The sequence below is a fragment of the Megascapheus bottae genome, chromosome 1 (assembly GCF_031878675.1).
Source record: "Megascapheus bottae isolate mThoBot1 chromosome 1, mThoBot2.hap1, whole genome shotgun sequence".
NCBI classification, from domain to species: Eukaryota; Metazoa; Chordata; class Mammalia; order Rodentia; family Geomyidae; genus Megascapheus; species Megascapheus bottae.
Window position 1 is genome coordinate 87,956,938 of NC_143509.1, and position 144,179 is coordinate 88,101,116.

Consider the following 144,179-nt stretch of genomic DNA (forward strand, 5'->3'; position numbering starts at 1 on the left):
GATAACATCCAGAAGTGCTTTTATTGAACTATGTTTGTTAACTTGTTTCTCTTACAGAGAATACTTGAAGCATGCTTTCACCTTTCAAATATTTTGGCTATCATCAATCTAATGATTTCATTCTTTTTGTTTCCTTAGACAGAAAAATTTCATCAAACTTTTTGCCACGTGGCCAAAATCTGCTATTTAGTGTGCTGTAATTGAAAAGTCAGTACTCCTCCTCCCTCTCCTTAGATATACAAAAACAAAAACAAAACAAAACAAAACAACAACAACAAAACCAGATGCAGATGCAGTGATTAGAGTGTACTGTACCTGGCTAAGGTAAATTTAGATGTATAAACATTGTTTTATATGTGTTAGAACAAAGCATGTTCTTTCTCATTGCTCTTAAATGAATGTTTAATAAATTTGCTGCATATCAAGAGAAAGAATCCAGACAAAGACTAAATAAATGAGGTGATATTTTAAAAGTTAATGAGTGAGGTGCTTTGATCTATGGCTTCATTATTGTGTTTTCATTGCTTTACAGAGCTCTTAAAACATGAGCTGAGATGGAAAGGGTAGGTAAGGTCCTTTCAATTTAACCTTTGAGAGTAAGCAATAAAACATTCCAGTGTTTACCAAAGGGCTGTATAAACTCTTTGGTATGGTAGAAAGAAAGGAAATATAATATTTCAATTAATATTTTTTCAATTAATCTTTTTAACATAATAAAATGAACAGTAAATTGTATTTAAAGTGATTAAGGATATATATATATATATAGTGGGTGGGAGCAAAATACAATAAACTATGTTTTTAAAAAATTTACTCCCTTGTCAAAGATTAGGTAGCCATAGGTCTGTGGTTTAATATCTGGGTCCTCATAGCAAAGATATGGAACCAACCCAGATGTCCCTCAGTTGATGAGTGGATCAACAAGATGTAGTATTTACACACAATGGAATTCTATGCTGCTGTCAGAAAGAATGACATCTCCCCATTTGTAAGGAAATGGAAAGACTTAGAAAAAAATCATATTAAGTGAAGTAAGCCAGACTCAAAGGAACATAGGCTCAATGGTTTCCCTCATTTACCATAATCAGTAGAAACCTTGGGCAGAGATATGCAATAGAGCAAAACCTAGATACATAAGGCCATACAGTATGACGCTAAATGAAAGGACCTCTAGGATATAGAAACAAAAGCCATATAATGAATGATTGTTGTCCTTAATGTACTATGTTATCTCTCATCTCTTTTGCTGTCCCTTGGTTATGTCATATTGTTACAATATTTCACTTTGTTATCTGATATATTGGATATATTTGTATTTGGTTATTTGAAATTGGATAGGAAAGGGGGGGAAAACAAGATGAGGGTGGGGGTAGGGGAAGGGAAATGGGGACCAAGACATGAGAAAGGGTATCAATGTATGTGAAGTAATGCACCTTCCATCTGGCAAATGTAATGTAACCCTTCTATTAATTACAATAAAATTATATGGAAAAAATTTACTCAATATTTCCATTTCAAAAAGAAGTTCTATATATGATATTTTACAGAAACAATATTTTGATGTTTATTTTATTTTATGTAGATTTCAGCATTTATTGGTTTCATGACCTGTACTTGGTCACAGTTTTAAAGCATTAAAAGTCAGACTTTTGCCCCTTTTGCTCCATCCATCAGATAATGCATAAGCATAGTTCTATAATCACACTTTTCATGTCAACTTATTTTTTAAACCTATAGATTATTTTATCAAAAATTCCACAATACTCTGGACTTATTTTTACAAATATACAGAAAAGGCCAATTTGAACTAGCATAAACCAAAAATGACATATTTCATAGCTTCTGAGTTGCCTCATGCAAACTCATACCAACAAAGCAGCTTTCTCCATGGAAAAGACTGGAACTAGATTCTTAAAGAAGACATTCCACCTTCACTTTTCTCTGCTCCTGTCTTGTTTTTGTTCCATTGACAGACTCTTGGATTCCAATTCTTCTAGAAGCTGGACCAAGTTTGAAGTCCTCCTCCATTGAGGAGGAATTCTAAATTCTCTTGAGAAAGAGTTTTGAATGGTCCAGCATAGGCTAAATGTCCAGCCAAGCATGTTTATTTTGTGTCATGTAGCACAATATCATGGAGACAGCTCTGTGGAAGATAGGGTCTTGTGGCAACAAGGTAGCTATCCTGTGCAAAAAGTTTGTTTATTGATTTATTGGTTGCTTGATTGTTGGTTGTGGGGCTTGAACTCTGGGCCTGGGCATTGTCCCTGAGTTCTTCAGCTCAAAGCAACTGTCCTACCCCTTGAGCCACGGTGGCACTTTTGGTTTTCTAGTGGTTAATTAGAGATGAGTCTCACAGCCTTTAGTGCCCTTGTTGGCTTTGAACTGTGATCCTCAGATCTCAGCCTTCTGAATAGCTAGGATTACAGGCGTGAGCCACCATGCCCAGCTCTATGCAGAAAGTTTGAAGGGCCAGAAGACTGACAATATTCCATCAATGGAATATTAATATGTAACTAGCAAAGTAGAGTAAATTATAATATGTAATATCTGAATATGTAACTAGGATCATATCCGTAAATTACATGACTAGTATGGATAATTCATATCAAATGGATTCAAGCAGCTCTCTGCTTCCTGACTCAATTACTAAGATTGAGAAAACTATGAGACTGAAAAAACTCATAGGCAGGCCTCATAGTGAGCCTTATAAATAAAAGTACATCAAATGGCTATTGCTGTGGACAATTAGCATAACTCAGGTAATTATTATAGTAAAAAATACATTTAAAACTTTATTTTTCATTAGGATGGTAGTAAAAGTCTATTACTTTTCATAAATAATGGTGCTTTTAGTATGATTTATTACTGTATAATTTCCTTTAACTTGGATTTTATCTCTGTCACTGCAGTAAGTTAATAAAAGGAATAAAAGAAGCAATATCTATGCTTATTTAATAAAAGGTATCTTCCCACAGTGTTCTTCATTAAGCACTACTTTTATTAATATTATTTTTTGCTTTTTGTTCATTTTTGGTGGTGGTCCTAGGGTTTGAACTCAGGGCCTGGGTCCATCCCTGAGCTTCTTTTTCTTAAAGCTGCAGCTCTGCCACTTGAGCCACAGCTCCCTTTCTAGCTTTTTTGATAGTTTAGTGGAGATAAGATATTACAGACTTTCCAATCTGGGCTGGCTTCAAACTATAACTACAGTATTCAGATCTCAGCCTCCTGAGCAGCTCGGATTACAAGTGAGCCACTAGTGCCTTGGTAAGCACTAATCTTAGGTTTTGTTTATGGTTATGGTTCTTGAATTTGAATTTGGAGCTTGGGTACTGTCTCTGAGCTTTTTTTTTTTTTTTGCTCAAGGCAAGTGCTCTACCACTTTGAGCCACAGTGCCACTTTCAATCCTTTTTAACAGTGGTAATAATTTCATTAACCATTGGCATGATATTTGTGTGGGGTAATTGTACTTTTTTCTGTAACTTTTGTACTATGTAAAAAAGATTTTGTTGTTTTATTTAACAAAAATCTTTTTGAGAATTGGCTCACCTATACATTTATTCTTATTCTTATTATTTGCTTTTTATTTTTGTTGACACATTTTCACTGTGTACCCCAGAATGTTCTAAAATTGCTCTGGAATACAGTCTGGCCTTCAAATTATGACCTCCAAATTGATGAGATTACAGGTATGCACTACTCCAAGTTTTTTGCATTGATTCTTAGCACATCATATGATCTATATTAAGTGTCCATATATATATATATATAGGAATATATATATACTGATTTTTCTTACCTATGATTTTGATATTGCCATACGCTATTTCATTTTCCTAGGCAATATTAATAAAATGCAGAACTTAAAGTCTGATCATGGCTAAGATTTCTTCTAGCTCTCATTAGTTTTAACAAATGCTAATTATTTAACACATGAACATGAATCCCAATTTACAAGACAAAGAGAAAAGTTCGTATCTCATTCTTTTGAAATTATAAAACAATATTTTATGCTCTTCTATTGTCAACTATCATAAGAATCATTTTTTTGTCATACATCTCTGTGGACTTCCAAGAACCCAAAATAAGATTTTAAAAAGCCAAAATAAGTTCATATTTCTAGCACCATAAAGGTTAAAATGCAGTAGCTGCCTCGTATTGCTTTTATTTCTGTACATATCAAGCAGGCAGTTTCTAAGAGTCAAAACTTAGAAGAAGAGAAAAGAGGAAGATAAAGCACTATTTTTAACCGGGGGGAAGGCCAGTGATTTCAAGGAGCACATAAAAAGCTGACTTCTAACATTTCAGGACACAGATGATCCATTCCCCTCTCCTGCTGCCCTTAAGATTTGTTATTTGAATGAACACATAAAAAGGAAACAATAAATGTATTATTTTCAGCCCCAGCAATGCAAAGTAAGACAAAAAGGTTCTATGAGGGCCAACACTTGGGGACTTGAGATGGGAGTTACAGATTTGGTGCCATGTACCAATTTTCCAAGGAAGTTCACTAAATCCTTTCATTTCCCTAAGCTTCCTTTGCAAAGTCTATTGAAATAAGAAGTATGAGCTCACTTTTATTCTACTTTTAGCTGTAAACATATTCTTCTTGGGATGTCTATGTGTTATATCCATTTTAAACCAATTTCTTCTTTCTGTACATAGTTATTTTTTTCCTCCTTGTAGTGGTTTGACACTTTAACCTCTTTCCTTGGAATCTGTTCAATGGATGCAAATAATTTGATATTTTCAAAGCAAACTATAAAGAGACTGACAGACATTCCATTGCATTTACTCCTTTTTTTCACTACAAAGCAAATATATTTTTATTTCCAAAAAGTTTGTTTTTTGTGTGTTTTTTAAGCTCACTGATTTATTATTCTTTGCAGAGTTGTGTTTCACCCCAAATTCATGTAGTTTGAACCTCCAATCAATTAGATCCTGGCTATATATGGAGATAGGAAACAAACTAAAAATGAGGTCATTATGTGGGCTGTTTTCCAATATGACTGTGTCCCTATCAAAAGAAGTAACTAGGGCACGCATGAAGATGAAAGACCTCATGAAAGCACAGTGTAGGCTGCCTTCCAGGTTCCAAGATAAGGGAGGTAGAAGAAATCAACTCTGTGGTATAGAGATCTTGATGTCAAATGTTTAGCCTCCAGAAGCTTCTTTTAAGTCATCCAGTGTTTTTACTATGGCAGGCCTAGAAAATGAATGTGAGTCCTGAAGGTCTATAACTTCATGTCAAGAAGTTAATCTGTAGAAAATAACTAATATGATGTGGAAAACAAATTAGAAATTATATGAAGAAGAAGAAGAAGAAGAAGAAGAAGAAGAAGAAGAAGAAGAAGAAGAAGAAGAAGAAGAAGAGGAAGAGGAAGGAGGAGGAAGAGGAAGGAGGAGGAAGAGGAAGAGGAAAGGGGGAGAAGAAAGGGAGGAGGGGAGGGAAGGGGAGGGGAGAGAGTTGTCATTAAAATAAACTAGTAATAAATCATAGTAAGTGAAAAGACAAACAGGCTTTATTTTCACTAGGATGATGAATATACTTAAGATTTTACTCTTTTACAATTCCAATTAATCTGTAACATACACTCTTGTGAAAAGATCTCTTGAATGTCCTGGAGGCATAAAAGAGGGAGGGCCTATTTAGTTAATTTTAAATTGTCAGCTCTTTTCCCCACCATTCTTTCAGTAAAGTAAACTGTTCTGCTGAATAAGAGTGTTAAGGAAAAGCCCGAGTGAGTCACTCCAATTTGTTTCCACATTCTGAACAGTCAATAAAGGAATTTATTGCCTCATTAGGCATTTTGAGTAGTTTTTTGGAAACCTGGGTGACGTAAGACAGAAAAGTAACCTAGTAAGATGTTTTGAAAGAGGTTGCAGCTGAATTTGTTGCCTATTAGACTGGAATGACATGGTGATTTGTTTCAAGAAATAGTGCCAGGCTACAAGCCCGTTTCAACAACAGGACAAGGAAATTGTCTATTTTTAAGAGGACTAAAAAAAAATAAGGTAAACGCTGCTTTTAGAAATGTACGGTGAAGTGAGAGATACCAGAGGCTTGGAAGAGGGTTGGAGTCTTAAAAGTCCTAACTTAGAAAGAGTCAACCACTTGTAAGTAAAAACAATGAAAATCTGATCAGTGAACTGCTTAGCAGGCAAAGCACAAGATTGCATTCTGACTGGGTCTGGGATCACCCTTCTACTCTGCTTAGTTAGGTGTAGGTTCGAATACAGAGATTTGAAATCAAACTTCTTCCAACCAAAGCACCTATATTCTTTTGAGTTTGGCTGTGGGATACAAAGTCACTTTAGAAATCAAATGAGGGTAGGATTAATTTTCCCCCTCATTATTCACATTTGTACTACATTCAGAAATATGTCTTAACTTCTTTTAAAACTATTGAAAGTTAAATTGGTAGTTAGTAAAGTGGTATTGTTTCTGAATAAAAGAAGATTTTTGCCGCAGACATGATAAACAAACCCAGAAAGGAAAATAAGTGAAGAACAAATGATTTATGAATATATAGAGCACAGTGACTTGCTTTGTTAAAGGAATGCTTTTTGGCAGATAAACACATTAATCATATCAGTCTGTACTGCATCAAGAAAAAATAAGCACTTGACAGATTAATCATAATCAGCCATGAAACAAGTTCCAGAGAATTCTGTAATAAAAGGCATAGGAACATTTGTTTCTCATAATGAATATATATATATAAAACATATATGGCTGTGAATATGTATATATGGTAGATATACATATATGTGCCATTGAACAGATTTAAGTATCCATGAAGCTGGAGAGGAGAAATAAAAGGAGACATAATGGCTTAATCTGAATTCTCGCCTTGTTATAAAACAGATTCTCCCAAATAGTCTCATGTTCTTGTCAAAGAAGAGTCCAACTCTAGGAGAGCTTATAGGAAAGCATCATCCTTCACTCTTTTATGTCTTCTTGTTACCATTATTCCACTGGGCATCTAGAGAACAAAAACTGGAAGAGAAGTCTCTGGTACAAGGCACTGAGAAGGGGCCATTGAGAAGATATGTACGTGCAATCTCATTTTCCTGTTGAGCATCTCTCAGCACAGTTTTGTCATCTGCGAAATGATGAGACTTGAGATGCACGACTTCAAATTTCCCTTGATGACTATAAGGCAATTAACACATCAAACTTGGGGGTATGGAGATTAAAATCCAATTAAATCACAAAGAAAGGAGACTGAAAGAACCAAGAAGATGCAGTCCATCTCTTTCTAATTATGATTACAAAAGATAGAGTTCTGAGATGCAACTAGATGAAAATGTCTTCCACTTTACATAGCATTTCTTTTAAAGATGTGTGGGATATTGTGTGTTAATGATTGTCTATTGACTATGATGTTCATTGAGGCTCTCCTCAATGAAAAAGCGGCTCAAACAATAAATCTTTAATTGGTAAGAATCTAATAGGCATTTAGGGTGGTGTCCTTGAGCTCTACAACCCAAGGCTAGGGCTCTGGCATTTTGAGCCACAGTGCCACTTACAGTTTTCTGTTGGTTAATTGGAGATGAGTCTCACAGACTTTTGTGCCAGGGCTGACTTTGAACCACAATCCTCAGATCTCGGCCTCCTTTTTTTGCCAGTCCTGGGCTTGAGCTTAGGGCCTGAGCATTGTCCTTGGGCTTTCCTCAAGGCTAGTGTTCTACCCTGAGCCACCGCACCATTTCTGGCTTTTTTTTTTCTTCTATGTATGTGGTACTGAGGAATCGAACCTGGGTCTTCGTGCATGCTAGGCAGGCACTCTACCACTAGGTCAAACTCCCAGCCCCTTTTCTACAATTCTTTTTTTTTTAATATTTTTATTGTAATTAATAAAAGGGTTACATGATATTTGTCAGATAGAAGGTGCATTAATTCACATACATTGATACCCTTTCACATGTCTTGGTCCCCATTACCCTCCCCCTCTCCCCCACCCCTCATCTTGTTTTCCCCCCTTCCCTATCAAATTTCAAATAACCAAATACAAATATATCCAATATTTCAGATAACAAAGTGAGATACTGAAACAATATGAGATAACCAAGGGACAGCAAAAGAGATGAGAGATAACACAGTACATTAAGGACAACAATCATTCATTATATGGCTTTTGTTTCAATATCCTGGAGGTCCTTTCAATTAGCTTCATACTATATGGCCTTATGTATCAAGGTTTTGCTCTATTACAAATCTCTGCTAGTAGAACCCAAGGTTTCTACTGATTATGACAAATGAGAGAAACCATTGAGCCTAAGTTCCTTTGAGTCTGGCTTAACTCACTTAATATGATTTTTTCTAAGACTTTCCATTTCCTAACAAATGGGGCGATGTCGTTTTTTCTTTACTTGCCTTTGTATTTAGATATATCCGCTAGTGATTCATCTATGTTAGTCCATTTGGAGAACGGCTTAAACATCAAGATCTAGATTGAACCAAAAGTCCAGAACATTAAATTGGCTTTCTGCTCAAGCAGAGGGACTATCTGAGCACCCGTAATCTCCTGTACTAAAATACCCTTTCTCCTTGATTGTTGCTTCTTTTCAGATCTATTTTGGGTATCTCTAAAAGTGATTGTGAAAGTGCTTTCGAAGGGACTTTATCATAAACATGTAAGGTGTTCTGGATCTTATGTTCAATTTAATATTGATACTAGATTTAACGTTCTGAAAGGGGGACTGGAGATGTAGTGTTCACTGTTAGGATACTTGGTAGCAGGTAAGGCAAAACAGGAATGATTTCTAGCCACAGTGACTTAAATTAACTAACTGAACATAACAACAAGAAAATAAAGCAAAAATAAATCATTATATCATCGATTTCATGTAATTCTAGAGTTGTTTTGAATTGAAGAAATTTTAATGAGTAACATACATCTTATGTTATTTAAGATAATATGATATGAAGAAACTTCTTTTTACCCATTTATATTTCTTCCTTAAGTAAGATGAAGGAGTTCAGGGAATCTTGCATTAATGGATAAAAGTTGGGTTAATGAAGATTATCATTATTATCTGTATATTGTAGCTATTCAGAAGAGTTGAGCATTTAATATGATTTTAATAAAAGTAAGTTTCCTTTATCTGAGCTCTACAAAGATCAGTGACATTCCAAAATTGGATAGAACCCGAAGCATGTCTGCTTTAAAAAAAATTATTTCATTGTCAGGGTTATATAAAGAGGAGTTACAGTTACATTCACCAGGTAGAGGGTATATTACTTCTTGAAAATTAATACCCCTTCTTATGCTTTTGTCTCCCTTTCCCTCCCTCCAACTCCTCCCAGTCATCTTGTTTCCCCCTTCCCTTCCATATTTCAAATAAGCAAATAAATGTATATATAATATGCCAGTAACAAAGTCAGATATACTAACAATGTGAGATAAATCATAAGGGGGAACAGAAAAAGAAAAGAAATGACTTTACATAGTATATTAAGAACAACAATCACAAAGATAAACCTCTTGTTTCCATATCCTACAGTTCATTTTGCTTAGCCTCATCCTATATGGCAATATGTACATAGATATTTTGAACTATTGTGATCCTTTGCTAGGAGAATCCTAGATGTGTATTAATTATTACTAATGAGGGAAATATTTTAGCTTTATATCAACACCTCAATAGCATTTTCCCCTCCAAGTTCCTTAAAACACCATTTAAAGCACAGTTGTAATACTAACAAATGGGCAATGGCAAAATAATGTGGGTATCATATACCAAAAACCCAATAAACTCTTTATTTCCTTTTTTTTGGGTCAGTCACTTATTCTTATCTCCACCTCTCAGTTTCTTTTCACAATTATTTTTCTCAATCTTTTTCTAAATTTTCAAGCACAGTATCTTCATTTCTGCAGACTACCATGTTACATGCTCCTCTAATATATTTCATTAACATTTTCATCTTCATAAAGTCTCAGCTTTTAATATGATCATTAGAGATTTTTAAAATATATTTTATATATGTATATATATTTCTCCTCACATGTTTGCCTATTGCAATAATCCTGAATCTCTTTTGTGGAACCTCCCTTTATGTCTCTATTTTTCTCTTTCCCCTTCTCATTCTCCATCGCATTTTCTTTTCCTTTTTCCTTTTTCCTGTCTCTCTGTTCTCCTCACATGGCTTTAGGAGTGACTTCTAGAGCCTACAAAACTACTCTTCAATTTCAAATTACAATGTAGAAGACTTTGTGATGATTTTCTTATAAGATTAATGTCTGTAATACTTCATAATTTGATCCACCATATCTGCATATAATTTTCCACTTATTGTTGTTAAATCACTATTATTTTTGGACATAAAACTTTCTGCGTTAAATATACATAAGATTATTTCTTGTAATGGTATCACTTCCTATAATCTGTGGACACTTAGATATTTTTATCTTTCAAAACTCAAAACTTTCAAAATATGGAGCTGGGAGCTTGGCCTTGTGGTAGAGTACTTGCCTAGCATGCATGAAGATTCAGGTTCAATTCCTTGGTACCACATATGCAGAAAAAAACAGAGGTGATGCTGTGGCTCAAATGGTAGAGCTCTAGTCTTGAGAAAGCCCATGGACAGGGCTCAGGCCCTGAGTTCAAGTCCCAGGACTTGAACAAAAACAAAATCAGAACACTTAATTTGATAAGAAAAACATTACTTATTGTTTCAAATAGGTTCCCTTATTGATATTATTTCTACAGATTCACATATTTAAAGACACAATTACACTTGTTTCTTCTCTGTTTCAGTGATCATTACATGTTTCGTCTGAAATTAAATCAATTTATACAAGCCTAGACCTTGAGTTCTCAAGACCCAGGAGAGGCAAAAAAGCAAACAAAAAAGTTACCCTTCAAAAATATGCATAGAATTTAACCTAAATTTAAATATGCTTAAGAATATGAACATTTGATAAATGATGCTAAATTTGTTCTTATTTCAAAAAACAGTCCAGTTTTTTAGGAATTAGAATGAAATAACATGTATAAACATAATTTCTCACCTGACCTTGCTCTTGCATATAAGGAATGAATTACTAAGTTAAGCCTTACTGGGCATATAAATATTGAGGTAACTTGTGGAAGTACTAACAAGAAGCTTAGACACTGCTTCATAAATAATATTCATTTATTGTTTATGTTTTATTATATGCTAGAAAATGCTTCTAGTGATTGGATAATATTTCTTCATAAAGTCTGCTTAATTCTCTGTCCAAAAGGCATCATAACACAAGCCTTCTACTATTGCTTATGCCAATGGAAAAGATGCTGTATTGGTTCTCATTCCAGCCTTTAGGTATTCATTGTGGAAAACCAAGGTAAGAGCCACAGGAAATTAAAGCAGAAGTGAGAGATCTGGTTCTTGGGCTTGTAGGATTTGTATTATAATGGAGATGTGAAATCAATTAAACAAATCCAGATACACACGTGCTATCCATCTCACCCGGGTATAAAGCAGCTTCCGGGATTTGATCAGCTTGCTGCTGTGCATTTACACATATTTGCCCTCTTCCTGAGAAACTTGATTTCTTATGGATTTCATGATAAATAGAAATATTCTCAAAGGCTCTTCTTTTCCTTTCAACAACTTAGATTGGAGCCTGTCTCTTTTACTTGGCCTTCTCTGGGCGGTACAAATAAATCATTTGACCATTATTACCTACTTTTCTGAGAGTGTTTTTCTGAGCAGATTTACATTCTAAAAATCTTCTGAGTACTTTCTTTGTTAGTTATCAAAGATCACCCATAGGTCAATGGAAGTGGCTGGATGGAAATGGCAACCTGTGTGGCCCTCTGTTGCATGGTGCGAATTCACAGGCCCTTGTGGCTGCATTCAACACAGGTGAAATGAATGTATGCCTTTGATGATGTGTACCATGAATTTCAACAGTGGTCTGAAACTGAGAAGTTTGTTTTAATTTTTAATGAGAATGTCTTAGCCTATGCTGACCAATCTTGTCCCAGGAACTGAAATTGTCCTATCCATGATCCTGATTTTAAGATCCTAACCTCCATTAGGAATAATTCTCCTATGAAGATGTAGTAACTTATTTTTCTTGGGTGGTCAAAACAAAGATTGTGTGGTATTTTTACAAACTATGATCCAGACAGCAAATGTTTCTAGAGCACTTTGTTTTCATTATGTTGGTGTCAATGAAAACTATTGGGTTTCCTGATGTTGTACCGAGATATCCTCTTTGGCATGTTGGGCCACTTTCCCAAGGATACTGCATGGTGTCTGACCATTATTCCAGAGGAAATAAATAATACTTTGATTGGTTTGTTGTGGATATAGTGCTTTCTCTGAGAACTACAGAAGGAAAAACATTGGACTAGGATGCTTTCCAGAAATAATAACAGCTAACCTCATCCTGTTGTGTAAAACCCCTTTGTACTTTGTTTTCTGTGTGTTCTATGGAAGTTTTGTTTTTCAAGGGCTGATCAGCTCAGTAAAACATTACTTTGCATTTGAATTTTATTTAAAGTTACAGGAGAAAAATGAAATCTTAGTGTAAGTTGATAAAAGTCACAATTAATGTTTTTGACTAAGTGGTTAAGTTACAAATCAATGTTTCTTTTACTTAGATTGTTCATGGTGATGTGAAGATAAGAATAAATAATGCAGTGTTTCACCTGACCCCAAGACAGTTCCCTGAAAACCAGGTAAATATTACAAAGATGATTTTTAGCATTATATATATATTCCCTTTATAGAAGAAACATTTCTCCATCAAGCGTGATCTACAGATTCCTTTAAGAATCTGTATTTGCTATCAAATTTAATGTGTATCATATGTCAATTCTCTCTGAAATACACAATGTTTCAGTAAAGCACATCCTTATGCATTAATACATTAATTCAATAAACATATATTAGTAGCATAATCAACCTTTTTGTAAACATACTAAGAAAAAAACAGACCCAAGACAATCTGCTTCACTTGTCTTTCTAGAGGAACAGGTTAAATAAGTGTAATGCTTCTTTACAAATAATTTCCCTTCACTAGAGAAATACATGCATATATATAATTTATCTAAAATTAAATTTTATTGGCAAATAATTTTAGAAATAAGTGCTTTGATACAACCTCAGGAAGATAATTTCAGTTCCTTCAATTATCATTTTTCTTCATGACCTTGAATAATACACACAGATATCTCATGATGGGTTTGCTTTTCTTTATTTCTCCTCCTTCCCTTTCCGTTCTTCCTTGTGCTCTATTTCCCTCTCCCTCTCCCCTTTCCTCCCCTCCTTTTCTGTCTCTCTGATAAGTGTTCCCAAATCTCTAATGTCTTTAGAAAATGCTTCTGTTCCCTATCCGACTTCAAATAACCAAATATGCATATATGCACTATATCAGGGAAGGGAAGAAAACAAGATGAGGGCGCGGGGTAGGGGGAGTGAAATGGGGACCAAGACATGAGAAAGGGTATCAATATATGTGAAGTAATGCACCTTCTATCTGATAAATATAATGTAACCCTTCTATTAATTACAATAAAATATATTCTAAAAACCACTTAGTTAAGAGAAATTGTGAGATTGTATGAAGAGATTCCCTTCTTGAATACTTGTTTGTTAAACCCATTATTTGAAATATAATGTAAAAATCCATGTTAATAAATTCTTTAATAAAAAAGGAATTATGAAACATAAAAAAAGAAAATGCTTCTGTATTGAATTTGAGACACAGACAATCTGCTCAGAGAACTTAGCACTCAAAGTCAGATTAGATATATTTATTTTATCAAGCAATTGTGATTGCTATGGTAAAAATTATTTTCACTTTTGTAATCATTGAAGTATGTTGTTAATTGGTTATGTATCTTCTCACATTATTAGAAAAGACTAATGCCATTTTGAGCCTAATTTTCTGTTTCTCACAGACTTTTTTTCATAGTTCTGTTTTTATTCTCTATACTAGATTTTACCAGAATCTTTCCTATTGTGAGACTCCAACCCTGTGACAAGGCACTTGATTTCTGGAGATTCATGCTTTTAATTATGAGAAAATTTCTTATATTATTTCCTTAATAATTTCTTCACTAGCATTTCTTCTAAACTCCGTGTACTACTCAATGTACTACTCACTGAACATTGAATTATCTGCATGGGCAATTTTAAGATAAACACATGCGTAAAATAGTTGCTTTCTCTCCTGTTTTCATTGTTTGATCTTTTCAACATACATTGACACATTTTTTTCAGACATTTGCTTAAGTTTCATATATACTAAATTTATTATTATCGCCTTTAATCTTTTCTGGAATTCTCTTTTTTTGGTGTCATTTTGTCTTGTTTTACTAAGGTAAAATGTCTTCTCTTTTCTTTCTTTTTTGTTTGTCTGTGGGCTTGAACTCAGGGCCTCCTGGGTGCTGTCTCTGAGCCACTTTGAGCCATAGCACCACTTCCAGTTTGTTGTTGTTATTGTTCTTTGTTTGTTTCTGTCTGTTTTGAGTAGTTAATTGGAGATGAGCCTCAAGAGGACTTTTCTGCCTGGGGTTGGCCTCAAAGGGATGATCCTTAGATCTTAGCCTCCTGCGTAGCCAGAATTATAGACATGAGCCACCCCTGCCCAGCTAAGGTAACATTTTTCTAATGTTAGAAGAGGATATGATAAAATGTTATCCTATTTGAAATTTTCCCTCAATGAATGTTTTGTTTTTCTAATCTACTTGATTACTTTTGTTTCTTTGTTTCACATATTGTCCTGCATGGATTCACAGTAATAATTCTTGACTATCAGTCACTTTCTTGAGATACTAAACATCTGATTAGAATCTGTATAGAAAATAGGCTTTCCTTTGAACTCATGGGTAGCACTTAGCATATTTCATGAGCAACAAACATGAAATTCTGTATCTCATGTTATTTCTTTTTATGTGAGAGTTACTTGCTATAAAGAACTTTTAATCTTCTATTTGTTGTATAAGCACTAGGGTTTCTTTTTACTTTTTGGTATAATACCTGTTATAGCTTTCCTTTAGGGAAAAGGAGCTCAGTGGGTGCTTTATATTGGAGAGATGATTATAATAGATATCTTTCACACCTGTATGAGAGATTCAAATAATCTTTCTATTTCTAGGCTTTAACTCAGTCATTATTACACTGGGAATGGAATAGTAGAGAATTCACACAAATAGCATGACTCTACTTGTCTTTTGGGAAGGAAATTGGTGACTATTTTTTCTTTCAAGTTTCATTGCTGAAGAGAAGCTTGGAAGGTGGTATGGGGTGGAGACTTGTAAGAGGCCAGATGAGCATCAATCCACAATGAGCCAACCAAAGTATTACTGCTAGAACAGAAGAGAATGGATTCAGATGTAATTCTGAAGCAAAACTGCAGAGCACGAGGATTTCTACCTTTAACTGGAAATGGTAGCAAGATGCTAGCAGTAAGAGACCAAAGAAGTCTGGAAAGGACAGAAGAGATGATATCTGCATCTTAAAAGTATAAAAGGGAGAAGGTGTTTGAAAAAGGTGCAAAGGAGAACAGCATGTGCAATCTACTTTCTTCAACACTACAAACTGAGAAAAGGCATGGCTAGGAAAAGCTGTATAGCCACTCAATAGTTTTAGTGGTGGACCAGCACTAAGGAATATGTAATGATAGATATAGAATGTCTACACTGCATGGGAAGTGAGGTGTGATAGAACATGCAAAAGGAAATCTCTAACTTCCCTACCCTTTCTAGATCATTATTATATTTATACAGGTCATTGTTTCTGAAGCAATCTGTCATCTGCAGGAAGCATCTCCCTTCACTTGTTTATTTCTTCTCTCCTCTCCCTTTTCTCTGTTTCTGTTTCTCATTCTTTTCTTTCTCTCCCTCCCTCCCTTCCTCCTTTCCTCCCTCTATCCATCCCTCCCTCCATTTCTCTTTGTTTCTGTCTCTCCCTTCCTCCCTCCCTTCCCCCTCTCTGTCTCTACCTCCTGCCTTCCCTCCCCCACTCCCCCTCATTCTCTTGCAACAAGCTGTTTCGTATATAGGTCAGGCTAACCTTGAACTTGCTATATAGCATTGTGTGGCCTTTGACTGCCCATTTCCTGCTTTAGCAGATGACAGGTCTGTAATACCACAACGCACCACTTTCTTCCTTTTAAAATGTGTCCAAAGGTTCCACCTTTCAGAACAACTATCTCAGTTCCAGATTTGGGGAGAGATTTTTATACTTTTAGCTGCTTAATAAATTTCTAATACAGCATCTGTTCAGTCAATACATATTTATGAAGTAAAGGAGAAGAGCAAATACTCATTTGGGAGGCAACTTCTTCACAGTGAGTCCTCATAGCTCTGTGTTTACATGTATCTTCTAACATTCAATTATTTCTTTCTGACCATTTTTTTCTGAAATAAAAGAGTAGGAAAATAATAAAGTTTTTAAATATAAATTGATATAGGTCCAAAAATACGTCTGCATTTTTCATTGTGTTTTGATCCCATACAATAGTCAGTGTAAATCTTGTTTCCTTAAAAGCTTCAAAGTTTATTAATTTAGCTACAAATTGGGGACAATTCACAAACACAAAATCAAATCCCCACTCTAATTTCATAGCAAGGAGGATTTGAAAGCAAGCTCTTCATTGAAGATTTCAGAATGGGAATCTGAACTTTATTTGCTCTGCTTATCAGAGTGTTAGGTCTAAACCTTTGTAATGGAATCAAAGAGTTCAGGAATGCAGTCTGTGGCCTAGAATTAACCCCTTAGGATTCTCTACCCTGTAGGTTAAATTTCATTAACAATTTAAGTCCCACAGTTTCACAAGGACTTTAGACCTAGTAACGTAAGTGCCTTAACTCAAATTGCAGTTCTGATTTCATCTAGTTTGCCTTTCATGGTTGTACTTTTAATCCAGCGTGTTCTTCCCTAATCTAAAACCTGATACTTATGAGATAAATATAATCTTCTCTCTACTAAGAGGCAGTACTAGCAATTGCATTGAACGTGTTGCTCTTTCTAGGCAGACAATCCACTACTTGAGCTAAGTCCTATTGCTGTGGTATTTTTGAGGTAGCATCTAGCTTTTTTCTCAGAGCTGACCTGAATCTCAGTCCTCCTATTTATGTGATCAAGTGTTGTTCCACCACAACTAACTCTTTTGCAAAAAAAAGTATCTTTAAATTATGTGCAAAAGGGTTTCCATTTAACAAACCAGTTTATGAATACAATTCTTCTTGATTAATGTCTCCCCTTTCAGTATTCCCACCTATGGCTCTCAACCCACCCCTTCCCTCATTTTTCTTACTTTGTAGGATTGATATTGAATTATTGATTATTTTCTGTCCGTCTCCTCTTTATTCATCTATACCTCTCCCCTTGACCTCACTCTACCCCTTTCAATTACTTGTTTCCTGATATTTATTTGGTTGAGCATTGACTTCACGTTTCTAAGGAATTACACTATTTGAGTTCTCCCTTGAAATTATTGTAGTTCAGTTAATACACTTGTATGTGCTTGCATACTGCCCAGTGTACTTATGTGTATATTTATAAATTAATTCTACCTTCTACATATGAGGGAAAACTTGCAAACTTTATCTCCTGCAACTTCATTTACTTCACTTAACATCATTTTCTCAGGTCCTTATACTTCTTTGCTAAAGCTGCAATATCATCCTTTCTAACCTCAACCAGCTTTTCTATTGGTTTAGCAGGTCTGTCTGCAACACCTAGAGCAAAGACGAGAATGAATGGAGTTTACTGACAAAGAAAGAGGCATATGGGGAAATTTTAGAAACATACATTTTCCAGAGTTTGAAATTTCTACCACAGATTAAAAATCAACTGGAGATCACAACTCCAGGTTAGCATTGAATTCATAGAAGGTCATCACTTAACAACAGCTTCACATAGAGTCAGACTCCAGCTTTTGACTATCCCTAAACAAACCATACAACTTGTGTGCGACTTTATTTTCTTCCCGAGGTGTCACTTCTCCATATTCTCCTGTATTTGGTTTTAGTTTCTTCTGTCTGAATCAGACTCATATTTCCCAGCCACTGTTGCTGTGGCTTCCTTAGTGAGCCATGACCTCCAGCTTAGCTGGATCATTTTGTACGGAGCACTCTGAAGCATCCATGTGTTTGGATCTGACAATATGTCAGAACAACTCACACCACACATTTCCCATCAGCTCCTCTGGAGCTATATTTCCTTTCCTTTCCAGATTTTATGCTAATCTGATTATCTCTCTATTATCTAGTATCTATCTATCTATCATCCATCTATCTTCTATCATCTGCAAATTTTTTGTTATTTTCTCTTAAGTAATAGCAAAGATTTTACAATTTTCAAAATTACAGAAGTTGAACTGTTTGTTATAATCAATCTGTTCTCTACTTCTTCAGTACACTGTTTTGATTTGATGCTCTGATCCCTCATTTGAAGTTCCCCTCTTTCCTTAGTAATCTAATCATAGTTTTCGCTGCTTTTTGTCGTTTATTTTGTAAAGCAACTCCGTTTAGTTCACTTTCAGCTCACCCACTTGACCACCCACACTGTGAACTTGAGGAAGATACTTTTTGCTACCCTGCTGAAGCTCCAAACCCTTGGGAGCCATACAGACTGCGAGGGCTTCAGACAAGAGTTATTTTAGATGGCCTGGGAAAATCTAATTAAGGGTCAAAGTGGTAGATGCTGTGGGAGGGCATTTGTCACTGACTAAAACAGATGACTCTTGACATATGCTCTCAGTGGAAAAACAGAAGCTACATGAATTTACTAGCATGATTTTCTATGTGTACGTATAGCTTTAAGTAAATGAGCTAGAAAAACGGAGTATTTTTTTAAATGATTTTACAAGTAATCTAGACTTGGGAGAAAATATAACCCACAATAAGCTAGTGATAATGAGATTTGTGATAAAAACCCAGTACTGGAATTGTTAGTACTCTTAAATGGTTCATAACTCTTGTCTTCTTTTGTTTAATGCCTTTCATTAATTATAAATGTATTGAAATCATTGTTTTAATTTGATAAATGAAATCTCGATGTATAATTCTGTAATTCTGATATTGTTATTAATAGCTTGGGTTTCCTTTTTAACTATCAAAGACACAAATTTTATTAAAAAATTGATCATAGGTTACAGAGTTTGACATGTTTCTGCTTTTATTTACCTAGTTTCTATCATAACTTTCATAATAATTTTAAATGACTATATAATATAAGAACTGGCCTCTTCTGCTTCTAGTTTATAGGCATTAGCAAATGAACAACTTTGGAAAATAATGTTTGTCCATCTCAATGGTGAGTTTCTCTTAAGAGAATCTTTTAGTATAAAATATGAGGAGTCATATTCCTATCTCCTGGCTATTTCACTGGTCAGTGGCTCTCTAACAGTGCTTCTCTCCCACACATGATCATCTGGATTCTTATGGAACCTTCAGATTAATGTTCAACTATTACAAGAGCAGAGATAAGTTCCCTGAGAACTTATCAAAAATACCATCTCTTTTATACCTAAAGACATCTATTGTCTCCTTATTCTGCACAGTTTTTCATCATAATGTCCAAGAGTAATTCATGTTATGATTGTTTCCAGCCATTGAATCTAAGATGTGTAAGAACTTATGTTGTTAGTTTATACCTAGAATTTTCAAAAGTGCTGAATACATGTTTATTCGACACAAGATAAAAAGAAAATTCAAAAAGTTTCAAGTTTTCTGGAAAGCAAATTTGTATATAAATTTATGTAAAATATATTGTATCCTACGTATATTATACATAGTATAGATAATAATATATATATGAAGACTATATAAAAAGTTGCTTTCCAGAAAAATTTTTAGTTTCATAGTAGTAAAATAAGAGGCAAATGTATACCATATGTCATTATTGCTTTAGTTTTTAACTATGTCTTCTTAGTATTATCTGTCCCTTTCCTTTATCCATATTTTATCAACAATTTTATCTGCTAAAATACTGTACAAAAGATTGTATGCCTTAACTGTTTTGAATTTTTTTTAGATGTTAGTCATTTTCCACCTGTGATAATAGGCCTTTATGATTTCTTTGTGTTTTGACATATCTTGGAGTTAAATATGCATGAAATCAAATATTTTAATGTTTCTTAAAATGAGGTCATAAACATTATGTTATAGATTTCAAGTTGTTTAATTTTGCTTGTCATTCACTACACTATTGGGACTTTTCACAGTACTATTTCCTACACTAATTTTCCTCCTTTTAAATATGTTACTCCATTTTATATTATTGTTTTTATGTCATTATTTTTACTATATAAAATTCAAGTATTCATCAATTGCATTCAAAGTGCTTGTTTTTATGGTTTTTTTTGTTTGGTTGGTTTTTTTTGGTGGGTCATGGGGCTTGAACTCTGGGGCCTGGCCACTGTCTCTGAGCTCTTCAGCTCAAGGCTACAACCCTATTCCTTGAGCCTCAGCCCCACTTCCCATTTTCTAGAGATTAATTGGAAATGAGAGTCTCAGGTCCTTTTGTGCCTGGGCTGCCTTTGGACCTTGATGATACTCAGCTCTCAGCCTCCTGAGTAGCTAGGATTATAGGCATAAGCCAACATGCCCAGCTATTTTCTTAATGCGTTTTTAAAAGATGATGATGATGGATCCTCTCATCGTTCCCTTTTTGATTATTTACTAAATCAATTTTTCAAGTTTTCTTCCTTCCTTCCTTCCTTCCTTCCTTCCTTCCTTCCTTCCTTCCTTCCTTCCTTCCTTCCTTCCCTCCTTCCTTCCTTCCCCCCTCCCTCCCTTCCTCCCTCCCTGCCTTCCTTGTTAGGTATCTCGGACTCATCACAAATTCTCAATCCTCCTATCTCAGCTTCCTCAGTGTGAGATTAATTACAGGCATATATCATCACTCTTGGCGCTAAGCATGATTTTTTCTTCTTCAGTACTAGATATGGAATTCAGGGCCTGTGCTTGCTAAGGGAGGGCTCTAGCATTATATTTGCAGAGTAGCCTATATGTTTCCAGTGTTTTATTTACAACCTGATAGGACTTTCTTTACCGTACTATTCATTCCTATGTGTAAGTCCCATTCATGCAGTTAAGCCATCTCATGTCGCTACTGTTTGGTCAAACATTGATCCACAGACCTTCTGGCTAAGACAAAGAAACAAATACACAGTCTAACATTGTGTCCCTAATTGTGTCCCTAACTGTTTTCACAAGCATGAAAAACTAAAGTTCCTAATTTATGCCTTTCTTTATAATCTTCCCGCTTCTGCTACATTGCTTTACAAATTTTGTGGAAGAACATAAGACAAACTACATACCAGTAGCATATAAACAGGAATCCCTTCCAGTTTTCAAGTAATAATATCAAATAGGAAGTTATAATGAGATGAGGGTACTACTCTATGTATCCCCAAAACCAGCCTTTCTAGTGACATTCCTTATAATTATGACAATCCAGGGACTGGGAGTTTGGCCTACTGGTAGAGTGCTTGCACAAAGACCCAGGTTCAATTCTTCAGTACCACATACATAGAAAAGCCAGAATGGTGCTGTTGCTCAAGTAGTAGAGTACTAGCCTTGAGGAAAGCCCAAAGAACAGTGCTCAGGTCCTGAGTTCACTCCCCAGGACTGGCAAAAAATAATTATGACAATCCAAAAGTTGTAACAGGTTAGAATCTGTTAGCACAGTTAGAATCAGAATATAATTCCAAGGACTGCTATAATACTTTCTTAATGTTCAGATGGTTAGGATTATTTCATATACAGTCTAGACTGCTTTTTTCACTTTTCTTAATCAACTATTAGTATATTCTAAACTGTACAGAGGTTTCAGAGATGAGGTATAGCTCACTAAAGAAGCATTTTCCTAACATATTCAAGATCTTGTATTTGATCACCAGCCCATAAAACATAGGTAAAGACAAATAAATGTAAGAAGTAAATGCATGTCAAAAATGCTTTTGCTTAGCAAAATGTAAAATCTTAATTTTTAAGATGTTTAGTAGGTATAATTTAATAAGCAAGTATTAAAGAATTTGGCTGAGACAAGGAAGGGTTGTGGACTGTTACCATGTGTTACTGAATTCAAATAGTGTTTGTTTTGTAGTTCTAAGGATTGGCTCAATAGCTTTCTACCATTGAGCTACACATTCAGATTCTAGTCATTTTTTGTTTTTTGTTCTTGTTTTTGCCAGTCCTGGGGCTTGAACTCAGGGTGTGGGCACTGTCCTTGGGCTTTCCTCAAGGCTAGAGCTCTACTACTGGAGCCACAGCACCACTCTGGCTTTTCTATATATGTGGTACCGAGGAATCGGACTCTGGTCTTAGTGCACACTAGGCAAGAACTACCACTTGGCAAAATTCCCAGCCCCTAGTAGTTTTATAATAGTTTTTCAAACTTTTGATTTAGTACATTTCTTCCTTTGCCCAAAAGTGGCTATCTTTCAAAACATTGTAGATAAATAGGGACAAATGTATAGATGCATAATATAAAAAGTATTAAAAACATTAACATGACATGAGTGTTTAATGTTTTCTCTTGTTACATAATGCTTATAAGTTATGACTTTATAACTGCATATAAACATAGTAGAGCCTTTTATCTTAAATTACTTTTTGATTGTTTCCATATTTATTCTAACTCAACATTTCTATGTATACATGATAGGGATTTGGTGACAAAATTATCTTAGCTATTGAGGTATTTTTCAAATTAGAAGAGTTTAGCAAAGTTTGTTTAAAGTCATAACAACATTTAGAATAGCAAATATGTTTCCCCATAAAATGGAATTGGAAACTGAGGTAAGTCAAGTCTGCAAATTGTTTACAATAGTATCCTGGCAAGGGTTGCTTTTAATGTAAGACACCAGATTTTATTAAAGGGGATTATTTTCATAACCAGTGTGTAATTCAGAAATGTCTGTGGTCATAAAAGATGGTAACTGGCTGTAAAAAGTACATTATAGATTGGGAAATCACCATGGCATTTTCAAATGCATGCTTTTTGTTCTATGTAAGTTGTTAGTGACACTTACACACTTACCAGAAAGTTCTTTGTTTCCTTGCATGAAGAAGCTCTGTTACCCTGGAGGCCAGATCTTTCAGGTCTATGTAGACTTCTAAAGTAGAAAGCCCAGCGGCCTGGTTTTAACTTAGTGGTTGGTTATTCTCCACTGAAGGAAGCCAAAAACGTAAGCATTATTTTCAAAACACAAAAATGCACATGAAATTACAAGAATTGTAGGAATTTCTGAAAACTTCATTTTTCTATATACTTAATAGCTAAAAGCCCAACCTATTTTTCAATATCTGGTTTCAATGTATAAGGTAGCCATAAATAAAGGATTAAGCAATACCATATAATTATAATTCTTTATTTTGAAAAAAAAATTGTAGAGACATCAAGCTGTTTTTTTTCCCCTGAAATCCACCAATGGCACCCTGTTTCATGTTGGAGAATATGGAAATCACTAATACCTGCCCTAACGCCTACCGATAAGTTATTTAATATATAACCTACAACTTTATGTTAACACCTATTAAACTCATTCTCTGTTACTCTAGTTTCAAATTTGATTTTACTCACCCCAAAACATTATTTAGTCCATATCTTTGATCACTTGCCCAGTCGAGAGTATTTTTTAATTTTTTTTATTTTTTATTGTAATTAATAAAAGGGTTTCATGATATTTGCCAGATAGAAGGTGCATTAATTCACATATATTGATACCCTTTCACATGTCTTGGTCCCCATTACCCACCCCTCCACTCCCCCCCCATCTTGGTTTTCGCCCCTTTCCTATCCAATTTCAAATAACCAAATACAAATAAATCCAATATATCAGATAACAAAGTGAGATACTGTAACAATATGAGATAACCAAGGGACAGCAAAAGAGATGAGAGATAACATAGTACATTAAGGACAACAATCATTCATTATATGGCTTTTGTTTCAATATCCCGGAGGTCTTTTCAATTAGCTTCATACTATGTATCAAAGTTTTGCTCTATTGCAGATCTCTGCTAGTAGAGCCCAAGGTTTCTACTGATTATGACAAATGAGGGAAACCATTGAGCCTAAGTTCCTTTGAGTCTGGCTTACTTCACTTAATATGATTTTTTCTAAGTCTTTCCATTTCCTGACAAATGGGGCGATGTTGTTTTTTCTTACAGCAGCATAGAATTCCATTGTGTACAAATACCACAACTTGTTGATCCACTCATCAACTTAGGGACATCTAGGTTGGTTCCATATCTTTGCTATGGTGAATAGTGCTGCAATGAACAATGTTGTGCTAGTGGATTTAGTATGCCCTAGTTTCTGGATGGTTGGGTAAATGCCAAGTAGTGGAATTGCTGGGTCATAGGGGAGCTTTGATCACTTGTCCAGTCAAGGGATTTTTTTTTTTTTAAAACAACTGTTTTACTTTTATCATACAATACTTGAGTTCAACTCAATTGGCCCAGAAAAGATGAGATGAGAACATGAAACTCATTATCCATATGGAATTCTGAATTCCTGTGTAATGATGAATCTAATGCTGCTTTAAATTCCTTGTGGTCTCACCTATGGGCTCAGATGGGGAAGTGATGGGGCTGTGGCCAGTATAGCTCTAAGTGATGTCCACTTGGCAGTAGAGAGAGAATCTGATGGAATGCAGATGATCCTGGGTTAGGTTGTGTTGCTCAAAATCATGACTTGAAAAAAAAAATACCCGATTTCTTTTCTTTTTGAAATTTAATTTTATTGTAAAGGTGATATACAGAGGAGTTAACATTACAGAAGTAAGGAAAAGAGTGCATTGAAATGATAATGGCTTATTTTTTTAGTATGCAAACAAATTCAATTTATTTTTTTTTCTTTTCTTAATTTTTTATTGTAATTAATGGAAGGGTTACATTATATTCACCAGATAGAAGGTGCATTCCTTAACAATCATTGCTACCCCTTCTCAGGTTTTGTCCCATTTCCCTCCCCTACGCTTTCCTCTCATCTTATTTTCCCCCTTCCCTATCCTATTTCAAATAAACAAATAAACATATATACAATATATCAGATAACAAGGTAAGATACTGTAACAATATGAGATAACCAAGGGACAACAAAAGAGATGAGAAATAACATAGTACATTAAGAACAACAGTCACACCTTATATGGCTCTTATTTCTATATCTTGGAGGTCCTTTTATTTAGCTTCATCCTATAGGGCCTAATACTTTGAAGAATATGCAAAGAAATTAAATAAACTTGTAGTTTTAAGCTTTATTATTATTTAATCTAACCAATTCTTTTTTAGAATATATTAAAAGGAGATGCTCTTTTCTGAACTAAACACAAAAAGAAATTCTAGTTAATGTAGCTGTTGAAGTAAGAGAACTGTTAATAATATGGAATCTTCAAAAAGATTAAAATGAACCATGCCCAGGTCTGAAAGTGAAGTCATTTTGACTTCCTTGGCATAAAGAACTCTGTTTGCTGTGAGTTCACCTTTGCACTAAATGTAATAAATCAACATTTCTTACAAATCTCAAACAGAATGTCTAGAAGCTAAGTGATAGAAGATATATACATGTATTATTTAAATGTATATGCTAATGTGACATTATATGGTTATTTTATTTCTGTATTTACAAGTTATTTAAAGCAAAACACATGTTCACTGGTTTGTTTTAAATTCTATTTAATTCAGCATGAAAAAATATTGCTTTAGATTTCTTAATAAAAAAAGTCATTGAATTAAATAGTAACTAGTGAAAAATCAACTGTTTTTTAATCTTTGCTGTTTCAGACTTTCATTTTGTTTCCTATTAAAAACATTTCTACAGTTTAGTGTCTCCTGGGTTTTGGTTATCCAAGCTGTAATAAGTAGCCTTGGGATCCCTGAAGGCACACCCCATACCCTTATGCTGCCTGACCTAAGGTCACAAGTAATGGCTGCAAGCTAATTGATTGAGAAAGGCTTGTCTGGCTGGGCCTCCTTGTCTTCCCTGGACATTCTTAAGTTCTGCAAAGAAGCTCTAGCAGCTCTCAGCTAGCAAGGAAGGAAAAAAGGGAGGAAGTTTCTGCCTTCTGATTACACCCTGAATTCCCTTGTAGTGAGCTTGCTTCTCTCCACCCACTGCTCACAGAGAACACTCTTTTTTAAACTCCAGGGTGAACCAGCTTAAAGCTCGAGCCCACAGGGTTACCTGAAAAATGATCTGAGTATTCATTGAACGGAAAGGACAAATCATCTACGTCGGTCGGTGGGAAGCAGATGGAAATTATATTAAGATCTTCAGCAGAGTGCATAGCTGCTGTGGAACACAGAAAACGGCCTTCAGAGTGACAGGCAAAGCAGCCTGTTTGTGGAACGGGCCTCGGGGTGGCAGCTCTGGGCTTTGGGGTGTTGGTCAACTCTAGGCAAATCTGAAATGGACCAGGGGCAGAAAATACACTTTCACCCTTCGCAACTGTTGCTTTCGCCTGGTGAGTGCAAGCTTTCAGATCGTACTGAAAAATAACTTTCTGTGTTGTGAATGCAAGTTGGGAAATCTATTGTGTTCTGATGGCAATTACAGAAAAGAGCCCTCCTTAGAAGTTCTTAGGTAATTCCGCTCTCTTTGTTTCTGCTTGATTTCACATCCATCCTGGGGATCCAAAGAGAGAGATACAGTGTTTGCCTTGTCCTGTGAGTGCTTTCTCTTGAAATGGTCTTTTTGTTTGAATCTTGCATCTCTTGAAAAGCCGAATCAATATTGTTTTAGGCAAATCAGGTGTGGGCTAGAGGAAGGAGGAATACCGGGTGTGACAGAATATATGTAAACATTTCATTTAGTCTGACTTTGTGTCACTTGTCCTGGGGTTCACGGTTTTTTTTTATAGCCTTATCTCAAGACTATACAGCACAGAGGTATGAAAAGCGCTTTGTGTGAGCATTCCTGGCGGCTGGAAGGGTCAGGGCCTGTGTGTTATCTGACTGCCAGCAAGACTCACTGCTGTGTCCTTCTTATTTTTAACTTAAAATAGGAAAGGAAAAAAAGCGCATCGATGCTTATTAAAAAATAGCGTGTTTTGATTCTGACACTGCCCTGCTATAGTTCTTGTGTGTTATTCCTAGCAAAGGGTTGTGTTAAAAGTTTCGTTTCCTTTTCTCCTGTTTGTTCACATTTCATTGCACAAATTTTTTAAAGAAATATGTGGTTAGGAATTTCTGAATAGTTACTTCAGTGGAAGCTAGTAGTCCTATATTTTCTGGAGGGACAAAAACTCTTAGTGAGTGTTCAATTGTTCTAACTTAGTTCCTAGCTTAATCACACTTATAATAGTATTTTCAATGTGCTGCTTTTTCTGAGAAAAAAAATCAAAATCTCTAAGTGTTTAAAAAACTATTAATATCAGAGAAAGGTTTTTCTCATGGTAAAACAAAAATTCATACTGTAGTGTCCAAAGATTATTACTCTTGTTGACTTTGTTAGTTAGTAAAAGCAGTTTTATTAACAAGGTGATTGCTTTAGGTGTTACCAAAGGACATGAAGTGGAAAATGTGACTTCCACACTGCTGATTTGATAAAAATAAAGAAATAGGCTACTACTCTGTGCTTCAGTTTTATTTAGACATGTTAAAGAACCGATGCGTAACTGCAAGTTTTGTGTGCAAGTTTACAAAAAGTAAAATTTACTGGAGCAAGCTCCTTATACATTTGGAAGTTTATATCTTCTACTTTGTGTAGTAAATTAATAGGCTGTGAAAATGTATTGAGATGATTATGAAGCTATAAAACTACAATAAAGGGGAGAAAATGTTTTGGAAACTACCAGTTTGATTTCAATTATAAGGAAATTTTGAAGTAATACCTCCTTGGGCCTTCCTTTGGAAAGATTTATAAAGAATTATCAACTATTGGCAGAACTAAGTCATGTTTTTTAATTTTCTCATAAAAATTATGTACAAGAGTTACTTGCTACTTCAGCAGTTGCTAATGTGACATTGCTAAGAAAATAAGTTTATTATGTTCCTATCACCTGTTACATTCCTCTCTCCCTCTCTCTCTCTCCCTCTCTCTCTCTCTCCCCCTCCACAGTTCCTAACTGTTTATTAATTAGTGCGAAGTAATTTCTTTAAAGAAAGTTCATGTTACCTGAAAAAAAAACCTTTTAATCACCAAAAGTATTTTATGAGTTCTTTTGTTATGTCAATGTGAATTGCTAAGATATATAAGTTCTTTGGTTTTACACAACCAACATATGTACGTGTGTGTGTGTGTGTGTGTGTGTGTGTGTGTGTGTGTGTGTGTATCAAAGTTAAGATATAACTTTGTCAGGACTTCGGCCCCTTTGGAAATTTGAGATGGTAAAATATATAAAAAAAAGTTTACTATTACCTATTCCCTCCAAAACAATTTAGAGACCCGAATTTAAAGGGACTTACATTGTTTTACTTATTGTACAAGTCTCACCTTAATTCAGGAAGTTATAACGCTACAGAGAGGGGTGAGGTTGGAATGGGATCTTCTTTAAAAGAGGACTATAAATCATGACAAAGATAGCATGACCAACTGCTTAGTTTTTCTAATGTTTAATCAACTGCTATCTTGTTTTTGCTATTTGCATGTTCTTATCGAGATGAATACTTTCCCGTTTCTACCTAGCTTCTTATACATTCACCAAAGCTATTATTTTTTTTTATTTCTTTGAAGATCCTACCATGGTTACTTGGAAGTGATTCAGAAATTGCTCTGTTCTTTTCATGATATTTGGAGTGACTTCTTTGAGTGTTTTATTATTTTTTTTTGTTAGTACTCTTTATTACATTGTTTTGTGATTGGAAGTTTCTGATTCAGCTTTAATGAGAGGGATTTTTCAATGAGAGGGATTTATTCTCGTTTTTTTTTTTCCTTTACTGCTAGCCCCTGTATCCAGCCCAATGAACATAGAGTTGGTCCTTCATGCCCTCTGTACAGCCCAGTATCTTTGGTAATGAGAATAGGTTAGCTATAGCATATAATTCAAAAATCATTATGACTCAAGTTCTAAGTACAAGATCTTTTAGATCTGTCTTGGTTAAGAAGGTAGCTCTACATAAGTCATGGCATCAGAGGGGAAAGACATGATAGTAACTCATTCACGGTCTGCTTGTTTTACCCTTAGTTTTCAATCAGTAAACTGTAACAACTGATTGTTACTCCCTCTAGGGTACATGGGGCACCAATTCCCTTGCATTCTCTTGCTTCCCTCTGCATTCTATCTCTGTCTTGAGTTTGAAAATCACTTTTGTTTCATACTACCTTGCTGAAAATGTATTTGTGATTGTGATACGTTGAAAACAAAGACTGGGACAAAAGTTTTCTCAGAACCATCCTGATAGGATGGAGTTGGAATCTAAACCTTGGCTTTGGAATGTGACCCTGTGATTCAAGTCACTCGTTCATGAATTATGTCACCGTAGGCCAAGCCTTTAGTCTCTTAAAAGCTTTCATCTCTTCTCATGAAAAATGTTGATGAGTAAGTCAGATTTACAGGGTTGCTGTAGACAACCAAACCTACAGCAAAACTAGATGCTACCTAATTTGAAATGAAAATGGAAGTGTCTTCATTTCCATTGTCATCAGTATTCTACAAGGACTCATGCAATATTATAATTTCTTATAATATCTAAAACAAATTTGTAAAAATGAATGTCAAGTGATTTAGTTTCCTTGTCTAATGTATGGGTAGTTATACCTTATGTACCTTGGTAAATATAAGTGAATAAAATTCAGAAAATCATAGTAAAGTAGAGCTCTTCCAAATGATTCTAGGCATAGTTATTTTAAATCCTAGTAGCTTAATGTAAATGGAAAAATAGAAGTATAAAGAAAACCATGCCTGTTTTTTTTATTACCAATAGAGTATTATCCAAGAGTGAGTTTCTGTAGTTAGCAATAACAAATTATCCAAGAATGGGTTTCTGTAGTAGTTTACAAAGGAGACAAGTGCTATTCAGTCCTGTTTTGTCTTTGTAGATACTTTTTTTTTAATACTACTATCTTTTAAAAATGTGTTTTGAAGGTCTCAAGTTAAGACTTAGAATATCATCAGAAAGTAGGATTGATGATATGAGACATGATATACTGAAAATAAAAATATTTTACAAGAAGAAAGATGAAAAGGAAGATAAAGAAGCAGCTATATAAATTGGAAATGGTCTTAGAATTTGAAAATAGACACAGATTTCTAAGAAACTACTGTCAGTGTCTCTGAGTAGAATATTTATGAAATAACCATTTTAGTTTCCTTTTTCACAGCTTGGCTCCCGCCCCCTCCCAATATTAGTCTCTTTCTTTCATCTCTTTTCAAAGGAACATCTTCCACTTACCTTTAAAAATTCCTTAAATGTTTAATGTTGCTTTCTTGGATGCTTTTTTCTTTTGTTACTATTGTCTACCATGTTTATCTCATCCATCAACAAGACTTAAGACACTATCAGATAGCAAATCTCTAGACTGTTATTAATACCCTCAAATTAAACCAGTGTATGTCCAAAAAGCCACAGGAACTTTGTACCCATTGTTTCCAGTCTAAGCCATGACTTCCTTTCGAGAAACCTTTCCACCACTAACCTACCTGTGATCCAAAAATAGAAATAGGACTTGAACTTTGTCTTCTAACTCTCAATCAACTTTAGCTCAACTCTCCCCACAACATTTCAAACCATTTTTACTTATTTTCGGATAGAATCCACATATCTTCCCTATTTGTCTGACATTGTGGTGAACCATATCAGTGTTTTATCTCTTGAGGACAAGAAAGCTGACATTGTATGTCTCAAACTTCTGTTTGTCTTTGACTATTCTGTGAACATTCATTTGTGAGTCCTAGCCCATGTCAAGAGAGCCCTATCTAGCTTGTTCTTAGCTAAGAGAGATCGTGAGCAAAGAATGCCAAGTGCATGCAGTAAAACACTCCAAATGAACAAGGAAAATGTAAATGGTAAGAGTATAAGAAAACACCAAGATCACCTAAGCTTGTTGCCAAGAGGCATATACATTTTTTCCCGGTGTTTGTTATTCCATGCATGTTGTAAAGAACAAAGTGGTACGTGTCTCCTCATGGGCATATACTGAATTTTTTTAGGGTAGAATTCTAGAGTGGAATTTCTATACAATGGGATTTTACTATGCTCAAAATGATTTCCCCAAATGGTACTATTACATGTTCTAGTTTCATAGCAATACTAGTACCCATTTGCCTCTCAACACTTATTGCCCAATATTTTAGTTCTTATCTATTTAAAAAAAACACAATTTAAGTTTTCATAAATTCAATTCATTTAAAATGAGGATCCAAAAAGATGTCCAATAAATCACTAAAACTATGTGAACAGAGGAGAGGGTACCTTTTGAATCATAGTACCCTATTTCATGTTAAATGATAATACCTTTATGTATTAAATATTCAAGTGTCTCCTTTAGTTAATGGTATAACACATTGCTTGGATGTTTGAACTTCAGGCAGACAAATGTTCTAGTAGTTGAGAGACATCCAGGTAAATTTGGGGGTGTTCATGGACAAAGATACGATCTGTAAAATATTGTAAAATTAGCCAGGTACAGTGGCTCATGACTCTAATCCTAGCTACTCAGGAGGCTGAAATCTGAGGATTTCAGTTCAAAGGCAGCCCAAACACTAAAGACTTTGAAACTTTTATCTCCAATTAACCACAAGAAAATGGGACGTGGGTCTGAGGCTTAAGGGGTAGGGCAGTAGCTTTGAGCTGAAGCACTCAGGGACATTGCCCAGGCCCAGATTTCAAGTCCCATGACCCACAAAAAAAAAAAAAATTGAGAGTATGGTAAATGGGAAAAACCACAAGAAGTTGGATAAGGCACATTCTATGGGTGACAGACGTTAAAAAGATCGTATGCAGCCACATAACAGCACACTCCTGAATGGTACACTGGGGCCTCCTTCAAATGGTTAAATCAGACTTCATATGTTCAGATATTACTTTATCTAGAGAGAAAAATATCCTGGGCCTGAATGGTAACTACTAGGTGCCTTTTCACAAGAAATGTCATCATCTGTTCACTGTAGTTACTGAATGAAGTTTCAAAAACTGATTTCAAGGTCATCTGTAAACTACTGATGACATTTCTAAGTAATATTTTTGAGGAGAGATAGATTGTTTTTAAATAACTAGCTGATTAAAAATGTCAAGTAAGTGGTTTAGATTAGGACTGGCCAGTGACTGGCCAGTAAAGAGCCTCTTGAGAAAACCCATATTTAAGGAGGAAGTGAATAAAGAAAAGCAATTCAAGGAGAGATGAAGAGGTGATTATGGAATATCAGAGGCAAATAGTATTCTATAGCAAAAGTAGTCTTGGAAGTGAGGCTATGGCTCAAGAGGTATCCTAGGGAGCTCAGGGACAACACCTAGGCCCAGAGTTCAAGACCCATGACTGACCAAAAAAAAAATCCCAGCAGTAACCTTTTAGAAGGTAATTGATGAAGGAATTTTACGTTTTTTTCATTAAGTTTGCACATTTTATTCAATAATTGAAATTCTATTTTCCCTTCTGTGGTGAAAACACACATTAGGCAACAAGTTTGCTATGAAGCAACATCCCAGGCCTCTAAATTTTAATTTAGTTAACTTTCTCATTTGTACTCTGTACGGTTGGTCTGCAGACTCATCTACAATAGTTGTGAGGTTAGGAAGACAAGTCATAAAAAGATTAAAAACTCAAAATCTTTTATGAATCCCTGTTGAACTCTGCTATTTGATTTTTCTTGATTATCTGTCGGTCGTTTGTTTTGAGCTGACTATATTCCATCTAGAGAGAAGTAATTCTCAAAGAATGAACCTAAAATGTATAAACTATTAATAAAGTTCAGCTCACACCAAGTGCATCCACCTGTAGATATTACATCTTCTGGCAATTTGTCTTTCATGACATAATATATTTTTCTAGAAAACTTCATTACATTTTCAGAACTGGGGATTAAACTTAGGGTCCCTTTCTTATTAGGTAAGTCTTCTACCAATTGAATTATTAGCCTAATATATGTTTTCTGGGGGAGGAATTGTGTTTTTTAATTTTTGTTGTTGTTGTTTTTACTCTTTTTCATATATTTTTATTGTAATTAATAGAAGGGTTACATTATATTCACCAGATAGAAGGTGCATTACTTCACATATATTGATACCCTTTCTCATGTCTTTGGTCCCCATTTCCCTCCCCCCACCCCTGCCCCTCAGCTTGTTTCCCTCCCCCTTCCTATCCTATTTCAAATAACCAAATAAGCATATGTACAATATATTAGATAATAAAGTGAAATACTGTAACAATATGAGATAACCAAGGGTTTTTTTATTTTTTTTAATTATCTTTAAGTAGTTTTACAAAGGAGTTGTCATTCACCAAAGCAGTTTATGAATTCAGTGCAGCTTCATCTATTTCAACATCCCCGCCCAATACTTGCAAACCACCTCTTCCCCCACTTTTCTTAATTTTAGCTTATCTATTAAATTTTTTGCCATTTAACAAAGCAGTTTATGCTTTGTGTTTCCATTTCAGCATCCCCAACCCCCTCCCCAACTCCACCTACTACTTTCCTTATATTTCTCAATTCTGTGGTATACCACAATTAATCATTGCCTCCATTCATTCCCACTCCCTCCTTCATTCTTCTACCCCTGTCCTTTTGGTCCCACTCTCCCCTCTTATCTGTACCTATTTCCTGGTATTTGTTTTGCTGGAATTGACTTAATCCTTTTAAAGAATTAAACTATTTGTGCTCTCCATACATCTATTGCACTTCAGTTAATTCATTAGTAACCCCCTTGCTTACCACCTAGAGTGTTTACTTATAGATTTACAGGCACATTCTAGCTGCCACAAACAAGGGAAAATATGCCGCCTATGGTTTCCTGAGTCTGGCTTCCTCCTCCTTCCTCCTCCTCCTCCTCCTCCTCCTCCTCCTTCTCCTCCTCCTCCTCCTCCTCCTCCTCCTCCTCTTCCTCTTCCTTTTCTGGTGTGGATTTGACCAACAGGAAACTTTGTTACACTACTGATAAAAATATAATCTTGTTCAACCACTCTGGAAATCAGTCTGGAGGTTCCTCAAAAACTAAACATAGCGCTTCCTTATACAATTCTATTCCTAGGCATTTATCTAATAGAGCACCAACAATGACACACTAAAGCTACCAGTACAACCATATTCATTGCAGTATTGCTTACATTTGTTTTTAGTTTGATTTTAAGGTCTTTCTAATTTTGCCAAGACAGGCTTCAAACTCAAGATCTTCCTGCTTCACCACAAGAGTAGATTGGATTACAGGCACATACCAACATATCTGGCTTGATTTGATAGTTTTCATTACTTTTAGAAAAATCACTTCTATCTTCATACTTTTACCCTATTTTTTTACCCAAATTTTACCCTATTCTCATGGTTTTTAAAGTAGAAGTAACAGCAGATATGTAGAAACTATGACCAGAACTGTTATATATTTTTGCCCTTTGAGGAATACAATTTTACATCATGACATTTCTTATTCTTTCAAGAACTTTTTGCCTTTTTATATGCAAAATATTTATAATTTTTATAATTTGATGGTTATGGTATTTCAAGAAATAAGTAATTTTGACATTTACAATTATTGCTGTGGTTTACTTGCTTTCAAAGTAAACCTGTTTTCTCTATTATTTGTTTGTAACATTGTTATTAGGTTGAATTTTCTGTCTTTAATATGTTCTACAGGCTTTTCCATTGTATGATTTTGTTATGGTTGGCTTTATTTGTCTTGCTTGCTGGAGGCTATAGCTGATTTTTGCATTTATATCTTATAATCTGTTTCTTTGCAGTGAAAAAAATCTTGTGTTACTTCAGTTGTCTGCAAAATCTTCATAAGCTACCTCCTCTTCTCTCTGTTAAATTTCACTCACAAACTCACCCGTGTACACATGGTCCCCCTTTCTCAGAAATCTCATTTCATTTTCTATAAAGCATCTCTCTCTACCAAGAAGAGATAAACATTTGAAATCTTGGAAGTGAACATGGTAATGTTTGGCATCAGGCTTTCAAATATTAAACTGTATTATCTTGTAGCCATGATAATTCATTTTCTTATTGGTCTTATCTTCTCAATCAGTATTTTCTTGTCAGTCAGATACATATTAGCAAGTCTACATTTCATATGTTCTTGAAGGCAAAATATCACAACACAATTTAGCAAGAATTTTACAATTAATGTTCATTTGTACTATTTACTCAGTAGAAATTACATAGGAAAAAATGTCACAGGAATATGGCCCAAATCATCAAGCTAAGGAGCACTTAAATCAACATTTAGAATTCTATTATTCTAACATAGTTTCAAGTGAGTATCACTGCTGAAATGAACTATATGATTTGGTGGGGCTTTGGAGGGGGGAACTGAAAGAAAATTAGGTGACACTTTAAAAAGAATGCACTCGTTACCTGACTTAGGTAACTGTAACACTTCTGTAAGTCAGCTTTACAATCAAAAATTTAAAATAGTGCCAGGCGCTGGTGGCTCACGCCTGTAATCCTTGCTACTTAGGAGGCTGAGAACTGAGGATTGTGATTCAAAGCCAGCCCAGACATGAAAATCCCTGAGACTCTTATCTCCAATAAACTACCAGAAACTGGAAGTGGCGCTGTGGCTCAAGTGGTAGAGTGCTAGCCTTGGGTTGAAATGCTTAGGGACACAAGGCCTAGAGTTCAAGCCCATGACCAACCAAAATAAATAAATAAATAAATAAATAAATAAATACATACATGTTAACACAACTGTATATTATCAAGATAAAAGAACATGTTTGGATTAGTGAAACACGTTTAATCATGATTCATAGTCTTCAATAGTCCCATGACAAAATATAAATCTAGAATAGATCAATTTATTTCTCCTATATAGAATATATAGAAATGCAAAAGAATATGACAGGTTAGAAATATTGAGAGGTAGTGTGGGTATGATTACAAAGATTTGCTCACAACAGTTGAGATTGTATGATGATATGTGTGTTTCTCATCCCCTTGTAGCAGATATACATTAAGAATATTTGGGTGAGATAATTTTCTCTGTTTTAACCAGTGAAAAGGATTCTATTAAAATAAATTTTCAAAGTTATAAGAATGATTTTTTAAGTTATAGAATAGTTACAAGGACAAATTAGCTAAGAAAAGGAAAGTGGACATTCACAGTAGTAATGCAAACTATGTATGTATATATATATATATATATATGAATATGTGCATGGGCATATATATAGTCCTTTTTGTTATATTGTTTACAAAATTTGAAATCTTGTTTCTACAACAGACTCAGGAAAGATGGTTTCATTTGTATAGAATCTTTTCCTGGAGTTTATGTACCAGGTGTACAGACTACAAAATGAAAAACGAATTTTTGCCTTTGATAAACACAGTGCTAAAATCAGCACTGAGTCAGCTTGTCTTTTAAGTGTGTGATTGCTATTTAATTAGATACCTTTACTCTTGAAACCAGAGCAATTCAACAAAAACAAAACTCTCATCCTGCTTGTTCCTTCTGCCACATGGGAAATATGTAACCTAATCTGATGGTTTTATGTGACCAGTTTTATTATATATTTTATAGATAAGACCTTAAATATCTAATAAGAATGTTTCTGTTGACCAATGAAAACAATGAATGTAGCTATCTATTTCCTTTCTTGTAGTACCATCATAAAGATTTTAGGGTAACTGTGTGATAATGGAACAAGCAAATAGGAAATCAAATTCTGTGCTTGTTTCTCACCCTCCAATTCCTCTTTTATCCAACCATAAAATGCTGGTAATGATTCCTTTCCAGGTGTGTTTTGTTGAGAGAAAGAGATGAGGTAATTTACATGATTAGTCATCTTAGAATGTATTTATTGACACTGATGTTGAAAAAAATAAGTCAGAAGAAATGTACCAGATAAATTTTCTCTCGTTCATTTCAGAAGAGAATATAGAGTAGATTAAATCACATTCTGAGGCAAGTATCAATTTAATACTATCTTTAATGGCTAAAGTTATAAATCGATCCTTAGTTACAGAATCCGTGTTTCCTTCTTCCTTTACGAGAGTGATTTTTAAGTCTTCCATTCTTGATTACTGTAACAAGGATTTTTCAATATTTATATTTGATATCCTATTCCTCATGTATTTACCAATTATTTTACCCTTCTCAGCTCTTTGTGTGAATAATTAGACATTATTTTTTCATTCTTATTGTTAATACCTAGTCATTTTTGCCTTCATTTACTTGATCCTATTTTATTCACTTAGCACCAAGATGGGAACTTACAAATAGGTGCAGTAGTTCCAGGCCTTGCATACTTCAGTCAGTTACTTGTTCTTACCTTCTCTCAATAAGGACTGGCTTAAATAGTTAAGTGGTTACAGAGCTTGGATTTTCAATTGCTAAGTATTTGTTTTCCTCCCTGTCATTCAATATAAAGTAGACTATGACCTTGCTGATCTGTACAGTCTTGCTCCTCTGTCTTTGCCCTTGGGTCCATCATCTACTCTTACCCTGTACTACTGAAAAAAAAAATATACCCATTAAATGGTGGTAAGACACCATCTGAGAGCCAGATGGACCCAAAGGTTTTAGCATTGAATTTTTCTACCATTTAACATTCCATGTAATTTCTGGCTGGTGGAGAACTGATGTTTTTCATCACTTCTAACTTAGCTGGCCAACACTATGATAAAAATGCAAAATAACATATAGATACACAAATTTGCTATATTCAGATCTGTTTTCTTCTAGATTGCAGTCTTATAATTTATATTACAGATAATATTATAATATGGATATAACATGTATTTTATGTTATTACCTCTGCTTTATAGTATCTAACAATGTCATCAGAAACCACTGGCCATGACTTATTGCTAAACTGATGCTATTTATTAAAATTTATTTCACAGCTTAACATGTATTTATTAAAAATTTGTACAGTTTCTACTTTTTTCTTATTCCTTGGCCTTTTTTCTATATTGTTTTATTTTATTTTATTATTAGAATGATGTATAGAGGAGTTACAGTTACATTTGCAAGGTAATGAGTACATTACTTCTTGAACATTGTTACCCCTTCCCATGTTTTTCTTCAAATTTCCCTCCCTCCACATCGTCCCTAGTTGTAGAGTACATTTCCAATATATTGTCTTGTGAATATTGCTGCTACACTGATTCATCCTTTGTCCTTTGTCTCATCATCTTGTTTTTGTTCCCTATCCTGATTCAAATAAACAAATAAATGTATATACAATACGCTAGGTACTAAAGTCAAATACATATGGCTTCTACTTCTTTTAAAATGCCTCTAAGTCCTGCTCATTCTTTTTTTTTTTTTTTTTTGCCAGTCATGGGGCTTGAACTCAGGGCCTGAGCACTGACCTTGGACTTTTCTCGTCTAGTGCTCTACCACTTGAGCCTCAGCACCACTTCCAGCCTTTTTCTTTGTATGTGGTACCGAGGAATTGAACCCGGGTCTTCATGTATGCTAGGCAAGCACTCTACCACTAGGCCAAACTCCCGGCCCCATCCTGCTCGTTCTTTACATTCTTTATGACAATCAATAATGGGGCTTCAATTCAGAATTTGTGCTCCTTATAAGTTTTACCCAAGGCCAGGGTGCTATCAATTGAGACATGCTACCAGTTCTGACTTTTTACTGGCTAATTGGAGATGAAGTTTAATAGGTGTATCCGCCTGAGCTATCTTCTAGGTACCTTCTAGCTACAAGCCTCAGCTCTCAACCGTCTGAGTAGACAGGATTATAGGTGTACACTACTGGTGCCAAACTGAGGCCTACTCTTAAGAGAGTATTCAGGATTTAGAGCAATAACTTTTATAAATCATATGTATATATATTAATTTTTATCATTATAAAGGTAATGTATCTGTAAGCCTCATGTGTAAATATGTCCTCTACCTAGATAGGTGGTATATATTTAAGCATTTACTTCTGGGAGAAGAAATAAAGTGGGGAGGAGTAGAAAGGGAATCATTTTAATTCAACTGTATGTGTTCGCCTTGTCTTACAGTGAATGCATATGAGTTTATAGAGTGCTATGTATTTTTAAATTTAAAAAGTGAAATTAAGACTTTGGTAATTATTACTCCAATATGAGAACAAATGGTGTAAAATCTTCAATCTAAATTTCACAGCTGGAGTTTGTTGGCTTCCTGACTTAAATATGTCTGGACATATTCTATACACTATATGAAAAAATTATTTCTATCGGCAAAAATGGTAAAATAAAATAGTCTAGGTTTTTAGAGCAAATCATTTCCGTCTGCTACTGCATAAGTAATTCTCACTCTACCACATAAGTAACAGTACATATGTTTTTAAAAATCACTATTTGCTGTAGACTTAAGCAATTTGCATGCTTTGCTTATGGTTACTTATGGTAATGAGAAAGAAGACAGCTAACAGATTTTTAAAACTGTATCCAGAAACAGTGCCAGTTGAGTTTAAGCCAAATGCTTAATTTATGTTGGTTGCTTTCTTTCTTCCTAAATTCCGAAGTTCAGAGTTTAACTTGGAATTGTTTTCTCAAGTTTAGCTCAAGTCAAAGTCCATGAAATGGCTTGGGTCTGTCAATAGTTGACCTAATAGAGTTTGTTCTATGCTGACACTTTGTTCTTTTCATACTAGACAAGTGCAGATAATATAAATAATTTGCATCGGCTTTGTTTTAAATTAGAATCAGAAAAGTCATAGAGAATTGTAGTGATTATTTAGAAATGTTCATTCCTTAGTAAGGCTTAGCAATAAATGAATTATTTTCATTCATTTTAGAATATTATCAGCAGTATTGAACTCCAAATATGTTAGGACCAGCAGAGTGAAATTAATTGTAAAAAATTAAACAAATGAATGGATGAGTTATCTATAATGTTACATTTTCCCCCTGAGAGCTTTGTACAACAGTAGTTAGACAATCAAAAATAAGCTATTTGTCAGGTGTCATCAAGTAAAAAGTTACTTTTTTTTAACCTGGAGAAACTTCTGATAAAGAAACTGGTTGTTTGGAGTGGGGGTTTTATTAGCAGTGATAGACACATTTGTAACAAGGATCAACTGAGAGTAGGAGCAAAAAAACACATTTGATACGGTTTGGTGCATGAGGTGGTTTCTGCATGTAAATAAGTTATGATGACAGAGCAGTGAAGTTAAGGCAGCTAAGCAAATTTTAGAGGCCATTGGACTCCATGCTCAAGACCACAGATCTTTTCCTCTAAATATTAATGATCTCTTCTAGTGATTTTGTAGGAAAACAATAGAATTGCACCCTTATGAAAAGGATGATTAGCAGAAATGTCTGGGATGGATGGAGAACGCACACTAAGGTATTAAACCATTTCTGCAGGTCATACAAGCACAGGCAATATGAACAGAATGACCATGATGTTGTGAAGGGAGGAGTTGATACAAGTGATGAAAAAAGTAGCAAGACTGAGTCACATACACCATCTGGATAATGCTGTAGTGTGGGTTAATTCCCAGGTGTCAATCTTAAACTAATAGGTAGATGGAAGAGGAAAGGAAAGGGTTAGGGGAAGGGAAGCAGGGGTTCAGACTTTGCCATCTTTCCACAGTTTATTCTAAAGACATCTGGTTTGCCTATACTTTTGTCTACTTCTACTTCATTTAAATTGGAGATGCTAGTGTTTTGTGACAGGATCACTAACAGTAGCCTTCCAGCTTTGCCCTTTTCTCCTCTAGAGATAGCTCACCCCTCCCCTTCATCTCTTTCCTTTTTAGCAATCAGAATGATGTCAGAAATAGGTAAATCAAATCATGTTCTTTCCAGGGTCAAACTCATCAATGATGTATAGTCGGCTGGGGCAAATGATGACTCTTGTAACCATTAGAAAATTCCTACTCAAATACTTTCTTTTCTTCTTAAAACCCTTTAATATCAAAAACATTTTTTTAAAAAAGTGGACCAATCTATTTTAAATTTCCAGCATTCAAAGAGGTATGTAAAATATATTTGGCATCCGTGTGGATTATTTATGCTGTATGCATGGTATTATTTCTTTTTATATTGTAATGTATAGAGGGGCTACAGTTATATTCTCCAGATAGTAGGTATATTACTTCTCACATACATTGATACCCCTTCTCATGATTTTTGTCCCCATTTCCCTTCCCCCACCCCTCCCAATCTTCTCGTTTTCCCCCTTCCCTTTCCTATTTCTAATAAACAAATAAATGCATATGCAATATGCCAGGTAACAAAGTCAAATAGTATAACAATAAGTTGAAACAAATGAGGGCTGAAGATATTTTTTATCATTAATGGTTTATTCAATCCCTGAATTGCCAGCAACAAGCAAAATTGTACTTAGTATATTCCTTGACTTTTTTTCTAGCCAGGTAACAGCTGATATCAGTGAATGTACACATTTCACAGATTGAGATCTGAAAGAAACTTTTAAATTTAAAAGGATAAAAGAAGAATAAACTGATATTTGGTCATTTTTTAATTCAAATTTTATTACCAAGACTTAGTTATGATAATTAAAAATAAGAGCACTCCATTAGATGATAAGCAATACAATTTTTCATAGGCATGGATTAAATATGATTCTGAAAGTGGAAGGTCCTTAAGAAAAATGTGTATGGATCTTATCTTTGGAGGAACTTTCCTTAAGAAAGTGTCATGAAAGTGGCTAACAATAATGGTTATAAACCTTGACAATATAACTGTTATTTTCAGTGTCATAATTCTATAAAGACGACAGAGATAGTAACTTTATCTGACAGAACTGGCTACTAAAGACTGAGATTTTGACATTTTTAAAGAATATCACATATGCTAATTATAGACAGATAGTGATAAAATTTTTACCATGTATGTTTTCTTTGTTGAAATACCTTTCATAAAATGTTCTTTATGTCATATGAGTCACAGAGGTATGCTAAGTGAATCTAGTTTGTTGCTATGTTTGCAAAACTACAATTTCTCTCACAAAGAAAACCTAGCCAAGAATGATATTAAACTTTGTAAATATTCTATGTAATCTCTTCTTGCTATAATTTGAGACAGAACTTCTGATTGGAGGCAAACATTAGCAATTTACTTTGAATTCTTAGTTTTCCAGATTTCAACAAATGTTTTCATAGTGCAGAACATCTCCTGTCCAATTAATGTTAAAGTAATTTTTTGTTTGTTTTGTTTTTGCCGGTCCTGGGCTTGAGCTCAGGGTCTAAGCACTGTCCTTGGGTTTTCTCAAGGGTAGAGCTCTACCACTTGAGCCTCAGCACCACTTCCGGCTTTTTCTATGTATATGGTACCAAGGAATTGAACCTAGGTCTTTGTGCATGCTAGGCAAGCACTCTACTACTAAGCCAAACTCTCAGGCCCATTTTTTTTTTCCCCAGCCCTGGGCCTTTAACTCAGGGCCAAGCACTATCCTTGTGCTTTCTCAAGGCTAGAGCTCTACCACTTGAGCCACAGCACCATTTCTGGCTTTTTTTTTCCCCCCTATGTATGTGTTACCGAGGAATTGAAACTGGGTCATCGTGCATGCTAGGCAAGCACTCTACCACTAGGCCAAACTCCCATCCCTGTTAATATTAATGTAGTTAGTATTTCCAAATTCATTAAGATAATGTAGCTCATAAAGTAGTTATATTTTATTGGTAGAAAGTATCAAAATTTTGTGAGAATAGCTTTTTGGAGATCTAGAAATTTGAACTTCTTTTTAAGCTATGGCATTCTATTTTTTTACAAATGTCTGCAAAACTCAACTCAGTGTTCAGAAATACAAAATAGTAGTTAAGATATCATGTGCAGAATGAATTGCAAGGTATTTATTTTGTTTTTACATGTGGAATGTATTTACTCATTTGCACATGGTGAATTTTTAGTCACTGCAGTAGGTTTTTTAACTTCACAATAAGCCTGGTAGTTGACATATTCAGATCAGTAAGGGGGAATAAAAAGCCTTTAATGAATTCAATGGGAGAAAAATATTTGTTTCTTCAAATTTTGTTAAGCCTTATCTTTGAACAAAAATGTACATCTACAGGTCAAAGATATTCAGGTATTTAGCTAAGCTGGGTGCAGTGACTCTTGTCTATAATTCTAGCTACTCAGGAGGCTGAAATCTGAGGATTGTGGTTCAAAGCCAGCTTGGGAATTAAAGATACTAAAGAACTTGAGACACTTATCTCCAGTTATACACTAGAAAGCCAGATGTGGTACTGTGGCTCAAGGGCTAGGGCTGTAGCCTTGGGCTAAAGAACTCAAGGACAGAGTCCAAGCTGAGTTCCACCCCCACTACTGACCAAAAAAAAAAAATGTTTAGGAAAGAATTATCATAGGTAACTAGATTTGGATTAGACTATAATTGTATTGTGAAATTTTGGCAACTTGTAAAAATTTTAATTCGCTATTCATTATATAGATGGAAAGTATATTTGATATTTTTATAAACATTGTAATTATATGGAAAAATTATATTTGGTATTTTAAGTAACAAACATCATTAGAATTAAACTTCATGAAGTCAGATTCTTTATCTCTGTTGCTCAATATTGAATTCCCAGTTCATAATTTAATGCTTCACATCTATAAAAAACATATTAAAAAATTAAAGGAGCACCAGCTAAAGTTTTGAGATTTACCATCTAGCCAGAACACTACTTGTAAACAAAATGTTATCAAAGCTATTTCTGCCTTAAATTTCATTATCCTCATCTTATAAAATGGGTTTTTTAATTGGTGAGAATGCTTCTGGTTTTATTAAAACTATTTAAAATTATGCTGCTTTATTTGGGAACATTATTGCAACTTCTAAGGAAATGGAAGACTTAGAAAAAAATCATATTAAGTGAAGTAAGCCAGACTCAAAGGAACATAGGCTCAATGGTTTCTCTCATTTGTCATAATCATTAGAAACCTTGGGCAGAGATTTACAATGGAACAAAACCTAGATACATAAGGCCATATAGAATGACGCTAAATGAAAGGACCTCTAGGATATAGAAACTAAAGCCATATAATGAGTGATTGTTGTCCTTTATGTATCTCTCATCTCTTTTGCTGTCCCTTGTTTATCTCATATTGTTACAGTATTTCACTTTGGTATCTGTTATACTGTATATATGTGTATTTGGTTATTTGAAGTCGGATAGGGAAGGGAGGAAAACAAGATGAGGGGTGGGGGTGGAGGGAGGGAATGGGGACCAAGACATGAGAAAGGGTATCAATGTATCTGAAGTAATGCACCTTCTATCTGGTGAATATAACCCTTTTTATTAAAGAATTTATTAACATTGCTTTTTACATCATATTTCAAATGACATGTTTAACAAACAAGTGTTCAAGAAGTGAGTCTCTATATACAATCACTGGCACTTAGTTTTTAGAATATAATCAAAATTAGGCTAAGGGTTTGTATATCATAGATACATATTAATTTATGAAGTAACCCTTTTATTAATTACAATAAAAATATATGAAAGAAAAAGAGTATATTTTCACTGATGATACAGTTGCTAATCTTATGTATTACAAAAGCCTAGTACTGAGACTAAAACCTTTCCAGGATAGATTTCTCTTATGAACATTATTGTATAATTCTTTCCACACAGAGAGTTTTCAATAATCTCATTAAAAATGGGGCAGTTGATTTTCTTGAGGGGAAGTTTCTTGTCAGAGTTGAGAGTGAATTATTTCTTGTAACTGCACAGGGGGGTTCCTGCAGGTCAGGGTTGAGGTTGAGGGCAAGCTGGCTACAGGAGCTCCTAACACTAAAGGCAGTGTGTGAATGAACGAGGCATGTTCCTTACTGAGTTTAGGCAATATTCATACTAAGTTTAAATCCTCAGTGTCAATGTAGCTTCATGAAAATCTGGAAAAGTCAAAGGCAAGGAATATATGGAAATAATGTTTTATAAAATGGTATATAAGTTGTTTCATTGATCTTCCTTCATCAATTACTTTCATCTTTCAGATCATCAAGAAGTGTACTAGAATAGTTATCCAGATGAACCGTCAAGGCTTCTATCTAAATGGTGAGTCGAGCTACTTGTAATATCTCCATATTTTTTAATCACGAACACAACTTTCTGAAATATTGAAACCAGAAGCCATTTTCATGTTTTGCTTCTTTTTATAAGATTTACTATTCCTTTTTATTTCATTTTAAAAGTGTTACTGTGAAATGCAAATATATGACATACCCATTTATCACTTTCCTCTAAAAGCAGGTAGAATATAACATGTTGGAGAATTAATTCATTTACCAACAAACATTTTGCAAATAACCTACAGGAAATATATCATATAGAAATATAAAGCTTCACTTCCAGAAAACTATTCAGCGTTAATTTTCTTAGCATGAAATTATATAAACATGACCATGGTTTCCATGGATTCATCATTATGTTCTGGTTAGGTTACAAACAAACAAACTTTCACTTGTTCATATTTGGGGAAAATGTCCTAACTGTACTGTGAGGATTATCTCCATTAACAGTTTATTTCCTTAAGTTTTGAGGTAGAAGAAATGAAATCATCATTATTCTTATATAGAACAATTTGAAAGGATCCTTTCGGTTGAATCTTGATGGCAAATTTTGTTAGTCCTGGTGTCAACTGAGTTGCTGTAAAGCAATGTTTTGTACTGTTGGATACAACAATAATGTCTAAGATATGGATAGTTATATATCTGAACTCATTAGCCAAAGAAAGAGCTGCAAATTTGGCATTTGTTACATCTTTCTTAGTATACATGACATTAGGTTCACAAGAGATAAGTCTGTCAAATGTACATCAGAACAAATAAAACGTTCACATACTCAGCATCTAATATAACCTGTAACGCTTTGTATGAATGGGAGTTTTAAATGGAGAAACAGGAGTTACCTTCTCTGCCTCCTATGGACTCTGTTACCAGAATGTAAATTTCTTCTCCTCAGTTTGTTTTCTGCATGATCCTTTCTCATCTGCAGCCATTGAATGGATTCAGTGCTTAGTTTACTGATGTAAGATATTAAAGTATTACTATATTTGGTTGCCTGTAAAGTTAGAAAATAATAATTTGTTTTTTGTATCCTGATTCCTCATTTAGCATCTGACTTACTGTGGTCCTTTTTCTCTTGGTTCTTGTGATTTCAGGTAGAAAGTCATATCGTTTTACTTTGTTGGCATTCTGCACATTTCACCTTTGATTTCACTACTTCTTGCTATAGTGTTAGCTTTCAGTTCTGCATTAAGTGACTGATAATTCATTTTATCTTCTTGATTGTTTTTTTGTAGGTCATGGGGCTTGAACTTGGCATGGGCACTGTCCCTGAGCTTTTCAGATCAAGGATACCACCCTACCCCTGGGCCTGGGCACTGTCCCTGAGCTCTTCAGCCCAAGGCTATAGCCCTGACTTTGAGCCAAGCCCCACTTCCCATTTTCTAGAGTCTCAGGCCCTTTTGTGCCTGGGCTGATGTTGAATTTTGATCCTCAGATCTTAGCCTCCTGAGCAGCCAGGAGTACAGGCTTATCTTGATTTATTGGTAGTATTTCCCATGATTCTCATTTAAATATCACAGTGAACATGTATCTCTTTTCTGATTAATTTAGATTAAAAGAAATGCTTGTTGATTCCCTATAACATTTGAGGTACATAAATATATAAAAATAATATTCTGTTTCAAAGCTTGGTCTTTTATCAAATTATACTTAATTATGGCTAACTCTAAAGTGAAGGTTTTTTTAATCCTACTATTTCTTACTTTAGTTTTTTGATTCATTTTCCCCAGTATTTTGCTAGGTTCCTGGCAATTACGTAAAGCTACTAGAAACAGAGATTCTACATCTCTTTAGCTTTGTATAGTTCTATGTTTTCTTGGCTTTGTCTGCATATCAGAAACACTTGGAAAGATTAGCAAAAAGCTCAGAAGTAGATGATAAACCTTGATTGTGATGACTGTTTTACATGCCAGCCCATGTCAAAATTTATCCAATTGTGTGATTTAGATATGTGTAGTCCTTACCAAAAGTAAAACATGTTCACCTTTTAACTCCCCGATCTCCCTACTATGTGTAAGACATGGAGATGTGTGGCTTCAGATAATCAGTCCTCACTTTGGGAGGCTTTGGTTTGACTGGGTTTTTATTCGGTTCTAATTCTTATAGTTGCTTAACATTTTCCTGATGGTTCTCAGGCACAGTCAACATTGAGAAGTTCTGCTGGAGTTCTCCTACCATATGCTTTCTATATGAGAAAGACTAAAAAAAACCATGTTCTCATTGCATCTTACGTACATTTTTCTTCCATTATGAATAAGGAAATGGGAATAAATTGAAAGTGTAGTGTAAATTTTTGTCAAAAGTCAAATAAATATTATGCTTCCCAAATAGCTTTGTAAAAGTACAGACAAGGCCATGAGTTTGGCCTAGTGGTAGAGTGCTTTGCCTAGCATGCATGAAGACCCGGGTTCGAGTCCTCAGTACCACATATATAGAAAAAAGCTGGAAGTGGTGCTGTGGCTCAAGTGGCTGAGCTCTGTCCTTAAGAATGCACAAGGACAGTGCTCAGGCCCTGAGTTCAGTCCCCCGGACTGGCAAAAAATAAAAATAAAAGTAAAAATGTACAGACAAATGTAGCCTTGATATAGTTCTTTAAGCATGCACTAAGACACATCATTACCACACAACTACATACATTGGGATTTAACCCAAGCAGGCTCTGTGTTGGTCATGGGGGGTTGGGGAAGGGATGTGAGACAGACTGTAAACTTAAAGGAAGATTGTAAATCATCATTCTCTTGTTTTTTTCTATTTGTCTTGTTAGTACCAAGAACAGGATATAAATTTCCACGGTAATAAGAGTATAAACTAGAAAATAAATGATGTCAACTTCAATCAAAGATAAATGGATTGTATTTACATCATTTAACTCATAGTAGATTTGAACATTGTCTCTAAGTCATGTACACGGGAACCATTCTGATAAAAAAAGATAGCATCGGCCATCTGGAAAGCCCACAATTAATAAGGTGTATCACCCACAGAAAGACAGCACCATTTTGATGTCCCATGTGAGAACTAACATGTAAAAACTGAAAAGCCAAATATTTTCCTTGCTGCTGTCCTTTTTATTCATGGAAAAGTCCATTGATTCCCACTCATGGTAAGGCACATGGACTATATATTATAAATTCACCTCAGAAACTGTAGGTAGCCTGGTGAAGGTGGAAAAATGCCTGTGCAAGGCAAGTGAGGATTCATCCTGTGCAAACTCTGACAAAGATTGGCCAACCTAATCAAAAGTAGGGAATGTAAACTGGTTATCTTCTTACTAATGGTTAAGAAATGGACTTACCTGCTACAAGTATTGACATTATATGATAGATCATTTTTCAGAACATATATGATGGCATATGGTCATTTACCCATATATTGAACATGGGCCAATGTTGCTATCTTCCAGTTTCATATGTATAATATATATTATCATGTAATATGTCTAATATATCATATAATGATATATTAGACACACATATTTTATACATAAGCATATATATTATATATACATATACACACATGCATATATGTATCTATCCCAGATATTTTGTTCACAGAAATCTGTTTGCATTATGACAGCATAGTGGAACTAAGCCATGATGAATGGCTTAGTTGTTTCCTCTTCCTTCTTGGTGTGCCTAGATTCTGGTACCTACCTGACTTTCTGAGGCTTATCTCTGAAGTCTGTGGGAGGTTACTTCCTCCCTATTAGTAGCCAGCAGGGAGGCGTGTGTTTCCTTCCACAGAGCTACAGGCTGTTTTGTTCTATCCTGTTTACAGCTGGTGGGGGGCCCTTTTTCTTCCTGAAGCTAGCCTTTTCATCAGCACAGAGGGAGATGCAAAATTGGAAAACATCTTAATTAAATGTTTTCCTACAGAAACATCCATTCCACAACCTTGATCTATTGAACCCCCTTAGAGGTGTCTCTCCCGACCTAGCTCCAGGAGATTGAAGGCAATAGAGTTTATCACAAAAGATATTGGAGGATCTAATTTACATTCAGTCTTGAGAACTTGCTTAACTAATGGAGTAATTATTAGTGCTTCTGGCTGAAATATTTTCTCTATTTTATTTTCGAATAAAATTGTATTTCCTAAATAAATTATATAGGTGTGTCCTAAGCAAATCATAAAAATAATGTTAAGTATCCAGGTTAAACATTTACAAACTATTTTCAAGGTTTGGGTTTCTAAAAATACCTTATGCTGATGCCTTAAAGTATCTGCCTTTTTGAAGAATGTGTAGGTCTATTAGCTTTGTCATTTCAGCATTTGAAAAGAAAAGTAGATTTTAGTTGGATTGAATCAATTTTCTTAGCGGATTAAGACAAAAACTCTAAATCTCTACTATTCTCTTCTGGAATTTACACAACTAAATATATTCAGTTCAAATATAATGTTTGCTTTCATCAGAAAGTTATAGTCTTTTATATAAATGATTATCTTTTTAACTTCTATATTTTTATTTTAAAGTAGTTTTATGAAAGAACTACCATTCCACAAAGTAGCTTAGAATACAATGCACCAACATTAATGTCACCTCACTCATCATTCTCTTCCATCCCTCCCAATCCAATCTTTCCCCTCACTTTTCCTTGTTTTATAGGATATTATGACTGGCATCTTACATTTTCCTCTCACCATTCTACTGCCTCCTCTCCTTCACCTCCTCATAGAACTTCAACTGATAGTTTCATTTTTAAAATACAGTGAAAGTTTATATGATTGTTATAAACATTTTTGTTCTAGGTCCAAGATATGAAGAGTGCAATTCAAAACCAAGCCAGGCAGAAAAGTCTATGAGAATGTTATCTCCAAAGATCCAAAAATGATGCTATGGCTCAGGTGGTAGAACATACATCTTGAGCAAAAAGCTCAGGGCCAGTACCCCGGCTGATTTCCTGAATTCCAGCCCTTAAAAAGGCACATGTATATGTATGTGCATGCGTGTGCACGTGCACACACACACACACACACACACACACACACACCATTTGTTCCTCCATATTAAGAGAAGGCTGTGTTTAATTACTACATTAGTCACTATTTTAAACAGATTGTTCTAGAACAATTGTGACTAGCCTTATTCTTCAAAAATGTATTTTAAAGAAATAAGAAAAATTAAACCTTAACATCAGAAATTTTACCATTACATATTACTATCATTTTATAGCATAATAAAATGAAAATATATAGCACAATAGAAGATATGCTTTATAGAGATGAATACTTTAAAATATAAATTACAACTGTGATTATAAATTTTATACTCAACATATTGAATCAGCATTGCTTATTGATTAAATAATTATACTTAAGATGAAACTCTAATTATAAGTGGGATTTTATAATAAATACATTCTATTTTCTTTATCTAGTCACATAATGCAGAATCATGAATATAACATATTCATGAAGTTTTTTGAAAATTTTGAACTTTTGAAAAGTTAACTACTTGCTTCTTTTTGTGAAATACAAATATAAACTACTATTTTTAGATCTTATTTATTAAGTAATGAGTGAAAAATTTTAGTCAAATGGTCCTATAGTTTGGGCTTTGTTGTTGTTCTAAGGCATTTCTCTATGCTATGTGAAGGAGACATGCTGCTTTTATTTTAATAAAAGGTACACAGAATCCGTCTTTATTTCTCTACTCTAGCATTGCTAATGGATGAATAAACAGTCACAACTTTTAAAATCAATATTTTTTAACAAACACATCCTTTGAAATATTAATAAGATATTGATATTTTAATGTCTTTATGGTTTTGTAAATTAAAATAATATTTAATCAAAGGATATTATGGAATATCTTGTCTACCTATAAAGCAATCCAAATTGGAACTTTACACTATTAAAGTAAAAGGACATAACATTATCTCTGCTATGTTTAGAATCATTTAAACTTTTGTTTTTTTCCTTAATAGAATTTGTTAATTCTATGTGTTTTCCTATCACATAAGGAAGTTCAACATATCCAAGAACACAAAGCTAACGAAAAGTTTCTGTTGAAATGGTTTCACTCCAATAACCTTGGATGTGTTGTCAAGGAACTTCAGTTTCAGTGATAAGATTCTGCTGCTGCCAGAGATGGTTTGGGCCATTTGATAGGCAGAGATTTTCCAAGAATAACTTTCTGTGTTTATTAACAGCTTGAGTTTTGGTGGAGAATTAGTCTTCCCCCTTCCCAGGTTTAGATTCTGTTTGCTCATAATAGTATTAGTTCTGCTATAGATGACAGGAAATACATTTTAAATATAGTTTCTAAATTTGTTTTTTAAAATAAAATTAAAAACCTACTGTGCCTTCCTAAACTGTGACTTCTGCATCCACTTTGTATTGCCAATGCCCAAAATTCACTTAATTTAGTTCCTACTGAAAATTTGCAACTTTTATGATAGATCTTTTCTGTTTTGAGTAAAAGCAATAAAAGTCATTAATATACAGGGCTTCAAAATTAACACCTACGGAAAGATTCAGCTGTGAAGTTACATTGATACTTGCAAAACTTTCTGCATAGGAACATATTTCTTTAACTGAAAATTTTGTGGGAAATAGTTGAGAGTCAAATTTAAATTTTAGTCCAATAAAATATGAAGTACAAAACAAAGTTCCTTTGAATTTTAAGTCAAATTAAAGATTTGTTTGGCTGAGTTTTATTGCCTAAGAATGTGAATTCTCACTGTGTAGATACACTCTTCCTTATATTGCATTCCTTTCCTAAAGTTGTATCATTTTGTCCCACTCTTAAGATGAATGAAATGATTAATGCAGGAGGCAATATTATAAGTTGTCATTTCAAGGCATATTCATACAGAAATTAGGAAATTTCTCATTTTATTCTTATTGATTCTCAGATTGATGATGACTCCTGGTTTAATTTGATTAAGTATAATATTACTTAGGTATTTTGCCAAATTCAGGAATATATCTAAGGTATTAAAAGTAAATACTGATTTTTCCAAAATGTAAAGTTTTATATCTATTTTATGAAGATGGTGATGTGAGCACTTTAAAAACTTCTGGTAATATTCTTCATATTACCTTCTTATTGCCTTTCATCACTTATGAAAATCTATAGATGTTCACTAATTGGTGAAACTTTAAATATAATGTATTACCAATTTCTCAATGAAATTTAATGTTTAATTTCCCCTTATATTCCCATTTTATGATGATTTTCCAAGAAAAAGTTTTTCCAACACATTTGAGCTTTCTCCCTCAGTTTTCTTTCATACTATTTTTAGTCAAAAATGGAAATATGAATATTAATATTTTCACGTTAACTCAGATAGTGGCTATTCATCTTTGTTCTGTCACTTGCTGTGTTTACATGAAAATCATAGAGCAAAATGGACAATATAATGTCAATGTAACAATAAATTTTCAGTAAAACATCTAGTGTAAGAGCCAACTTATACTAATCTAGGAGAAGAATAAATCGATATCTGATCTTATTAATAATTTCCAGTATATGACATGAAGCTATTCCAGCTGATGCAATGAATAGACAAAGAGGTTGTCTGGATAATTCAGTCTCTTGACTTTGCTGCAATTTATGACAGAAATCAGTTTGGATGCCATGAATTCATTGAAACAAGAAAAGTATTGTCCTAGCACATTAAAAAAATTACTTTGGAGATGGCTAAAATGGAACATTTTTCTCCATGATTTCAATTTGCTGCTTCCTTGTGTTTGACAATATTTATTTCTATTTTCTCAAACAAAGTTGTCACAAACTTTATTTTCATAGGCTTTGTTGGTCTCTGCCAAATTTTTAATTTTGCTGCAAAACAAAGGATGGTAGCTTTGATATAAGACATACTGGTTTCTCATGGTTCTGGAATATCCGAAGTTCAAGAACAGGGAAGTAGCACAGCTGGCCGTTGGTGAGGAACCAGGATGAAAACTGTTGTCTTTTAATTGTTTTTCTCACATGGTAGACAGAAAAGTAGAAAATGCTAGGAAGTCTCTTTTTAAAAATAGCACAAATTAACTGTATATTTATATACATAATATACTTTGACCAGGTTCACCTTTCTATATTGCTCTTTCTTAGCCCTTCTGCTCCTCCTGTCTCCCTTCACAGCTTTTACTAGATTTCAGTATATTATATTCATTTATTTATAGTGTAATATTTATCATATTCACCTCTGCCATAAGAGGTATTTTATTAAAAGCTCCAACTGGTCACTCAAACCTGTAATCTCTACTACTCAGAAGGCTGAAATCTAAGAATCGTGGCTTCAAACCAGCCCAAACAGGAAAGTCCATAAGACACATCTCTAATAAGCCACCAGAGAGCCACAAGTAGAGTGGTGGCTCATGTGGTAGAATGCTGCCCTTGAGCATAAAAACTCAAGGACAAACTCTGGACCCTAGTTAAAGCCTCAGCCTAGTTCGACACACACACACACACACACACACTCACAACATGATGCATCAAATCCATCCATATGGACTTCATCCTAATTATTTCCCAAGAATCTTACCTTCTAATATTATCTCACTAATGGATAGGATTTCAACATATGATTCTGTTAGAGGACATCAAGAATCAATCAATAAGAAAATCTGATGTTTGGGGCCAATAGCATGGACTAGTGGTAGAGTGTCTTGCCTAGTATACAGGAAGCTCCAGGGGTTTGAATCCTCAGTTCCACCTAAATAGAAAAAGTGGTGCTGTGGCTCAAGTAGTGGAACACTTTTCATGAGAAAAACCTGAGGACAGTGCCCAGGCCCTGAGTTCAAGCACCAGGACTGCCCCCCCACACCAAAAAAAAAAGAAGAAAGGAAGAAAGAAACAGAAAGAAAGAAAGAAAGAAAGAAAGAAAGAAAGAAAGAAAGAAAGAAAGAAAGAAAGAAAGAAAGATCATATGGTCTTGCTAGATTTACAAATCTACTGACAATTGCAGTAACAGTTTCTCAAATCAGAGTGGGTACAGTGTATTTAGAGAAAATTATCTTAAAACAAAATCATCAGTCCTATACGTAAAATTTCAGAATGCTGAATATACCTTGAAGGTGGGTTTTGCAGTTATATTTCTTATAACAACCCCACTGGATTCTAAGATGTTTAATTTTAGACTGCAGATTTTAATTTCTAGAGTAAATTTGGAACATATAATTCAAGAAAGCATAAATTAATGTTTTAGCTAAATGAACATATTTAAAGGAATTATAGGATCTCTCAAAATTAAAGAATCTTTCTTAAGGAATGTCATCTTCATAAACAAGGTGATTCTGGCCTAGTGGTATATCTATAATTCCAATACATAGAGGGAGAAGCAAGAGATCTTGAGTTTGAGGCCAGCCTATGCTCCAATGGAGAGATGGTGCCTTACTGAAACAAACAAAATTTAAGAACAATGAAAAAAGCAGACATTGAATCTATTTTGAATTTGTATAATTGTGTATTTACTGAACTAATTCAGAATTTGAACATACTTTCTTGTTTAAATCTTAATTTGAATGTCCCTAAAATTTTAGATACTTACAGTGCCTACATTTCCATTTATAAAAGAGAAGTCAAACAAGTTTGATATTGTGTCAGCAAGAGAATTGTTTGTCTAGATGATATATGTGCAAATAAAACTGCATAAGAAGACTTAAAGCAATGGTATAACCACTATCCATTGCTCTGTTTCCATTAAGTATTGGTAGACTTCATTGTTTAGGATAGTCGTGAACTTTTCATGAGATACCTCCTATAACAAGAAAATAAGACTGCTCATTAATTGTGAAGTAAGAATCTAAACTAATGGGAAAAGAGAAAACTTAGAGTTAATCTTTGGAGTATACTGGTTGTTGAAAGGTGATGATAATCCCATACAACTATTCAAGATTCGAGGACTGGAATTTACAAATTGATTGTGACCATAAGAGAACACCATTGACTAACTAATGACTGACTGAAGAAATCTTAAAGGTATGACTGGTCCACTTCTGAATCTTAGTAGTCTATCCCTTGCAGTAAACAAGCTTAAAAAAAAAAAGATCTGAAGGAATGTTTGCTAGATAGCACAGATAGCACATAGTTTATTACTTTTACAAGAGTTCCTTCTCATAATTTTATATAATCATATTTCAGAGCTATATGTATAAATACAGAACTTTATGTCTGTATTCATATGATGCATTTCCTTCACAATATGGTATTTTGCGTAACACCGTTAGATCACAATTATCTTTTATATAGTAATCATTAGAACATGTTTGAAAAAATTATTTTAATATATGTTTGTACTAAACCAAGATTTTTCAGATGATTTTTCATATGCAGCTCATGTGGATTGCACACAAAACCGTACAGATTTATTTATTTTTTTTATTTTTTGTGAGTCATGGGGCTTGCCCTCTTAGGCCTGGGCTTTATCTCTGAGCTCTTCAGCGCAAGGTTATTACCCTACCACTGGAGCTGTTGCCCCATTTTTCATTTTCTAGTGGTTAATTGGAGATAAGAGTTTCACAATCTTTAGTGCCTGGGCTGGCTTTGAACCGCAGTCCTCAGATCTCAGCCTCCTGAGTTGCTAGGATTACAGGCGTGAGCCACAACACCCAGCTTCTAAATAGCTTTTATATGTTTTGATCTACAGTTCTACAGACTTTCTGGTTTTAATGAGAGAATAACCATATATGGATATCTAATTTGATACCATACTTATAGAAATCTGCTGAAATCTAGTTTTAGAAACAATAACATCAAGAAAAATCTAATGTATGTTATCTAAATTTTTGAGTGCCATTAAAAAAAAGCCCTTTATCTTGAAGAGATTCTCATTCTACAATACATATCCTTTAATTGTATGATATCATTCAGTGTCACCATTTTTATTTTGATGTTTACCATTATTTCCTTATGTATTGATGTTAAGTACTGTGAAATATTAACTTTTATGAAATGTGTATGAATTATTGCATTGGATTTTACCCTCTTGCTTCTGAGTAGTATTTAAGATTCTGAAAATTACAAGGTAGAGAAAAACAATAAGAATTTCTTTTTTCTTTCTTTTTTTTTGGGGGGGAGGAGATTATGGGGCTTGAACTTGGCCTGGGTGCTGTTCCTAAGCTTGCAGCTCAAGGCTACTACCCTACCCTTTAGCCAATTCCCACTTTACATTTTCTAGAGGTTAATTGGAGATAAGAGTCTCAGGTCCTTTTGTGCCCTGGCTGGCTTTGAACCTTGATCCTCAGATCTCAGCCTTTTGGGTAACTAGGATAATGGGCATGAGCCACTGTGCCTGGCAACCATAAGCATTTCTGTAAGCTTGTATTAGTCACTGAGGTTTTTTATGAAAAGTTAATTATTTAAAGTGTCCAAAATATTCTATCTGGTTCTATGCAGCTCAAAAAAATCAAATATGTCTTAAGGCAATAGAATTTTAATAAAAAAGATATGCTATCTCTTATGATTCTAATAGTAGCCTTATATTTGCATTGTGCATGTATATCAATATATCTATAAATGGAATGAATAAATATTTATGCATATGAGAAAAAGGAAAAATCATTCAAACTAGATTTCTCATTAGTCTTCTAAGCAAAATAACAAGAAAACACATGCCAAGGCGACCTAGTGTATCTCCTATTCTTTCTTGCAAAGTTTTCTGTGTATTTGCTTTTACCTTGAGGTCTTTGATCCATTTGGAGTTAATCCTGGTACAGGGTAACAAAGAAGGATCCAACTTTAGTTTTCTGCAGGTGTTAACCAACTCTAAGATTTCACCTCACTCTAGTTAGAATGGCCATGATCAAGAAATCTACTAACAACAGATGCTAGAGGGGATGCAGCCAGGAGGGATCACTACTACACTGTTGGTGGGAGTGCAAACTCGTTCAACCACTATGGAAAGAAGTATGGCAGTGCCTCAAAAGACTAAACATAGAGAGCCCAGCAATACCACTATTTGGCATTTACCCAATCATCCAGAAACAAGGACATACTAAAGCCTCTAGCACAATGATGTTCATTGCAACACTATTTACCATAGGAAATATATGGAACCAATTCAGATACCCCTCAGTTGATGAATGGATCAACAAGATGTGGTATTTATACACAATGGAATTTTATGCTGCTGTCAGAAAGAATGACATCACCCCATTAGTAAGGAAATGGAAAAACTTAGAAAAAATCATATTAAGTGAAGTAAGCCAGACTCAAAGGAACATAGGCTCAATGGTTTCCCTCATTTGTCATAATCAGTTGAAACGTTGCGCTCTCCTAGCAGAGATTTACAATAGAACAAAACCTAGATAAATAAGGCCGTATAGAATGACGCTAAATGAAAGGACCTCCAGGATATAGAAACAAAAGCCATATAACGAGTGATTGTCATCTCTTTTGCTGTCCCTTGTTTATCTCATATTGTTATAGTACTTCATCTTGTTATCTGATATATTGGACATATGTGTATTTGGTTATTTAAAATCAGATAGGGAAGGGAGAAAAACAAGATTAGGTGTGAGGGTTGGGGGGGAGAAATGGGGAACAAGACATATGAAAGGATATCAATGTATGTGAAGTAATGCACCCTCTATCTGGTGAATATAATTTAACCCTTCTATTAATTACAATAAAATATATGGAAAAAATAAATAAAAACTCAAAACATAAAAAAGATACAAAACAAGAAGAGCATGTGCAAATCAGAAAGAGAGCCCCTTTTTGTTTTTGTGTATTGGTAAATAACTCATAGTACTATTACATACTAACTAAAAATGATGAGATATTTTATGATATTGTGCTAGTTTTAACATTATACTTAAAGTTTCTGCAGGCAAGAGACTACGTAAGTTATCATTTTCATAAATTACCTTTTATAAAAGGTTATTAATGATCATTTTAACATATCAGAGTCAATACTTTGCTTAAATTGCCTTATAATATGATTAAATATATGAACTATTATCTCTGTGCAGATTTAAAGACCTGTACACACTAGGGTCATCACTGAAGACCATTAGAGACTCTAGTGCATGTGTAGATGTGATGTGAATTGGTATACTTATGGATTCAATTTTAAAGCATATTGATTTAAATGTTAATAGGATTCCTACAATTATTTGTCATAATCTTCAGAATTAAATTAGAGAATATTCTTCAGAATGAAAGTTGACTGATGTACCTAAAATGATCTCTGAATCTCCAAGAAATTTATACATTCTGACAATTTACATCACTCTTTAAAGCATTGCAAAGATTATCATCTAGAGCTAAATTCATGCATGCAAATTACTTTTCAAAACAGAGTTGCTATGTTACTTCTTGGTTTAAAATACTTTTCATTAGTGTGACATTGCTATTGAAATTAAGTCCAGACAATGCCTTTTGGATTGCTGCTTAGTAAGTTTTCTCCCCTCTCAATAGGTCATTTGAAATAGATGACTTTCATTTTCATTGAGACAAAAGAAACAATCCTAAACTTTGTACAAGCAAGATGATCCCTAAAGAAAGAGGAAAAATAATTTAAACTGCAAGTTTGTTGTTTGAAATACCCACAGACACACCATTTTGGCCCTTGCTAACAAGGAGTTCCTATAGCACATACATGTCTATTTGATTTGTAGCCCTGGGGCTCATGGGCCAGCCTCTCCTCTGACATGTACTATTGAGCATGCGTAAACAACAGGCTTAAGAGAAATGCCTTACCTTTGCCTCTTTATATTTTCAAATCAGAATATTAGCTCCCAGTAAGCAAATAACCCTTAATTATCTTATGAGTTATCATTAGGGACCAAAAGTGCTTCTTTGAATATAACCTCAAGTGATGCAATGCTTAGAATACTTGTAGATCTACAATGATTTTAGATCTAATACTCTAACATCTTCAAATGCTATAGAGCTTGTGATAAATCTGCTGCATTATTGCTTATTTCTGCTTCATTCCTTCAAGATCATATATATTGACATTCGCTTCTAATTATATATATTTTAAACTTTTTAGCTAATATGTTTAGTAAAAAGACATGTTTCAATACATCAGTTTCAAGAGCCTGAATGATAGTATAATTTGTAATAGCATTTGTATCTCAGTTGATATTGATTTTTTCCAAGGCGCACTTACCACAAAAAACATTGCTTTTAGGTCATCTGGCATTTTCTTTACATTGAAAATTGAAGAAATTCAAAATCATTAGAAAAATCACTCTTTTTTCTTTTTTTTAAAAATTTTTTATTGTAATTAGTAAAAGGGTTACATGATATTTGCCAGATAGAAGGTGCATTAATTCACATACATTGATACCCTTTCACATGTCTTGGTACCACTTTTATTTAACTGGGTTTTCTTCAAATTGTATGACTATAAGCTAGACATACTGAATAGTTTACCCAATATTTTCACACTCCTAGTTTATGCACAGATTCAATTTTATAAAAAAGAGAATTCTTGAACATTTTCCCATCTATTATTTGGCTCCATTTATTGCAAAAGATTGAAAAGTAATTGAAGGAAAATGAAAACTAAATGAAATAATTAAATAAGCAATCTAATTTCTAGGTGTTAATTCAATTCTATTTCTAATCAATTTTCTGTATCTTAAACTTCATTTGCTTTCTATCTACTTCTTGCCTAAAGGCTTAGATGTCTCAAATTATGGGATGGATACATCCCTGAGTGCTTAACACAATGACACAAGGGAAATGCTACTCTGAGGCTTGACTAACACATTTAACATTTATTCCATTATTTGGTGGTTTCAAACTCCATATGGCCTTGTCTGGTTGATTTGATTGTCTTTATATATTAGAAATCTGTACTGTGAATGCGCATTACCAGAAATAGTTAAATATTTAGTAAAGGTGACTGTATTGCTTCAATGATATTTTAAGGGAAACAAAAACATTAAATAAGGTAAGTGGAACCTTTTTAAAAATATATCTTAGTTAAGTAAACGAATATTTAAAATATATATAGAGATAGATAATCATTATTATGGCAGTTTCCAAATCTCCTAGCATTTAAAATGATTTTAAAAATTAAAAAAACCTAATGATACTGAATTGACATGTAAGTCTTTTCTATAAGTCATGGGATCAACTGCCACTCTTTCCTTGGGTAAATACTCATCTCTAAATCTAAAACAGTGGTTTTGGAAATAAGGTGTGTTCTTTAAAAGAAAGAAAGATAAGTAGAAATCATAGGAGACTGACTATTGGTGTTTTGACAAATATCTACTTTTGTGCGTGACCAGGATGAGAAATTTATGGTAATATCTAAGAGATTGTATGAGGAAAGTATTTTCAAATATGAATTAGAATCCTCCCAACCAACTAGTCATTCTTGGAATTATTTGGAAGAAAATCAAAGTTGTTTTTTTTATTTTTTAATTGCTTTTTGGATGTAATTTAAAAGTAATAGACAAACATTGTAAGCCTTAATGGATTTCTTACTAGGAAACAAACCCCACATTAACATTCTACCAGGGATTTTTGTAGCATTTGCATTCATGTGACATTGACTATTAAATTTTATTGTTTCTATTTTAAAAATTGTATATTTAGAAATAATTGCAATTCAATTGCTCAGTTATGAATATTTTTGTTGGCCCTATCTGTGGGACCTGGGGGAATATTTTAGAAGATAATTATTAACAGATTTCCCAGCTTCTTCCTTACAACAGATTGCTTTGTAATAAAGTTAACATTCATAGCTTAATAATATTAATATGTTCAGGATTTTCTCTTAACTCAGCTTCATGAAACCATGTGGAATGACATGGAAGTTTTACCTAAATGATAGGTTTATCTAGCTAATAAAGGTTTATCTAATAAAGGTTTATCTAATAAACATGATTGGACATTAAATTTACATGTATGTATATGTTTTTGAGAGAAAAATAGGGAGGCGAGAGAGAAAGAAAGGAATTGTCATTGTACCAAATTTCATGTATGTTGCACAGCAAACATCCCTAAATTACTTAAAAGCACATAGCACCAATCTCTCTTATCAGCATTTGGAAGATAGATGAAGTGAGGTTGGATTTGTGGATTTTGCTTCCACTCTTGTCAGAGATCATCGCCCTCTTTCCTTTGGGATCCAGCATCACTCCTGGAAGAAAAATCATAAACATATGCCCACCACCCACATAGCCTCAGCAATCAGAATATGGGGTGCCAATTATTTATTGCTCTGGTATTTCTCTATTAACACAAAAAACCCAAGCTGATTATTTCCTTTTCCATGATCATTTGTTTCAAAAAGGCCTATTTTGTAATGCTCCCATACCTTAATAGGAAGCTTTTGCTTTTAATTGTGACAGACTGAAAGCTTACTCTGAAAGCGGTTTCTGGAGAAATCTAATTATTCTTGGTCGGGAATGTTCCTCTAGTGATATCGCTAGCCTCCTGGGTACTAAGCATGTCTGATGGTAGGTGATTCATAAGTGCAAAGTGACATTTCCCAATGAGTTGTTTTGTCACAGGTTATCCATTTTGTCAAACATGTTATTTCATCCTGAGCTTTAATGTGACTGTGATGTTGCCGGGCAAGTCACTGAGTGTGTCATTTAACTTGTCAAAACCATAACAACATTTGAACCAGAATGAGTAATTTTTAAGTCAGAACTGTGAAGGTGAACTCAGTACCCTGCTAAGTCACAGCCAATTTCATTCCTACTTAGTACCTGAGATTTGATGTATTAGTGTGAGTCTGCCATCATCAGCTCTTATTTTACAAATGTAATCATTTGAAGGATAGGACTCATATCTAGATCATGCTATGCCACCTGTTTTTTTAATGTTATTGTGTGTTTCCTTTGAAGGAGGCAAATTAGATGATCAAATTCTTAAATCAACTCTGACAAACACGGGAGTTAATACTTTTTTTTGATATAATTCTAGTGTGGATGCTTTTAGTCTTAAATTTTCTCACTCTGCTAGTCAGCTTATCCACTGGAAAATAAATCTATAATTTAAGTCTAACCCATTTTGATGCAGTATCTTTGTTACAAGTGTTTTACAAATTCTACAAATCCAGCATCAATATGTGTCAAAACAATTTTAATAGCTTTTTAGATAGCTATTTTTAATCACTTATTTATTAACTTATTATAAACCAAAGACAACTAGAAGTATCTTATCAACACAGCATTCCCTTTAAGATATTTATAGAACATGATCAGCTGAAACTTATTTTCACGTATTTCTCCGTGTTAGAATTTGTAGTCTATTTTCTTTACCAGAGAATTATTTTTACTTTATTTATTTTAAAATGATTATTTTCATTCTGTATCACCTATTTACAAAAGTCCATCTACAATCACTTTGATTAATCTATGATTAGTAGTTTAATTCATATTAGGAGTAAAGGACAAGAAGGTCACATAGAAAAAAATGTAATTATTTAAGAATAAAGTCACATTTATCATTCAAGTTTTTAATATACTCAGAGTGATTATATTAGAAAGAGACTATTCACATTTAAAAATTAGGAACTAACACATTTCATGGTTTAAAAAAGTACACTGGGGGCTCATGCCTGTAATCCTAGCTACTCAGGAAGCTGAGATCTGAGGATCACAGTTCAAAGCCAGCCCGGGCCCTCAAAGCCAGCCCAGGCACTGAAGTCCTGAGACTCTTATCTCCAATTAACCATCAGAAAACTAGAAGAGGCACTGTGGTTCAAAGGTAGGCAGTAGCCGGTAGCCTTGAGCTAAAGAGCTCAGGGACAATTCCCAGGCCAGAGTTCAAGTACCACAACCAACAACAACAACAACAAAAATACACTGGGACATGATAAATTATGCAGGTCTCTAGAAATTCAAATAACGAGACCAAAGGAACATATTCATAGGTCTGGATGACTAAGTTTCAATAGCTATGTGCATATAATTATATAAAGTAATCTTTTATGAAATAAACTCAAAGAAATGGGAATGGGTTTTGTTGTTGTTGTTGCTGTTATTGTAGTTTTGCTGTCTTGTCCATTTTTCTTGTTTGTTAGTTTATTTGTATTTTGGAGGGAGAGGGGGAGCGCAGAAAAGTTGGGACAAAGGACGAACAAATATAACAAGGGTTCTCACTAGACACCATGTAAAAAATGAACTGTGTAACTTGTTGGTATGGATAGTGACAAAAACTATGAGAGAATGAGGGAAGGAATGACATGTTTCAAGAAGAATTGTATTCATTACCTGGGTCATAATTGTAATCTCTCTGTATATCACCTTTACACAATAAAATATGTTACAAATAAATGGATAGATAAATAAATGAATAAAATGAAGTAGAAAACAGTAAGACAGGGGTACTGGTATTTCATAGAATTTTACAAAATCATTTTGTTTAATAGATTGTTTTAGAAATACATGGCTCCACTTTTTAATGTTTTCCCCATTTCTTAGTCAAAGGGCAATTTGAAAAATCTTGCAGTCTTTGGTAAAGCATGGGAAACTTGCCACCACATTTAGTTTGTGTCTTGGGTCACATTCTATTAAATAAACACTTTGACAACAGTTTACACAGTGATTTAAGGTTTTTTTTACTATTCGTCTGTTCATTTACATACATGTATATAAAAATATTCAAAACAAGTACCCTTTATACCTTCATGTCAGTTCTAGTTATTCCTTCATGAGAATTCTGGGTGTTTTTTTAATTTTATTTTTGCTTTTTATTTTCTGACAGATCATTCTTTGAGCTTGTTATGAATGTAACTTTTAATTAAAAAAAATCAAAGCAATTAGTTTTTGTAGAAGAGTCCAAACAGCTATTACACATTTTAAGGCACAGGGTTAAATCCTGTGTGGTAAAATATACATGACTTATTTATTTCTTCGTACACTTTAGAAACTTTTCCCTTTAAAAATATAATTATTAAAAAAATTAAAAGTAAGACCAATCTTTTCTAACCTTCTCTTGACAAGAAATGGTATTTCCAGTAAAAATAATTGAACAGTTCTTTTCATAATATAGAATCATGTTCTGACTGTTGCAATCTCTATTATTTTTCCATTCCTTTAGAAAACACATGTTGATACTTATGAAACAACAGAGAATTTTCCACAAGGATATAATTTATTATGTAAATGTCTGGTGATTGGGATCCTATTGTCTTTTGCTATGGCTTAATTTTCTGCCATGTAATTGAGGCCAAATTTTAGAAATAATGAAAAAAAGAATAAATGACATATACTTCTTTCTGTTGATTTTCATGAATAAAATTATGCATATACTGATGCACTAAACAAATTGCTAGATTGTCATAATTTTATGAACTTTCCTTAAGTATAAGCAAGTATATTTTATCTTAAAAAGAAAATATCACATATAGAATAAATGCATTTGATATTATATTTTAAATAAAACCTTTTGATACTTGAGAGGGAAGTTGATCCTTCTATGTGTGTTTCCAGACTTTTCTTACAAAGTATGTTATTTTATCAACATGGCTTAACACCAAAGAGAGTTAGTAGTATATTTGGCAAAATTAGTACTAGTAGTAGAATGAGGGATGACAAAGAAGACATGAATGAAGTTTATTCATTTTGAAGTTAAACTTGAAAAGAAAGAAAATAACATGAGCTTTGTTTTCCAGAAGAGAAATGGTAAACTTACCATCTTCATGTTTGTATGGCATGCTCTTGTCTGTGATTATTTAACTAATTTTATATATATTAACAAGGTGCTCCATAAATAGTGTAGAGTTGGTTAGAATGTTACTTTATCAGTGTAGCCAGTCTTGTACTTCCTTCTATCCCAGTATTTTACACAAATTGCCTCAGCTGATGGGACGTCATCACTGTGGAGTTTAAGTTGTTGTTGGAGTTGGTATCAACTTGAATGGAAGAAGTATATCAAGCCTAATGCAGTATTGTCCATTATTTTGTAACTGTAATCAAGTTAAAAACTGACCAGACATTATTTTACTAAATCTTTCAGATATCGTTGAAAAGTATTGTAATGATATGATAAAACATAATTTATAGGTATGATCAATGTTCAGTAGATTATCTCCATTTGTTTTTAGTTTTGAAGTCTCTGAAGCTCTATGTTTTGTTTTGTTTTGTTTTGTTTTGTTTTGCCAGTCCTGGGCTTGAGCTCAAGGACTGAGCACTGTTCTTGGACTTTCCTTAAGGCTAGAGCTCTACCACTTGAGCTTCAGCACCACTTCCAGCTTTTTTTCTATGTATGTGATACCGAGGAATCGAACCCGGGTCTTCGTGCATGCTAGGCAAGCACTCTACCACTAGCCTAAACTCCCCGCCCCGAGCTCTATGGTTTCTTAAATATAGTCTTTAATATTACATATCAGAAAGTGACAAAATTGATAAGAAATTGCTGCTTCCCAGACCAGTCCTCCACCTAAGTCATTGTTGATAAGATACTGTATCGTTTGTTTTTTCCATATATTTTTATTGTAAGTAATAGGAGGGTAACATTATATTCATCAGATATTAGGTGCATTACTTCATATACATTGAGACCCTTTCTCATGTATTGTTCAGGAAGAGTTTTCAACTTGAATTAGAAATTGTTATTTGATGATTTCCTCTGCCTATTTGTAGGTCTACATGAAGGAAAGTGGGGTATCTGGGACTTTTGGAGCTTGTTAGAAAACAAGGATAATACTTTCTACCTCCTGCAAATCTGAGCATTATTATGAGAATTAATACAGTTCTTATAAAAATGATAAATCTCCATCCATCCCAGTATAAGGTGGCTTGACTGTTAATGGACTTAGGTAGAAATGAAATCTCATTTCTACAGCTGTTTCATGGGCCCAATCTATCTGTATTTTCGTTCCTCTCTTCACTGGCTTGTTCTCACATTCGCAGATGACATTATGATCATCGTATGAATGCTTCCACGCTATCTTAATTGACACCTTTTATAACCAGGTATTTCTGTGATATTTTCTTGAATACCATGTAAAATATAGTTATCTCAGGAGACTTCTGGCATATATCCTTAAGTAAAATGCATTCTATTGCCATCGGCATTGATTTATTTGAAATAAAATTTCATAGGTTTGTAGAAACCATTGAATGGTAACTACTGAGCTAGCACTGAAAGGCGTTTTGTGAATGAATAATGTAATTTCCTCCCTCTAATAAAAGCTTTGTACATCTTACATTTAGTTTAAATTGATTGCTTTCTGACACAGAAATAAACCAGTCTTTATATTATGCAGGGTTCTTGTTAGTGGTAATATGGAGAATATAAATCTTCCCTTGTGACTTCTATTTGCATGCTTTTCTTCAACCTGAAGTAACCCTAAGCAGGTTTTTAATTAAAGTAATGGGAACCATAGAGTGTATCATCCCTTTTATGCATGATCAAATTACCATAGCATAAATATATTCCTGCTCACTTGTAAACTTGAATTTTATGGATGGGTCATAAAAACATCCTTTCCAAGGTTTGCAATTTTGTTTCCACCTTTTAAAAAATATTGTGGTCTATTGGCAGTGCTTATATAAAAAGTTATACTGGGTGAATAACACTACGTATAGGAAATACCTATGTACACCTGATGGAGTTTGCAAATACAGACTTTGAAGTCTCTCAATGTGTTCGCCTCTTTAAAATACAAGGTATGGTTTAAAAAGTAATGTTATTTCTTTTCTTTTCCTTTTGCAATTTAATCTGAAACTTAAGACTGAATGACAGGTGCCAGCCCAAATAGAGGCTTCAACAATGTTTTATTATAGATGGCACTGAAAACCTCAGTCACTGGAAGAAGGAAAAGTGAGTGTCAGTGAATCATGAAGAAAAACAGTAGTGAATGTTAATTTAATTAAGTACGAGCTCCACATTAAGAGAATTTCCATTTGAAGACACAGATGGTAATGGAGGAGAGGGTTGAAAGGCCAGTGTTTAGCTATAGATCAACTCCCAGCCAGCATTAGGTTTGTGACCTTGAATATGGTACTTAATCTTCCTAAGCCTCAATTTACTTATCTATACTACAGCATCTTAGGTTTAAGATAAGAGATAAGAAAAATGATGTAATGCCTGTCACACAGAAAGCATTTACAATGTTAACTAGTCATATTAATCATTCATTCATAAATTACTTAAATTCTTTCCTTGTGCTAAGTCCTAAGTAGGGTGCTTCAAATGTTTTAGAATACAACCCATGGACTTGACCACAGTATGACACCCAAAGTCTTGTTTATGATCTTAAACTCATTACACTCTCTCCACTACTGCTTCAGAATTTAATGTGTTTTCTATACCAGGCTTTCTTACATTGCAAATGGACTCAAGAGGTTTTTTGTTGCATATTGTTTTTGTTATGCCATTGGAAAAAATGGCTTTTCTGTTGTCCTACTGTCTTGACTGAGATTTTTGTGGTTCCGAGATAGACTCATTGGTTCAGTATTAATCCTAAAATAAACATTTCCTTTTCTTTTCCTTTCTTTTTCCCTTCTCTTCTGTTTCCCTTTCCCTTTCCCTTTTCCTTTCCCTTTCCCTTTCCCTTCCCTTCCCTTCCCTTCCCTTCCCTTCCCTTTCCTTGCCTCCCCTCCCCTCCCCTCCCCTGCCCTCCCCTCCCCTGCCCTCCCCTCCCCTCCCTTCTTTTCCCTTACCTCTCCTTTCCTCCTCTCCCTTCTCTCTGACTTACCCTTCCATCTCCTATCCACTTCTTTTTTTCCCCTCTCGACATCTACCCTCCCTTTTCTTCTTCCATTCCCTTTATTTTCTTTCTTCTTCCTTCATTCTATCCTTCCTTCTTTCCCTTCTTTTCTCTTCCCCTCCTTTCTCTTCCTCTCCTTTTCCTCTCCCTTTTCCTCCCTCTCTCTCTCCTTTCTTTCTCACTCTTACTTATTTATATGACTTTATAAAGCTTAGTTTCAGATTATCAAATTAAGTATGAAATAGCATTAAATTAAAACATGTATGAAACATTTTAATGAAATCATATTTTAAAATATGTTCCATTCACTTAATGTTTTACTAGTATTTGTACAGTTTGTTTTGAGACATTAGCTCAATTTATAGTTAAATCTGTCCTCAAACTTTGATTATCTTTCCCTCATCAGCCCCCAGAGTCCTAAGATAATAGATATATACTACTACACCAGCTTTAATGTTTTGATTTTTATTCTATTAATGAATTACTTATTGAATGTTCTTTAAAAGTTCTGATTTGCTGGAGATAGTTATGAGCAAAGCAAGCATGACATTTGGCATCTTTGGCGATCACTTGAATTACACCCAATAGATGTTAGAGTAAATAATACCTTTGCCAGTATTTTAGCTCAAGTCAATTGTATCTTTACAAACTGATCTGGAGTAACCCCAGCAAAAGGCATTTCCTTAGGAAATATACATCATCTCTGCTTCATTCTCTTAAATATCAACTTGCAAATTAGTAAAATGTTTTATTCATATTCTGCACTTCCCTCACAGCTACTGAGTGTGGGGCACATATACCAACATAACACAGAAGCCCAGGTAATCAGTGTGAAATAACCCTAGTGACGCCTCTTGATTAAGCTTCCTAAAAACTCATTGTTAATATATAATTGAGTAATGGTATAGTCTGTGTTCAATTATCCTCAAATTGGTAATTTTTAAATCATTATTGATCATATATCTTATTAAAGTTATTAGTAGGTTTTATGCATTCAATTATCTAATCTTCCAATGCTTTGAAATATCATTTTTCAGTGTAAACTGGGAAATTATAAGGCACTGAAACAAAGGTCTAGCACAAAGTTACCAAAACATAGACTTTATTCTTTTTATTCTTCATTCTTTATTCCTTTATTCCTTCTGAGTGGTATGAATAATATATTTCATTGTACAGTGAGGTTCATGAGGAACTGTTCAGTATCTTTCTTGTATCTATTATTATTCTTGTGTTCTAGTCTACAATTTACTTTTTAATTTTTTAATCATTTTTGACTACTTTTGTGTGCAAAGGAGGGTTGCTTCCATCAATTTGTAAATATAATGCATCTTGATCAATGTTACCTCCCTCAATATTCTCCCCAATCCCTCCCAAACTAAGCACTTAATTTTCTTAATTTCATAGGATACTCATTCAATATTATGCATGCTTTCTTCTCTTCTTCCTTTCTTCATTCATCGACTCTCCTCCATTTGACTAATATCCCCAACCTTTCAAGTGCCCTGTTTCTTGGTTTGCATTTTGCTAGACCATGGGTTTGTTATTCTAAGGAACATTACCATTTGAATTCTCCTCTGCAAATATCATACTTCAGTTAATGCATATGTGAATAACTTGAATAACAAGATGTATCTGTTTACTTTTACATTTATAAATTTGTTTTGGCTTCTACATATGAGAGAAAACATGTGTCATTTGTCTTCCTGGGCATGACTTATTTCACTTAGCATAATTTTTTCCAGGTCTATCCATTTCTTTACAAATGATGTAATATCATTTGTTCTAGTGGATGAGTAAAATTCCATTACATATGTATGTGTATATATATGTAAATATATATATTATAAGTCTATTATGGGACATCTGGGTTAATTCAATACCTTGGCTATGGTATATTCACCATAATGAAGATGGTGATGCAATTGGTTTTTACTGTATCCTGATTTTTCATCTCTGGATAAATGCCTGAAGGTGATTTTGATGGATCATCATGTAGTTCTGCAGTCAAATGCTCTACCACTGAGCTATACCCCCTCATCATGTAGTTCTATGCTTAGTTTCTGGAAGAACTTCCAAACTGTTCTCCAGAGTTGATTGTCCATTTCCTTAACATCAAAGTCGACATCTGTTACTGCTATTTGCCTTCTTGATGATGGCCATTCTAATTGGAGTGAAATAGGCTATCAATCTTGTTCTAATTAGCCTTTACTTTATGGACAGAAATGTTTAGCATTTCTTCTTGTGACGACTGGACATCTTCTTCTTTTGAGAAGTCTCTATCTCATTTGCCCATTTATTGATTTGGTCATTGATTTTTTTTTGAGGGTTTAGTCTCTTGAGTTCTTTGTATAACCTAGTTATTAACCTGTCTGATATGGGTGGAAAAGATTTTTTCCCATTCTGTATATTGTCTGTTTAGCATAAAAACTTTAGTTTGATGGAATCGCACTTGTTAATTCTTTTATTTTTTTTTTATTTGCTGAGCCCCTAGAACTTGACTGAGGAACTTCCTGCCTACACCAAGAAGTTTTGCCCACTCTTTCCTGTAGTAGTTTCATAGTTTTAGGCCTTCCTGGAAAGGCTTAGAACCATTTTGAATTGACATTAGTTAACAAATTAGGATCTAGTTTCAGTGTTCTGAATGTGGATATCCCAACACAATCTGTTGAAGAAACTGTCTTTTATCCATCCTGTGATGTATATTAGGTGGCCATAGGTCTGTGGGGAAAGTAATAGGGGAATACCAGACACACGTACAGTTGTAAGTTGTCTGAAGGCAGTATGTGTGAACACACACACGCTTCTTATGGTTTAATGAGGATTCACCTGTTGACGACTATGTAAGAAAACCATGTCCTTAGTAGTAGCTTCATGTCAGATCACGATGTTACTCCTCTTACTTTCCTTTTAAGGAAGTATTAGGGGTTTATATGTAGTTTTATTCCAATAGTTATAACAAAGGGTTTCCCTTTAACTTGCCAGTTTGTGTGTGCAATGGATCTTGATCAGAGTCACACCTTCCTTCACTCCTCCATCTTCATCCAACTTATCCCATCCGTCTATCTCCTCAAGTTTCACAGCTGTGTTTGCACACGTATACATTGTATGTTCCACTGTATCCTCCTGACATTTCTCTTTGTGTACCCTTAGTATTTAGTCCTGATCCTTCTTGGTCAAGCCATGTTTCAGCTTCCTGGTATTCATTCTATTTAACTGCCTATTAATTGTTTAAAAGAGCTATATCATAGGCTCTCATGCTTACATATGCTGTATATTATGATTTAGCATTTTGATCATTTATATTTATGTATATATGTATATATATACATAAAGTTATTCTAGCAAGATCATTCTAGGAGGGGATTAAGATTATGAATTATGTGGATCCATATTAAATTCTGGTGTCTTTATTCAATGTAAAGAAATGTGTGTGGGGGGAGAGAGCTCGAAAAATACAAAAAGGACATGGTTGATGATCCTAATCATTACAATAATTGTATCACTTTACTTATAAACTTTTGATATTGATAATGACCTTCCTATTGTAAAGCTGAGAAGAGTGAGGCCCAGATAGTCTAAGAAACAGAAACAGTCAAATACCAGCTTGCAGCTGAAACTCCTGTATGGAGTCTTAGATATTTTTTTAATCTTACGTGGGCACATTGAAAATGATGATAAAGTAATTATTATGCTTCTGATTTGTCATCAGAGTATTTATAATCAGAGAGTATAATCAGAGAGTAAAGCATTATTCTTGCTAGAGAAAAACTGACAAGTTATCCTGAATGTTAGTAGAAGATTAAACTTGTTATATCCAAAGCAGCAATACAGATGAGATTCTCATTCCTTAACTTAGTCTACAAGAATACAGGTCTATAATTAGTTTATCTTGCTATTGATATTATTGATTTGAATATGAGTTATTATTAGTCTTTTTGAGCTGTTACACAAAATACTACATAGCAGATGGCTTTGGCAGTAGAAATTTTATTTTCTTGCTATTTGGGAAAGTACAGTTCTATAAACAAAGATTTTGGCCTCTTCTTCCAAGCCTTTAGACAGTTTGTAGATTCTCCTTCTATTCCCACTTGTCCTTTCCTCCACTTGTCTGGGCTGAAAGAAAAAGAGCAAATTCTCTGAGGTCTGTTCTTATTAGGACACTAATTAATTGGACAGAGTCCCATGCTTATAACCTCATTATCCTAATTACCTCCATAGAGGTTCTTTTCTTCCTTATAGCCACATTGGGGATTAGGGCTTCAACATATATTTGGGGAAGGATGGGACACAATATTCAGTCTATAAGCCTGTGGAAGACTCTCCTTGTCTCTAGCTTTGTCAGGGGCTTCCAAAAGTGCTTGTTTAATCTCATGTCATGAAACCATGTTAATGTCTACATTCTGAATGAAAATACTTTGGTTTGGTTTAGAGTTCTCCATTGCTTCACTCCTTTCTTGCTTCCAGATTTCGTGGGAGCAGGTTTTCTCTTTGTAACACGCAGGATTTCAGTTAGAGAAGAAAGTATTGTTTCTTGCCACTCTAATGCCTTCTAGTAACCTTCATTTCAAGGTTGCCTCTGACTCATTCTTTAGAGAAAAGACCTGAGAACTGTACTGTAAAACTCTACTAGTGTTTTGAAAACTCTTAACAAAATTGACTATTTATCTATGCCTCCCAGAAAATTCCCCTCACAACAAGACTTGAGGTTTGACAGTACAGATTCTGTGTTAAAATATGGTTCTTCTTGTAGTTAGTGGAAATGAACCATTGTAGTAAAGTTTTGTGGTAGTAGAGTTGAGTAATACACAGTCATATGAATAAAACTTATTGAATTTTAACAAACCTTAAGCTCATTGATATGACATAAAACTGCTTTATCAATTATTCTACATAGTCTCAATCTATTTTAGGTCTTTACTTATTTCCTAAAATAAGTCTTTTCATATGCTTAGATAAGTTTTTAACATTCATTGATTTACTAACTTATATATTTTAAATTGATTTTAGTTTGGGTATATTTGAAGAACATTGAAATGTCTATGTTCCCAGAACCAGTATAATATACCTTAAATGTTATGGGGATTTGTATCAATATTAAATAATATTGAATTGCAGATTATAATTACACTTCCATTTCTAAATCTTAAGTAGAATTACATATGCCAAACTTCTATCGTTTAAATTTGTTTAGAGAATTCTGTGAGCTACTCAGTGATATCTATGGGTCACAAACTACAATTGAATCTATGACCATACATGCATGAACATGTATGAATATTTATGTATAGTCATAGAGCAAATAAATATACTAGTTAAAATCATATTATATTAGATTATTGAGGGAAATAGTTAAGTTTATATGGTGAGTTAATTATGTGAGTGGTTATCATGTTATTTTGGTCTATTTTAGTTTGTTTTTTTTATGTCCTTATAGAAACTGTGTATGTGTGAGTTTGTCTATGTGGGAGTATTTGTGTATGTTTATGTGTTCAAATACTACTAAAGAAAGCTGATGGTAGGATATCTGATGGTAGGAATTTACCTTCTGTTTTAGTTAAATCAGATTTTTATATATGGAAATCATTATTTTAAAATAATGATTGCAAGTTCCTTTCACAAAATGCATCTACAGGAAGGTAACTTGGAACAACTAATGTGCAGTTAAAAAGTTACTGCAGTTTTATGACCTGAATAAAATTGTGCCATGTTATAGGGCTCGAATGTTCATTAGAGTAGATAACATAATTGTTTACTGGGAAATGAGACCAGTCTAAAATTCAGAATTGTAAATACAGATGGAATTCCAAAGGTTTTTTGGTTTTGTTTGTTTGGTTGTTTTCTTTCTTTCTTTCTTTCTTTCTTTCTTTCTTTCTTTCTTTCTTTCTTTTTTTCTTTCTTTCTTACTCCTTGTGAAATCTTTATTAAGTCCAAGTAGAATGATTTAAGAACTTTTTTTTGGAAGTAGTAGGTTTCCTTCAGGACCTATAGGGTAAAGTCTTGTGTTTTTAAGTGAAATTGATATTGTTTGCTATTCACTATTCATGATATGGGGAAATACAAATGAAACCGTTTCAAAAAAAGTGAGTTGCAAAGAATGGAACAATCACTCTGTGGGCTAAGTCATTTTGTTTGTTGTTCTTTTGTTCCATAATTGATTGCTAGGAACCCCTTTAACCCACCTGAAAGGGCAAGCTGGAAATTCATGTTTTCGTTCATCAGCCCATCCCTCTGAGAAGCGTTCGATATTAAAACACTTTGCAAGGAGCGAAAGCAGAGCAAACCAGAGGGCCAGATAGACTGTTAGCAAGGTTAGAAGATACATGCAAGATTGCCTGCAACACATCGGGTCTTGTTCCTGTCCAATATTTGCATGAAGGTATCAAGTTAATTAGGGTAGGAATCGGTTGTTTGCTTTATATATGACCTTTTCTTCTTTCTGTGCCTCTAGTTCATGTGGTGTCAGAAAGCGATGGGAAAATATTTTGAACTGCTTGACACAAGCTGGGAAAAATTATGCACTGATATTCCCCTCTTGCCTGAAGGTTATTATAAGAGCAAAGTGTTATAGAGGCAAAGGTGATGTTGTGGAAGGTTTGTTGTGGGTATGAGAATATTTTCTTTGTCTTTGGGCTCCTTGCTTGTTACTGAAGATCAGGTGTGATTCCGAGAGTTTCAGAGGGGAGTGGGGATTTGGAAAAGGGAGGGGGTGGGATGGAAAGGGGGAGAGTTGGTGCAAAAGGAGGTTACATGGCAGAATTCCCACGAATTCTGGGGAAGGATGAAAAAGATAAAGAAATCTTGTTTTTTTCTGAAGGAGAGGAGTTTCTGCATGACTTCCCTACTGTTGGGGTGATGAGCTTTCAGGCTGAGATTTTATTAACAATTCATATGGAGATTGAGGGCGGTAGAGGAGCAGATTCTCACATAAACTTGATCTGTCCATGAATGCACTCCTCTGTTTGCCCTGACCCTGCACAGCTTAAGACACTGCCTGTGAGGCCAGGGTGCCAGACACAAAGAAAGAAATGAAAAGTAAGCACATTCCTGGAGTCTGCACAAAAGAGGCCAACCATTCCTACTCCTCTCCCCAGAGAGGATCTTATCTCTGTCTGGCCAGAAACCTTTAAAATGTTTATTTGTATACCTTTAGTTTTAACATCCACGCCTTGTTCATTAAGCAATAGACTATGGAGACATTTTGTTAGGCTTTATGTTTTCTTTTCTGAACTTAGAACTGGGAATTTTATAAGGGTAGATATTTCTTTCTTCACCCCCACTCCCCTTAAGTTGAGTTTCAGAAATCATTGGACTTGGATTGTTTTTATACTGTGGATTGGTTACTTTGCAAAAACTGTCCTTGGGAGGTTTAGGGGAAGACCAGAAAGGAAAACAAACAAACAAAAAATGTAAATCTTCATTTGATACTGGAACTCTGAGGCTTGTGGCAAAGATGATGCATGAGTTGATATGTGATCAGACATATTTCCCTGTGTTCACAGACACAGACAGAAATGTTACATTAGAAAAACTCATGGAAGAAGCAAATAGAAAAGTTTGAGTGAGATAAAGACTCAAGGAAAGCTAAGATCTTTTAATTTTACATTTCTACAATTCTTGACAGGTTACTTTGTTAGAAGCTTTAATCCAGGAGAATAACCAGCTCTAGAAGCTATTTTTCGGTAACTTGATATACAGTAGATTTTGTTGTTTAATGAATAATACCCTGGTAGTATGATATAAAGTAGGAGATAAAATAATTAACCTTGTGTATATAAATTTGTTGCAAAAGTACATTTTGCTATAAATGCATAAAAAAACAGAAAACTCAGATGGCATATACTCTTGAATTTTGCATATGTGCTTAGCTGCTTAAAGTTGCTTTCAACTTTTATGGTTCATTATAGAAATAACCAGTTGAGGAATGAAGACAAATATCATTAATTATGACAGGCTTTGTTCCTTTCATTTTATAATGGTTTTATTTCCATGAAATTAACTGTTGTACTTAGGCTAATTGTCAGTAATTGCTGACAAAATCACTTCATTGGTTTTCTATAGCATGATAGTAATTAGAATCTTTGTGATATTGACTGAGCCATGCCTCTATATTTTACCTCCTGTATCAAGTCAGTGATAGATAATATCGAATACAACTTTTTAAGAAATCTATGGGATAAAATGTTTTCATTAATAATTAAACAAGTTTCTTAAACAACTTGTCATAAATTAACTAAAACATTGACATTGAAGGGAGTTTTATTGTAGACTTAGTTGATTTTGTGAAATACCAACTGATTTTCATGCTATTGGAACTGACTTTAAATTGTCACAATTACAGATTTTAGCTGCTTAGGAATGCACCTTTATTACTCTATTTGTGTAGGCAATGTTAAAACAATGCAGCTAAAGGTGGTTTGTGAAAGAATAAGGTTGATGGCTAAATTAGTTCTAATCAAATACAATGTTTTACTGACTTGCATTTCTGGTGGGTTTTGACCTTCTGTTTGTTTCTGACAGATTATAATGATTGTTGGAGTGAAAAGTAACATGCATGTAAACAGAAAAAACAGGACATTTTGGGTGTGTTTTTTTTTAAATGAGATTGGATGCCAATGGGACAAAATATTGCAAAACTATTGAATATTGTAATATTATACATCCCATTAAACTATCACAAATGATATAGTTTTGCTTATTTATTTCCTTAAAGAAACTTTCCTCAACTGATTCCCCTATGATTTTGATGATTTTGTAAATTGCAAATGTTTTCTAATATTTTGAGGGAAGTCTTCTGATGCTTTTCCTAATTCCCATTTTTTAAAGTCATATGCTAATTTGGAGTTTACAATCCACTTACTTTGCTTAATGCATTAAATTTATACATAATGTGCAACTTAGAATTGACTGTCCCATCATCATCCTGAAAGAAGTTTTTATGAAACGATTAGGAAAATAATTACCTATTAAATGGTAAAGATTGGTTTGAGTAGAAAAGAAGAAACTGAACTTTCAAGTTTGAAAGCATCCATTGTTAGCAGGAAACATAACACATCAAATCTGAAATTAGAGAAAGCTTACAAAACACGTACCTTGGCAAGAGAGGAATTGTTTGAATTTTTATAAAGCTGTCAGTCCATTTTTTCTATTTATTCCTGTTAAAGAAAATCTTGAAATGGAAAGCTCTGTCTTTTGTACAAAGTTGAATGTTTTGTTATTGTAGGATTGTTCTACACTGTATAAAACCTGAACAATTCAATAGCTCCAGGGTGGGGGAGGCAAAACACATAGGAGAATCTTTCTGCTATTTCAGAATATCCATAACAAAGCAAAAATAAGTATACAAATCTAGAGTTTCCTTGACTTAAAACAGGCATCTTTTGAGTGCAACAGTTATTTGAGTACCCATTCAGATTCATTTGTAGCATTTTGTAATAAGTGCTCATGTCTTAAATGAAGAATCATCTTTAGGAAACACAAACCATTTTAGTTTGTTGCATTTTAATTGGTTACTTCTTAGAATTAAGCAATATTGTTTTTGTATTCTATCTTTTCTTTTTTTATTTCCTCTAGAAAATAAATCTCTCAAATGAAACTTTGGGGTTCCCCCCCTTTTTTTTTCTTGCCCTGTTGGAAAGTCAGATTCAAATATTAGAACATGAAAATATACTAATTATAAAGCAATCTGCAAGTATAAGTAGGATGAAATATAGTATAAGATACTTGGAGAAGATGTTTTCTCCTTTACTTTTCTGACTCTATGTATGTATGTATTTATGTATGTGTGTATGTATGTATGTATGTATGTATGTATGTATGTATGTATGTATGTGTCTATCTATCTATCTATCTATCTATCTATCTATCTATCTATCTATCTATCTATCTATCTAGAGAATTCTAACTATTCAAAGAAAACCTATGGATAAAATGGAAACTGTAGTTGAGTAAAGTTATAAACCTCATCCATAGGCATCTGAATTCCATAGAAGTTAACACACACACACACACACACACACACACACACACACACACACACACACACCCCTCTAGGCTGTTTTTCCCATAATTGTATTTGACAACCATATAGACACCATTGGGGCTAGCACGGGGAATAGCCAGTGTCTGTGACCATGTTGGCCCCAGAAGTCTTTTGTAATTATAATCAGTTTCTTCATCAGACCACACTCTGCCAAAACCCCTAATTAGCCAGAATCTCATTTTAAAAATTAAGAACAACCCATATGCAGTAAGGACAACAAGCACCACCACCCCTCAAGTAGCCACTCTGTTCTTTGTATGTTCATTCACTGGAGCAGTGACAGCAGCTACTTGTCTCTGACTTCCATGGCATAGTTGGGGTTAATCAACTTCCCAAATGGGAGGTAGACAAGCATTCAATGGAGTGGATTCCACTGTAGTGTCACCAAACCAGTATTTTTTTCTCTCCTCTCTCTCTCTCTCTCTCTCTCTCTCTCTCTCTCTCTCTCTCTCTCTCTCTCTCTCTCTCTCTCTCTCTCTCTCTCTCTCTCTCTCTCTCTCTCTCTCCTCCTCCTCCCTCTCTCCCTCCCTCCCTCTCTATTTGTTTTGTTTTTCCTTTCTTCTTCTTTCTTTTCTGTTTCCTTTCACTGATATGCTTGTGCTTAATAGGAGTAGTCTCACTTTTCACATTGCTAAAACTACAACCCACCAACTAAAGCATGTGGTAACAAAAAAAGTAGAGGGAGGGCATACTTATTCCATGCTACTGTTTGCTTGTGCTGCTCAAATAAGTTTTACATTCTGTAAATTGTCTTTTCTGTGTGGTTAACTTCCTCTCGTCTTTTGGAAAGAGGACAAAAATTGTGGTAGAAATTAGATGTTTGAGTTCTTCAACCTTGTAATGTTTTAGAAATGAAGAATTTTATGTGTTATGATAGAGGTTTACCTATGAGAAAACTCATTCTAGTTGAAAGAACAAGGAAACCAACTTTTTAAAATCCCTCATTGTCTATAGCCTTAATTCAATTCAACAACCTCACAATCTGAAACTTGAGCAAGTTTTATGTGATACCAAGTTCACAGCAAATAAAAGATAAATGAAACAGTTTTGTGAATGTATGCCACATGTCTTACCTGGGCAGACAGACATAAGCATTGCTGCAGACAGAGGATTTGTTTGTAGATAAAATCAACTGGTGTATATTTCATTTGTGCCATATGATTTATTATTTTTATTTGTAAATAGTGACAGATTTGCAAGCTCATTTGTTGGAACATCCAGAAGTAACCAGAAAATACTAATTGTTTTGTACTTTTTCTAGCTATCTACCAGGTAAGAAAATAATGTTCTCTTAAGGATAGACTGCCTAAGAGTTTATTCCAAGTATGAGTAGAGCAAATATTCAAGTTCAAAGTCATGCCTTCTCTTCTACTTTTCTTTTTATTACTTGTGATAAAATAGGAATTTTATGTTTTGTTATATGTTCACTAACACTAATGCATTGTGTGTGTGTGTGTGCGTGTGTGTGCATGTGTGCATGTATGTACTGGTCCTGGGGCTTGAACTCAGTGCCAGGGGATGAGCAATATTTATTGCTCAAGGCTAGTGCTCTATCACTTGAACTACAGCTCCATTTCACCCTTTCTTTTTTTGTTTCTTTCTTTTCATGTTTTTTCTTTTTAAAAAGTTTTTGCTTGTGTGTGTGTGTGTGTGTGTGTGTGTGTGTGCGCTCAATCGTAGTTAAGATTCTTATCAACTTTCCTGTCTGGATTGGCTTCAAACCGTGATCCTCACGTATCAGATTCCTAAGTCACTAGTATTACAGTGGTGAGCTACCAGCACCTAGCCAATGCATCATTTTTTAGATTGACGTAGGCTCTAAAAATTAAAAAAGAACTTAGTACTAACATGTGCTACTGTTCTTGGGCTTTATCAAAATAATAATAGAAGTAAAACTATGTAAAATATGTCTGCAGGTTTCTATTCTTTCATGCATAGAAAGCTGACATGCTAAGGAGATATGTGGGGACAAAGCCATTACCAATATCTAAATTTCAAAATAAAGTAGCAGAGAAAATGTAATCACATGAAGAACAAAATATACTTTTTGGAAAAAAAACTGCTCCGAAGCTTCATTTGTATTACATAATACACACTCTTGGTCATAACTTCTAAGAAGCTCAAGGTACAAATTCTGAAATATAGACTATAGCCCAGGGTATAACCATAGGGAAAACTGTCAAAGATATGAAGCCAGCAAAGTAAGGCTCATGAATTTCGTTAACACACTCCTGTGATTGGAGGCAGATTTTACTGTTGACTTTTACATGAGCAATTTTGTTCTTTGGTTTACTCCTTCCCGAGATCGATCCCCAGCTGAAGGCAGAGCATTTCAGAAAGAAGGCTGAGATTAAGACAATGTCAGCTTTTGCTTTCAGCAGAGTGATGAGGTTATCAATAATGCATTGGCGATCTTGGGAACCTTTGGATTGCTGTACATCCCAGCCGCTCTGCATGTATTACATTTATTGTAGCGCTTGCCTGACTGAGAGATGTCACCACATCTGTGTAGGAATCAGGCATTGATGAAGCCTCAAGAAAACTTGAGGGCATAGGGAGAGTTGTCAAGAGAGTTGAAACATTGTGTTTAGAAAAAAGTGATTTAGGAGTGAGAATACATATATGAAATGACTGTCTTAAAGAAGACTATTCAATACTTTCTTTCGTAATCTCTTGTTCCCACATCTCCTTTCTCACAATGATAAGTTTTGTTGTTCCGCTGACAAGTTTATTCATTCCCTACCAGCTTGTCTGGCACCAGGGTCATGTTTTGTACTCGGGCTTTCTAGTCACGTGGTGGCTAAGTGTAATGGACATGGGGAATGAGTGAGTGTGGAAATGCAAAGCTGTCTCTTGTTACATTTTATCGATCTCATTTTGGTGTCATTCAATTAAGACAGAAGTGTGATGGATAGTCTCTGCACAGGATTCTGGCTCAATCTCCATCCATTGCAGATAAAGCCTTTGTGTGTTATGTTTTAGGGGGGAAGGGGTAGAGAAAGGGCATAGGCAAGTGGAAGAAATCAAAGATGATATGTGATCTGAATTACAAATCAATGTCTCTCTAAAGACGTTCCGAAATGTCAAATGTGCTATGTTTGTGTTTTCACATACACAGGGTATTTCTGTTAAGGTATGAGTTAGGTTATTAGATTTAAGGTAGGGTTAATTCTTGATTATTTATTCCAGTGAGCAAATATAACCATTCTTAAAGTTCAAGATAATTAAAAGTAAGCCACATGGAAAAGCAAATAAAGAAGAAAAGTTGAATTTGAGACAGTCAGAAATTTTCTTTTTTTTTCCTTTTTTCCCATGGGCCTGTGATTCTAGGCTGACCTTTCTGCAAATAGATTTTAAAGCTGGTAAGATGAAAATGGTAGACACTATATTTCTTACTGTTTATAAAAAAATCCATTCTTCTTATTTCTACTATCAAGAAGTATGTTATCAAGGAAAATATCAGACTTTTGGATTGGGTAAATTCTGACCCTTTCTCTTGGTGACATGATATTCCTTATCTATAACCATACCTTTTATATGGATGTGAAAAGTTGTGAAATAAACAACTCGTGTAAGCAAAGTCTTTCTTCCTTCCTTCCTTTCTCCCTTTCTTTCTTTCTTTCTTTCTTTCTTTCTTTCTTTCTTTCTTTCTTTCTTCCTTTCATAAAAAATACACATAAACATAATTAACAGTAGCTGGGCGCCAGTGGGCTCGTGCCTGTAATGCTAGCTATTCAGGAGACTGAGATCTGAGAATTGTGGCTCAAAGCCAGCCTGGGTAAGGAAGTCTGTGAGACTCTCCAATTTACCACCAGAAAACCAGAAAGTGTCACTGTGGCCTAAGTGGTAGAGCATTAGCCTTGAGATGAATAGCTCAAGGGCAGTGCTCAGGCCCACAGTTCAAGTCCCATGATCAAAAAACAAATCACTACAAAGAGATATCATGAATACAGGCAATGGTTAGCAACGCTTAGCTTTGTTTCTCCCAAAACAATGCTAGATTAGAATTCAGTATTCATGGTTTTCTAATCAGGGTTCAGACTGCTGATAATCAATATACACTTAGAGATAATGTGGTATAAAAAGGTAATCAGGAATTTTAATATCAGATCAATAGTTTAATGTTCCTCTGTGTGGTTGGGATCTGTCTTTGGATAAGGTACATTTGTTATTCTAGTTTAGACCTGGCTGCTGTTCTCTTGATTATGATAAACAGAATCATTCTGAGAATGAGGTAACTCAGAACTTCCTTCATGGGAGACAACAAAGGCATTTGTTTTATTCTGAGAATGAATTCTTTTGGAACTAAGTAGATAGCATATATTTTATCCCATTTAAATTAGCTATAAAAACTCAAAACCTTTGGCTATTGGTACATTTACAGCCTTGTAGAATGTTGCATGTGTATGTATGGATGTATGTATATGTACATACATTTGCATATATATGGATAAAGATATATACAAATCTGTCTATATACATACTACACCCATATAGCTGAGTATATATATGTATTATATATGTATGTTGTATATATATAGATATATATATAGATAGATAGATAGATAGATAGATAGATAGATAGATAATTGTGTGTGTGTGTATGTATGTGTCATTGGATGGAAATCTGATGTCCTTTTTTGTACTGAAGTTATGTGTTTATAAAGTATTTAGTAAAACACATCATTCTTAATTAAGGCCTATTTCAAACCCACATTAAGTTATAATTGATACACTTTTATGTATTTATAAGGAATTGGTAAGAACAGATTTGTTATATTTCCTTGCTGAAAATTGTCAACACTTTGGGGGAAGATACAATAAATTAACAAATTTATACCATTCTTTCACACACATTGTGAATGTAAACTACTGGAAAATATATCTGTTTATGGGTTTTCTGTAAAGGATTAATGTAAATCAGTTTGCTTATTTCTTGATGAGTATATGTTGCACCACTTAATGTCATACAATAGTATGAATCTTTGGGCACAAAATAGAAATGATGGAAGCCATTCTTGTATGGAGATGATTCACATCTGATTCAAAAGAAAGATAACCTACTTCTTACATCTCAGAAAGTGCTGCTGAAAATAATTTTCTCAGATACATCACTTTCTTTTTTTCCCATATATTTTTTCTTATAATTAATAGAGGGGTTGCATTATATCCACCACATAGAAGGTGCATTACTTCACATACATTGATACCCTTTCTCATGTCTTGATCCCCATTTCCCTTCCCCCAACCCCTTCCCCTCATCTTGTTTTCCTCCCTTCTCTATCCGACTTCAAATAACCAAATATGCATATATACAATATATCAGATAACCAGGTGAAATACTGTAACAATATGAAATAACCAAGGGACAACAAAAGAGATGAGCGATAACGTAGTACATTAAGGACAACAATCACTCATTATATGGCTTTTGTTTCTATATCCTGGAGGTCCTTTCATTTAGTGCCATACTATATGGCCTTATGTATCTAGGTTTTGTTCTATTGTAAATCTCTGCTAGGAGAGTCCAAGGTTTCTACTGATTATGACAAATGAGGGAAACCATTGAGCCTGTGTTCCTTTGAGTCTGGCTTACTTCATTTAATATAATTTTTTCTAAGTCTTTCCATTTCCTTACAAATGGGGCAGTGTCGTTCTTTCTGATAGCAGCATAGAATTCCATTGTGTATAAATACCACATCTTGTTGATCTACTCATCAACTGAGGGGGATGTACCACTTTCTATACTAAATGACATAATTGAAAATATTTCAATGTAAACTGTAAAATAATAACTTTTGTAAGTAATTTATAATTTATAGAATTCATAGAAAAAGAGATAGCTTGAGATCTTGGCTTATGCAAAATATATAATCTCTTATTTGGGTAAACTTTATCTCCTTTTAAACTCTGAAAGAATTGTTTCCATAACAATTTCTAGGAGTATTTAGCTCTCACTGCTAATTGCTTATTCTTTCCATTTTCAGAAATGTTTTGTTGCCTTTAGCTAATATTTAAAACCTATTTTTTTTCCTTTTCGGCTTTCTTTCTTCTCTGTCTCTGTGTCTCTGTCTCGGTGTGTATATCTCTTTCTTTCTGCCTTTCTCTTTTATCATATTTATGATACTTCACTCGGTTAGATGCTCTAACCCCTGAGCCAGAACATAGCCCTGTCTTGCATCTCTCTATAGTCTTTCTTTTCAGTTAGAATGTAAAAATATTGTAAAGTAAAACAAAATTTTTAAATGGTTCCAGAATGTAGTTTCATTGACTCCATACTAAGTGTGTTCCATTGGCAAACAGGACATTGCTATTCTGTTTGTCCTTCCTTTCTGTACAGTAAAGCAATTTAAAAGATGACCCATTCATAGTCCCCAGTAGTTCCTTCTCTTCAACATTTACACATCATATTTACTACAGAATGAATGTGATAGTCCAGGTCTTCTGTTGCACACATGGTCTAAACCATGTCAACTTACTAAACTATATACAAACTAATATAAATTATAATTTATAACTTTCTGTCTCTAGATTTTTTTTATCCTTAGATTGATTTCTGGATGTCTTCTTTCGATTTTCTTCCAAACTGTGTCATCTTCAACCTGACTGACTTTTTTTTTTACATTGAACAGAATTCATTTTTTAAAAACTTGATTGTCAGAGTGATGTGACAGTTAGGTTCATAAGGTACTGAATACATTATCTTTCAAACAATGCTGTTACCCCTTTCCATGTTTTTCTAAAGAAATAATACCCTTCATGCATAGCTTTCTGCCCATAGCAACATAGCTTGATATTCTTCAACAGTCCAGTAAATCTATCTCTAAAATATTTTCTTTTCGTTTTGCACCATACAATTTTTCCTAACTCTAGTTTTATTATCATTACATAGTTATATAAAGGAGTTGCCATTTACAAAGCAGCTTATGAGGACAGTGCTTCTTGATGCATGTCAGCCCTTTCAACATAGTCACTCATCCTTCCTAAACTACCCTTGCTCTTACTCTTCTTAGTTTTGTAGGATATTCATTAAATTCTTGACTGTGTTCTTCCCATCCTCTCCTTTTATTTGTCTAGCCTCTTCCCTTAATCTCATGACATCCTTTTAAAGTACTTGTTTCCTGATGTTTATTTTGCTGAACTTTAACTGACTTTCTAAGGGATTACACTATTTGAGGTTTCTCTTGAATTTACCATATTAAATCTACCATATACAATGCCATTCTTTCTAATGATTGGCCATCCCCAAGCCTTGAGAAGCTCTCCAATCCTATTATCATATACAAAACTCGTGATATTCGTACATCAGACTCAATATAGTGAATCCATTCTATGTTGGTTTATTCTCACTCTCTCTCTCTCTCTCTCTCTCTCTCTCTCTCTCTCTCTCTCTCTGATTCTTTCCTTTCTCTTTTTCTCTTACACATATACACACAGACACACACAGACATAACTTTCACATTTTACTCACCATGTTGTTTTTCTAATTGTACTGACCAGTCTGTAATGAAAACAATTGCAGGTTTTATTTTGTTTCATATTTAAATTCAGTTTGAAGCTTGGTGGCTATACAGCTTGAGGTACTCATAGACACTAATCCTAGGCTTACAAAAATTATAAGCAAATTACAGAAAATGCTCAGGATATATTTTTGCCTCATGTGTGGAAAAATCTAGAGACTCTGGTAAGGGTCCAGCCTGTCATCTTGTGTTGGGGTTTGCAGGGGAGATTTGCCTGTCTTACTCAGCCTCTCCACCACCCCTGACATTGTGGAGGAAACCAATGTGTTTGATGAAGCAGGAAACTGGAAGCCATATTTGAAGGTGTTTTTAAACACAAGATTAAACTTTATCGTCTCAAACACGGATGTGCTAATTATACATTCTTCTGAACATGAGAGGATTTTGAATGTTTTGTAACTGTGTCCTGATAATTTTCCTTCTTCCTTTCTGATGTTCTTCTGTTCCACTAGAGGAAGGAAGCAGGGGCTGTTTTTCTTTTCTCCTCAGATCATTTTTAGATGATTAGTATTGGAATTAATATTGTTTTATGAGAATTTCTAAGGGTCCTATGTACATAGGGATTCAACAACCTGTTTTAGTCATGAAAGTATTATCAAGATGTTGCCAATTGGGACAACAATGGCCCACTGTCATTCCCATCCACCAAGGCCTGCCCATGTCTTACCATTTGTGATACTGAAAGCCAAACTTTGAACACATGAACTTCTCTGGATGGTCTATTCCAGCTGTCCAGTGACTGTAGAACTTGACGCTATTTCATATGCAAAGTGAAGTTGACTACCTGGCATATTTCTTCTTTTCTAACCTTCCTGAATTTTAGAAAGTAGAGCTTCTATTCCATTTAATGCCAAGTAGTTATAACTAGTAAAAGTTCTTTCAAGTGAGCATTAAGCTCAGTTCAGTGATAAATGTACAAAAGATAATGAAGCAGACTGCATTTCTGCTAGAAATAAAAGGGAAAGTAAGAAGTATAAGCTGATATTAAGTTCTAGGATATACATTCTTTTCAGTACTTCTGTATTTGTGCATTTTCCTATGTGGCTAAGAACAAGTGATTCTTTTGGAGGGGGGAAGGAAATGTATTTGACTGTAACATCTAGAAGAATGTAGGAAAATCACAAGCCGTGAATGAAAGAAAAAACATCCAAAGAACTCTTCTTTTGGTTTTTTCTTTGTTTTTATTTTTGTTTGGAAGTTTTTTACTTTGAGTATCATAGAGCAAGATGGCTTTCAACTTAATGATCCTCTTACCTCAACCTCCCAAATGCTGGGGCTACAGGCAAATTCAGCCACAATGCCTGGACTCAGAAAATTCTTTTATCTGTTCCCAACCTTAGGACCTTGGGAGTGTACTCATTATAGGTGAGAACAATAAATCTTTTAAAGTTTGTCCTTGGACAACACAGATCAAAACGAAGAAGTATGCCCACTGTTTATGTGGTCTCTGGTTGACCTTAAGCAGTGATTTGATCATCAAATCAAACTACCTCAAAGAATAAATATTTAGCCTAATAGAAAATGGGACATCTTAGCCGGGCACAGTGACTCACACCTGAAATCCTAGATACTCAGGGGACTGAGATCTAAGGATGGCGGTTCAAAGCCAGCCTGGGCACTAAAGTCTTTGAGCTCTTATCTCCAGTTAACCACTAGAAAACGGGGAGTGGAGCTGTGGCTCCAGGGCTAGGGTGGAATCCTTGAGCTGAAGAGCTCAGGGACAGTGTCCAGGTCCAGATTTCAAGCCATATGGCCAATAAAAAAAAAAAGGAAGAAAAAAAGAAAGAAAAGAAAAGAGGACATCTTAGTACTCATCTGTTAAAGGCTGATTAATGAGTATGATATATATGTATATATACACATATATATGGGAAGATTTATTTTCACAGTCTTTGTATAAAGGTTATTTTTCATCTACATGTGGGAGGTATCTATTTGTAATAGTTTCTAGATATTTCTGATATATACTGAAATGTTATGGACTCCAAATGAAACAGAACTAATGTACAGAATACAACAAGCAATAATAGTATGTATGAAACCAACTTAGTTTTTCAATCAGTCTTAAAATCTTTCTTCTTTCCTATTAACCATTTCAGTAAATGGTAACATCTGCTCAGTATTTTAAGTGTAAAATGTACTGTCAGTCTTTGATTTTTGATTCTTTCTTTTGTTGAAACACATTGTTCTCACCATGAAATCCAGACATGGGTGTTTCCTCTTCTGCCCAGTTAACCCCTCCCCCTCCTCCAGAATCGTTGCTTTTCTTTATACTACTGTTGTCTGCAGTATAAACCTACTAACAGATCTATTTTTCTCTCTCTAGAATTAATCTTCCTCACAGGAGTCAAGGTCAGCTTTCACAAATATAAATGAGAAAAAAACTCTTCAGTGGTTTCTCATGACAGGAATACCCTAGCTTTCTTACCCTGACCCTCTAGAACCTGTATTATGATACTACGAACACTATTTTTCTAGAGCCATTTCCTCTTACTCTGCCATAGGTGCCATGTCCATGTACACTGACAATCAACAAGTCCACCAAACATACTGTAGTTCGTCTCCTAACCTCAAGGCTTCATAGTGTATCCATCTGTTTAGGATATACACCCTGCATATAGGTTACATCTTATAATACTCATGCTTCATCTAAAACACCACTTCTTCAGAAAGACCTCCTCTGACCTCAGTAAGCATTTCTTTATCTCTGCTTTCTGTCACAGTGCATGTTAATATCTGGATTCACACAATGAAGTAACTATTTGTTGGCTCTTTTCCTTATAAAAGTCTCAGAACAGTGAACGTCTTATTTCTCTTGTTCCTTGAATCCAGGACAGTAAAAGGTAGCAGTCATGCATTTCTAAAGGGTCTGTAGACTGGCTTTATTTAAAAATGTGTCACATCATTTGGAGGCATCATCTAAAAGAGTGAGAAGGTTGATCTGCACCTAGATTGTAATCTCAGAGTGGACACATGTTCCCCTCTAGATTTGGGAAAACCACTTAATGCATGACTTTTTCCTCTTGTAAACCTGGAACTTTCACTGTCTGGTTAGCTTGTGGAGAAGTTTAGTGGGGTTGACCATTGTAAACACAGTGTTTCACTACTAGAAAATAGTCCATGATAACATAACCAATAGTAATAATGAACATCAGAAAAATTACTCAGTACCCTGGACTTTACAAGTTCTACTCCACCAAAGAAAAATAAAATGAAAATACTCACTTTCAACTCATTATTAGAGAGTTCTATTAGAGTCTTGAATATACACCACACCCTTGGGATATGGAATAGGAAATATGGTTTAAATAAGTTTAAAGTCATATGGGAAAAAACAGTGAAAAATCTGTAAAATGAAAATATGTTACATTGGAAAAACATCAATGCAACAATCAACTACATTTTTTTTATTACTTGGAGGAAGAATATGCATGCTTAATTCATAGATGCCTTTACTATTTCTTTGCTAGAATATGCTTCTATAACAATTGTACTTCTGTCAACAAAGTTGGATCAAACAAATCAAGGGTTTGTTTTAGTGCTGTAAATTTTTTTTTCATAAAGTACATTAAATATTATTGACTAAGTGAGTCCTCACTTGAACTTTGGGTAAATTAAAGGTATCTGATGCCCTTTCTCCTTGGCTGATGATGCCTCCTTCCTTGTATGAATAACATGACTCATGTTTGTGGCTTAGTGGTCACAGCCTGATTTGAATTTCATTCTTGCTCTTTTTTTTTCTTTTGGCTTTCCTTCCTTTGATTAGATACAGTCTAAACAACCACAGGTAGCTAAGCCTTTCTCCAACTGACAACTTTGGAAGGCATATAAAATAAAAGAGACTACTAAAAAAAAGAATTGTCATTATTACATGTGGATGACTAATAATTGTTGACACAAATTCTAACAATATATTCTCCAAGCTTCAAGCTCATTAGTATTTTAAGACTAAACAGTTTGATGAAGGTAAAAGAGTTTGGGAAAGGGAAAAGTCAAATAGGAACTTGATATAAATAATGCAAGTTGAATATTCCTTGTTTACTTTTCTTGGGACCAGAAATGTTTCCTGAATTTTTCAGATTTTGGAACATTTGTCTATGCAGGGTGAAATGTCTTAGGAATGAGATGCAAGTTTAAACATAAAGCTCATTTATATTTCATATGCACATGATGTGTTACCTGAAGTTGCTTTTACTCAGCATTTGTAGTATTTTTTTTGCACTAAACAGTTTGACAGTGTAGAATTTTCCATTTGTGGTAGCATGTTAGCATGCTCAAAGCTTCATATTTTGAACCACATGTGAATTCAAATGTGTGGTTTTTAAAGAATAACAAACAAGATCCAATTTAATTCCAAAGATCATTACTGAGCATTCAATCTGCTATTGGGCACTGTAAATTGTAGGAGGAAAAATGTGCAAATTGGTTTTACATCTTTTTTCCTTTTATTGTCAAAATGATGTATAGAGTGATTACAGTTACCTTCGTAAAGTAGTAAGTACATTAACACTTGAACATTGTCTCCCCTTACCATATTTTTCTCCCATTTTTCCTTCTCCTTCTAACTCTTGGGGGTAAAACAGCTGGGAAAATAGTATTAGTATGTTAGTCACTGTGCTTTATATTACAGTGTTATGACTGCCAATAACAAAAGAAGCAGGGCAAATGAAAGCAATCCTTCCTACATCAAAGTGGATCTGGAGAGAAGAAAGCTATTTCATTGGGAGCCTTAAAAAGGCGACATCCAGATAGGAAAGGGGGGAAAACAAGATGAGTGTGGGAGTGGGGTGGAGGGAAATGGGGACCAAGACATGAGAAAGGGTATCAATGTATGTGAAGTAATGCACCTTCCATCTGGCGAATGTAATGTAACCCTTCTATTAATTATCACAGTAAAAAATATATGGAAAAAAATTTAAAAAAAGACAAAAAAAGGCAACATCCATTCTATCATCCTAGAATAATGTTTCTGATTAGCATTAAAGCTAGTCTTTTCAATAAGTTTGAGAATAAGAACTTTGATCTACAAGGAAGCCACACACATACACACACACACACACACACACACACACACACACACACACACACACAGAATGATAGGAGATTGTGGATCTCCAGGGGAAACAATAATCCATCCACGTTAGCTGGACATACATGGAGCATAGAATGTGAATAAAGATTTTGACATATTGAACAAGGATGAGATAAACCAGCTTCTAGAGGGTTTTGTTTAGTTTGATTTTTTTTTTTACCATACCTATTAATTTAAGAAGAGAAAGAATTTGTTTTCCTCAGGTTTTTATTTTGTTGTTGTTGTTTTGGGTTTTTTTTGTTTGTTTATTTTTGTGCTTGTTTGTTTTTGTTACTTGCTTTTGGTTGTGGGCCTTGAACTCTGGGTATGGCCACTGTCCCTGAGCTCTTCAGTTCAAGGCTAATGCTCCACCACTTTGAGCCACAGTGCCACTTCTGGTAGTCAGGTGTTTTTAATTCGAGATAAGACTGTTATGGACTTTAGTGCTCAGGCTGGCTTTGAACTTTGATCCTCAGATCTCAGCCTCCTGAGTAGCTAAGATTACGGACATGAGCCACTGACTCCAGATTTTCTCATAGCTTTAGAGTTTTCATTCCTTTACACTGTGGAGGATATGGTAGAGAAGAGCAGCTCTCAGCGGGGCTCTGAAGCTTTCTCTTTTTTCTGTTTTATTCCATTGAGGCCTCCAGCCTCTGGCTACAGTACTGGCCCACAGTCAGAGAAGGTCTTTTCCTACTTGCTTTCAGTTCAATCAAATCACTCATCGAAATCAATCATTTTACTCAACACTCTTAGTTCTTCTTTTCTTTCTTACCATTCTTTTAAACATATTTCCTTTCAAAGACCTTTAAAATGATTAAGTCAATTAATTATAAAGAATGATTTGTACTAGGTAGAGGAATTAATCAGGAAGATATCTGTAGAGTTTTATTTAGCCTGTTATGGGGCTTGTACTTGGCCTGGGAGCTGTCCCTGAGCTCTTCTGCTCAAGGCTATCCCTGGATCCACAAAGCCACTTCTGGTTTTCTAGTAGTTAATTGGAGATAAGGCTCTCTCCATCTTTACTGCCCGGGCTGGCTTTGAACCTCAATCCTCAGATCTCAGCCTTCTCAGTAGCTAGAATTATAGGCATGAGCCACCGCACCTGGCTTATTTTTATTCTTTTAATGGTGGCATACACAACAAATTTGGTATAGTTGAAAAAAATCTATTAAAACTTTTATAGAATTCTTTTTTTTAAATCTTAAGAGGCCTATGGAAATTGCATTCGCATTCAAACTCTTAGCCTCTTCAAAATTCCTTAAGATAATATTTATTCTTGTTTATTCATTATGCAGTCATATTTATGCATACATTCCTGTTCTATATTATTTTATGTAACTTAATCAAATTTGATTTGCAAATGTAAATGAACTCATGTATTTAATCAAGAATAAAATCAAAATACTGAATAAAATGATTTAATGATGATATTTGATTAACTTTCTCTTTCAGATTATTTTGTGCATATGTACAGATATATCTCAATATGTGTACATTCTTGTGTGTGTGTGTGTGTCCTCAGATTTCTAATTTTTGTATTTGACCTTTGGAAGGGTTTCCTTCTTTCCTTCCTTCTTCCTCTTTTTTTTTCTTTCTTTCTTTCTCTCTCTCTCTTTCTCTTTCTTTCTTTCTTTCTTTCTTTCTTTCTTTCTTTCTTTCTCTTTCTTTCTTTCTTTCTTTCTTTCTTTCTTTCTTTCTTTCTTTCTTTCTTTCTTTCAAGTCATGGGCTAAAATCGAGGTCCTTGTGCTTACCTGAGAGCTACTCATTCTACCTCTTGAGCCATGTCCCCAGCTCTTTTGGACTTACTATTTTTCAGATAAGGCCTTGAGTTTTAATCCTATGATAGCTTTGAATAGCAATCCTCCTATCATGCACACATGTCCCTCGAATTAAAGGAATGTTCCACCATGTCTTGACTTCACAAATAAACTTATTTTCATTTATTTTGGCATTATACATTCTTTTTTAAATTTAATTTTATTGTCAAAGTGATATACAGAGGGGTAAAGTTTACATATGTAAGGCTGTGGTTCTAAGCCAATGTTCCACCACTGAGCTAAAACTAGAGCCCTTTATGTTTTTAAATTCTTTAAAACCTACAGGAAAGTTTCAAAGTGGTATACAGAATTAATTTTCATATATATTTATCCTACTCTCTTAATACAACCATAGCCTAGTGATCAAAACCCAAGAAATAGAATTTTAGTAGTGCTGCATATATATCTATATATGTATACATAATGCTTGTAAACATTAAAGTGACGTCCATTTACATACACACATGTGTATAATTTGCCTATGGTTATATACTTTGAATGCTAAACTTCCTAATATGAAAAGTAATATATTGAATTATAAATTCTCTCTTAGCTAGTGTGTCTGAAAAAACTTGGTATAAATAATTTTGATCCAATGTAGTTGACAAGAATATTTGTAAGTAATAATATCTTATTAAAAACTGCTGTGGGGGTTGGGGATTTAGCTCAGAGGAAGAGCCCTTGCCTGGCAAGTGCAAGGCCCTGAGATCAGTCCTCACCTCTGGAAAAAATAAAAACTTGAGGATTGTTGAATATGAACCATCACGTTTAGTGCTGGTTGGAAATACTGATGAGAAAATGGCCAAGAAGACAGTGGAAATGAAAACAGATTGGTGGGCAATTAAAGATGAATGAAAATTCCTTAACCTTTTTATGGAATTTATTTATATTTTAGGAGCCATGGGAAAGGAGGTTACAAAATCTGCAAGGAGACCAGGAGAGGGGATTTGCAGAAATTTTCTGAGATGTGGAGTTTGGAGTTTAGCGTCAAATCTTCATATGGATTTATAGAATTATTTTATTATGCTCTCTGTTAAATATCCACATCCCCCTAGCACTCAAGCCTTAACACTAATAGTTTTTTTTCCTCTGTATAATTCCCCCATTAAATTATGCTCTCATTTTTACCTCACAAATATATGTTTAAATGATCGAACTCTTTTCAACTCAATTGCTGCCACCCCCATAGTATGGCTCATTCCTCACACACCAGAACTGTTCCAATAGAACTCCAACTGTTCCCCTTGGGGCTTTAAAAAGAAAAAAATAAATGTGATTTGAAACATATTTTTCTCAAAGAAACTGTATCTTAAAGGAAAAAAATTATAGGCACAGCTGGTGACTTCTGATCCACTATGTAATCTTGGTATTTTAGAAAAACTTAGATAAAATGTGAAGAACTAGCTCATTTCTCAATTTTTACGGAATGTATTTTGCATCTTAAGGAATATATAATAGGGTTGGTTAGAAATATCGAAAATGAAGAAAAATGCAGAGGATCAGAGATTCAAGTTTATAGGCTGTGTTTTAGCTCTAGAAGTATTTTTAAAGTGTGAGGTATGACCTGAGACTCACACTTGTAATCTTACCTACTCAAGAAGCTGAGATACAAGGATCTCAGGCAGACAAATCTTTAGACCTATTTCCAATTAGCCAGCAAAAACCCAGAAGTAGAATTGTGAGCCAAGTTGAGGCAACAGTCTCATGAGGACCTCAGTTCAAGCTCCAGTACTGGCAAAAACAAACAAAAATTCATGACAGCTAAAGAAAAAAAAATACATAAAAATAGGCACGAGACTTTTGTTTTGCTTGCCTGTTTGTAAACATTACGATGAATCCCATCTCTTTTTTTATGTTTTGGTCCATTTACTTATAATAATTTTGCTACTTTTAAGGGATATGAGATGACCAGGCCATGTTGATTTCTACTCTAATATGACTGTCCTGGCTCATGTATGTCATTTGAAACAATGTTAGAGGATTGGCCTATGTAACTCTGACCTCCACATAAAATACTGGCTCTGATTAAGTTAATTTGAGTCCAAAGCATATGGCATATTGAATCACATGTTCCATACGTGTTGAATTGTAACCTTGACCTGCATGTTTAATATATGTTAAAGTGTGATTGCATGTGATAATAGAGCATGTTAATTGGTTCTTTCAGTATGAAGTGTGTAGTCTGACAGGTAGATAAGAGGAAACGAAAATAAATTTTGCTGCTCTTTGTGGGAAAAGGCCCTTAAAAAGGAGAAAAATTGAGTATTTGCTGTCTTCAAACCTGTACAAGGATATCAGAAATAGAGCTCTGGAGATGGGATAGAAGAGAAGAGATACCTCTTGAATGTTTTCTAGACACTGCCACTATTTGAAGGTTTCACATAGAGCTCATTAACATCGGTTAAGGATGCAATAAATAGAGATTTAAAAAAAAAAAGAATATACTACTTCTGATTAGAAACATTCAAGGACCAGAATATGTGAGAGTATTTTTGTATCTTATAGCAGAATTACAAGCTCTGTTTGGAGAAATCCATTTATTTATTTACCACAAGAAAGAAAATTTCTCTAGTATACTTTAAATGCATTACAAGGATGACAGAAAGGCATGAATTTATAATATTTTTGAAGAAAGGATGAAACATTAGAATTTGGAATTCTGTTATTTCTAAATGGAGGAAATTTTCCCAAGCTAAAAATTTCAGGATCATGCCATTAATAGGAAATGACATAGACTTTTCTGTATACAGCCAAATGGATTAATTTCAATTTGGATAATGTCTTTTAAGTGGAAATGACAAATGTCAATTTGAAAATCAAATAAATTTTCCATATGTTTGAGGAAACCAGGAAGCTATGGCAATGATAATACATGAGGTAAAAGGGAAATATTCTCATTTATAGGATAAAGGAAAGGAGATGTTGGTCAAAGAGTATAATGTGTCAGATGGTATTAACAAGTTCTGGAGATTAACTGAACAACATAATGATTATAGGGAATAAAATATTTCATTATACTTGAAAATTGCTGAGAAAATACATCTTAAGTGTTCTTGCTATACTCATATATGTACACATATACAAACACAAAAGTAAATATACAAGATAATGAATATATTACATAGCTTACTCTAGTCCTTGTAACATATAAACATATATACATGCATATATCCATGAATATTTTATTAATTTACCTTAAAAATTTGGGGAGAAAAATAATGAAAAGTAAGAGTCATTCAAGTATTAGCAAAGGTATATAGTGCTTTATCTTTTGTTTTTACATTGTTTCCAAATATAAAGATTATGTTAACTTTGACTTTAATGAAAGTTTGAAGTAATACTTTAGTTAGATATAAATGATGTGTATAGTCACCATATTTCTTTTTATTTATTTATGTCTCAGAACTTATAAAGCAAAAATCTTGTTACTTTCAAAGAAAGATATGATGAATTCTAATGAATAAAGCATTTGAGAAGAGACAATGGAAAGTATAAACAAATGACTGGATATGTTGATTTCAAGGTGTATGTAAATTTTTCTTGAAATACATAAGTGGCTGTGTAAACCTATGTAGATTATAATAGAATCAATGTATAGAGAAACTTCCATTTCAGATGTCTATTTTAAAAGATTTATATTTCTGGCTCTTTTTTTTTGTTTAAATTCTACCTTGTTTGGGCATGTTGGCTTTAAATGACCATGTATACTAATGAGAAAGAAAACAATCATCCAGATGCTGTACCAAATATAACCCTGCAAATGGTATCAGCTTTTCCCAAGAATCCATATTGTCCTTGGATTTGGCTGCCGTATTATACTTTAAATGGAATTGATTGTGTGGTTGTAATGAAAGTAACAGATTGATTTCTCTCCAGTGCTACAAAGAGTAAATAGAAAAATGTACCTGTCTTGACCTGCATTCACAACCAATGGGATTTGCTAGCTTTAAACTCAATCCTTAATAAGAGATAAGATGCAAATGTAATAAAACAGGCTTCAAAGTTTACGAGTCTTTCACTAATCATTAAAGATATTTCTTGTTGCATTTAGATGTGGTATATTGATTAGATCACGGTCACCTAGGAAATGTTACTTTTTTAAAATGTGCTTCATAATTTATCATGTAATTAACATTTATAGTATAATGCTTTCATAAACATATGGAGATTCTTATAACAGGAGAAGAGTGAATTATTCAGTGTAAGCTGTATAAGTGTGTAGAATTATCACAATGAAACCCTTTTTACTGTTAATATAAATTAATAAGAATGATTGTATAAAACATTATTAGGCTAGGTAACACGATACAAAGATGTAATTTTGATTATCCTTAAAATAGATTTGTATCTGACGAAGATTAGTTTACCTTGGATTTATTGTCATTATTTATGGTTAGGAAGCATTTCTGTTGGTAGAATAAATTTTTACCTTGTGAATTATTAGAAAACATACACTATTATTATATTTTCTTAGCCTATTATGATTGTGCTATTCCTAAGAAACTATTTCCAATGGATTCAGAAATCTTACATTACTTACCCAAAAATGAAATGGCCATATTTATTAGTAAACTCATCTTATATTCTTTTCTTGATAACCAGAAGATACACATAGGATTCATACAGTTACATTTATTTTTATTTTATTAGAATATGAAAAATCCCTTTCTTATCCACCTTTTTGTAAATCAAACTCAGGTCCCCAGAACAGGGCATTTAATTATATACTGCAATTGGTAACTTCAGATTCCTGTAAGTGAAGGAATGCACAAAGCAAAGGAATAAACAAACAAACAAAAAGCAATCCTTAACTATTCATTTTTAAGCAACAGTTTCTTCACACGTTATGTGACTTTTTGGATTTGTTTTATGTTTTGGGAAAAACAGTTAGTATAATGATGCCTAAATGAGGCAAAACAAAACAAAATACAAACAGAAAAACTAAACACACACAAGACACTTTAAAACGCATACACAAGACACTTTAAAAAAACAAACACAAACACAAAAAAAGCTGATACATTGACTCTTCATGAGTCTCTGTTGTAGCTTCCAAGAGCTGCTGTTCTTTCTGCCCACTTGATGCCCTGCAGGTTATGGAGACAATTCACGGGAAAAGCTTAGACATCGAGCTTGCATGCTTCTTGACTCCATTTTAAACCTTTTGTTCACACCAGGGTGGCATTTTTTCACACCACATGTGGTAATTTTGACTCCTATCCAACTTGTCTTATAAAATCAAAGTCTGTGACTTTTTTTTTTTTTTTTAACATTCACAGGCTGCTTCCTGAACTGCTTCTGCTATTTGAGTATTTCCTAGTGATTGGTACAGAAGTTTGTAGCAAAATGACTTTTGGGGAGGAAATGAAAGAAGAGAGCAATAGGAAAAATGTTCCAGTCTGAAATACAGAAAATATATTTTGGATAATACACAAGTTGATTCTGTAAAGATCATATGTAAAAATAAAATACACTAGGTAATATTTTTATGATTTTGATTCGACTATGTGAGATGTTGAGGAGAATTGGGGGACATTATCTTCAGGTTACATAATGTTACTTTCTAAATGCTGTCATGCAATCCTGAACAAAAATATTTTCTTCATATTCCTCCATATTCCATAATATTTATAGTGCATAGTGAGATTAGAATGATTTCTTTTAAATATGACCACTAACATGCTCCATTTTCTTCTAAGCTGAACTGAGGGTAAAATCAAACATGCCATTTAAAAAATTCATCTGATTGAGATGCAACACTGAAATAATGTTTATAGCTTCCTCGTTTTAAAAATGTTATCATTTTTCTCCATGCTTAGATTCAAATATAAATTCAGTCATTCATAGTTATAATGATAAATTTCATGTCTATTTCAAAGAAATTATATGAACAACTAATTGAGAACATCAGATTCAGAAAATTTTATACACATATAAATTTAGGTGTTTGATTCTGTAATTACTATTAAACCTATGAAAACTACAAATAAAAATATTTTGCAGGCAATTTGTCAATGTACATAGTGGAGCTAGCAAAAATAAAAATCTTCCCTTTGAAATTCCCATCTTTTAATTACATTAATAGGAACAATAATATATTTTAAAACATTCCCTAAACATATATGTGCATGAATTATTTTGTAGAGATCAGTGGAGCAGTTATTTTATAAACAAAATCAATAGCTATGTGATTTCTCATTTTTTCTGCAGTTTTGCAATATTTTTAAAATTTTAAGTTGTTATTTTTGAATAAAAATAATGCAACCATGACATAAAGAGAAGTGTGAAATAATAATTTAATAGAAACAATATATTAGTATTTGTAGTACAAAATTTAAAATGAAAGAAGCTATTTGCATGCTTTTTAAAATTTTTAGCAGGAATGCCAGCCAAAGTAAATAAAATGACTTTAGATAATTTGAGTTGCATAATTTATATATCAGAAGAATCACATTGTGCTTTAGGATCAAATTTACATATCACAGAATTTTTATAGCCTTTATACCTTCTTTGAGAGAATTCCTAAGTAAATTTAGTATACATATGTGTTATTCATTATAATATATGAAATATGAAATGGATCCAATAAATTGAGTAAAACCTCAATTGAGAATTTATATTTTTATTTCTGACTTTCTGGAAATAAAAGCATGATCATCAAAAATATACATGGACAAATGACTCTCTATTGCAAGTTCTGAAGGAGTGACTAACAGAGAAAACTGTACAGATTTTCCTTTTCCAGATATAAAATTCCTTCAACCATAACTCCTATAAAGTGCTAGAAAATTAGAGGTGAATTGATTTCTAGGAAAATCTAAACCCTAATGTAAATGAAAATCTATTTGAAAGCATGTTAAATCTGAAATTTTCTTAAGCGTACATATATTTATCAAGTATTGTTTTTACCTCTACTTTCATAAAAAATCTCACTTCACTTGTAATAAAGACATATTTTTATTTAAAAAACAATCTTACAAAGATTTTATGAAAAATCCTTTCCATTAAAAGTGAAAGACAATTCAAAGAAGGTAAAATATCCAGATAAATTAAAAAAAATGTTTAACCACTTTTCTAGTAAACACCATATAAAAATACAAAACTAAAAATACAACGAACTATTTAAGAATACAAACAAAGCCAAAAAATTGTTGAAAAAATTAATAAAATGTACCTACTTTTTTGCAGTTCAAATGTTTGTTGGAAAAATACTCTATTTCATATGCATGCCAAAGAATGCAGAAATGGTTCTAACTCATCATTTCTCACTAACTACTGGAGAAAACCATGACTTTTATTGCTTTTACTTTCTTATTTCCTTCCTTCTCCTCCTATTCCCAGTTTCATCAGTCTTCTGGCCAGCATATCTTCTATTTTAGGTAGAACAAAATAAGATCCTCAAACAGACAAGTACAAAATAAACATCGTGCAGCTGAAGTGAAATAGCTTTTCTGCTTTTGCTCTATCCTGTATGTTAATATAGTCAGTTCATACATTTTGCCACAAAATTTAGCTTGGAAGTAAATCTCGGCTACCTAAAACTGGATGAAAAGAGAGTACTCATTGTGAATTATATTTCATCTGTCACAATAACCTTCCTTATTCTGCCATAGACCTCCCCTTTGCCTGTGGCAATTAGAGCAAACAGCTATGCCTTCAAGTATGAAATACTGGTTTCTTAAAACAAAACAAAATGAAACCCAATCTATCTCTCTCCCTCTTTCTCTTCCTCTCTCTCTCTCTCTCTGTGTCTCTCTCTCTGTGTCTCTCTCTGTATCTCTCTCTGTGTGTCTCTCTCCCTCGCTCCTTCTCTCCCTCTCTCCCTCTCTCCCCCTCTCCCTCTCTTCCTCTCTCTCTCTCTCTCTCTCTCTCTCTCTCTCTCTCTCTCTCTCTCTCTTACACACACACACACACACACACACACACACACACACACACACACACACACACACAATGCCTGCTACACCTTGGACAGAAGACACTGTATAAAAAATTTTAAAGTTATTCTGATTTAAAATGTCACTGTTAAAGAGCATTTCAGACTGAGTATGTTGCTAGAGTTGCTACTGATTATAATTAACATCTGTTATTGATGACAAGCAGTGAATTGTATTGAACATGAACTATAAACAATGCACTTTCATGCTGTATCCTTTCCAATTAAAACATGTCATGAGATAAAAATACTTGATACTTCATTTAACGTGCCAAATCAAAGTGATTTTTGTATCTCTTTCAAAACACAAAGGATTCATATACTTTTCGGTATAGTCAGTGCTTCAGAATAATATTTTCACAAAATTGTAAAGGTAGACAAAAATAAAGAAAATCTTTCCTTTAAACCAAGCTTATTAAACAATTTTGTTTAGCTTAAAATCAATGTGATCATTTGATTTACTTACTCTTACAATTCACTGAAATTACCTTGAGCAGTTCAAGTTCACCTTTGTGGAATTAAGCCTGTTAAATAATAGACAACCATTAAGCCATTTCTTTAAAAAAAAAAAAGATTCCTCAAATGTTTAGCTTAACACAGAGTACAGTAACTTGTCATTTCTACTTAGAAAACAGTTAAGGTAGAAGACCAACACAAGAAAACCAAGTGACAGCAAAGAAAATGTTTCTCTTCCCTGAAAGTAGTCACAGCTGCTGAAGTAAGGAGCTCAGTCATCTAAACAGTTAAAGGCAGAGAAATAATTTCAGTTAGCACAGAACTTCATAAAATCTGAAGAGAGAGAGAGAGAGAGAGAGAGAAAAAAATCTTGAGACTAAAAGGAAAACCTTTTGGCCCACTGCACAGGTTGGGCATAAAAGTGCTTGCTAAGCTATCTATTTCACACATGCAACGACAGAAGGTTCGATATTCATTCGATCGATGAGTGAAAAGGCACAATGGCAAAATCAGACAGACTTCTTTTCAAATACGGATCTCCAATGTCTCCCTACAGTCTGCAGATGCATGGCTGGTGGTGTGGCTCAGATGGAGCAAGAGTTACATCAAGGCTGCTTGCTCTCTGGACCGTGCGAACAGTCTAGACCAATGACCTGCTGCACCATGGCCTTTGAAGAAGAGGCAAGTTCGGTCACGATGAAGAAAAAATCAAGGCGTACCCCCTTTCACAATAGGGAGCAGCTCGAGGCTGCAAAGAGGTAAGCCGGGCAAGAAGAAAAACGGCATCTGCTTCCATGGTTACAGGCCAACTATGAGAACCTTGCTTTTCAAGGCAGTCTGTTCTCAGGCTCCCTCGCGGGCTATGTCATGCATTATAAGCGGAGGCAGGTTGAGCAGAAATCCGCAGAGTTATTTCAGAGTAAAATGATACAGAGCACATGGCTGGCAGGAAAAAAAAGTCACATGACTGTTTAGAACCAGACTTGGGATATTTCAGAATAGAATTCTCCACCCCCTCCCCTTTGTATACAAATTGAAATAAAGACAGTAAATTTATAGCTAACAAACAATAATGCAAAACATGATTTGTGTGTGTGTGTGTGTGTGTGTGTGTGTGTGTGTGTGTGTGTGTGGTGAGTGTGTGTGTCCTCAAGCTTTTCTCTGTGGAAAGGTCAAGGGGCCAAGATATCCTTTTTCCAGTGGCAGGACTATGTAGCCTATTGTTAATATAGTTTTAATGTCAATGCTATTTAAGATTTACCCCCTCCCCTTTCTTGTCACACTATAACATAGACACACACATATATATATATATATATATATATATATATACATACTGTGGTGATTTCTCTCCTTGATTTCTTTGTCTTTGCTGTGAAGTCTAAGATTTCCCCATTTTGATGTTTATTTCCATGGTTAGATCTCAGGAAGAAAAAGATGTTTGGTGAGAAACTTCCCTGGTGTGACGTTACTCTTTTAAGAGACCTGTAGGTTTTTGCTTTTTTTTTTTCTTTTTGCCTTTGAAATTTTGCTTAAGCATTCAAATCTACATCAAAACCAATAGCCTCAATGTATTTTTGTTCCTAATTCATGCTTTTGTTTGTAATTTATTCAGTGTTTGGTAAATCAATGCATCTGTAGGTTCAGACATAGTTTACTTTTTCTGTGAGCTGTTTAGTTACTAAAGTTGAATCTGACTCTATGATATATTAACAGCTTAGGCTATTTTAATACAAATCTTATCAAAATGGAAGACTATAGATTCTGTATTGAGGAAAGACTTAGGAAGATAACTACCCAAAATGCAGATGTGTGTAGGAATAATCTAGATAAAACCTGCCTTTGACAATGTGGCAAGGCTTGATGTTAAATGAGCTCTGATTCTGTTATCTTCTACCTATAAGCAATTAACTGTAGTTATTCCTTACAGATTACCCTTTGAACAATAGTTGTTTGCAAGTGTGCCATAAAAATAAAGGATTGAAAAAGAGATGTTTTGAAGAACAAGGCATGAAACCACATTAATTAAATTCATTCTGCAGAAGTACATTTAAAATTTGAGTATTGGTGGGGGGCAGAATGATCATCTGCTTACTGAAATACCCCCTCTGTCTGAGTTATTAAATGACTGAATAATGCATAATAGGCTACATGTAGATTACAACAAAAGCTCCATTCCCAAAAGAAGCTAGGTATTTTAATAAAAGTGAGGATCTTATATATAAAAACTCCTTTCAAATACATACCCTAAAGGAAAATTTCTCTGTAGCTTTGCAAAAGCAATTAAGTGTTTTGTGATTATGATAATGATGATTTTATGCTTATAACTGAGAAACTAGAAAATTATCTTCAGACTTTTTTCAAACTGGTGCCTTGTCCTGAGCTACAGAAACATGGCTTCTAGGGGAAAACATATACTTGCAGGGTTATTTCTTTGAATGTGTTCATTCCTCATTTTGCATGGTGAGAAAAGGCTAAAATGGGAACTCTCGAAGCATCATTATTTTAGTATAATAATAATTCTACATTAGTGAAAGCAGGGAATCAGTCCTATTCAAATTCATTTTTAAAATGTCACATTTTCATTTCTTGTAATATCTTACAAGCTGCTAAGGTGATTCAAGAACAGTTTCTTTGAGGTAGTGATTTGCTCTGCTTACAAAGGTCAAGTGTCAGATAGTTCTTCATTGGAAAATTTAGCTGTCTGAAGAAAGACAAAAACAAAACAAAATACACTAATGTTTACACATCGCATGATAATTTCTAGGTTGTAGTTAAAGGAAATTTTGGCTAAACCATCAAGTAATTGTAAGATAGCTAGTCCTTGCTGTTTTTTTCTACTTAACATTTAGGATTGGTCTTCTTCTTCATGTTGTGAAAGCTTATTCAGTCAAAAAAATTCAAGTGTGAACACAAACCAAATTGCCTTGACAAATATGGACAAGCATAGACACTTGCATTGTAGTTTGCTATAAAAATGTGTTAGACTGAAATATTTTCAAATTGTAGAGTACTTACTGTGATCTCCCCACTGTAAAAGTTAAAAAAAATTAAAAAAGAAAACTAATGGAGCACTTTAATCTTATAAGTGGAATGAAGAAATTGGAAGTTTTTCATGTCCTTGCATCTGATAGGCTTTGAATATAGTACATGCACAATAAATATTCTGAATAATCTTCTGTGACTGTAGCAGTCAGAGTTCTATAAGAATAGCACAGTGAAATTATGTTTACCTTTTCTTAGGAACTTGCTATATAAATGAGTGCACTTCGTCGGTAATATGGCTTTACTAAGTGCCAAATAAGAGTTCAGGGAAGCTGTAAGTGTGTGACTTGAGCCACAATTCTGTAGCAGATGTTAAGGAATGCTACTCTGAAAGTGTTCATTGGTGTCACAGGAAAAGTACCAGGAAGGAAATACATGTGAACAGGATGCAGTAATTCTTGCAGACCTTGTATATTTAAGGAAATTTTTTATGCACATAGATTTTAGGACATAAATTCCAAGGACTGATACACATTACACATCCTCAAGAAGGCACATCATTGATATCGTTTCACAGCATTATTTAACCAACTTTGTTCATACAGCCTAATCTGTCTTAATATTATGATGAACAGAGCTGGTTTACACTAGACTTAGTAAGCAACTGCAAATATGCTTTGTGTGTGTGTGTGTGTGTGTGTGTGTGTGTGTGTGTGTGTGTTCATGTGTTTGGTACTGGATTTTACACTCAAGGCCTTGCACTTTTTAACCAGGTGCTCTTCCATTTGAGCCATGCTCCCAGTGTATTTTGCTTTAGTGATTTTCTCTCAGATAGGGTATTGAAGTTTTGCCTGGGGCTGATGTCAAAGTTCTGAAAATTGCTAAGCACCCTTGAAATGGGTCACATTACTGCCTCATGTCCTTTCTTTTGAGTTTCATAAAAGCAAAATGAAGTATCTTTAAGAAGTGCACGTTTGTATTGCATATTATTAACTCTTAGCAGTTTTATCAGAAGGATTAACCTGATTTACATCTTGGATGAAATTAGTAAGGGGAAACTGAAAATAGAAAATTTATTAATTATAAAATTGAAAAGTACATTTTCACAGATAGGCTGCTTAATTCCAAGCTTATCTTTACAAACTTACTATGCATAAAATGTAGGTAAAACTTCTAAATGTGGTTGTATTGTAGATACAGATACTTGGACTATATAACTGACTTAGAATATGAGTTGATTCTTCCAGAGCCATGTAACCTGAAGCAGTGAGTTCTACAGTGATGCATTTCATGTATTTTGTGGAACCTTCTTTCTGACAATACATGGGATGATTTACATTAAGCTAATTACTTTTTGTGAACTTTATGTATACATCATACATATTTAGTTTATCTAAGTGTATATTTTGTGCCAAGTATTATGCCATTACTTGAGAATTAAATATGACTAATATATGGCATTGTCAGTTATGGAGTTCAAAGTTCAATGCACAAAGAATGAATTATGAATTCCCAGAAATCTCCAAATTTATTCTAAAAATATTGCATGCTTTTCAGGATTCTGTTCTTATCACAGTGTAGATGTTACTATATTCCAGGGAGCTCTGTGCTCACACAGATAATTATGAACAGGACAATCAGGAAGGCAAAGATAGAACATTTAATATTATCGTTTTAAGACTATGGAAAAGATACTTGGAAAAATGTGTACATCGTATTTATAAATATCAGGACATATTTATCATAAAATCAAGATTCTCAGAGAATGCTTCATAATCATCATCAAATAAATATAATCAATTCAAAAAGATGGAAATTCTGTTAGGCATCCAAATTGATGATATCCTCTGTGTGTGTGTGTGTGTGTGTGCGTGCGTGTGTGTGTATCTGTAATGCATGTTTGAGAAATCATTGGATATTTATTCCACTTGGAGAAAAAGAATCATAAATATGTATAATAACATACTTATGCAAATGCTGAACAAGTATATATTTATAAAATGTTCTGTTGCATCAAGTACATTGAAAAAGCAAACTTTTAGTCCTGAAAAATTTTCTTACCCATGTCATAAAATCTGGAACCCTTCTTCCATTTAAACAGCTCTTCCCCAATTGGAAAAGATAATAATTACATGTGAAAAGTTTTCAAATGATTTATTTATTTGATGCCAGACGTTGAGAGAAAATACTGATGAAATTTAAATTCATAAGCATTATTATGTTTCAATTTTTACATAGAAAAATAATCATTTTAGTGCATTTTCAAGGAAGCTATTTTTCCTCTTGATAACACAACATTAAACAAAAAACAGTACTTATTTAGAAAACAATTTTTTTCCCAGACCCAGGTTAGCTTTTAAAATATTTCACTTTTCATTAGGTTCTCTACACCTTGTACCCTTTCCTTCTTTCTTAACCTATATACACCTTCACTTCCTTATATTTTTACTCTGGTAGAAATTTTTGGTGATAAATCAATAACATATACTTATAATCAACAAATGGGGACTATTTTTAAAAACATGTACAAATCCTCCCATTAATAAACTGTAGTGAATCAATCTCAGCTCTACACATTCCACTATGCCTTGAAAAACATTTATCTGAATTTTCAAAGATGCAAAATACAAACAGGCTTGACCTTCTCACTCTTGTTCTTTGTTTTACCTAAGGGACAAGGCAGACATATGATTATTGGAAGCCATGCTTAACTTCCATATGGCTCTGCCTCCCACAAATAATTGCTATTATTACAAAAATCACTCAAAGCAATTTCCCTCATTCATATTTATGTTGAGTATCAAATGCAATCTACTTGGCTTTGTACTGTGTCTGTGTGTATGAAAAATCCGGAGGTAAACATTAGTTAAAATAAATATCTCTCAATACTTCATTTATAAAGATGGATGCAAAATGTCATGGCTACCTATACCTTTATTTATTTTGCTGTTCTTTTTTTCCTCAGAGAAATGATAAAGTACATTGTCATTTATTTCCATAAAACTGATCAATTTTCCTTTAATTAAGAAACATCTCGTGGGGCTGGGAGTTTGGCCTAGTGGTAGAGTGCTTGCCTAGCATACATGAAGACCCAGGTTCAATTCCTCGTTACCACATACATAGAAAAAAGCTGGAGGTGGTGCTGTGGCTCAAGTAGTAGAACTCTAGCCTTGAGAAAACCCAAAGACAGTGCTCAGGTCCTGAGTTCAAGGCCCTGGACTGGCACCCCCACCACCAACAATCCCACAAAAAAGGAAAAAAAAAACCAACATTCTTCAAATAATTTTTCTGTGAAGGGCCATATTCATGGCCTAAACTATATGCCTTTTGAATTCATACTTGCCATATACTTTCGCAAATTATTTTATCAGTATTATATATTTGTATTATATTAATTTGATATATATATACTTGAATGTAGAGAAATTTATGTTTTTTGATGTTAGCTAGACTGTCAATTTTAGTATTCCTTCAAATTGGAGAAATCAGGCTGTGGATATAACTCACAGGAAAAGTATTTGCCTAATAGGCACAAGGCCTTGGGTTTGATCTTCAATATCACAAAATAAATGGTGACTATAGGGATAAAGTTAATATTCAAATTTGGATTTGGCTATATGAGCAGATAACTATGGCTCCAGACATTTTAAATTTGAAATGATGTATTTCAGACAAGCAATGGCACTGGTGGTCGGTACATCAAATGTAATGACAACAATGCTGTCATTCTGAGGATCTTGATTCAAATCTTGAATTCTCTCCTGATTCTAATGTTAACTTAGAGTCTTAACTTTTATAATCCTACTTCTTATCTTTTTTGCTTGCTCCAATCTAAATTAAGAAAATGCTTCACAATTAAACAATGTACGAGGAGACAATACTTGCAGATTCCTACTCTTATTCTTTAAATAGCATACTTAAACCCAATACTCCAGGTTCTATTGATATCTTTTTCATCTTTTTTTTTTTTTTTGGTGTGTCATGGGACTTGAACTCTGGGCCTGGGTGTTGTCCCTGAGCTCTTCAGCTTAAGGCTATCGCTCTACACCTGGAGCCACAGCCTCACTTCCAATTTTCTGGTGGTTAATTGGAGATAAGAGTCTCTCGGATTTTTGTGCCTGGGCTGGCTTTGAGCCATGATCCTCAGATCTCAGCCTCCTAAGCAGTCATGAGTCACCGGCACTGGGCTTATTGATATCTTCTTACATTAGTTAAAATAATGCATTCAACTTTCAATTTGAAGTTCTTTGTATCTATCTATCTATCTATCTATCTATCTATCTATCTATCTATCTATCTATCTATTGGTGCTACTTCTGGGGCTTGAATTCAGGGCCTCATCACTGTCCCTGACTTTTTATGCTCAAGGCAAGCATTCTACCACTTTGAGCCACGGCTCCCTTTTCAGTTTTTTGGTAGTTAATTATAGATACGAATTTCATGGAAGCTGGGAAGGTGGCTCCATGCCTGTAATCCTAGCTACTTAGGAGGCTGAGATCTGAAGATCAAGGTTCAAAGCCAGCCTAGGCACAAAAGGACCTGAGACTCTTATCTCCAGTTAACCTCTAGAAAACAGGAATGGGACTTGTCTCAAGGTTAGGGTGGCAGACTTGAGCTGAAGAGCTCAGGAACAGCACCCAGGCCCAGGGGTAGAGTGGTAGCCTTGACCTGAAGAGCTCAGGGACAGCGTCCAGGCCAAGTTCAAGCCCCATGACCCACCAAAAAAAAAATTCATGGACTTCCATGCCTATGATCTTCATATCTCAGCCTCCTGAGTAGCTAGGAGCTACTGAGTCCTGAGCTACAGGACCTACTAAGGATATTTTTCAAAAAGATCTTTATTACTTTTTTATTTCATAATTATTAACTTATTCATCAAGCAGGCACTTAGTGTTTAGCTCCTGTGCATAATGCATTATCCTAGCTGATAATAGTGCTATATATACCTATTATATGTATATTTGTGCCTTATAATGATACATACACATGCATATACTTCTATCATCTATGTAAGATTGTATGTATGTATCTATCTATTGATCTATCTATCACCAATCATCTGTCTATTATATAGTGATTTCTTCATGATTTTTTCAGTGTATCGACCTGTACACTTGGAGACAACATTTGGAAGTGCTCAGCCTCTGTACCTCTTTTACTTGTGTTTTATATGCAATATCATCTTCTGGGATATGGGGATGAGACTTTTGAACACCTCTAAAAATTGATTTGAAAAGAGCTTTTGTAAAATCTTAAAATCATATACTAAGCTGTTACTTCCCTTTGTACTCACTTGAATTTTATTCACAGCAGACTATGCTAATTGCATTGTCATTTTAACCTTCATTTCAATATCACCTTTTGAAATTATCATTTCACTACCATGGGATCATTCGCCCTATGTTATTTGTTTTATGGCACTTTCTATTACCTGGAATTACCTTCCTCATGGATTTGCTTGTGTGCTGTATATCTCTTTAGTCAATAAGATTTTATTACTTCTTTACGAGGAGGCCAACACTGTCATAGAAATTAGGGGCTTGGTTATTTGAAATTGGATAAGGAAGGGGGGAAAACAAGATGAGGGGCAGGGTGGGGAGAGGGAAATGGGGACCAAGGCATGAGAAAGGGTATCAATGTATGTGAAGCAATGCACCTTCTATCTGGTGAATATAATGTAACTCTCCTCTTAGTTACAATAAAAAAATATATGGAAAAAAAACAAAACAAAAAAACCAACCAAACAAAAAAAGAAATTAGGAGTTGGTGAACCAGTGGTGTACCCTGAAGGAGATAGATGCTAATAAATATTGACAATGATAACTATCGATAGTAAGATGTGCTACTAAGAAAAGTAAAGCATGCCGAAGGAGAGTGAAGATCTTTATGCTATTTTTTGTCTGATGTTCAGGATAGGTGTTAGTGCTCAGGTGCTATTTATTCAAAGGTGAGGAATTAGTAATAGTGGGTGCTAAACACATAATTAAGGGGAAAGTGTGCCAAGCAGAGAGACAGCTAATGGTAAAGACCATCTAAGGATGAGATGTGCAAGGATAAGTAGGGGCCAAAGTAACTGTAGTGCTGCAATCTTTGGGAATCTGCTGATGAGATCAGAGAGTTGAAGGTTGGAGGTGGGTAGAGACTGAGCATGTTCCAGGGTAGCTAGATCTTATGGGTTAAGATTTGAGAACTCTGACTGAAGAGTCAGAGAAGTGGCCACAGCAGACTCAGGGGACAATGGCTACTATGTGGAGGGAAATACACAAGATCAGAGGCTGAATAAGGAATTACTTTTATGTGGGAACTCTGTCTTTTCAGTTTAATGGAATTCTATAGGCTCATCTATTCTGGACCATGCCATCATGTCTCTTTAAATTATCCACAGTGTGAATGTTGATGTGGAAGGAATCTGTAAAAGCAGTAAAGCAGATATTTCTTCCTCAAGAGGGACAATTGTAGCTTAGACTAGGGTGATACTGACAGATGTGACAGGAGGTGATCAGATTACAGAAAGAATCTTCAAAGGAAGCATAGGCTATGCTGAATGATTGATACATGACCAAAAATGATGACTTCTGAGATAATAGGAAAAAAGAAGAGGGTTTTTGTTCTAATTTTTATACCTAAATAACTTAAAGGAAGGCTGTCATTGATTAAAAATGGTAATGACTTTAGGAGGAATAGTTTAGAAAATGAATACCAAGGATCTGATTTTGATAAATATAATTGGAAATTTGGTCTGTGAAGTTTGTCCAAGAAGAGAGAGTGGGTGTGGAAGTTGGATACATGATTTTAGTAGTCTGTCATTTAAATCTATATTAAAAGGACTCATTCTCTTTAGCATATCCAAAATGATTTGGTCATTTGTGTTACAAACTGTATATATAAAGTATAACATCTTCCTGCCTTTTCTTATAAGGGTCTTCCATTGAAAATCCATTTAAATAATATTTATATCATTTATACACTTGAATTTATCTGTTTACAGGCTAGGTTGTATGGATTAGATTAGATTTCATACATAGAAATTTCAATCTTAGTTAAAATAACAAAACCAGAGTGTACTTCAAGATGTACTATAATTTTATAGTGTGATGTTGAAAATAGAAAAAAAATTGACTTAAATTTTAGATACAGATTTGTTTTAGTCATCCAACAGAAAATATTTCTGATTTTCCCAGGCTTGGAGCACATGACATATCATGCTCAATGTTCTAGCCTGTTAGTTACAGCCCCTAAAGTAGTGAGGTCAATAAGTTGTATTCATGGCCAGAGCATTTTATTTCCAGGGTTCCTTATTTCTTCTTGCATCTTTCTCCATATTCTACAGGGCAGATGCTCTGTTATACTTATGTGAGCTACCATGATGAGAGATGGTCTCTGGCCAGTTTAAAAAAGATATTTAATATTGGGGAGAAATACTCCTTGTGTATTTGCTATTGATTCTGATGCATAATCAAAACAGCCTGAGTAGTTACCACTTCTCCCACACAATTGAGTACCATGGATATGGGCTGTCATTTAATTGGTGGATAGTGTGACTTAACCTAAGTTGCTTTGCTCCTCCACCAGTCAGGTATTATTCTACTTAGACACTTGGCAACAAATACTCATCTGAGATTACATGTCTTTTCTCACATAGCTTAGTGAGATAGTTTCAAAAACCAAAACAGAAAACCAGACTAAATCAAGAACAATAAATTATAGAAAGACTTTCTGTCCAAGTACAGATGGATATTAACAAGTACACATAGTACCAAATGGTCTGGTGCAAAAATCTGGATGAGATTTGTGTTCTGTCTCCTCTTAGGTCTATCACCTGGCTCACTGAAGGAAATCTTACTGGAGAGCAAATACTGTGGGCTTTCTAGATGCAACAAGTGAAGGCTCCTTTTCCCTCTATATGAGGAGTGGGTCATTGGTAAAATAGACCCCAGATTTAGACTTTTACTTCAAAATTCGGAGATGTATACTTATACTGCTGTTTCATACACTTTGGTCACCAATTTAGGAAGTGATTGCTCAGTATTTCTAGCCAATTTTTAGTCGTCTCTTCAACAGAAACTTATTAGTAGCAATCATTTATAAATTCTCAGATTCTCATATATAATTTCATGCAATGTTTGATTCATCTGACATGGTTGACCTTATGGTATACACATTGAATAAAAATGGGACATCTTAATGAATGTAGAAAATGGATACCTGATTTTGTTTGGTTTTTATTTTTCAGATCATAGCTAAATTTTTTTCTAGCATGTTGATTAATATAAGCCAAAATACTGAGGACTATTTGCTATTGTGTTCAAAGTAAATTACAAGCAACGTGGGATAATTAAGGATATTTTTCTCAGTGCTTTATGTAAAATTGAACTGAAGCTTGCATTATTATTATTATTTTTTTTTTGCCAGTCCTGGGCTTGAGCTCAGGGCTTGAGCACTGTCCTTGGACTTTCTCAAGGCTAGCACTCTACCACTTGAGCCTCAGCACCACTTCCGGCTTTTTGCTATGTATGTGGGGTACCGAGGAATCGAACCCGGGTCTTCTTCGTGCATGCTAGGCAAGCACTCTACCACTAGGCCAAACTCCCGGCCCCATATTTTTTTTAACATTTGCAGATGTATTAGTATTGGTTTTAAGAGGAAAATAGATTTCATTCCAATAATTCAGTAGTTTATTTTACTCTTCACCTGCTCAATACCTATTTTTCTTTAAACCATTATATGTATTTATGTATATTGCATATAATTTAATTATTTATGCATTGTATAGTATTTTCAAATAGAAAACTATATCATTTTAAAATGAAAATCTTGAAATACTGTGTTAAAATGTTCAATTTTATTTTCCTCTTTCTGCATATTCGTGGTCTCAGGAGGACACTAGCCTTGCTAAATATTTGAGTTTCCAAATAACTTGCCAACTGTGAATGAACTAGATGAACAGAGGAAAACATTCTTTCTACTGCCTGCATTAATATTCTGGTGTTTGAAAAACTGGCCTCGACCATTAATCACTGTGTTAGTATTTGTAACTTCTTACAGAGTTGGGGTATGACTCGTAAAACCCTGTCAGTACGCATGTGTTCTCCAAAATCCTCACTTCATTTCAAATTCTCTCAGTTACTGTTATGGGTAAATAACGTTTAGTTGGTTCTGACAGCAAATAGAATTGGTAAAAAAAATAAATTGCAAACAGACATATAAAAATGACTTATTTTAAAATACTTGTAAAGTGCTTGAAATAGTGCTTCAATTTTTACAGTTTTAGACATTATGCTCATATGATCGCATATTAAATACTTAAAGTAACACTGTATTTCAAACATAGCATCTCACTCCTAAACACTGTGATCATAAAGTGTATATAAATTTATAGATATTAAATAAGCTTATTAGTGGCATTTTGTTTCTTTAGTCACTGATCAATTTTTATCTGTAAAATATGTTTTGTTAGCCAGGCACAGTGGCTTATGCCAGTAATCTTAGCTACTCAGGTGGGTGAGATCTAAGGATCACAGTTCAAAGCCAGCCTGGGCACTAAAGAACCAGTTAACCACTAGAAATGGGAAGTAGGGCTGTGGCTCAAGGGGTAGGGTGGTAGCCTTGAGCTAAAGAATTCAGGGACAGCACCCAGGCCTGGAGTTCAAGCCCCATGACTCCCCCCCCAACACACACACACATACACACACACACACACATACACAAATATATATATATATGTTTTGTTTTATAAATAATATAATACAATTTAACTCATATAACATAATTGTAGATCCACTTTTAATGTCTTAATGAATTTTAATTTGTGAATTTTGATTTTTTTTTTTTTGCCAATCCTGGGGTCTGAACTCAGTGCATGGGCACTGTCCTTGAGGTTTCTCAAGGTTAGTGCTCTACCACTTGAGCTACAGCAACACTTCTGGATTTTTCTGTGTATGTGGTACCGAGGAATTGAACCCAGGGTTTCATGCATGCTAGGCAAGCACTCTGCCACTAGGCCATGCACCCAACCAATTTTTATATTTTGTTATGATACATTTTGAAATTTCACTGACCTACTATAATCTGAATTGATTATTATTAGCATTTTATTGATACTTTTATGTGATATTTTTAAGAAATTGAAGAGTATAGCTAATTTTTTTAATTAAGAAAGTTTCAATGGACAGTTGTAAAAGTGTAGTATTTAAAAGTTTTAAACATGATCTTAGAGAGGAAGCTTTAGTTTTCAACCTTTTTGTTCTCTGTAACTGTGAAATGAACAATTTGGTGTCTGTCAATTCATGGAAATTTTTATAGATGACCATAATTTGATTCATTTCTTTTCCTTTTAGGTTATTGACTATTAAATGGTATTAAAAAGGGACAACTCCAAAGTAACAGTAAGTCTTACTTATTTGGAAGACATATTGTTTTACTATTGCACTGCATACACTACCACCACTGGTGATTTTCCTCTTACTGTGTTTGTATAATAGCATAGGTCATAAAAGTGTGAGAGAAAACTAGACTTCAAAGTAGCCTTCAATTTGAAACCAAAATATGTCAAATCAACTTTTGTAGTTAACCATTTCTAGATTTAATAAGTTTTAGCACAATCCTATTGTTCAAGGAAAATCTACAAAAATATATCATTTCCTATTTAATGTCTTGAATTCCTTAAAGAATTATTGTCACATTTGGTACAAATGCTTTCAAATTAAATGTTCTTATAGTAAAATTAAAATATTCTATTTTTTCCACTGTGCAGAAAATAACAATATTTATGCTTCATTTAAACTTTGTCCATCAGAAGAGGTACTTCTTAAAGATAAAAATAATGTCTTATTAATCAAATAGACACGACTGCCCTTACTTGATTATTGATCTTGATTAGATATAATGTACCTATATCAAATTTTTATATAGTGCTTCTAAACCAAGATTTATAATATGTTTATTACTTACAAAATTTAAATTAGCTATCAATTTCCTTTTGAAGTAAAACAGCTAAGTCAGACACTGAACTAGTAGATATCCTTGTTTCATCGCATTACCCATTATAATTTGAAATGTGTGTTTTGGCTTAATTATCAGCCTAGACCTTCATAAAATGTAATTTTATTAAAATGGATTAATGTCTACTTCTGTTATTAATATTTTTTTCCTGAGCCACTTGTTACTTAAAGATGGCTGATTCAGTAATATAAGTAGTGAAAACCTCAACAATAAAAGGGGAAAAAACATGGTTAAATTAAAAACAGTAGGTAAAAGACTGGATGTATACTCATTTCTTGAGAGGCGGAGGTAGAAGATCATAGACAGAGGCTGGCTCTAGGCAGAAGTGTGAGGCCTGATCTCAAAAATAAAATTAATGCAAATAGACCAAAGGGGGGCCCAAACCCATGCTCATTGCTATATATGAGGCAAATTGAGAGAATCACAGTTTGAGATCAGCCTGAGCCTAGTAGTGAAGCTTCCATAATTATTATATAATTTTTTAGAAGCATATTGTTTTAATATTGCATTGCATACTCTACCATGACTGGTAATTTTTCCTCTTATTGTTTGTATAATAGCATAGGTTATAAAAGTGTGAAAGAAAACTAGACTTCAAAGTAGCCTTCAATTTAAAACCCAAACATCTCGGGGGCTGTGAGTTTGGCCTAGTGGTAAAGTGTTTGCCTAGCATGCACAAAGACCTGGGTTCGATTCCTCGGTAGGACATACATAGAAAAAAGCCCAAAGTGGTGCTGAGGCTCAAGTGGTAGAGCTCTAGCCTTGAGAAAGTCCAAGGACAGTGCTCAGGCCCTGAGCTCAAGCCCAGGACTGGCAAAAAAAAAAAAAAAAACAAACCCAAACATCTCAAATCAACTTTTGTAGTTAATTATTTCTAGATTTTGATTCTAGATAGATTCTAGATTCAATGCTTAAATGTTATATCTGAAATTCCAGCTGTAGGAGAAACATAATGGCTAGTGTGAGCACAAAGTAAGACCTCACCTTTAAAATAATCGGGGAAAACAAGGCTCCGGAAGGCTAAGTAATATAGTATCTGCCTTGTAAGCATGAAGCCATGAGATAAATACCCAATACTTCAAAAAAAAAAAAAAAACCAAAGCAGCAACAGAAGTGCACAAAGAAAATTAAAACAAATAGGGCTGTTTAATTCAAGTGGCAAAGCATGCATCCAGTAAGCATATAGCCATGTGTTGTTATCTTAACACTTCTGCAAAAGAAACCTTAAAAAAATCGTGAATTTTTATATACATGTGTAGGATTCAACAGAGATTTTGTGGGCAGATAATAATATATAATCAAGTATTTGTAGCTATGTAATTATAGATTATACACATATAATTTAGAATATATTTAAATAAATTATGTATATATGTAAGTAAATTACGTAAGAATATATAAACATTAAAGTGTATAATTATACAGATATGAAACTGCAAAGTAATACTTTGTAAAACTCAAAACAAACACTTATAAGAGAGAAATATTAGTAATCATTTCCTTTTTCTCTTCCTTTCTCTTCTTGGGAGCTCAGTCTGCCCCTCTACCTCATTCTCATGAATTCCTCCAAACTCAGAAAGCACGGGTACACATTTATCCATCTCTGTCAGCAAAGAAAAGCAAAGGTATATTTTTGCCAATATGGTTTGTTATTTGCAAAATAACAAACACCCAGCACTTCAACTTGGGTTTCATAGATGCCCTTTCTGGTTAATGTACATAATATCCCCAGATCTGATAGCCATACAAAAATGACTTTAATGGTCATTGCAAAGCAGAAAATCAAGATTGATGAAGTGAGCTTCAATTTAGTAGTCTACCTGGTGGATCTAGGCTGTTGGATTATGTGAGCAGGGATTATGATTTCTTTCCAATGGACTAAATTGGGCAGTTTAATTCTCTATCTGGTCTTGATTATTGGTATACACACTAAAGAGAAAACACAGCAGTTGAAGGGAGGATATATATAGAGAAGGATGAAAATCAGTGGTATATTGCTGTGTCCCCTCTGTATAACAAGTTTTATCTCCAGATCTGACCTAGAGACATTAGTCAATCTCTGTGCCTAGGAATATGGTTTCTGGACTTCCAGCTTGCACTTCCTATGAATCTAATCTATGAATATTTTGACACAGTTATTTTGTGTCCGTTGATTCAAGTAATTAAATTTAAGTTTTTAAATGTATATTTCCCAGTTTCTCATTTTTTTTGCATGTCTAAAAATATTAATCAGTGACAATTTGGGACAATTAGTAATCTGGATTCTACTGCTGTTTAAGAAGTATTGGTCTAGGGCTGGGAGTTTGGCCTAGTGGTAGAGTGCTTGCCTACCATGCACAAAGGCCCAGGTTCGATTCCTCGGTACCACATACATAGAAAAAAAAGCTGGAAGTGGTGCTATGGCTCAAGTGGTAGAGCTCTAGCCTTGAGAAAGTCCAAGGACAGTGCTCAGGCCCTGATTTCAAGCTCCACAACTGGCCCCCCAAAAAAGAAGTATTGGTCTAAAATTTTAAAAGTTTAACATAGGTTATTATAGGATAAATCTGATCAACAGTAAAGTGTGTGTTTCTCATCATTTAAATCATCAGGTCTACAAAGAAATTGCACAATTATATCCCAAAGGAACTTACCATTTCATTATAGTTTCCTTTAACTTTCCTTAATAAAATTGTTAGACATATTTTGAATAAAAAAGATCAAACTTAAACACCAAATACAGTGTCCCCAGTACTTTATTTTTAAGCGCTGAAATCCCCTTATTATTTTAAACAAACTCAAATCTATTTGATATTATTTATTAAGTATTATTATAAATGTTTGGTGCTCTTAACATATTCATTAGGAGAAAAGTTAACAAAATGTGAATTTATCAGTGTGATTTTTCCAGGAAAATTTTGAGTATTTCCACTTAGCAATTAAATATGTTTTATCTTTTATACAGAAATAAAAGTATCTACTGCTAAAAAGGTTTCAGTGATGCTTCCTAACATATCTTGTTCATTTTTATGTTCTCTGTTTATTTTTAACTCTTCCCAGTGACAATTATTCATAATTGTTGATTCTTACAGCTACACGTAAGAGATATGCAATCAAAATTGCTTTTAATTTAGAAATGTATGCAAAAAGAAATTTAAACCTAGACTGTAATGTAGGAAAAGCTTCTCCAATTTCTTATAAGTCATTGCTGCCTATATTAAGACCAGCAATTCATGAAATGCTCACCCACAAAGAGTCATTGTTTCTTGTGCTTGTGGCAAGCTGGCACTTGCTTAGTCTTATTAAATTGCTGTTACTGCCATCTAGTGGCTAAAAATAATCCTTGTCATTGTGTAGGGGATGTGTTTAACCCCCACTGTTCTGGGAACAATGAGAAAACCAGTTTTACAGGTATTGCAGGAAGCAAAGCCACACAGTGAGGACACAGCTTCATGGGGATGAAACTTTCAGAGCATCTTTTCACTTGATAACTTTCCTATGTGGGAATTTTAAAAAATGGAAGATTGCTACATCCAAAAGACTGAATTTATGAAGAAATTACCACTTAGTAATAATATAGAGTTGCTAATTAGTATTATTTCCGACTGACTGCAGTGAGTCTGTTTAACTAAGAGACATTTTATTACTCGTACAGATATTCTTTCTTTATATATGCAAATGTAGACTTGTAATGTTCTCACCAAATCACAAAAAATTAAGATTGCTTAGATCAATGCTCCCTGAAAGTTAATGTGGCAATAATATATTGGAATATGGAGTTCATATTAAATGAACTGTTCAGCGTAGACAAGGGCCTGGAATTCTACATATCCAGGAGGTCTTAGCAGGTGCCATACTAGTGTTTGTGATGTATTCAGTAGTGTTCAGGCAGTATTCTATGTACTGATAGCCCTTGGGCATTTAGAGGGACCCATGCAGACACAAGGAATTCCTGTCTAACACACTTCACTGTGTGTTATCTCCTTATAATGCAATAGAATCAATGACTTCTAGAATAAAATTTCCATTTGTCATCATCTGTGAAAAAAATTACAAAACAACCATACTATTTCATGGTTCTTATTAAGAGTAATCTCCTATTAAAAATAATACCTCAGTGTAAGGCACATGAAATTTCTGTTTTAATAGATTAGATACTAGAATCAATGATTTTATATGTATAATAACACCTTAGAAAGTTTTCCTTCAATGAAGAGAGAATTTTGACATTTCCATAAAAGAAACCTAATATATGAATCTATAAAAGGTGTTACCTTGAGGATTCACTGAAGGATAAAGTAAATAAGAAGGCGATGAGTGATTCTGTAATAAAATGCATTTGGGTGTAGGAAACAGAAAGAAGGATATTAAAAAAATGTTGGGATTATTTACTTTTGCTTTTTTACCTGAAGCCATGCCTGGAAATGGAAGGAAAAGTGCATCAAACTCAACATCAAACTCACTTCATGTAGTGGCACTTATAAACTATGAGGACATCAAAGGGCAAAGCACTGGATAAATCTGGTGTGTTAAAGGTGTTTTGGGGAAAGTAGGCCATGAAAATACCTATTATTTCCTAAACTATTAAACTAAATCATATCTTTTTGTACTTCTCATACACTCTCATGTCACGCTGTATTTTTATATGATTTATAAATGAGGTTATATTACATAGTTCAATGCTAAGCTTTAAAATTATTCATACTCATAAAGTTTTACTTTACTATGAAGTTTTGTACACTGTGGTTGGGAAAAGATATAAGTATTCTACCATTTTTCATTAGTCACTTGGATTATATGAGTAGTTAGATCCTAAATTTAGCCCTTAGGCTTTTAGTTTAGCTTGAAATGTTTTCATTTCTGATATGATAAAATATGATAGTGAATTTTTAAAAATATATTGAAAATCTCATGTCTAAAGTGGGTCTAAGGTGTTATGATTAACAAAGTTGGTGACAGTTTATGCTATAGGTTATCAAATGAGACATATTTTAACTTCCTTTCTGAAACTTTTTCCTTTATAATTTGCTATCTTTTCAACCTTAGATCAATCCTGTTGATTTTCACAGAAAAAAAATACCTTTTGGAGAACTATAGAAACATCATTCCAACACAGTGTTATTTTTGTAGCATGCAGTGACATCGGTGTGTGAGTTTTGCAAACCTGACAGTACATTCTAGAATTGATGTGATTGCCTATGCTGAAGAATTGAACTAAGCTGAGGGTTATATTTTGAGAAGAAACCATAACAACAATTGTTAAAGTAGGAGAATATCCATAGCATGCAGAACAGCAAATTACTAGATCATATGAGATTATGAGATCCCTGTAGGTCATCATATTAAGTGAAAACTTCCTTGACATATAGCTGGGAATGGTGAAACATGCCTATAATAACCAGCATCAGATGGTTCAGACCAGGTGATTGAGGGTTTGTGGCTAAACATGAACTACATATTGAGACTTGTCTTGGTCCCTTACTACCAGAAAGACAGTACCTTAACATATATTAATTCTATTAATAGTTATTATATGTAGCATGTTTGCCTAGAATATCCTTAGCTTTAAATAGCTTTGAATCTACTATTCAGACAGAATTTGATGAGTTCTGTAAGAAAGCCCATTTATAATTCATGTGTTCCAAACCCTCAAGGAATTCCTATAGTGGAGAAATTACTCCTAATCATAATAATGGCAGATGAAATTGACAATGTTTATAGATTTTAGTCCTATCCCTATAACCAAATTGTGAAATAAATTATTACCAAGAAGTTAGTACATCTGAAACTCAGACTGTCTAGTTCTAACTTCTAGCCACTTACTATTGTGTGGTTTTCAGCATGTTATTTAGCTCACCACTTTTTATTCATCTGTGCAAAAGAAATAATAATAACTATTGTTGTAATGATTAAATAGTAGTATGCATGAATGTCTTAGAATTTTCTGAACAGATTTTAGTTGTGTTTGTTAGTTTCATTATTTCCTGGAGAAATTAAACTCTGCACAATTTTGGTAATAAGATATGCAAGTAGTAAACAAAAGATTAGGAATGGATTAACCTACACTTTTCCACTGTGATGAAAATGAGTGAGACCGAAGGTAGTCTGAATTGGATTACAGAGGACTAGAATCATTCAGTGAAGTGACAAGAAGGTTTGAGATTTCTGTGGTTAGAGTTACTATTGTTGTTGGGGCAGATAAAGGAATTTAAAAGTCTTGAATTCAAAATGATTTGACAATTAAAATTATGTCTGTTAGAAATCCTGGACCAGACCTTTCAGAGAATTGGAATGGAATTTGATGTTAGGGTGAAATATGAATTTAGGAAGAGAATAAAGTATTCCAATATGAAAAAAGTGCAAAGTCAAAAGTCACTGCTTTATTATGAGGCAGAGAACCAAAAGACTAAGAAGTAGAATTGAGAATTGATAAGACAGTCCACCACACACTAATAGCCTATTAACACAACAGGAAATTCAAGAATCTCATTCTAGGAAGGGTGAAAATGGTGACCTATGTGGGTAGACAGTAAAAGAATATCCATTTATTAGTCATGAAATCACTTGGACAAGGCCTCAGATGTTAAAAAGCATCAAAGTATGTTTATTGTTAGCTTGTTTTCTGGTTTTAAGTGGTATAGGGGTAACAGTGGATAAGACCAGTGGTTAACTAGGGTTTTGTTTGTAAGGTTTGCTGAAGGTAACTGAAACACAGTTGTTCAGGCAGAAAAGAGTTTATTAGGAATATCTGAACTGCTAACTCACACATGGTATACTTGTATACAGAAAGGAGTCAATACCTGGCATGATTGGAGTTATGTATGGGGAGGAGCCTGATGAGGTTACAAATGGAAAATGTTCCTTTCTACTTGAGTTAGCTCTTAAGAGTTAGATCTCTGCATAGGGCAACTTACATACTTGGAAACACCTATTAAAAATTTGACAAACTTAATAGTACACAAGCAATTACTTTCATAGATGGACATAATGGTTAAAATGCTGGTTTTATATCAGTGTATTTATCTTGACCTTAATTAAATCATAGCTGACTTACATACAACTTAACTCATAAGCTCTATTTTATAAATTCAGGATATACTCAAATCATAGCTAACTTACTTGAACTTTCAAGAGTTTGTTTTAATTTTCTCCCCTTTTCCATTTCAGAGCAAATAGTTAAGACAATTCTTACTTTCTTATTCAAAGAAACATTTTTTTTCTCCTCAATTACTTTCTCTTTCTTTACATTTTCTAATCATTATTTGAATGCTAACTAGTCAGGTAATGGGGCACATGAAAAATCCACCATATGTCTAAGACAATGAATTTCTGGATTAGCATTCCCATTGACCTTTGAACACTTGTTACTGGGAGAGGGCTCACAAGAAAACCTACCACATAGGCAAGATGGCAAAAAACAAGTTAGGACAGTAAGAAACTTACTGGAGCTTTGTTAAGTAATCAAGCAAGCAAGCAGAGAAACTGCAGATAAACAGATAAGCAGAAAGGCAAGGTATAAAGTAATTGTGTGTGTGAGAGAGGCACACAGGAAAGAGAGACAGAGAAACAGGGAGAAAGAAGAGGAAATGGAGAAAGAAAGAGAGGAGACTGAACTGCAAGACAAGGAAGTTATTTTCTACAGGAGATAGCTAGAATGCTTAGGAAATAGGAGAGACAGGAATCAGACAGAAGAAATAAGAGCAAGTGAGGAGAGCCTGAATGTCTAGAACCTCTAGCCATTTAGCACTGCATTAGCAGAAACTGTTCAGTATTTTGACCTCAGGAAGTCCTTTAGTGCAAAGGACTAGAAAGCATAGGATGTGACCTGGCTCAGAAGGGAACAAAAAATGCAGGGAGGACTCTGATGAGTGGAAAGAGAGTAAAGAGATTATGAATGGAAAGTGACCCTGTCCACCCAGGTCTCAGAGTGAGAATCAGATTCCCAATTCAGGCATCCCCCAAATGGGATATGACCAGCCAAAGGAGGCTTAGGGAGGCCTTTGCTGTGACACCGCATCAAGAGACAGTCAGAGGGTCCATAGAACAGGCATGTACCTGAAATGGGAGAGTGGTGTGGCATGGATGCAAGGCCAGCAATGGTAAAGGCTGGAGATCTGGCGTCGAGTTCCTTCAGCAGTTCAGTCCATGAGGCTTGGTCAGGATATGAAATAGCCCTCAGAGAAAAAAAAAAAAAAAGCAGAGGGAATCCAGAGTCTCTTGATGCTTGCCCCTCCCAAGTGTTCCGTACCATAGGTAAGATTTGCTGAAAAGAACTATCATGTGGCCCACACGGGGTGTAGCTTGTATAGAGAAGGGGTCATTTTTCCTATTGGACCTAACATTGTTTTGCTTTGCTTTTTACAGAGCAATGTATTCTATTCAAATACTCCATAGCTCCACTTTATTTTGGTCTCTCTCGTGCCTTCAGGTTATTTCTCTAAGATTATCTGGAAAGGAGGTTTGGAGAGTGCCATGCTGCCCAGCGGCTATTTACATTTCCTGCCAGACTAAGTCCTTTGAAAATATTTGACGCCCAGAACCAAAGAGGAACAGAAATAGTGAACTTTATAACTCATATCTTTACAATGCTGGCCTCTTGTGACTATCAACTTTAAGGTGATTCCAATTACATAAACTTGACAAGGTAGTTTCTCAGGTATGCTTTCCACAATTTTCAGAGTTCAGCAAACACTTGCAGCTTTGGTCTACTTACTGAGTTTAGAAAAATTATATTGTAGAAGATTCTTGTCCTTTCAGAGCATTCTATTAGGAAGTATTGAATAGCATATATCTTAAGATTACAGGAACTTTTAAGCAATAAGAACTATTTTTAAAAAATATTTTAGATTTTCAAACTCAATGCTTAACATTAATAAGCAATAAGCAGCAACAGTGTAAGCTCTTTGTTCATATTCTTTTGTAAAATTAATGGCCCTAGACACCAGTAATCAAAATTCTCTCACCCATTTTATTCATAAAGTATATTGTTTAAGGCTAAAGAAGCAATAAATGTATCGGGAATTTATAGACCAGCTCATAGTACTGAAGGAAGAACTGGACACCTAGCGCTTTTGTGTCTTTGATTTTGTATTTTAGAAACAAAAATCTCACTATGTAGCTCATTCTAGGCTTCATCCTTCTTAAGTCAGTCTCCCTGAGTGCTGGAATCATAGTTAACATAGTTTGATGCCTGACTCTTAGTGTCTTTGGACTAGATAATTTAGTGAGAACAACTTGCAGCCTTCCGATTTATATTATATGCAGCACATTCAAACCACTGCAGTCTTCCAGTCTTCCAGTGTCTCATCGTAACATTATCAATAGAGTTGGTTTGTCATATCAATGGCAGTGAAATGCTACCCCTCCAGTCAAGGGGACACTTCATCAGAAAGGAATAAGTTAGGACGGGGGAAGGAAGTTGAGGGTAAAAATTGGAAGAAAAGGGCGGGGAGTTTGGCCTAGCGGTAGAGTGCTTGCCTAGCATGCACGAAGACCCGGGCTCAATTCCTCAGTACCACATACGTAGCAAAAAGCCAGAAGTGGTGCTGGGGCTCAAGTGGTAGAGCTCTAGCCTTGAGAAAGTCCAAAGACAGTGCTCAAGCCCTAAGCCCAAGCCCAGGACTGGCAAAAAAGAAAAAAAAAATTGGAAGAAGGTAAGAGGTAACACTGTTAAAAAAGAAAAAAAGAAATGTGCTTTTTTTTTTTTTTTTTTTCTGTGGGTCATGGGGCTCAAACTCTGGGCCTGGGCACTGTTCCTGAATTCTTCAGCACAAGGCTACCACCCTACATCTTGAGCCACAGCACCACTTCCAGTTTTCTGATGGTTAATTGGAGATAAGAGGCTTAGGGACTTTCATGCCTGGGCTGGCTTTGAACCACAGTCCTCAGATCTCAGCCTCCTGAGTAGCTAGGATAACAGGCATGATCCACAGGTGCCTGGCAGAAATGTACTTTTTACAAGATTTATATAACTGTAACCCTTCTGTACAATACCTTTACAATAAAAAAAAATTAAAAAGATAAGGAGAGGGGCCAGGAGTTTGGCCCAGTGATAGAGTGCTTGCCTAGCATGCACAAAGACCTGGGTTTGATTCCTTGGTACCATATACATAGGAAAAAGCCAGAAGTGGTGCTGTGGCTCAAGTTGTAGAGCTCTAGCTTTGTGAAAGCCCAAGGACAGTGCTCAGGCCCTGAGTTCAAGCCCCATGACTGGCAAAAAAATGAGGAGGAGAATGAATTCTGACTGAAAAATATTCAAAAGGCATATATGATGTACTATAACCAATACCTTTCATAAGCTGTCTGCACATAAAATGGCCACATCCAGATATAATAGAAGAGCTACTCTGTACTGCAAAGGCCTCCAAGTGGTCAAACATTAAGAAATATACAGCCAACATGAAAGAAGCTAGTTAAGATGACAGCCCAGTGATAAACCATGTGTTGTCCAAATAGTGAAAGTAATGTTCTTTTGTGGGTTTTTTTTTTTTTGCCAGTCCAGGACTTGAACTCAAGGCCCGAGCATGGTCCTTGGATTTTTCTCAAGGCTAGGGCTCTACCATTTGAGCCTCAACACCACTTCTGGCTTTTTTCTATGTATGTGTTACTGAGGAATCGAACCCAGGTCTTTCTGCATACTAGGCAAACACTCTACCACTAGGCCAAATTCCTGGCCTGAAAAGTAATTTTCTAAAACAAAAAATAATGTTTGGGTTTTGTCAGAACTAGAAGACAATCATCTAGGTATAATCTTTCAATCTACCTATGTGAATTCATGTATCCTAAAGAGATTATCTAAGAGAACATAATATATATATATATTTTAATTTAGAACTTATTAACTGAAGAATTCAAAATTGGAGCTTTGTAGTTAATATTTTTATTTTAATTTCAAAAGGTAAAAATATTAACTGGAAGTATGATTTTTCATATTTGATAAATGTTGATGTGTATCAAAGAGGAACAAGTTTGGCTTGCCAATGACCTTTTATAAATAACTTACATTATGATGAATAGAGTGATAGAATCTCATGTGATTTTTCTGTATCCCAGCTGTCCAAATATGAATCATCCTTGTCCAGAATATTTGAAGTGTTTGTACTTCCACCCTTTAGATACCAAGTAATCATCTCAGTTCTCATTGTTTCACAGAACGATAAGACTTATTTTTAAGTAGTTCATTTTTTAAAGTAAATCATTTTTAAAATATTGACCCCAAAGAGTAAGAGCAGTGAAGCTCTCCATTTGACTATGACAAAGGAAATAGTAAAATTGCCCCCTTTAAGAAAAGTCAGTTCTCCATTTAATAAGAAAAATAATTGTATGCTTGAGATCTATGATCTAAGATCTATGTCAGAATGAATAGGAGAAACATAAGTCAGAACCATAAATAAAGGTTTCAATACTATCTTTAGTTTAGAGCATGTGATACTAGGCTTCATAGAGCTTGATAAACATCTCCTACTGGTAAGGATGTACTACTCTAATTCAATTTTAGCTGCCCTCAGTTTCCTCAAAAATTAAAAGAATAAGAACGCTACATCATCAGACTACTCAAAATATTCAATGGGAATTGTAGAAAAGCTATCACAAAATGTTAGTGGATGAAAGATGAACCAGTGCATTAGTGATACTCACATGACATCATGTGAGAAATGAACTTTACAATTTGCAGGGCTGGGGACCCTAAGGAGGGGAAGGAAAGAGGGAAAAAAATGAGGGACGAGATATTTGAAAACAAATATACTAATTACCTTACTTATGTAACTGTCACCTTACTGTAAATCACCTTTACAACTAAAAAAATAAGAATCCTATGAAATCATTAGTTTATCACTTTACCTAATTTAAAATTATAGCTTTCTTGGAGCAACATGCTAATTTTTCATGCAAATGGATACCAAATTTAAGCTATCATCTAATTCACCCACGACCATCATAAAAGTGTTTGAATTGAGAAAACAGTAATTATATTGCATTCCCACAAAGTGGAAAGAAAGAAAGCCTTCCCCTTCATGGTTTCCCATGCTGGAGGATAAGTTATGGGACAGTGAAATGTAAAGAATCCATCTCAGCAGCTGCTTTAGAACAAGTGGTTCAGAACTATGCCAAGAGTGTGGGGGAGGGGGCAGGGGAAGGTTTATATCTGGAGAACTCAGAAGAAAGGCAAAGAAAATATGTGGTAGATGAAGGGGAACTGTACCTAGAGCATTTCAGAGGAAAGTCCCTAGTTAGATATAGAACTGGCTTAAAATATAGCCAGTCATCCTGACTTGAAATCGCATTTGCAAATCAGAGTGATGGAGCCATCTTAGCTCAGGGAATTCCCTGAGCTATGGGCAAGTGTTCACTTTTTCTGACCAATGAGATATTAGAATCAATGAAAGAAAAAATAACGTTGTTATATATTCTCTGCTACTTCTTAAACTATCTAAGATGAAGAGAACAGAAGCAGAACTGAAGTAAGCCCGACCCAAAGGAACATAGGCTCATTAGTTCCCTCATTTGTGGTAATTAGTACAAACCTTGGGCTCTCCTAGCAGAGGATTACAATAGCTCCAAACTTAGATACACAAGGCCATATAGGATGAGGCTAAATGAAAGGACCCCAGGATATGGAAACAGGAGCCATATAATGTGTAACAGTTGTTCTTAATGTACTAGATTATTTCTCATCTCTTTGGTTGTCCCTTGGTTATCTCATATTGTTACAGTATCTTACCTTGTTATCTGGTATATTATATATATGATTATTTGTTTATTTGAAATAGGAAAGGGAAGGGGGAAAAACAAGATGAGGGGAGTGGGTGGGAGATAAAAAATGAGAAGGGGTATCAATGTGTGTGAAGTAATGTATCTTCTATCTGGCGAATAAAACTGCAATCCTTCTATTAATTATAATTTAAAAATGTGTGAACCATAAAAATGGGAACTGAAGCAGAAAAGTTTCTTTTCTTTTTCTTTTTTGTGGGGGGGGAGTCATGGGGCTTAGACTCTGTCCTGGGGGCTGTCACTGAGCTCTTCAGCTCAAGGCTACCACCCTACTCCTGGGCCTGGGTTCTGTCCCTGAGTTGTTCAGTTCAAGGCTAGTGCCCTACCCTTGAACCACAGCCCTACTTCCTGTTTTATAGTGATTAATTGGAGATAAGAGTCTCTGGGCATTGTATTGGCGAGGCTGGCTTTGAACTGTGATCCTCAGATCTCAGCCTTCTGAGTAGCTAGGATTATAGGCATAAGCCACGGCGCCCGGCTCAGAAAAGTTTCTCTATAGAAACTTTAATTCATGCAGACTAATATTTGTATAAATAAGAATGAATTACCGGGTAAAAAATATGACAAATGCCAATTTTCGTTGTTTAGTCCATAGATTATTTTTTGTTCTCTTGCAGTTTAGAAACCTAAGTAATTTCTAAATTATTCATTTCTGTATTTATTTGTCTCAGGATAGTAGTGACTCTGCAGAGAGGCCTCACTCTGAGACCTCACCTGGAATACTATTGTCTTAATGAACAGAAATAGAAGTCCCAGCTGTTTGGGAGGAGAGACTGTGTAGATACTAAAGATACAAGAATGCATATACCAATTTTAGCTCCTGGAATTTATTTATTTATTTTTTTAATTTTTATTTTTTTTGCCAGTCCTGGGCTTGAGTTCAGGGCCTGCGCACTGTCCTTGGACTTTCTCAAGGCTAGGGCTCTACCACTTGAGCCTCAGCATCACTTCTGGCTTTTTTCTATGTATATGGTACCGAGGAATCGAACCCAGGTCTTCGTGCCTGCTAGGCAAGCACTCTACCACTAGGCCAAACTCCCGGCCCCAGCTCCTGGAATTTATATTCTAACAGAAAATGATAGAAACTAAGTAATTATATATTATATTGCATGACTGTATATTTCACAGAATAAAACAAAGTGGGTAAAAAGGATAGAAAGAGTATACTGAGAAATTCTAAGAAAAGAAATATGAGGCTATTTCTTTGGACCCTTGATGTAATGATGTGTGTGTGTGAGTGTGTTTGTGTGTGTGTGCATGTGCGTGTCCCTGAGTTTTTTTGCTCAGGGCTAGCTCTTTTCCAGTTGACCACAGTCCACTTTCAGCTTCTTCTTCCTCTCCTTTCTCCTCCTCTTCCTCCTCCTCTTCCTCTTCTCCCTCTTCTCCTTCCTCCTTCTCTTCTTCTTCCTCCTCCTCTCATGTCAACTTATTTTTCTTCTACCTATCAAAACTATATGCTTTTTAAGTGAATATTATACATACTATAAGCACACTTACTTTGATAGTATAAAATTAATTTGAAATTCCAATTCTGAAGTGAAGTATTTAGGTTTACAGGATGATTCTGAGTGACAGAATGAAATGAAACCGCCATGTTGTTTTGATTTTCAGTTTTTTAATGGACATGTATTTATAAATCATGCCATTTCACCTTCTGAAAAGTGTCTATTTAGCAAAGGAGCTAAATAGACTAGGTTGTTCCTGATTTGGAAGTTTTGTTTTCTAACTTCGTGACTATTCTAGGTATTAGACACTAATCACATGTACCACTCACAAATATCTTTTCCCATTCTCACTTGTTCTTTGTTTTTGCAGAGTGAAAATGTCCTTCATTCTACAGATTTTTGACTAACTGTAATCTTCTCTGTCAGTTTTCTCTCCTACAAATATATCACCTTCATGGAATTTTCTTTTATGGCAAACTAGAATTGTTAATTAGGCTTCAACTCTGTATGAAGGTATTAGTGTTGTAAAGATAGAGCCTAGTACTTTAATTTGGTTCCTAGAGAAAGTCAATTGGGAAAAATTTCTCTTGAAAGGCATGAATAGCTCCAGAAGTACTTACAAATTGTCCCATTATAAATGATGCTAACACAAGTTGTAATCAAGTCAGCCCCTCACTGTGTTATCAGTCCTCCAGTGCTCCAGCAATGGACTTGCACCACCAATAGGTAAAGAAAACAAAAACTGAATCATGGGAAGAATATTGACCAAAACTATGGATCTTCTCATGGTGTGTGTGTGTGTGTGTATGTGTGTGTGTGTGTGTGTGTGTGTTTCCAGTCTGGGGCTTGAACTCAGAGCCTGAGCACTCTTCTTGGGCTATCTCAAGGCTAGAGTTCTGCCACTTGAACCAAATCACCACTTCCGGCTTTATCTATGTATATGGTACTGAGGAATTGAACCTGGGTCTTTGTGCATGTTAGGCAAGCGCTCTAACACTAGGCCAAACTCCGGGTCCCTTTATGGTATTTTTTTTTTTTTAATGAACAAAGAATGCCAGACTCACAGTACCATGAGTGAAAGAAAGTACAAAAAATCTGAAATAGGTTGGTTTGGCTCCTTCAGAAGTCCAGCGTGTTCAATAAATTGTTGGTTAATTGTTATTTTTGACCCTATTTGTGCATTTTCCTTCCTCTGCTACTTAATCCAAGGCTGAAAAATCTTAAAATAAATGGATAGAGGTTTTGAAATATTCATGTGTGTATAGACTTTTTGATTGAAGCAAAAAGAAATATTTAATGAAATCAAACCTTCAGACTTTAAATTGCAATCCAAGTCCCATGAATATAAATGAGCTTTAAAAATAATGCTGCAAATGTATAAAACGTCAGGTAAGACTAACATAAATCCCAAGCTATGCTTGAATATGTTTAATTTTAAGATAGCATAAAACATTTATCTGTCAAGGCTCATTAGTACACTACTAAAAATAAAATAATAATTTTCCTCATCTTACACAATATTTTATTTTTTCCTGATGATGTGTTCTTATAAAAATAGGTTTCTTCGCCTTTTACAAATGTAGAATGGATTTATTGACAATAAGGAATTGGGCTGGGAAAGAATTCTAGAATTGTTTCAGGGTTATATAGAGATCAAATTTATTACCTTTAACTATATGTATATATATATGTATATATTCATAGCTTTGTTGTAATGGCTCTGCTTTCTTATCTGTCATTTGTGTGATTTCATCTTTAGACTTTCTTCTCTAGACTCTAGCATAGATAATTTTAATGTAACTAGTTCTTTTAGGTGAATTAAACTTTTTCATGAACTCCAGAAATTATTTGGTTGTTAGAATGACTGATTTAGCTTGTGATTGATGCCAAAAAATGTTCCTTTGGCCCTGTACTCACCTCTATATCACACTGGGGTCTAGAGTACATAGTGATATTTATAAGTAATAAGTATGGATATTAAATTATAATTAAATAATAATATTTTATAATAATCAAGGGCTATTTATATAATACATGATTAATCAAAGTTTCTCCTAACAAGTATCTGTAAATATAAATAAGGATAACATTGGGTTTGAAACACTACACATACTTGAAAGTATCAAACTATTAAAAATAAATAATAAATGAATATCTATATTCTATAAATTATTTCATACTACTTGTAAGGACTTGGATATAGATGTATAATTTGTTCTTTTTTTTGAAACCCTGGACTTGAACTCAGGGCCTGAGCACTGTCCTTGGAGCTTTCTCAAGGCTGGTGGTCTACCACTTGAGCCACAGTACCACTTCCAGCTTTTTTCTTTGTATGTGTTGCACAGGAATCGAATCCATGGCTTTGTGCATGATAGTCAAACATTCTAACACTAGGTCACACTCCCAGCTAAAAGTTGTTCTTTATAGTAAATATATAGTACATTTCTTTGAATGAATAAGAGGAAATTACCAATATTTTATGATATTGAACATCTTTAAGGCAGATAGAAGGAAATAAAAAGAAAACTTGAGTAATTACTTAATATTTATCATTTTTGTAACATTTGTAATGAAATTTCCAGAATGTTGTTATTCAGAATACTAATACTAAATTTTGTATAATAGCAGTAGATTGACATTAGTAAGGAAAAATGTATTACATTTATTTATTCCCCCAAATAATGAAATATGCTAAATATGATAAGAAAATATAAAATAGTTCTAAAAATTACACTGATACTTGAAATGTAAACATGTTTATCTTAGTCATCATCATCATCATCATTGTATTAAAGACTTATTCTACTTATCAGAATTATTTATTTTAATTTAGATTCAAAGCCACCGTTTGACATATGAAATGCATCTTATATCTGAGATATTATTGACTGAAAAGTGTTGATTAAATTTTGCAGGAACTTAATTACAAGATTCGGAGATAGTACAGCCTTAATGTAGCTTATAATTTTGTAATATGAACTGACATTTCCAAAATGCTTCTGGGACAATTATCTCTTTTGATTCCTCCAGCAATCTCTGAAAATAATAGTACCTTCTTGTAGAAACAGAAAAAAAAATTAGATAGATTAAACTTAGCTGATAGAACACTGAAAAACTCATATAATATCAAAAGAAGTTGAGAATCTGAGCCTAGCAGCAAAAAAGCTGCTGTTCAAATTTGAATTCAGCCTTTACTGCCTGTGCTCTTCTGCAATTACATTATACTTTGGTCTCAGTATTGTTCACCTGCTAATTAAGTATAATTATTTTCCTATGTGTTATGATTGACTTAACAACTGTGCCATGTTTTGATTGCACTTGATAGAAATTTCTATATTATTGTTTCTTAGCATCAACTCAGTCTTCAAATTTCAAACCACAGTTATTCAATACACTGGAAAGAACTCTCTTAATATTAGTACTGAGAAATGTCTAACTTAAAGTAGCTTAAGCATAAAAAAGGGTATTATTGGATCTCTGAGTTGAGTTTGTTGTCTGATAACTCAAATATTCAATGAAAGTCTCAGATTCAATGGCACTACAGACTGGGTCCTTCTGTCCTCTCTATCTCCTTCCTGCTATCTCTGTTTTACCTTGTTGATCTTTTCCTCTTCTACTATAAAATTACATTGAAGTACATTTCATCCACAGTGTTTATATGGCAGTCTCCAGGAAAACCTATTATTGACTATGCTTAAAAATTGCTATTATAAGCTGGGCACAGTGGCTCATGCCTGTAATCCTAGCTACTCAAGAGGCTGAGATCTGAGGATCAAGGTTCAAAGCTACTTTGGGCACGAAAGGATCTGAGACTCTTATTTCTAATTAACCTCTAGAAAATGGGAAGTGGGGCTTGGTACAAGGGTAGGGCAGAATTCTTGAGCTGAAGAGCTCAGGGACAGCACCCAGGCCGAGTCCATGACCTATGACTCACCAAAAAAAAAAGTTGTCATTATAAAATCAAATGTTAAGCCATATAATGAATGATTGTTGTTCTTAAGGTACTATGTTATTTCTCATCTCTTTTGCTGTCCCTTGGTTATCTCATATTGTTACAGTATCTCACTTTGTTATCTGATATATCGGATATATTTGTATTTGGTTATTTGAAATTGGATAGGGAACAGGGGAAAACAAGATGAGGGGTGGGGTTGCGAGGGAGGGAAATGGGGACCAAGACATGTGAAAGGATATCAATGTATGGGAATTAATGCACCATCTATCTGGCAAATATCATGTAACCCTTCTATTAATTACAATAAAAATATATGAAAAAAACAAAACAAAAAACAAAACAAAACAAAAAAAGAATGCATGGGATTATATCAGTCCTCTTGTATCTGCTTAAGTTTTCCTGTATGAACTATTATATGATCTATTTTGGAGTGTGTTCTAGGTGCTGCTGAGAAAAATGTAAAAAGTTTTGCCGACAAGGTTTATTTTTATCTAGTGCTAGATAACATGGTTTTAGGTTTGCTTTGAACTAATAAATATGATGTAAGTTTAAAAAAAATAAAATAAAATTTAGTTATTGGAAATAATTTAAATACATAGAAAATCATAACCACAAGAATTTCATTGCTTAGGAACAAATAATGATTAATTCTGGATTTTTTTTCATTCTATCACTTCCAAGGTATTATCTTAGTCAGTTTGGCATTCTTTCTATAGACTAGGTGGATTAAAAAACAGATCCTTTTGATTTTAATACCATTGCATGAATATGTTGGGAATTATCCACCATTCTAAGACTTATATTATTGAACATGTACAGGTATATCAGCATTTATTTTATTATCAGTAAATATTCTCTCTACTAACTTTCTAACTTTTATTAGTACAAATAGGACTTTGATAGACACACACACCTATATATATATTTTTTCAAATAAAGCACATTTTTCTGCTTCTTTAACATAGATTAATAATGTCTGTAAAGAAAACTACTATTTCCGAAGTAAAATTATTAATAGTATATGGAAAACACCAGTGTGTCTAGTTAGGAAGGTTTGCTGCTACCTGACTAAAAATAATATACATTTATAGTTTGTTTTCATTTATATTTGCATGCCATAGAGACAGCATTGGCTATCATAAATGTTTTTTTAAGTAAAATGTTAATGTGTGTTCATTTAATTTTATATTTTTTGCTTCATAATTTTACCTTTCTTTTTTTATTTTTTTATTGTAATTAATAAAAGGGTTACATGACATTTGCCAGATAGAAGGTGCATTAATTCACATATATTGATACCCTTTCACATGTCTTGGTCCCCATTACCCTCCCCTCCCCCCCCCTCTTGGTTTTCCCCCTTCCCTATCCAATTTCAAATAACCAAATACAAATAAATCCAATATATCAGATAACAAAGTGAGATACTGTAACAATATGAGATAACCAAGGGACAGCAAAAGAGATGAGAGATAACATAGTACCTTAAGAACAACAATCATTCATTGTATGGCTTTTGTTTCAATATCCTGGAGGTCTTTTCAATTAGCTTCATACTATATGGCCTCATGTATCAAGGTTTTGCTCTATTGCGGATCTCTGCTAGTAGAGCCCAAGGTTTCTACTGATTATGACAAATGAGGGGAACCATTGAGCCTAATTTCCTTTGAGTCTGGCTTACTTCCCTTAATATGATTTTATCTAAGACTTTCCATTTCCTATCAAATGGGGCGATGTCATTTTTTTGGCTATCATAAATGTTAACCGGTATTTTTTTTGATTTAAAGAAAGTTGATAGTCTGGATAATTGTTAGAAGTACTACTGTCATGATTGGAAAAGGTATGATTCATATTCATATAATTGGCTAAATTGTTTACCACTGATTTCAAATTCTTTTTTAATTTAATTAATTTATTTTTGGCCAGCCTTCGGGCATGAACTCAGGGCCTGAGCATTGTCCTCGGGCTTTCTTAAGGCTAGATGTCTGCCACTTGAGCCACACCATCACTCCCAGCATTATTGCTTCTATATATGTGGTGCTGAAGAATCAAACTCCGGTCTTCATGCATGCTTGGCAAGCACTCTACTACTAGGCCAAACTTCTGGCCACTGATTTCAAATTCTATATAAGAAATTTACTTCATTTAATGTGTTCTAGATTCTAAGAGTATCTGCACTACTACTTTTCCAGATAGATAGATAGGTAGATAGATAGATAGATAGATAGATAGATAGATAGGGATAGATATGCATACGAATATGTACATTTAAATGCAACTTTTTTGTTGTTGGTGTTGTTGTTGTGGGGCTTGAACTCTGGACCTGGGCTCTGTCTGAGTTTTTCAGCTCAAGGCTACCGCCCTACCCCTTGAGCCACAGCTCCACTTCCATTTTTCTAGTGATTAATTGGCTGGCTTTGAACCACTATCCTCAGATCTTAGTCTCCTGAGCAGCTAGGATTACAGTCATGAGCCACTGTGCCCGGCCAATGCAACTTTCTTTCCAGACTGTAATAAATACCTTAAAGTATTTTTCACATTTGTTTTTGTTAATGTGTCTTAAACGTAGTTTCCCAAATCCTGAATTTTGAACTGTGTTGATTATCACTGCCCTAAACTTAAATAATAAAATACTCTTTAGTGGCATTTTATTATACCCATGTATGCACTTATACTGGTTTTATATTGTCCTTCCATACGTATTTATTAGAAGTTGCATACATAAGTCCTGAAAACTCTCCTAACCTTTTTTAATCCTTCAAATTCTTATTACTATAGTACGACAATCCAGGTTGACCATAGACTCAGATTTACCGCTCCCAGGTACTAGATTTTTCCTGCTCCCATTTAAAAATGTTGTTGAGATTTGTTAAAAAAAATAATAATAATTCAACTCCTAGGGCTTGAATTCAGGGCTTAGGTTCTGTTTCCGAACTTTGTTGTTGTTGTTGTTGTTCAAGGCTAGTGCTCTACCACTTGAGCCACAGCTTCACTTTCTACTTTCCCATTCACTTTTTAGCATCTTGAGTGGCTGGGATTACATGCATGAGCCAGACACCAGTGCCCAGCCTCGTTGACAGTTTACTGTGCTATGTTACTCATTTGTAAAAATATTCTGTCTTGAGATCATGTAGAAATATGTTTATACAAACATCATTTGATTGTGGAGGAATTTGAAACTCATTGGTTGAATGAGAGGAACAATTGAGATATAATAAAATAAGTGCAGAAATTATTATCTTTTAACCAGAAGATAGATTTCCAGGTAATTATCATTCTTTGTTAATTTTTAGAAACAGTCAATGTCTAGAAAGAATCAATGTTCTCTCACTTTTCAATGTGTTTTGTCTCCACCAATGGAATCAAGGCCCAGATGTGTAAATAGCTAACTTATTAGGATGGGCGCAGTCTTTTGTAGGACAGAGAATTTTAAGGAAGTGAGAGATCGCTTCTTGTCCTGGCTTTGAGTTTGTGCATGTTGTTGATGAATGTCATATGGGAAAGAGTTATAAAGACACATGAAAATTAAAAATCTGTTAAAAGTCTATCCCCTGTCCAATAGACACGAAACATAGTAGCTTTTGATCTCAAGGAGCCTTGGAAAATCATCCTAATGTTGTAAAGATACCAATTTCCTTAAGTAAAGGAAATACTAGAATCATTATTGTCTCCTTTTTCTATTGTGGAAATACTTCCCTACCTTTCTATAATCCAAGACTCCAGTTCTGGCAGAGATGAGAATTAATAGTTTATCTAAAGTTATGTTTACTATAGTAGTATGCATGAGCAATCACAACCATGAGGAAACTAGTGTTGCTATGTTCAACTTAAAAAAAAAAGTGGAAAAAAAATCAAAGAATTAGCCTTATCTCTTAGTTTTTTTCTCTTTCAGTGATTGGAGAAAAAAAAACTGTAAGTTAGCACATCTTCTGTTCAAACATAAATTTATGGGCTAGGATGTGGCTGAGTGATAGAGTGCATGCCCTGCATGCATGAAGCCTTGGCGCTGTGGGTCAAGTTGTAGAGTACTAGCCTTAAACAAAAGAAGCTCAGTGACCACGCCCAGGCTCTGAGTTCAAGCCCCAAGATTGGCAAAAATAAATAAATAAACAACTTTAGGAAACGAATGCCACATTTAGGACCATAAATTAAAGGTGGTAATAAATGCCTTCAAATCTAGATTGAGTCTAAGTCTTCCACACTTAAATTTAGGAATTTTGGCAAATACTGTCAGGTGGCTGAAATAGATGAAAAAAAAATAGGAAGAGTGCCAATTAGAACATTGGAAGGCACCCAAAATTCAGTCATTTAATGAAGTGTTTAATTTTGTGGAGCATGTTATTGTGGTATATTTTACATCAAAGTGCTAAATATATTTGATCACTGAATAATCTTCTCTGTACTACTTTACAGAATGTTCACATTTGAAAAATTCATTTCACTATTCAGATTATTATGTTAAATTAAAACCATTAATTAGGACAGCTAGTTCTGAATAAACTGTTTCTATAAGTTTATTATACTTTATTGTCAAAAACTTGACTAAAGTAAGAAATACACTCAAATAATTTCTTAAAGCACTATCCTTAGACTCTAACTCTATTTTAAATAAATTCAAAACAGATGAGATTGTTTATTAATCTATAAATGAAATTATGAATAAGTGAGGTATATGCAATCTTCATCTTAAAAGATTTCTTAAAGGATCACTTTCAAAGTTTGACAAGTAAAATATTCCTTTAAGTAATGTAGAATAGTATTTAAAATGTAGATGCCAAATATTTAATATATATGTAGTATGTATATATAGTATATGTAGTAAAGTCTAAAATATAAATGTTTACATATGTGAAGTTCTTCATGTCCCAAAAAATCTTACAAATTATCTCTTCAAATATGAGCATTTTATATATGCAAAAATTATGTTCTCTGTTTTCCTTATTAGCAAAGCTATTGGGTGATTATCTCAAAATTAAGCTAAAATGTAGGAATAGATGTTACAGAATATGAAAAAATAAAGACTCATTTTATTTTATATATGATTTGAACATCAAATTGATGTGGCAGTAGAGTTTTACCCCAATCCCACTTTTCTGCAGTGTATAAAGCAAGTAAGTCCTCATTCACTTACAAGTGCAAAGTAGGCAGGATTGCCTTTCTTATTTATGTGCTCTATATAGGTGAAAGTAGGATTTTGTCGTTGATCATAGTTAATGATTGTGATGCTAAATATAAATCTTCATTATTTCCAAATTCAATTAATACAGTCAACCAATTCTGCATACTCAGCAAAATGTAAAAATCTTATCTGGATGGATTAAGTTTACATGAACTATTAATCCCAATTACTCTGGCAACTGGTTTTTTAATCATCTGAGAAAAAGTAATCCAAATCCATTCAAACTACATTTTGATTTCAAGAAGGAATAATCTGATATCATTTTTTACAGAGAAGTGACAGTCAAGGCCTTCTCCATTACTTTTACAGTTGATGATTAAAACGTAAGGATATAAAAAGTTAGAAATTACTTATTATTTATTTATCAGAGTAAGTCTGTCATTGAAGCATAACATAATACAATCCTGAATAAATTGTTTCCAGATTGTAAATGGCCTCAGTTATAAAATGATAGTGTTGAACTTGATAATAATTCAGCCTCATTTCAGCTCTTTCATAATCATCTTGGGAAATAATGAGTTTGATTCTGTGTTAGGGAGAAAAAAACCACAGTATTTGTTTATAGAATGTAAAAAATTGACTGTCTTGCACAAAACCTCTGAATCTTTAACTCAAGCCACTCCTTGACCCTACACGTAAAATGAAAAATCATCAGGCTCAAAGTTTTATATCCTAGAGGTGTGGATCCATGCCTTAGAGATGATCAGAAGTAGAAGCATTATAATGTTTTATACCAAGTGGTAGCTGCAGGAATGTTCCCTGTGGATTCTGGATGGAAAGGCAATCAAGCAGCTGGGTCCTAATAGCCTTCTACGAGAAAAATCAGAAGGCCTCATCATCAAGGCTGATGGCTGCCTTTTACATTATCTTTGGGATGAACAAAACCCTCAGGCCTAACTGGCAGCTTCTTTATCTCCTTCTACTCCAGTGCTTTCCATGACACAATTCCCCAAAGCCTTGAATACACTCTGCACGCAGAGAGACAACTGTACAAGTCGCTGCAAACTTCAGAGGGAAATAAAAACACAGAGTTGTAATATCACTAACTGGTCATAACTAACCAGTTACATCTTCTTTAGTTGGAGATAACATTCTTTTAGTTTAGATCTTTAAGTCAAATCTCCCAAGCAGAGAATTCAGTCAAATGAGATCCATTGGTAGTTTGAGCTCAAAGTCTGAGCAAATGGAAATCATTTCAGCATCTCTCATTTCCCAGGTGGACATTAGACCACTCAAAATGTGTCATGTAATTTACAGTCCCATGATAGTAATTGAATATACACATTGTAAGGGAACTGGCAGAACACTTAAGGAAGATTGAATACAGGAGGGCTTGCTTACATTATATTTGGCTCTACTTTGGTTGTTGCACTTTCAATATTTTTTTTCCTGGAATTAATTTCAAATAGGTGGTCTTGAGAAAAGAGCTTATAGACACATCAAATAAATTTTAAGAGTTACTTTCAGAGATAACAGATATTAAAATGAGAAAGATCACAGGAAAGTCTATATTTTACAATAAATCATTTTAAAATATAAGAGTGGTAGAGTCAAACTAAAATTAAACAAAATATTTTGAGATGTTTCCTAGAGCGAAATGCTTTGAAATTTAATGTAATATTTTTATCTTATTTAGTATTTTCATTAGTACTTAGCAAAATAAACTCTTTGTGTAGTTAAAAGTTGAAACATTAAATATTTTATCTTGGCTGGGTGTTTGACCTACTGGTAGAGTGCTTGCCTAGCATGCATAAAGCCCTGGGTTTGAGTCCTTCGTATCATGTACATAGAAAAAGCTAGAAATGGTGCTGTGGCTCAAGTAGTAGAGTGCTAGCTTTGAAAAAGCCAAAGATAGTGCTCAGGCCCTGAATTCAAGCCCTGGGATTGGCAAAAAAAATAATAATCTTCAGTCATTCTTTTAAATGGTTCCTTTGATTTGATTAAAATATGTAATCACCATAGGTGTTGATATTTAATAGTTGAGAAAATACGAATTAAAATAGTAAAAATTTCAACTTTTATAAAGATTGCCTTTTCCCTTCTTATCTGACTCCTTTCTTGGAATATGTTTTTCCATGTACTTATATAACGATAGATAGATAGATAGATAGATAGATAGATAGATAGATAGATAGATAGATAGACATACATTCTATGTGTATTGAATTTTTATAGATTCTTGTCACCATTCCCTTGAGATAAAAAATATCCACTATAACCAAATCAGTTTTCTGGTTATTGATATTTACTTTAACATTTACATTTTATTGAGAAAACAATTAACCAGAAAAATGTTCACGAAGTGATTATTTTCCCATAGCTGAAGATCAATGAGAAAATAACAAGTAAATATTAATAATGCATATGGTTTTGAATATTTACAAAGAATTTCTCTTATTGGAAATATTTATTAGGGCTTTCAGTTTGCCATGAACACAGTCTACATAAAAATATTTCTGACATATTTTTTTCTGTAATAATATTTAAATAGCCATATGAAAAAAGTATTTTTAACTTTTGGAAATAAGAAATTAGTTAAAATATTAGATAATAAAGTAATATCCAAAGCTATCTTCATCTATTAATTTGATCTACTATGTTTGCTTACTTTTCACCTACTTGTGCTTTTTAAAATCTCTCTTAAGCTATTTAACTTTGAAATCCTATTCTAAAATCATTATTTTTCCTCTTCTTTAGCTCTTTCTGTGAGACTTGTTAACTTAAGTCTCTGAGTAAATATTTGTACATTGCATCATATAAGTAAACTACCCCAAAAGAAAAAATTCCAAAAACCATAAAGATATAGTAAGAATAAGAAAACATTGTTGTTCATTTTAGTATGATACACTGATTATTGACTATCAGTGAAAATTTGTTGAATTAAAAATTTCAGCCAACTGTTTTGCCAAATATTATTTTCTACCAAAATGTTGAGTCTTTTTCCTTTGATCAGATCTTTCTTTATCCTGTCAGGAAACACAGCGACTCACAAAAAGCAGTTAGGAGAGACAAAACTCTAAACCTATTAGAATGAAAGACACTGTAAGGTTTCCAAGTATTTTATAGAGTAAAAATTCAGTTAACGCATATTGAATCCATTCACAAATCTCAACTGTACAAACTGATATAAGAGATTTCCTCTAACACATTGTATTTTTATGATCTGTGGATAATAGGACCCTGTGAAAATATGAAGTGAGGTTATGAAGAGGAGGCTGCACTGTAATTATAAAGACAAATGCAAAGGTAAAACAGAGACTATAACAATAAGTATTATTATGCTAACAACTGCTCCTTACTGAGAAGTAGGTAACTAGTTTTATCTTTCTGAGAATATACATACTTTACTCTCTTCATTCACCTGCAAAACAATTATCACTAGTAGTAGAAATAGAAACTAGCTTGCTCCATACTTTTGGGGGACATCATAGTCTTTTGATGGGAAAGTGTATTCAAAATAAAAGAAGTCTGGGTGTGATATCACCATAATCCCAACACTAGTGAAGCTGAGGCAGGAAGATCATAAGCTTGAAGCAAGCCTGGGCTACATAACAAGTTGAAAGTCCAGTCTGAGAAAGCATCAAATCACTTCTAATACCACTACAACACACCATCAAACAGACAGAAGAAACTTAGCTATGGCTACAATCACATTTTCTTAATTAATTGTTATTTATATGGTACCTGATAAGGTAAAGAAGACAGAATATTGTTATGCAATGTGATTTCTGTTAAGATGTTTAAAGGCAGGGATTTGATTAAATTCAAGGAACTATGGGATAGAATGCTTCAATATAGTGATATTGCTTATCTTTCATTAAATTAAATTATAGCTTTTATCCTGTGATGGTTATGAGTGATGGTTATGAGAAACAGTATGAAGCCCAGACACTTTATTATTCAGGTTTAATGTTGGCATTGTTATACCACAGGATGATGCTATTTTAACGTTTTATATGGAATTATGAATTATATCAATAAATGCTAAAATTTCATAGAAATAGAAGACACCAAATTACATGCACTGATTGATTGCTAGTACCCAATTTTCCAAAATGTTTCATATGTGCAGACTTGGGAAGGTTGTTAACACACTTGTGTTTATCAATGTTTTGTGTTGGAATTCAACCTACTATGTTGTTGCTGTTAGGTAATTTGCTCTTCTGGGTGCCAGAAATCTCATACTAAATTTTACATGAGATTGTTAGGGAGACAGAGACATGGTATGTGGGGTTCACAGCCCAGTATCTCATGATTTTCATAATATTAGCAAGAGTGATCTATCCTGAAAGTACTTAGGCCATTGAACAAAATTCAGGTCCCTGGGACTGAAAATTAAAGACATTCAGGACAAATTGAGGTGAAGTACAATGTTGTGTTCTTTAATGATGGAGATACATTCTGAGTTCTTCATTGAATGGACATCATAGGGAATATTTATGCAAAGAAGATAGATACTATCTCAGTAAGTGAACCACTGTCGTATATTTGGTCCATTTCTGACAAATGGATTACTGCATGTCACATGACATAGTAGGATATGGACAGAGATAACCTTGGAACTCAAGAAAATAATTCTCATTCTTAAATTGTCACATTCAAGGCACTATGAGTATCCTGTGTATGTGTGTGTGTGTGTGTGTGTGTGTGTGTGTGTGTGCTATTTATTGCTAGAGACTGTCTGGCAGTACAACCTCATAGGTAGGACTTTGTAATAGTGGTTGAATTATGTACTGTGAAACTATGCTATAGTAATTTAATATATGGGAGAATTAAAATATAATACACAAAAGAAAGACAATGAAGAATAATTAAATAATAATTATGTTTTATGTTATACAATAAGGACCTAATCAGATGAAGTTGAGCAGAAAGAAAGGAAAATTTAGGATATAATACTTTCATCACATAGTTTTTCTGTCTCTACAGCATATTTTCCTTGTACCCAGGAAGATCAAATAGAGTAACAAGATACTTAACAGGTCAAAATTAGAAACCCAAAAATCAAATGCCCAAACCACAAAAAATGGAATTTAAGCCAGAGAACCCTTTGGAAAAACAATAGCACAATGAGAAACACCAGTAAGAAGCAAAATGAGAACAAGGTATAGTCCTTGACTTAATACGAGCAAACACAGAAACATCCAAGCACAAACGCAACAGAGCAACACATAGCAGAACTTAGGGCATCAATGACAAATTATCTTGCTGCTAAAATTACTTGATTCAGACTTAGTTCTTTTGTCCTCAGTGTTGAATGAACCTGTATTGCAATATACTTTTACTTAGCAAAACTTTTCAGCATGTGAAAAAGAACTGTAAACATTTAACAAAAGCTTTCTCTAAACATTTTAGGAAATAGAGAACTGATGTTTGCTATACAAATTACAAATTAGAGATCCTGAATAAATACTCCTTGTAATATACTCAATGAAGCCACTGTGGATAAAGGAAATTGCAGTTGAATTTTAGTCATTGATGAACATTTGTGTGATTGCTTTATAGGTTTGATTTGCTTCTTTGCTTTTCCAAATTGTTAAACATTTTAGTTTTGATTGGTTTATATTACTATACGAGGGAGGGGAAGGGAATTTCATTGTTTGCATTATATTTCAGTCTATTTCATCCTCTTCATCACACTTCTTGTTCCTTTTCCTCTCCCTGTAGCCCACAATAGCATCCCCAACAGGTTTCCTTGTTCCATTTTTATAGTAGCAAATAATCTATTTAGATAGCATTCAACCTCCTTGATCCTTCCTGCCAGCACAATCCATTAAACATTTTATTTGGATTTTATACTTTAGCAGTTGAACAGCAAGAATTGGATGTCCATAGTTCAAATTTAATTGTCCCTAAATCCTAATCTCTAAATAGTCTGTTAACTAGAAAACCATTGATTAAGTGATCTACAGTTAAATCAAAGGCATGAAATCAATACAAGAATTTAAGAGTTTAACTAGAAGTTCATTAATAAATCCATTTCAACTAGACCTCACATAAAAGTACTTCTTTATAACTTCAATGCAATCTAAGCATCTTGAAGTTGAAACAGTTGAAAACTTGCAGGTCTCAGAAGTGGGGATTTGCCAATTTGCCTGGGAGCTGAAAAAGGGAGAATAGGAATTTGCCTGAGTAAATAATATGATGTTCCAGGTTTGTTTTCCTCAGCTTACATTTCTGTCTTTGGCATGAAGGGCAGCTTCAATGTTGCTTGTAAAAACAAACACGATTAGCACTAATGTAGCATATGTTAACACTGCTGCAGCCTAATGATGAATGAGTTACAAGTGATGCCAACACCTGTTCATGTCCATGACGTGCGATACCCAAACCCCAGTAGACTAATAAGCACTGAACATTCAACGATGTGCATCTCACTGATGACATGCTCTACCAGGTTCTCGTGCCATTCTCCCTTTCTCTTAATCT

The 144,179-nt window shown here is 34.2% G+C and overlaps 1 long non-coding RNA gene across 1 annotated transcript; it reads left to right on the forward strand.

Annotated features, from left to right (window-relative positions):
* The first annotated feature begins 26,142 nt into the window (after positions 1–26,142).
* On the forward strand, positions 26,143–113,957 carry LOC150069564 (uncharacterized). The gene is made up of 4 exons (XR_016535552.1): positions 26,143–26,427; positions 44,950–45,010; positions 100,998–101,199; positions 113,764–113,957. It is a non-coding gene; the product is annotated as an uncharacterized LOC150069564 (long non-coding RNA).
* The last annotated feature ends 30,222 nt before the right edge of the window (positions 113,958–144,179 follow it).